Here is a 124,096-nt window from a genome sequence, read left to right as displayed (position 1 = left end):
TTTGAAGGTGCCCAGCAATAAATTGGGGGCACATAAACAAAAGTAGAGTAAAGACCATGTCCTCTGTTATTAGCTTTAGTTTGAAAAATAATAGGTTATTCCGCAAAAATACAAACAAAAAGAAGTTTTTTTCCCTCATTACCATGTAATGAGTAACGTCGGCACATAGTATGCACATCGGAATTCAAACCGAAGATTATGAGTTCGAGACTCGTCGTCGGCCAAATGAAGAAAAACCAGTTAAAAAGCAATAAGTTCAGCCGGGCCGAACTTTGAATACCCTCCACCATTTGGAACGAATTTGGAAATTTTCAAAAATTAAATTCTTAAAAAATTCTGTTAACATTTTAAAAATACCAAATATAGCCGTTATATTGAAGTCTATACGACGTGCACCTATATAGGCATTGTTTGTCATAAGCCATTACATTATTCAAATTCGAAACTGGAAATAAACGGTGATAATGTAGCCAAAATCATCAAATATTGTATATAGGAGGTATCGTTATATCGGAGCTGTGCGAAGACCTGGACCTGCATAGACAATTTTCTGCCACAGGCTGTAGCTTCCATTACGAACTTCAAATACGACATCCCAAACAATTTCGGTAAGTATTGTACCTAAAATCGTCATAATACCGAATATAAAGAGGTACTGATATGTGGGGCCTATACGAAGACTTGGACCTGCATAGGCAATTTTCTGCCACGGACTGTAGTTCCGGTAAATAATGTCGCTAAAATCGTCAAAATACCGAATAGAGAGGTACCATTATATGGGGGCTATACAAAGATTTGACCTACGTGTCCCATTTTATGTTTTATGCTGTAGTTATCTATCACTAACTTTAAATACCAATTTTAAAACAATTCCGGTAAATAATGTCGCTAAAATCAACAAATTACCGAATATCGCGAGGTACCCTTATACGGGGGCTACACCAAACGTGGACCTACATGGACCATTCTCAATACCAAATGTCCTGCAGCATATTATACATTTGAGTAAAATTTTATCAATCTTCTTCAATTCGTTCGGAAGCTAGAGTGATTTCCACAGACGTACGAGCATCGCTAATCGACATAGATCTGATCTGCTGATCAAGAATATACATACTTTGTTGAGTCTAAAATGTATATTTCGAGTGATACAAAAGGGAAGTAAAGCTACAAGTCAGAAGATTGCGAGTTCAATTTGTAAGTAGTTAGGTCTACTAAAAATTGGCAAGAAAATCCATTTGAATTTAAATTATTTTGCTGGTTGGTAGATGATCGATTTAAAATTTGTGTCCTTTAAAATTTTCAAAACTAAGATTTTTGTTTTGAAAAAAAAATCAGGTCAAAAATTTTATGATTTTTTATAATATCGACATTTTTAGGCAGATTACACTATTGAAACACAAAAAAAAAATACAGAAAAAAAAAATACCGACTACGGTATTGGCGTTTTGAAAATTTTCATTTAAAAATTAACCACTCTCCCCCCTCTACCACGTTTTGTTATAACCTCCACCGTTCTATGGAGGGTATATTAGCTTTGTCATTCTATTTGTAACTCCTCGAAATACTCATGATAGACCCCACAAAGTGCATAATTTCTGGATCAGGCTAAAATTCTATGCCGAATGGCGATGTCCGTCCGTATGTCCTTATGTGGAAATCACGAATTGAAGTAGGTTGATAAAATTTTACTTAGATGTGTATTTGATCGGCAGGACTTTTGGTATTGAAAATGGGGTATATATTCGGATTTTTTCAAATTTAAATTTGAAGATCTAAATTGTACTACAGCCTATAACAAAAAATTGCGTATGCAGGTCCACGTCTTCGTATAGTCCCCATGCATTGGTTTTCATTTAAGCGGTATTTTTCGGAATTTTTGGAAATTTTTCAAGTTCTTAAAAGTTCCGGCCTGGCCAAACATAGCATCTTTTTACTTTAGAAATCTCTTTTTCCATTATATATCAAAAAATAATTACATCGATGATTAAAAAAACCGGAGACAATTTCCAAATATAAAATATCCTGGTGTTTTTTTTTTTTCGACTTACACCTAAATAACAAATTTCGTTTTAGGCGGAAGATGTCAAAGGTAGAAATATTCTACAACAATTTCACTATAAAAATATTTCAAAATATTGGTGTTTTTTTACTTAGCATTTAGTCCTATATAACAGCTTTTAAAAAGATTTTCCTAAGAACTTAAACTATTGATCTACGAAGCTAGTATTATCAACTTCATCCGGAATTTTCCAAAAACCGAACTAGCTATTAGATAGTGATGAAATTTGATCTATAATGTTTCTTCCTTTGACACTTTCCCCAAAAAAATGAAGCGGAAAAATCGATTTGACTCAAATTGGGTACGTGTTAAGTTATCAGTAAAAAAAGCAAACACATAGTTTTCACTTGTAATACATAAAGTTCCAACGAAGTTTTCTTAAAACCTATTAAGTCTAGATATATAACTTATTCTGAGATTTATAGTGACATTTTGTGTAGAATATTTCTTCCTTTGACACTTTTTGCCTAAAACTAAATTTTATGTTACTTTCAGGCCTCGAAAAATTAATCAAAAATTAAGGAATATTTTAGATTTTTATTTTTTGGCTCCGAATACTTTTTCGATATATAATGAAAATGAGATTTAATGTCCTTGGTGACTTATAGTACAATTTGATGAAGAATATTTTTGTCTTTCACATTATCCCTCTAAATGATGCTTTCTTGGAGATTTTGCATAAATTCACATAAAGTACGGCATTAACCCTAAAATCGGTTAATAAATCTATATGAATCCTGGCGTTTAGGTTAGCTTTAGACTTTTGACGTCTTCGAGGACCTATAGTAGAATTTTATGACAAATAATTTTGTCGAACATTTTGACTTGCAACGATCCCGTTTTAAGGCATTTTTTAAGCATATTTGAGAAAAGGACCAAAAGGTCCCTTAGTTGACTCGTCGAAGGTTAAGTTTTTTTTGGTACAAATATTCCGTATTTTTAACTGCAATATTGCCAAGCCCTATATATTTAAATAAAGTAATTCAGGTAATCTTCATACAAAATTTTACAAGAGTTTGGAAGAGAGGAGAAGTTGTCCCCTCTATTTAGGTCACTTTTTTATGTAAACTTTTGAAAACCGATTTTTGGGCCTACTGTCATAATCTGCTGCATTTTTCCTGCAATTATTGAAAAATTGGGATTTTGTGGGAAGGTGTATTGGAGACTCTACCCTTGCTCACTTTACCTACCTCAAAAACTGCACTTTTACGTTATGGAAAAATACTTCTTTATAAGTCCAGGATTCAGTACCTCCTGATTTTCGGCATTTCGTACATTTGTACCTTTGCTGTATTTAAAATAAAAATTTAAATTGACCCTATGCAACAAAAAATATATCATAGATCCTTGTTTGCTATAAACCCCAGATTAAGATATCACCATGTTAAGAGAATTTTGAAAGTTTCAGACGCATTTTATGTTTTCACACTGCCGCAAAATCCCAGGTTTCAAATAACATTGCCAAGAAATAAAGATCTCAATTTTCAATTCACAATTAAATTCCTTCCTTTATATGGATATATCAATTGCAGTGGAATAAAATAGGATTTTCCATATCCTGCGCAATATAAAATTACCAAAAATTTCATAGGGATTCTAATATCAGGCCCGTGTTTTATTCAAAATAAAAAAAGTGTGTAATGAAAAACTTTTGAACACAATTATGGAAATATTATTTTCTTAAATATATCCATCCGAAGATTGAAAAATAATAAATAAATAAAATTTAGTTCTTCCCCAATTCCTCCAAAGTGGCTTCATTGTTTTAGAAACAAAGAAACCGGATTAACCATAAAATTTAGAAACAAATTTTTATTAGATTTCAAAATAGAAACATTGATAGCAGGTATTTGAATTTACTCTAGAAATTATTTCCGTTATTTATTATCATCGGTTTCGAAAAAAAAAAAATAAAATCAAGTGCTAAATATTTTTAGCTCTCTCTCTCTGTTCTTCGGTAATTATTCTACACATTTCCAAAAAACCGAAACAGCACACTTGCATTTCAAATGATAATAATTGGTTTCTTTGCTTGTCGAACGAACAAAGATAAGATGCCATTGACCTTTAAAAAAACAAAAAAAAAGAATATCAAATAAGGTAGTATTTGAAATGAATATTGACGTAAACAGACATAAGTAGGTATTTCTTTTTTTTTTGGTTTATTGTGCATATACTAGATACAGGCCTTATTATCAGCTGTGGTTACTTTCAAATGAAAGAAATGCAAAAAAAAAAAAGAACACCAAAACCAAATTATCGAATCGAAAACAAAAATTTCCTGTTCACAATCTTTTTTTCTTGCTATTGTTCATTATTTGTTCATTACCATTTCTGTTTTGACCTATGATTGCAATTTTTTTGGTGTTTCTTTTTTTTTGTTTTTGTTTTTATTTAAATTTGATAATAGCCACCATAGGATTATTGTTAACGGTAATGCAAATTATTTGTTCTAGATTATTTCATAATATCTTGAAGTCATTGCTTTGCCTGATAAGAAGAGGGAGAAGTAATATATACAAATTTACCAGCGGATTACATTAAATGCTAAATAAAATATATGTATATGTATACAGATAACAAATTGTGGCAAATGCAGAAAAAATTCGAAAATCAAAGAGTTTTTTTTTAAATTTGGTTTGTAATAAAAATAAGTACAATCTTTTTGTTCAGAGACTCATCATGAAATGTGATCTAGAATATTTCTTTCTTTGGCACTTCCCCAAAAAATTGGAAATTTTTTGACTTCGAATTGAGACGTAAAAACCATAAACATGTACTTTTCTCTTATGATATACAAATTACCAATATAATTTTCTTAAAAATATTTAACTTAGGTGTATGGTTTATTTAGAGATTGTAGTAGAATTTTAGGTAGAATATTCTTCTTCTGGCACATTTTACCTAAAACGAACTATTATATTACATTCGTACCTAAACTTTGTCCAAAGACCAAAGAAAAAATTAGTCCAGAAAATTAGGACATATTTTACCATTTTTTTTAAACATCGATGCCAAAATTTTCTTGAGATATAATGGAAATAGAGACTTATCTTGTTTGGCGACTTATAGTGAAATTGGGTAAATAATATTTTTCGCTTTAATGTCATTTTCAAAAATGATGTTCCGTAGGAGAATTTTGCATAGACTCCAATGAAGTACGGCTTAACCCCTAAAATATGTTTTTCATATACAGGGTGAGATTAAACAAGTAAAAAACATTAAGTTCGGCCGGGCCAAACTTTTAATACCCTCCACCTTAGGGTAAAAGAACATTAGAAGAAATGTGGCAAAAACCATTAAAATGCCGATTATGGGGAGGTACCGTTATATGGGGGCTATACCAAAACGTGGACATATAATTACAATGTTTCGCCACCGGAGCTGGAACCCATTATGACCCACAAATACCAATTTTTAGACAAATCAGTGAAAAAAATGTGGCAAAAACCATCAAAATACCGAATAGCGGTAGGTACCAGTTATATGGGGGCTATATCAAATCATGGACCCATGCAGCAATGTTTCACCACCGAAGCTGGAACCAATTATGACCAACAAATACCAATTTTCGAACAAATCCCTGAAAAAATGTGGCAAAATCATCAAATTACCGAATATCGGGAGGTACCGTTATATGGGGGCTATACCAAACGTGGACCTATAATTACAATGTTTCGCCACAGGAGCTGGAACCATTATGACCAACAAATACCGATTTTCAGACAAATCCGTGAAAAAAATGTGGTAAAAAACTAAAATACTAAATATCGGGAGGTAACTTTATATGGGGGCTATACCACAACGTGGACCTATACATGCAATGTTTTGCCACACGCTCAGGGACCCGCTATGACCTACAAATACCAATTTAAGACAAATCCGTGAAAAAATGTGGCATAAATCATCAAAATACCGAATATCGGAGGTACCGTTATATGGGGACTATACCAGAACGTGGACCGATATATCTCATTTCCAATACCAACCATCCTAGACACAATGCAAATAGCTCTGCTAAATTTTGGAGCTCTACGTCAAATAATGTGGGCTGTATCGTGATTTCAACAGACAGACAGACGGACAGACAGACAGACAGACGGACAGACAGACAGACGGACATCGTTAAATCGACTTAGAATTTTATGCTGATTATGAATATATACTTTATGGGGTCTAAAACGAATATTTAGGGATGTTACAAGCGGAATGACAAAGTTAATATACCCTCCTTTCCAAGGTGGAGGGTATAAAAACTGCCACCAACTTCAGAATGCTGTTATTTCTAAGCCACTCGTCCGACAGCTGTTAAAATTACTCCAGCGACAGCTCCTTATATTGTTTACAAGCGCACAAAAGCATTTTGGTGAGAATTTTCCAAGAAAAAAAGTTATTCGTGATGGAATCCAAGCGTGATAGTGTGATTTCTTTATATTTGGCTGGAAAACCAAAAGTGGCTATCGTTAGAGCACTCCAGCATTTAAATGTGGATAAATCTTTTGTGTCTCGCACCACCGCTCGTTACTGTGATGTGGTAACGTAGCCCGACGTCAAGGAAGTGGACGGAAGAAAACAGCAACATCAGCAGAAATGGTTCGAAAAGTTAAGAAGCAACTTGATGGAAACCCGCATCGCAGTGGCCGAAAAATGGCTCGTGAGCTGAACATATCGCAATATTCCATTCGGCAAATATTGAAAAATGAGCTCGGGGTAAAGCCATAAAAAATCCAAAAAAGTGCAAGAACTTACACCGCAACAGAAAGAAATAGACTCCAAAGAGCTAAAGAGTTGCTTTGCTTGGCCGAAAGTGGTGAACTGCCGAATTTGGGTTTCTCCGTCTCCGATGAGAAAACATTCGTTGTCCAGCAGTTTATAAACAAACAAAATTATCGTGTTTACCTGCCAAGTGGTCAGCTGAAAATGTGCACCTTCGGTTGGACACCAGAACTCAACGCCGGCCATGGTGATGATGTGGGTCGCCATAAAAACCAATGGTCGCTCTCTGCTTAAAATTAAAAAAAAAAATGGAAAATTATGGCGTTTAACTTTGTTGCCGTTTATTTATCTCACACTGAATTTTTATACCTTTTGTTAGGTCTGGTGTGAAGATGAAATATATCGGCCCACTCCTTCTGGTATTTCCCCACAAAGGGTGAAAATTTGAAATTCGATACTCTTCATATTTCACACATTCCATTATTTCTACTAATACAAGATCTGCTGTGAAGATGTAATGTATCGCTCCACTCCTTCTAGTACCTCCCTCATAAAGGTTCAAAATGTTGAATATCCATGAAGCTCATTAAATTCCTTTCAGACTTGGCACATCTCAGGATTTCCATCAACACAAGATCTGTTATAAAGATGGTACAGATCGGGCTCTTCCTTCTGGTACCTCCCCCACAAAGGTTCAAAGTTTTGAATAACCAAATGGATCATAAAATACGAATCAAACATCCGGTTCTCTTCAAATTACACACATCACAATATTTTTTATTAACCCAAGATCTGGTGTTAACATGGAATATATTGGTCCACTCCTTCTGGTACCTTCCCCACAAAGTGTCAATATTTTAAATATTCATGAAGCTTATAAAACACGAAATTAACATCCGATTCCATTCAGACTTAGCACATCTCAATATTTCCATCAACACAAGATCTGTTATAAAGATGGTGGAGATCGGACCATTTCTGCTGGTACCTTCCCCACAAAGTTCAAATTTTAAATAATCAAAACAATCATAAAATCTGGAATAAGCTACCGGTTCTCCATGCCTTGCCATTTTTTACTAACAGTTGATCTGCTGTGAAATTTGGTTGTATCGCCGCACTCCTTCAGGCACTTCTCCCACAAAAAGTTCAAAATTTTGAAAAGTGTATTAGATGAAGTGGAATATTTCGGTCCGCTATATCGAGTGTCTCACCCATATTTCCACATTTTCCAAAAATTTGCACGGATCTCATATAAAGTATAGGAAGTAGATGATATGATCCAAATCTGACACGTTCTAATAATATTTTTATCAGTCTAAGGTCAGATACGAATTGGTCAATATTGGCCAACTGCTTCAGAACTTCCCCCATAAGGGTCAACAGTTTGAATAATCATAACTCAAGATGTATATCCCATCTGTCGGCAAAACCGACTGATACTATTTAACTTTTTTTCTAGGATCTTTCTTGACCCGGTCGTCATTTCATTGACTTGTTTGAAGGATTCATTATGGGTATAATTTGGACTACCACCAGAAAACCATTGCCATTCATCAAATAAAATATATTCTGCCATACAAGGTGCAATCAACACCCCTCCAAATTTTACTAAATGCAACTTTTCAATTAATTCTCATCGCACCCACAACACTGTATCCGAATTGTAAGTTTACCTCTGCGATCAAGTCGATAATTTGCAGAAAAATTCTCATTAAGGGTGGATGGCAAATGCAAACGACAAAACTTTGTCGTTTGTCACCTAAGCTTTGACATTCGCCAATGGCAAATGCCTTTGAAAAGCAAAGAACATTCCAAGTATTTTTCAATCTTTGGCCCTATCGACGCTTCGGTTTGATTTAATGCATTGTGACAACTTGTTATGAAGTGTTTGTTGTTGCTATTGTTGGTGTCTTCAAATGAAGACAACATCCATAACTGGCGGCTGACATTTTGTCCAAGTGTCATTTGAGCCATGGCTTTCCGTACGAACTGCCTGTCGATGGCCATCCTCCTCTAACTCCGTTCAAACCATGAAAAGTTGTATCGTCTTAACCAGTTGCGGCAGCAACAACCTCTAACAATGGTGCTTTTTCTAAATTCAGTGTTCAGTGTCACCGTGTCTATGAGTGGTTGGCTGACTGACTGGCTGGCAGGCTGGCTGTTCGTCGTCTTCGTCATCCTCAGCGTCGTTGTTGTTGCTGCATTTGCTTTGTGGTGTCATTATTGTCGCTGTTTGGTTTTTGGAAAATGTTTGTTGCAAACATCGTGGCTGGCTGGTGATGGTGGCACACTAAGCGTATTATTCGTGTTTAACCATATCCAACATTTCAGGGCCATGGAGGAGCAGAGGCATCACTACAACACCCCTTGGGGGTATTGGGCCACATTTGTGGCAGATTGTCGGTGACAAGTATCTAATCAAGTTTTAGTTTTTTATTTAGGAGACAAAAAACCCGAAGCATTGATAAGCTTTAAATTGAAGTAGCTACCTATTTATTCCACTTTGTTTTCTATGCATGTGGCTGAGTGACAACATCCGTCCATCGTCTGTCTGTCTGTCTGTCCGGCCTTTTATCTTTGGGTCGCGATCATGTGGCATGTGACTCATTCACTTCGCATCGACATTTTTGTATTCCAACCATTCAAGCGTTTGTCTTGGATGCGATTTGTGATGCCAATGTCGTCTCGTCTAGTTTTTTTTCTTTCTTACTTCATTTTCATGTTGTTGTTGTTGTTGGCTTTGTTGGAAAATGAAATGAAAAGTTTTCAAATCAAATGAACGAAGAAAATGCAGAAAACTAGTATTAGCACTGTCAGCATGAAAAGCCAGCAATTGCCTTGAGTAGCAGTTGTGGTGCCATCATTGCATTTGAATTGCAAGCATCTAACCATCCCCGGCACAACCAGCCAGTCATCATTCATCCATCTAAACAACCATTCATTGAAGACGTGAAAAAAGTGGCAAAGAAGCGAAAAAAAGCACTTTCCCTCTCGTTGCTTTCCATTTTTGCACTATTATTGAATGTTTCGTTACTGCAACCGCAACAACGCTGACAGCAGCAGCGAGAGTGGCAGAGATAGTGTTAGATTGCAACAACATCACTGGCTAATGTTGTCATTCATTGGTACTCTAGTCCGGAGATATTGTTGTTGGTTGTGGCTTGTCTTGATTTTTCATTGGCCACGTTTTATTGTTGATGTCTCAAAAGGTTGGGATGAATACTAAAAATCAATGGAAAGCAGTGATGTTGTTGTTGTTTCCCCCAGCAACATTTCCAACACTGATTTACAGTTATTGAATTTTTGAATATAGTCAATTGGCTGAATAGAAGATTTCCTAACGGAATCTCTATTCAGCAAGGCTGAATAGAAGATTTCCTAACGGAATCTCTATTCAGCCAGGCTGAATAGAAGATTTCCTAACGGAATCTCTATTCAGCCAGGCTGAATAGAAGATTTCCTAACGGAATCTCTATTCAGCCAGGCTGAATAGAAGATTCCTAACGGAATCTCTATTCAGCCAGGCTGAATAGAAGATTTCCTAACGGAATCTCTATTCAGCCAGGCTGAATAGAAGATTTCCTAACGGAATCTCTATTCAGCCAGGCTGAATAGAAGATTTCCTAACGGAATCTCTATTCAGCCAGGCTGAATAGAAGATTTCCTAACGGAATCTCTATTCAGCCAGGCTGAATAGAAGATTTTCCTAACGGAATCTCTATTCAGCCAGGCTGAATAGAAGATTTCCTAACGGAATCTCTATTCAGCCAGGCTGAATAGAAGATTTCCTAACGGAATCTCTATTCAGCCAGGCTGAATAGAAGATTTCCTAACGGAATCTCTATTCAGCCAGGCTGAATAGAAGATTTCCTAACGGAATCTCTATTCAGCCAGGCTGAATAGAAGATTTCCTAACGGAATCTCTATTCAGCCAGGCTGAATAGAAGATTTCCTAACGGAATCTCTATTCAGCCAGGCTGAATAGAAGATTTCCTAACGGAATCTCTATTCAGCCAGGCTGAATAGAAGATTTCCTAACGGAATCTCTATTCAGCCAGGCTGAATAGAAGATTTCCTAACGGAATCTCTATTCAGCCAGGCTGAATAGAAGATTTCCTAACGGAATCTCTATTCAGCCAGGCTGAATAGAAGATTTCCTAACGGAATTCTCTATTCAGCCAGGCTGAATAGAAGATTTCCTAACGGAATCTCTATTCAGCCAGGCTGAATAGAAGATTTCCTAACGGAATCTCTATTCAGCCAGGCTGAATAGAAGATTTCCTAACGGAATCTCTATTCAGCCAGGCTGAATAGAAGATTTCCTAACGGAATCTCTATTCAGCCAGGCTGAATAGAAGATTTCCTAACGGAATCTCTATTCAGCCAGGCTGAATAGAGATTTCCTAACGGAATCTCTATTCAGCCAGGCTGAATAGAAGATTTCCTAACGGAATCTCTATTCAGCCAGGCTGAATAGAAGATTTCCTAACGGAATCTCTATTCAGCCAGGCTGAATAGAAGATTTCCTAACGGAATCTCTATTCAGCCAGGCTGAATAGAAGATTTCCTAACGGAATCTCTATTCAGCCAGGCTGAATAGAAGATTTCCTAACGGAATCTCTATTCAGCCAGATTTCCTAACGGAATCTCTATTCAGCCAGGCTGAATAGAAGATTTCCTAACGGAATCTCTATTCAGCCAGGCTGAATAGAAGATTTCCTAACGGAATCTCTATTCAGCCAGGCTGAATAGAAGATTTCCTAACGGAATCTCTATTCAGCCAGGCTGAATAGAAGATTTCCTAACGGAATCTCTATTCAGCCAGGCTGAATAGAAGATTTCCTAACGGAATCTCTATTCAGCCAGGCTGAATAGAAGATTTCCTAACGGAATCTCTATTCAGTCAGGCTGAATAGAAGAATTCCTAACGGAATCTCTATTCAGCCAGGCTGAATAGAAGATTTCCTAACGGAATCTCTATTCAGCCAGGCTGAATAGAAGATTTCCTAGCGGAATCTCTATTCAGCCAGGCTGAATAGAAGATTTCCTAACGGAATCTCTATTCAGCCAGGCTGAATAGCAGATTTCCTAACGGAATCCCTATTCAGTCAGGCTGAATAGCAGATTTCCTAACGGAATCCCTATTCAGTCAGGCTGAATAGCAGATTTCCTAACGGAATCCCTATTCAGTCAGGCTGAATAGCAGATTTCCTAACGGAATCTCTATTCAGCCAAGCTGAAGAGAAGATTTCCTATCGGAATCTCTATTCAGCCAGGCTGAAGAGAAGATTTCCTATCGGAATCTCTATTCAGCCAGGCTGACGAGAAGATTTCCTATCGGAATCTCTATTCAACCAGGCTGACGAGAAGATTTCCTATCTGAATCTCTATTCAGCCAGGCTGAATAGCAGATTTCCTATCGGAATCTCTATTCAGCCAGGCTGAATAGCAGATTTCCTATCGGAATCTCTATTCAGCCAGGCTGAATAGCAGATTTCCTATCGGAATCTCTATTCAGCCAGGCTGAATAGCAGATTTCCTCTCGGAATCTCTATTCAGCCAGGCTGAATAGCAGATTTCCTATCGGAATCTCTATTCAGCCAGGCTGAATAGCAGATTTCCTATCGGAATCTCTATTCAGCCAGGCTGAATAGCAGATTTCCTATCGGAATCTCTATTCAGCCAGGCTGAATAGCAGATTTCCTATCGGAATCTCTATTCAGCCAGGCTGAATAGCAGATTTCCTATCGGAATCTCTATTCAGCCAGGCTGAATAGCAGATTTCCTATCGGAATCTCTATTCAGCCAGGCTGAATAGCAGATTTCCTATCGGACTCTATTCAGCCAGACTGAATAGCAGATTTCCTATCGGAATCTATTCAGCCAGGCTGAATAGCAGATTTCCTATCGGAATCTCTATTCAGCCAGGCTGAATAGCAGATTTCCTATCGGAATCTCTATTCAGCCAGGCTGAATAGCAGATTTCCTATCGGAATCTCTATTCAGCCAGGCTGAATAGCAGATTTCCTATCGGAATCTCTATTCAGCCAGGCTGAATAGCAGATTTCCTATCGGAATCTCTATTCAGCCAGGCTGAATAGCAGATTTCCTATCGGAATCTCTATTCAGCCAGGCTGAATAGCAGATTTCCTATCGGAATCTCTATTCAGCCAGGCTGAATAGCAGATTTCCTATCGGAATCTCTATTCAGCCAGGCTGAATAGCAGATATCCTATGGAAACCTCTATTCAGCCAGGCTGAATAGCAGATTTCCTATCGGAATCTCTATTCAGCCAGGCTGAATAGCAGATATTCTATGGAAACCTCTATTCAGCCAGGCTGAATAGCAGATATCCTATGGAAACTCTATTCAGCCAGGCTGAACAGCATATTACCTATGGAAACCTCTATTCAGCCAGGCTGAATAGCAGATTTCCTATCGGAATCTCTATTCAGCCAGGCTGAATAGCAGATTTCCTATCGGAATCTCTATTCAGCCAGGCTGAATAGCAGATTTCCTATCGGAATCTCTATTCAGCCAGGCTGAATAGCAGATTTCCTATCGGAATCTCTATTCAGCCAGGCTGAATAGCAGATTTCCTATCGGAATCTCTATTCAGCCAGGCTGAATAGCAGATTTCCTATCGGAATCTCTATTCAGCCAGGCTGAATAGCAGATTTCCTATCGGACTCTATTCAGCCAGACTGAATAGCAGATTTCCTATCGGAATCTATTCAGCCAGGCTGAATAGCAGATTTCCTATCGGAATCTCTATTCAGCCAGGCTGAATAGCAGATTTCCTATCGGAATCTCTATTCAGCCAGGCTGAATAGCAGATTTCCTATCGGAATCTCTATTCAGCCAGGCTGAATAGCAGATTTCCTATCGGAATCTCTATTCAGCCAGGCTGAATAGCAGATTTCCTATCGGAATCTCTATTCAGCCAGGCTGAATAGCAGATTTCCTATCGGAATCTCTATTCAGCCAGGCTGAATAGCAGATTTCCTATCGGAATCTCTATTCAGCCAGGCTGAATAGCAGATATCCTATGGAAACCTCTATTCAGCCAGGCTGAATAGCAGATTTCCTATCGGAATCTCTATTCAGCCAGGCTGAATAGCAGATATTCTATGGAAACCTCTATTCAGCCAGGCTGAATAGCAGATATCCTATGGAAACTCTATTCAGCCAGGCTGAACAGCATATTACCTATGGAAACCTCTATTCAGCCAGGCTGAATAGCAGATTTCCTATCGGAATCTCTATTCAGCCAGGCTGAATAGCAGATTTCCTATCGGAATCTCTATTCAGCCAGGCTGAATAGCAGATTTCCTATCGGAATCTCTATTCAGCCAGGCTGAATAGCAGATTTCCTATCGGAATCTCTATTCAGCCAGGCTGAATAGCAGATTTCCTATCGGAATCTCTATTCAGCCAGGCTGAATAGCAGATTTCCTATCGGAATCTCTATTCAGCCAGGCTGAATAGCAGATTTCCTATCGGAATCTCTATTCAGCCAGGCTGAATAGCAGATTTCCTATCGGAATCTCTATTCAGCCAGGCTGAATAGCAGATTTCCTATCGGAATCTATTCAGCCAGGCTGAATAGCAGATTTCCTATCGGAATCTCTATTCAGCCAGGCTGAATAGCAGATTTCCTATCGGAATCTCTATTCAGCCAGGCTGAATAGCAGATTTCCTATCGGAATCTCTATTCAGCCAGGCTGAATAGCAGATTTCCTATCGGAATCTCTATTCAGCCAGGCTGAATAGCAGATTTCCTATCGGAATCTCTATTCAGCCAGGCTGAATAGCAGATTTCCTATCGGAATCTCTATTCAGCCTGGCTGAATAGCAGATTTCCTATCGGAATCTCTATTCAGCCAGGCTGAATAGCAGATTTCCTATCGGAATCTCTATTCAGCCAGGCTGAATAGCAGATTTCCTATCGGAATCTCTATTCAGCCAGGCTGAATAGCAGATTTCCTATCGGACTCTATTCAGCCAGACTGAATAGCAGATTTCCTATCGGAATCTATTCAGCCAGGCTGAATAGCAGATTTCCTATCGGAATCTCTATTCAGCCAGGCTGAATAGCAGATTTCCTATCGGAATCTCTATTCAGCCAGGCTGAATAGCAGATTTCCTATCGGAATCTCTATTCAGCCAGGCTGAATAGCAGATTTCCTATCGGAATCTCTATTCAGCCAGGCTGAATAGCAGATTTCCTATCGGAATCTCTATTCAGCCAGGCTGAATAGCAGATATCCTATGGAAACCTCTATTCAGCCAGGCTGAATAGCAGATTTCCTATCGGAATCTCTATTCAGCCAGGCTGAATAGCAGATATTCTATGGAAACCTCTATTCAGCCAGGCTGAATAGCAGATATCCTATGGAAACTCTATTCAGCCAGGCTGAACAGCATATTACCTATGGAAACCTCTATTCAGCCAGGCTGAATAGCAGATTTCCTATCGGAATCTCTATTCAGCCAGGCTGAATAGCAGATTTCCTATCGGAATCTCTATTCAGCCAGGCTGAATAGCAGATTTCCTATCGGAATCTCTATTCAGCCAGGCTGAATAGCAGATTTCCTATCGGAATCTCTATTCAGCCAGGCTGAATAGCAGATTTCCTAACGTAATGCCTATTCAGCCCGGCTGAATAGCGGATGTCCTATCGGAATTCCTATTCAACCCGGCTGAAAAGCAAATTTCCGATCGGAATTTCTATTCAGCCGGGCTAAGGTGTTCAATTCCTTAGGAAATACCCATTCAGCCAGGCTGTAAGTAGGTTTCCTCGACTTATCTTTCAAAACCCTTTTAGATCCCCTTGGAATTCTAAAATTTTTGTTAACTAATGTAATAACAGCATTGCATTCACAGACTTTCTTGTTGCTGTGGCGACTTTTTGCTGCTGATGGCTGCTGCTGCAACTCTCTGTTGTGTGTTTTTTGTTGCCGTTGCATTTAATCGGTGAAACTTTCTTGGAAAAGTCGTTTATTTTCTTTTTTTGTTTCTTTCGCTGCAATAGAAAATGAAAACGAAATTTTGTTTTTTTTTTTCTCTGATGTGTTGTTGTTGCCGTTTGAATTTTGTGAAATAATTTCGATCGCTGCATGCGAATGAATGAATGATTTGTGAGCTTGGCGAATGAGTGAGCGAGTGTCTGTGCAACAAACAACAAATAACAACCGGCTTACAGCATATTTGCAACGTTAGTGCTGCATACAACGTCATACCAAAACCAGGCAACACACACACACTCACACACAGAGGCGGACAAACCAATAAACGGACACTAGCACGCCAACTTGCATCTGCATTTATGCTGTGAGTTAATTGGGCTCATGGCCAAGTGCTTCCCATTGAAAATGAAAACTATGTGCACACATGCATTCGTACATTCACTTACGGCAGCACACACACACACTCACACATGCATACAACACATGTCAAGTTCGTTTTCGTTCAAACAATTGCTTATTGCAGACAAACACACACACATACACCGACAAACATGGGCTTTCAAACGTCGCCATCGCCATCACCAACAGCGTCCATACCCCATAATAACATCCCATGCATGAGATGATTTTATTGCCATTTTTCTTTCTCTCTCTCTCCCATTTCATGTGGACTTTTTCACTTTTACTTGTGAAAAGTTTCACTTTTAATAATCCTTTAATAGTTAAATTTCCGTTTTAGCGCTGCCTTGCTTTAATGCCGCTGATTGATTAAGTGTGACAGCGTTTGGCCGTATTAACATCTTTCCCACTGTGACAACAACGGGATCCGCTCCGCTTTTTTTGTCTCCTTTTTGTTTGCAGTAAGGGTGTGAATGTCATTCAATTTTTTATGAGCGGATTTTTCGAGAAAATACATATTTTCTTTTGGAAATTTAGTTTTCACTTTTCGGAGAGTATTACGAAAAAAAAAAACAAATATTCAGCAAGGCCTAATTGTAGATTTCGAATCAGGGATTCCCATAGGACATCTAAAAATGGTGTTTCCATATTAAAATCTGCAGGCTAAAAAGGGGGTTTCCTTAGGGATTCTGCTATTCAGCCAAGTTGAATAGAGATGCCGATAGGAAATCTGCTATTCAGCCTGGCTGAATAGAGAAATCGATAGGAAATCTGCTATTCAACATGGCTGAGTAGGAATTCCGTTAGGAAATATTCTCTTCAGCCTGGCTGAAAAAGGATTCTGATAGGAATTCTGCTATTCAGCCTGGCTGAGTAGGAATTCCGTTAGGAAATTTGCTATTCAGCCTGGCTGAGTAGGAATTCCGTTAGAAAATTTGCTATTCAGCCTGGTTGAGCCTAAGAAATCTGATATTCGGCAGCCTGGCTGAATAGGAATTCCGTTAGGAAATCTGATATTCAGCCTGGCTGAATAGGGATTCCGATACGAAATCTTCTCTTCAGCCTGGCTGAATGGAGATTGCGATATGAAATCTTCTCTCCAGCCTGGCTGAATAGGAATTCCGTTAAGAAATCTGATATTCAGCCTGGCTAAATAAGGATTCCTATAGGAAATCTGCTATTCAGTCTAGATTCCGATTGGATATCTTTTGTTATATGGGATAGCTTATCTTCAAATTGTTCGTCCAGTATTGCCATAAAGGAAATGTAACACGTGAAGTAATTACAAACATTCAGTCACTCAGAGTAGCCTCCAGCGCCTGTTTAGAAATCGAAAGTGAAATGTGTTTTTGTTTTGAGAAAAGTGTCACATTGACCAACACCTGTGAAAGTGAATGCTGTCTTCGCATAACAAAACTCTTAGCAACTGATGCAATATGGCAACATTTTCAGAATGCCACTCGATTGCGACGCACGCCATTGTGAGGTGATGGTGCTGCATCCTAAGCCGGCCACGGAGATGCTGCGACATCAATGTATTTTCAAATCGTTTTTCACTTTTATTTTTTTACCCATGAATTTATGGCCATAAAAAAATGATTGGCAATAAGCTCGCGCACATCTCCAATCTGCGACATCATCCGTTTATGGTTTAAGCGTTTTGTTTCGTTTTATTTTTTTCTTCTCGTTTTTTCGAAGAAGAAAATTGTTTTATTTTCACAGATATTTAACCACAAATCCCAACAATGCGTTGCAAACGTCAGCGATTCACTTCACTTTCATTATGAAGTGATGCGTATTAAAGCAAAACACGACAACAACAAGAGCAACAACAATGACCATAACCGTCCAAGCATCTAACATGCTTCAAACACCCGGCCAAACAAGCTTCTTCCAGGCAGACTGATCAGTTGCACATAGAGGGGGTTTTGGGGGTGTGGTTGGTTTGTGGCACTGACAACAGCAGCATCTAGACGACACATAATGTATAATTGCCACAGCAAGCCAAGCCGAGCCACCCGACCAACCATCCAAACAACCAAACATGTTATGGCCCAACCAAAACAGGTACTGAGACTGGCGTAAATGTGCAACACATCCACCCGATGTTGTTTGTCCAACGAAGTAATTTTCTTTTGGCCAAATCAGTTGCATGTTTGAAGAAACGTTGCTGCTGTTGTTTTTCTTTTTCGTTGGAAAACTGTAGCCAACAACCACCATAACATGATGAGTTACCAAATGATGCCTGAGCTTGTTTTGTTACATGTTTGGTGGGGAAAAGAGTTGCAACAACAACCAACACCACTGGACTAGCATGTGACGCTTGGCTGTTGCAACTGCATTCGAATGCAAAAGAAAAACGAAAGTTTTCCACAGCCCATAAATGCAAATAGAAAGTGCAAGTGCAGTGTCTCACCAGTTTTTCCGACAGTTAGTCAGTCGGTCATAGAAAAAAAACTGGCATTGGCAGAAAATGAAAAGAAGAAGACGATGCGGCCTGTTTAGTTTGGGGTTTTCATAAAAAGGCAACACTGCAAGCCAGTTAATCCACCAACAGCAGCCAACAATAACCAGTTGATACCTCATGTTGCTGGGCATCTGCAACATCGACATCATCATCTTCGTCATCACCGCCGCCGCCATCGCCAAGTTGGATGTTGTCGTCATATGGTATAACTAACCTATAAATATAGTTTTAGTTTTTCCTTTGAAATGAAAATGAAATGAAAATCCATGCATTTTCTTCTTGTTGTTGCTGTTGGTTGGCATAACTGCCACTGTTGTTGGCAATGTGAACGATGATGACGATAATGCTTGTTGCTATTATTAGTTGGCTGTGGTTGTCGTTGTTGTTGCTGTTGCTATTGCAGCTCCTTCATCACAATTATAATCAAGGCATGAGCAGCATCATCTACCACACTGTTATTATGGTTGGAATGGCGTGTGATGTTGTTGTTGTTGGAGTTGGAGCTGGAGAAACATAATAGAAATATAGCTCAAAAGATACACGCAATGATAACAATTGAATTTAGATATTTGCAATATTTTTATTATTCACAGACACCAACAACACCAATACCATGAAGAGGAACAGCAACAACTACAACAGCGACACAACATCCACAAATAACTTGGCGCCCAAGCCATATTGGGGCCAAATCACAACAATATTGGGGAATAATAAATGTATTGGGGAAATGAAGAGGGAGAGAGAAGAAGAGAGAAAGGTAGACAACAGCCCGCCATAAAATTCAAAGAAAATTTGCAGTGAAATCTTTCTTTAGGTTAATCGCCGGAAAACATTAAACGGTGTGAGTGTGTGAAAGCCAGCATGGGCAATTCACCAAAGGAAATGCATTTATCTGGACTTCAAAAACAAGTGTTGCAAAAGAAAATAGCAACGAAGATATTAACCAACATTTGCGATTATTTTGAAAAGATTGATACAAAGTTGAATACAAATTTATAGAAGAAAATGTTAGACCTGCAATAAATCTCCTATAGAAATCTCTACTTAGCCACCATAAAAAGGAAATCGAAATCTCTATTCAGCCAGGCTTAAGAGGAGATTTCCAATCGACATCTCGATTCAGCCAGCTGAAGAGAAGATTTCCTATCGGAATCTCTATTCGGCCAGGCTGAAGAGAAAATTTCCCATCGGAATCCCTATTTAGCCAGGCTGAATAGCAGATTTCTTAACGGAATCAATATGCAGCCTGGCTGAACAGCAGATTTGCTATGCATTCGGAATCTCTATTCAGCCAGGCTGAATAGCAGATTTCCTAACGGAATCCTTATTCAGCCAGGCTGAATAGAAGATTTGCTAACGGAATTCCTATTCAGCCAGGCTGAATAGCAGATTTCCAAACGGAATCCCTATTCAGCTAGGCTGAATAGCAGATTTCCAAACGGAATCCCTATTCAGCTAGGCTGAATAGCAAATTTTCAAACGGAATCCCTATTCAGCCATGCTGAATAGCAGTTTTCCTAACGGAATCCCTATCCAGTCAGGCTGAATAGCAGATTTCATAACGGAATCCCCATTCAGCCAGGCTGAATAGCAGATTTCCTAACGGAATCCCTACTCAGCCAAGTTGAATAGAAGATTTCCTATCATATTTTGCTATATGATTTCTCATTAAATCCTCTAGTTTTTTAACGGGAAAAGAACTTATCAATACTAAGAGCTCGAAATACCCCTGAAGTTACATGTGACCTGTGGGATGTGGCCATGTTAATGAAAAATCAAGAAGTTAAGAGAGACTTCTTTACAAAACGATGACTCATGTCTTTAGCATTTCATCAGAAGTTCAATTATATAAGAAGTTGGAAAGAAAGCTGCAAAAAAACTTCCAGCTCAATGTTCTTCCGAAAGGTTACAACTTCTTTTTTTTTTTCGTCTTCATCAACTTCTTTGGCATTTTATTTATTATGCAAAATAAAACAATTTTCACCAACAATGAACAAAAAACATCGCTTGTTTGTTTTGATTTTGTGTGGTTGGGTGTTAGGTCTGACGGTCGGTCGGTGGATACCAAAGCTGCGAACTCAACCAAAAGCTAACCAAACAATCAATGTCAATGGTAAAGCGCGCAATTTTTCGTAGCAATGACATTGAATCTCGCTGAATTTCGTAAAACAAATCTTTTTTGTTTTTTTGTTTTTCTTCTTCTTCTTCATTTGTTTTTCAAAGTGAGTAAGTACGCGATTGTATGTGTATGTGTGTGTGTGCGTGTTTGCATATTCATACATGTATGACACTTACTTTGCCACCACTCACTGTCACTGCCACTGCTATCAAAGATATCATTTGTATGCAATTGCATTGCTGCACACACACACACACACACATGTACACACACATGCACACACATGGCTAATTATTAACTTCCACCATGTAAAGACCTCAACCGCGTCGAACTTAGCAAAACTTTAACCAAAAAATGCAATCTTTAGCAGAAATTTTGTCGACTCCCCTTACCCCACCATGGAACCTCTTGTGGTAAGCTGCTGCCTAGACTTGTAGCAAAGCAAGACCATAACCATGGTCGGACGGACAGACAGCCAGCCGACGGACAATGGGAAAAGTGCCGTCGAATGTAAACAATGTAGACAATAATGTAAAAGTGGATAAAATTTCTTTTTTTTTTCAAGGGCTATTTTGTTGTTTTGCGTATTTTGTTGTGAATGTCAATCGTTTTGAGGCGGCACACGGCTAACGAAATTGCATAAATCGTCAAAAAATTGTCGTCAAGAATTTAGGTCTGCTTCAATTTTTTGTTGTTGTTATTGTTGTTGGCAACTGATTATTGCTTGCACTAGTTCTGGTTTAGAGGAATGTTGAGGAAAATATTTCCGTTATAAGAGTTTTGTGGAAAAAAACTGTCAACGAAGGATATTTTAAAGACCTTATTTTCTGTATGAGGCGGTAATTTTTAATTTTTAAGGCCAAGAGCAGGAAGTGATTTTCGGGAACAGTATTGGGGTATATAGATCATGGTCCCAAATAATTACAGGGAATTATCCAGCAGATTATGAAAGTAGAGCAAAAAATATAAGACACGTGTATCGGAAAATTTACATCGTAAGGTGACCTAAATAGAGCGGCAAGTTTCCCCTCTTCCAAATTTTTTGAAATTTTTGGATTAAGATAGTTTGGAACCCATGCATTTTAGGTATACAGTGTATCAGGGAATATTGCGGATAAAAACGAGGATTATTTTGGTATATATTTTTAACCCTCAAGCGAATCCATAAATGCGTCTTTTTGGTTCTTCTTTGAAAATATCTTTGAATACTCCTTTTAAACAGGGTCGTAGAAAGTTAAAGAAAAATCTCCATCAAAGCATCATCTTAGAAGGGTGATGTCAAAGACAAAAATATTCTTCATTAAATTTCACTATAAATCACCAAAGGAAGGAAATCTATATTTCCATTGCATATCAAGAAAATATGTGCATCAATGCAAAACTCGAAATTTTTTTTCCCAATTTTGCAATGATTTTTTTACCTTTTTCGAGTTGACGCCTAAAAGTAATTTAAAATCTCGTTTTAGGCAAAAAGTTTCAAAAGATGAAATACTCTACACAACATTCCACTATAAGTCTCCGAATAAACCATATATTTAGGTTTAGTAGTTTTAAAGGAAATTCTATGTTACAAATGAAAATTATGTGTTTACATTTTTTACTGCCAATTTGACAGATTTTCAATACAAGAACAAAATCTCCATCAATTCCTCATTTTTTGGTAAAAGTCTCAAAGTAAGAAATATTCTAGATCACATTTCATTGTGAGTCTCTGAACAAAAGATATTTGTATACTTCTTCTGGTACCTCCCCCACAAAATATTAACGTTTTCAAAGAAAATAATTTACTGCACAGAAAGAGAATGTATAATCCGATTTTGCTCTAACTTTGTAAATCCTTATATTTGCATCAGTGGTAGCCCAGGTGCGAAAATGGACAATTCCGATCCAATCCATCCAGTACCTCTCCCACAAAGGGACAACATTTTCAATAATTATAACTCTTATAAAATGTGACGTCGGATGTCGAATTGTTGATTCAAATTATCCACATCACAATATTTGTATTAACCCAAGGTCTGGTGTGAAGATGGAATGTATCGGTCCACTACTTCTGGTACGAAGAGTCAAAATTTTGAGGTAAGGCGATAGTTTTATTATTATTAAGGCCAAGAGCTGGAAGTGATTATCGGGAAAAGCATTGGGGTATATAGACCATCGTCCTAAATAATTACAGGAAAAATCCAGTAAATTATGGAATTGGAGCTAAAAATTAAGACACGTGTATCGGCGTTTGGAAAGTTCGAACATCGTAAAGTAACCTAAACAGGGGGGTAACCTCTCTTAAATACGTTCCCCCCTTTTCCACATTTCTTTTGAAATTTTCGGATTAAGATTCTTTGGAACCCATACATTTTAGATATATAGTGTCTTCGGCAATATAAAAAAAGATAAAAACACGGGGAAAGGAAAAAATATTCTACATCAAATTTCATTGTTAGTCTCTGAACAAAAGAAATGGGTATACTTAATATTTAACATAGAAAATATCCTATATTTTGGTATAGAAATATCCCCCTTTATTATACCCTCAGCAATAAAGTCAAAAAAACTGCAACAAAGTCAAACGACATAATTTTTATATATTTTTTTTAATTTTATTTGAATGAAAGCAAAAAATGTCGGAAATAGCATCACATTTTAGAATAAGTATAGATTTGTTCAAATTGATCACCTTTGACACGAATTATGGTCTTCAAACGGCCAATGAAACCGTCACACACTGCCCGAATGTTGCTCTGCGGTATTTTGGCCCATTCCCGGCGAAGCGCTTGCTTAAGGTGATCGATCGACACTTTGGTATTTTTTAGTGCCAACCTTGCTTTACAAAATACTCCAGACACAATAGTCCAACGCATTGGTATCCGGCGATTTTAGTGGCCATTGTGCGCTGGAAATGAGGCGAGGAACCTAATTTTGTAACAATTCTTGGGTGGCGCGTGCTGAGTGCGATGGTGCTGAGTCCTGTTGGAATGACCAAGGACTGCGGCCAAAATGTCTGCGTGCCCAAGGCTTTAATATACCCTCCAGAATATTTTCGCCATAATATTCGGCATTTATTCTGATGGTTCAAAATACTCCAGTCCAACGGATTGGTATCCGGAGATTTTGGTGGCCATTGTGCGCTGGAAATGAGGCGAGGAACCATATTTTGTAACAATTCTTGGGTGGCGCGTGCTGAGTGCGATGGTGCTAAGCCCTGTTGCAATGTCGAAGGTCTGCGGCCAAAATGTCTGCGTGCCCAAGGCTTTAATATACCCACCAGAATATTTTCGCGATAATATTCGGCATATATTCTGATTCCACGGTCGTTTAATACAAGCGGAGAGCGACCATCGGCTGTTATGAGGGCACACACCATCATCACCATGGCCGGCGCTTGAGTTTTGGTGGCCAACCGAAGGTGCATATTTTCAGCTGACCTCTTTGGCAAGTAAACACGACCCTTTTGTTTGTTTATAAACTGCTGGACAACGAATGTTTTCTCATCGGAGAAAACCAAATTCGGAAGATCACCACTTTCGGCCAAGCGAAGCAACTTTTACCTCATTTGAGTCTTCTGTTGCGATGTAAGTTCTTGCACTTTTTGGAATTTCAATGGCATTACCCCGAGCTCATTTTTCAATGTTTGCCGAATGGAATATTGCGATATGTTCAGCTCACGAGCTATTTTTCGGCCACTGCGGTGCGGGTTTCGATCAAGTCGCTTCGTTTGCTTTTCGAACCATTTCTGCTGATGTTGCTGTTTTCTTCCGTCCACTTCCTTGACGTCGGGCTACGCTACCAGTATCACGGTAACGGGCGATGGTACGAGTTACAAAAGATTTATTCACTTTTAAATGCTGGAGTGAGTGCTCTAACTATAGCCACTTGTCGTTTCCAGCCAAATATAAAGAAATCACACTATGATGCTTGAATTCCATCACAAATAATTTTTTTTCTGCAAAATTCTCACCAAATTCTTATAAACAATATAATGAGCTGTCACTGAAATAATTTTAACAGCTGTCGGACAAGTGGCTTAGAAATGACATCAGTCTGAAGTTGGTTCCAGTTTTTTCATCTCACCCTGTACATATAAAAGTACAGATGGACTGTATATGTCTAACTTATGTCTTTAATTATACCAATGTGGCTAGAGGCGAAATAACGGTTTTAGACCCTAGGTCTCTTTGGACGAAATCCGTTTCAGAACATTTGGAGTCGATCTAGCGATGTCCGTCCGTCCATCTGTCTGTCGATTACTCTCGAAGAGTTAGATAGAGTTCGGAGATGGGCAATATCGGTCCACTCCTGGTACCTCCCCTACAAAAGGTCGAAATTTGCAATATGCATTAAGCTCATAAAACGCGAAATTAACATCGGATTCCATTTAGACTTGGCACATCTGAATATTTCTATCAACACAGGATCTGTTAAAAAAACGGTAGAGATCGGACCATTTCTCCTGGTTATTCAAAACTTTGACCCTTTGTGGGGGAGGTACAAAGGGTCAAAGTTTTGAATAAACAAAATGTTTATGAAATCCGAAAGAAGCATCAGGTTCTCTTTATATTTTACACATCCCATTGGGAAGATGGTATATATCGGTCCACTCCTTCTGGCGGAATTGACATCCGATTCTATTCAAGACTTGGTACATCCCTAAATTTCCATTTACACAACACAGTCCAAACATAGCACGTCGCAATATATATATATATATCATATTTATTAAGAGCCGATACGAAATGGCCAATATTTGGCAATTCCTTTGGAACCTACTGCATAAGGGGTTTAACATTTGAATAATCATAACAGAAGTCAAAATATTTTTAAATAATCGAATATTGGCTGAGAGTATATATCTTTCGGCAAAACCGACCGATGCTTTTTTGCTTGTTTTCACTAAAAATTAATGATTGGGGCTTAAACCCAAGACACGTCAGCTCTAACTTGCACCACAGTGGCCTACAAAAAGTCCAACCTTTCTCAATCATTGTTCCTCTTCTTTTTATATTCTATACAGAACTAGAGTATTGCTTTAAAAATAGGTAGCGAATTAATTAATTCCATTCCAATATCTGCCTCCAAATTAGTTCCTGTTTTTTTTTTTCATCTTCTTCTCCGGTTCCCACACAATACTCTTTTTTGTTGTTTACAATAACACAACACATCAAAACACTTAAAATTCAATGAATATTTAATTGAATGCTAAATCATTTCGTGTGAATTAATATTGAGGATATCACCAAAAAAAGAAGCCAGGCTTCTTTATTAAATAAAAATTGAAACGCAATTCCTTATTGCAGAATTTTGACAAAAATAGGTACGTAAATATATACATATAAATGGGTGTATATAAATGCATTTCACAATGGCAGCTAAAGTTGAAATAGTAACATCTTTCAGTCTGTCTGTCATCCATCCAGCCAAACAGCCAGCCAGTTAGTCCGTCAACCAACCAACCAACGATTACCGTTCACACAGATGTTGGTGGCATCACAGACGAATAGCGCCACTAACACCAACACACCATATCCATCCTCCTCCAAAAGTATAGAAATTGTGAACTTTTTTTTTAGATTTTTATATGCCTCTGCTCTCAGCAAGTAACTGCGCGTTTATTTTTTTCTCGTTTCATTTCGATTTTTTTGTCGATTTGGGGACAATTGGTACGGCTTTAAGCCGGGTGGAGATGTGGAGACGGCGCGTGTTAGATCGTTTTCAGGTCATTCACTGTGTTGAATGTTGTGTCTCGTTTCATGATTCACTTAATTTGTTAATATGTACAACAACAACAGCAACAACGACAGTAGCAACGACGATACCCTGTTCTATATACAATTCTGTTGGATTCGAGTATGAAGTCTAGAAATCAGCTACACCAAACCAACAACAGCAACAACCCATAAATATATATATATATGTGAGGGTATGTATAGCAGCAGTGAAGAATTAAATCGTTTTCGTAGTTGTACAGGGAGAAAAGTGTATATCTTTCTCCCTTCAGCCTCCCTTGCTCTCTCCCCCATTTAGCCATAGTTCCAAAACGACAACCTTCAAACGGTTGTCGGCTGCTGCAATACCCCCAAAAAAGTCTGAAATCAAACCTCCATGTTGTGCCACAAAAAAAAAAAACAGAATGAGAGACTGTAAGAAGAACTGAAGGAACTGCCGATGGAAAGGGTATAAAGGTGTCGTCTGTTCATCGACACCAATTTTGGTTGAATCAGCAAAAAAAGGAACGTAGCTGCACATTGGGTGCAAGGAAGTTAAACGTTAGATTTAAAAAAATTAATAACCGAAATATGTTTTGTTGTTGTTTTGGCGGACCTATTATTAGATAATGAACTAATGTAACCATACATGGACGAGGAGAACTCGAAACGTGACGGATAGTAGATATAAATGTCGTGGGAGGGTGAAATCGGTTTGTTGCTTGTGACATAGTCGTGTTTTCTTTTCTGCTTAATCTGTCATTGGTGTAATCTCCTGGTCTCAAGGTCGGTTCCACGGATGGTAACTATAATGATTCCGAAGTTAATTTAATAAACTTCGTTAGACAGTTAAAAAGACGCAAATGGATCGTTCATGCCTGTTGTTTGGACCAATTGGAATTGGAACAGCTGAACAAATCTGAACGTAATTCAGGCAAAACAACTTCGGTTTGTGAAGGCCCTCACTTTCTTCGTGGGATGAGAGATATCTTCCACGGATAACATTCATTTATGACATAATCGACTACATGTGGCTTATTGGCATGTTAATACTAGGGACCTCTCATATAACTTCGACTATTCTCTCTATATTATGAAGGTCCTTCAGAACACGCCTGGTGGGGAATTGGACATCAATATACCACATGGTTATTCGGATAACTTTCATAGTAACCCCCATGAATTTACTTTCGCAAAAACATGTTATTTTGCTAATATAAGGGAAGGTTCTCCTTGCCCGGTAACCCAGTGAAGTCATAACTAGGCACCCTATTGCAGTTTTCAGAACAGCGTTGTGAAACGCCTTAATACTCTTCAAGACTGGCAAATGGAACGCCTGATCTTGGCTTACCACAGACCAACCCTCCGCTTTGTTCTGCCAGTGGTTGCAGTAGGTGCAGTAGCTATGGCATGAGAGGACAATCTAATCATGATCTCGAATTCGGTCCCAAAAATCCTACGGGAGTTGGAGATCGAAATTTTGCTGTCATCCAACCGTACATCCTTAACCCTGTAATCAATGAGGAAAGGATTCCTGGATAGATTTAGGAACGGACCTTTTGCCATTCCTCATGAGAAAAAAAGGTGTTGTTTGAGTACCAAAACATGGACTGATAGTAAAAATGTCCTCCAGTCGTCTTGGCCTCAATGTAATAGATTTATTTCAGTACGTAATGCCTAGAAAATGGGCATTTATTTGTTTGGACCGTCTACATAGGCAAATAGGGAAAATGATTTTGGGGAGCCTTATGGTCAAAATATGAATTTTTCCAAAAAAAAGGCAATAATATAAACAAATTCAAAACATTGAAGTGGGCCAGGATCGCCTTCCTCAGTGGTTTGGACAAAATCCGTTTGGAAATATATGAAGACGATATAGGCCTGCCCATTGGTATTTTTAGCTGATAAATGATGACTTAGTTTGTTCAAGACATAAGACTTACGGAGAGATCTGATTTGCTCATTATCACTCGAGAGTGAATATTGCTTGCATGTGGGAGTGCTCGAACAGAGCGAGGTTTATACAAAGGTTACCCCCCACTCTTTCGTTGTTTATGGGAGAGCTCGCGAGTCACTCCTGTATGAAAACTAGGGGTTGAGAAAATACACATGCTTACAAATACAGCAACGGTACGACAAAAGCTAAAAAAAGTACTGGGAAAAAGTATAAATTGAATTGATTTCGAGCGAATTTTACTCCCACATGAAAACGAGTAAAGCGTGTCCGCTCTTCTTCGAGTGACATAGAATAGCTCGAATTCAATTTAAGACTAAAACTCGCATTTCTGACCCTTGTTTTCGGCTAAACACAAATTTAGTTCCGAAGCATATTCCCTTCTGATTGAAGTTCAAGACACTGTACCCACTTTGTGATAATTTAGGGTATTTTTATACCCTCCACTATTCTATGGAGGGTGTTTTAACTTTGTCATTCCGTTTGTAAGTCCTCAAAATGCTTACGTCAGAGCCAAAAAATATATATATATATTTCTGATCAACGTAAAATTCTAAGTCGATTTAGCGGTGTCCCTCTCTCTCTGTGTATCTGTCCGTCTGTTGTAATCTTGCTATAGAACTAAGATAGAAGTCTAAAATTTTGCACATATGCGTATTTTGCCGGTAGGCAGGTTAAGTTCGTTAATTGGTCATGAAGGTCCACGTTTTCATATAGCCCCCATATAACGGCAACTCCCAATAATTTAAGTTCGTAACAAAAAAATCGCTTATGCTGGTCCAGGGCTTTGTAAAGCCCCCATATAACCGTTCCTCTCTATATTCGGTATTATGGCGATTTTAGCGGCATTATCCACCGGAATTGTTTCAAATTTCGTAAATTATGTTAATTAAGGGTTCTACAGCCTATGACAAAAAATTACTTATGAAGGAAAACGTCTTCGCATAGCCCCCACATAAAGGGTTTCATTTAAGAGGTATTTTAACAGCATTTTTTTTTAATTTTTTCAAAATGGTGGAGGGTATTAAAATTCGACCCGGTCGAACATAGGTGCTTTTTTACTTGTTAAGTTTGACCTCCATATATTGACCGTCCCTGAGTCGCTTTGATTTTGTAGTCCTACACTCTATGCCGGCGTTACTCATTACCTGGTAATGAAAAATTATGTTTGTTTACATCACCCAGTAATGGTTTACTCGCCTCATATGGCTCCCACATTTGTGGTGATCTGATATGAGATACGCTCATCAGATATTTTTTAATGGGCCAATATTTTGTCTTGTATTATATCACAATTAGGGTTCATATATAGTGTTTGGAAAATTATATAATTGATAAACCGATTCAATCGATAAGAACTTAGTGTATCCCAATCAAAAAACCGCTCTATGGATGTTTAAAAATCCCTCGTTAGGATTTTTACAGTTTATATTTGCAACATTTTTAGTTTATTCCCAGCTTTTCACCTCACCAGATCCCCATATAGTTAGGGCTTTATTCCTTTTATCTCACCAAAAAATCCAAAGCGCAATCATTCCGCCCAATGTTCGCATTTGAACAAAGAAAAATTCTACCAAAAGCTGCAACAACAGTAAACGCCCTTAGGCCAAAAGAGGACACTGACAGTTTCGGTCTGTAGTACATAAACTACACAGTCTGTTCCACACATCCATATTTACATACAACAACGCCACCAGTGATTGTAAACATCAGTCTTATATTTTACGTTTTTCTTTTTCGGGTATAAAAACATACCAATCTTACATACATACATACCTTGGTATTATACATTTGACAACCAAACCATCGCCATCATCACCATTTCATCCTCAACATGGCTTGTCTAGTTTCTAAATGGGTTTCTTTGCCTCTGATAGCGCTCAACTTCTCAACTTCTTCCACAGCTTGCAGGTGGCCGGAAAAAGGTAAAAGGATAGCCAAATGATAAAGTAAATGCAGATGGGGAGCCACTGCTGCATTCTATTGTGGTAACGATTATGTGGGTCTGTCTCTATTTGTCTGAGTCGTAAATGGCAGCACAGACCATTTTCTTGACGACGACGGCGACGACGACGTTTGCCTTTTTGTGTGTAAAGTCATAATTCTATTTGTAATGTTCTACTGGTATTTGTTGTTGTTGCTGCTGTTATTTCTGACCCCCAAAACACTCATGCCGTTGTGCTGTCCAACCAAAACAGAAAGGAAGTCAGTCTCCTCGCTACGTAAATGCTGGTGTGTACAAATAAACCTCCAACATTCCCACCAGAAGAACAGATGCTTGCATTACTTTTAAAGATTTCCTAGAGAACCCTCCTCCTTCTGGCTTGGCGCTTTTCAATTCTGCATGCCTTTCCACTGCACCAACGAATAACAGACGCCTGCTGCCTGCCTCAGCAGTGGCTGTGTCAGCAGACATTGGTTCTGTGCGGTGGAAACGGCAACAACAGCAAATGAATAAAAAACACATTCTCACAAAATTCAACCATAATCAGCAACAACGGTATGTGTTGGTGTGTGCGTGTGGAGCTTCTCTATCAACAAACAACACACACACTCACTGATACACTCATCCGTCCATCCATCCATCCATCCTCAAGATCCATAAGCTCCCTCCAATCCATCAATGTTGGGGTAGGTGGTAGGGGATGACAGCAGAGCCAAGCAGCCCGCCAGTCAGTCGGTTGTGTGTAATCCAAACGGAAAGTGAAAATTTGTGGCTACATACGAAAGCAACAACAGCAACAAGAAAATTACGACTGTCGGTCGGCCTTCTTCCCCCCATTTTTTTCAATGCTGTTGCTGATGATGATGTTGTTATCGTCGCCCCACAAACCCCCCACCCTACAGCTCTCTTTAACAGCAACACATCCTCAACAGACTTACAAAATGTTGTTGTTTCTCTCTCTCACACACATGCACGCATACACTCTCGCAGCCACAATTACAACATTTAGCTTACATTGATTCTCATAACCTTTGCCAAACAGAAAAATGCATGAGCGAGAGAGAGATTCTCAAATTCTCTTTGGGTTATCATTTTTTTTCGCGGAAAATACAACCAGCTGTTGTTTGTCTGGCTCTCATCATTTTTTGCTCTGTTAATTTGGATTCTGTTACATATTGTGTGTATTTGTTTGCCAGCCAGCAGTTGGACTGACCTATGTAAATACATGAGAAATAGTCAGACTGAGGAAGAGAGCGAAGGAGTGGAGTACTTAACATTTGGTGTGTTCCACTTTTTTGTTACTTATCCTAATTTCATGGCCCCTTTTGGTTTGTTTTGCCATGGAAAATGATCTTTCTGCGGGGTTTGTGTTTGAAAATGTATTATTTGAAACCAAAGTGGGGAAGCGATACAGAGTGAAAATTCACAGCGAGTCATAAGCATTTGGTAATTCATAAATCGGAGACGAAATTTAAAAATATTGGAGTTTGCCTCAAAAGGTAAAATGTTCATGAAAATTTCATTCACTTTAAGAAACCGAATTGATGATATACATAAAAAGACCAAATATATACTAAAAAGGTCTGCTTATCCATAGGTCTCTTATTGAAGACATATATTTCAGAATTTTTAAGATTTAATATTTGATATCTTCAAATCCATATCCATTAATTGTTCCACCTATGCCAGCATGGAAATAGTCTTTGGCGTATATTGGAGTTATGAATATCCATTCATAGAAAATATATAAGTGGCGGATCATCTGAACTAAAAAATGTGCAATTCCGACTATAATACTAGTTCGAATGCTCCAAAATTGTTATACAGGGTGAGATAAAAAAACTGCAACAAAGTCAAACGCCATAATTATTTCATTTTTTTTTTTTTAACTTTATTGAATGAAAGCAAAAAATGTCGGAAATAACATCAAATTTTAGAATAAGTTTGGAATTGTTCGAATTGGTTACCTTTGGCACGAATTATGGCCTTCAAACGGCTATTGGTTTCATCAGTCACACGCAGCCCGAATATTGCTCTGCGGTATTTTGGCCCATTCCCGGCAAAGCACTAGTATGAGGTGATCGACCCTTTGGCATTTTTTAGTGGCAAACTTGCTTTCCAAAATACTCCAGACACAATAGTCCAACGGATTGGTATCCTGGAAATTTGGCGGCCATTGCTCGCTGGAAATGAAGCGAGGAAACTCATTTTGTAACCATTCTTGTATAGCGCGTGCCGAATGCGGTGGTGCTGAGTCTTGTTGAAATGTCCAAGGTCTGCGGGCAAAACTTTTGCGTGCCCATGGCTAAATACACCCTCCAGAATTTTTTTCACGATAATATTCGGCATTTATTCTGATGTCACGGTTGAGTGGATTAATACGAGCGGAGAGCGACCATCGGCCGTTATGGCGGCCCACAACATCACCATGGCCGGCGCTTGAGTTCTAGTGGCCAACCGAAGATGCACATTTTCAGCTGACCTCTTTGGAAAGTAAACACGATCATTTTGTTTGTTTACAAACTGCTGGACAAGGAATGTTGTCTCATGGGAGACGGAGAAAACCAAATTCAGCAGTTCACCACTTTCGGCCAAGCGAATCAACTCTTTAGCTCTTTGGAGTATATTTTCTTTCAGTTCCGGTGTAAGTTCTTGCACTTTTTGGAATTTCAATGGCTTTACCCCGAGCTCATTTTTCAATATTTCCGAATGGAATATTACGATACGATTACGATTTTTCAGCCACTGCGACGCGGGTTTCGATCAGGTCGTTTCTTTACTTTTCGAGCCATTTTGCTGATTTTGCTGTTTTCTTCCGTCCACTTCCTTGACGTCGGGCTACACTACCAGTATCACGGTAACGAGCGATGGTACGAGACACAAAGGATTTATTCACATTTAAATGCTGGAGTCCTCCAACGATAGCCACTTGGGGGTTTCAAGCCAAATATAAAGAAATCTCAATATCACGCTTGAATTCCATCACGAATAACTTTTTTTCTGAAATGTTCTCACCAAAATGTTTTTGTACGCTTGTAAACAATATAGTGAGCTGTCACTGGAATAATTTTAGCAGCTGTCGAACGAGTGGCTTTAAAATGTCAGCAGTCTGAAGTTGGTTGCAGTTTTTCTCATCTCACCCTGTATATTGGTAATATTTGTTCCTAGTATGTTGGAAACATCCTCACAGAGTGCTGTTTATATAGGTCCAAGTTTTGGTATAGACCCCATATGACTGTACCTACAGATATTCGGTATTTTAATGACTTTTGTCGAGCTCTTCACCAGAATTATTTAATACTTGGTATTTGGATTTAGAAATAGGTACTACCTCCTATGACAGTAAATTTTCTACTCAATTCCACGTCTTACGTCGTACCTCCCTATATTCGGTATTTTGATGATTTTAAATTTGATATTTAAATTTGATATTTTTAATAGGCAGCACCTTCTCTGGCATATAATTGGCTGTAGAGGCCACATTTTCGTATAGCTCCATAAAACTGCAACAGCAGATATTCGGAATTTTAAAACTATTGTCGCTATTTTTCAACGGATTTTCTTTTTTACATTTTGCAACTTTCTTCTAAATGATGGTAGCTTTTGGAATGATTTCCGATTGATCTTCACTCCAAAATCGAAAATTCTTCTAGTTTACTTACCCATTGATCCAAATCGTAAAACCGCACCAAAAATAAATATTATACATGGGATACGCATTTTAATAATAAACAATCAATGTTTTGCAAGCGTTGTTCATTTGTAAGACGATTCATAGCTAAATTATATACCACACTGAAGATGTTTGACAGTGAAACAAACTACGAAACGTGAGTGAGCTGTTTTGTCAAAAACATAACACTTCAAAAATCACCCTTTAACTGCCTTGGCTATGGTTTTCGCCATAGTAAAAAGTACCCTGCAAAAGTTTCCATTACCAAATAATAGGTTTCGTAGCCAATTGTTTACATTCGAGACTACTTACAGCAACCCAAATATAAGTAATTATTTAGTGGTTATTATTCGGCCACTAAAAATCGACAAATAGGTAGAAAAAACAATTGTTTCATTTTCCGAATTTATGTTCCATTTTGCCACAATTCTCGTTATTTACTTGATCCTCTTCTGGGATTGAACTCGCAATCTTCAAATTTGTAGTCAAAACCTCTACACTTTACTCCAAGGTTACGAATATTTATAGTTGTTTCATGTCATACATCTTCTTCGTATTTTATTATGTTTTTCTCGTTAGCCTGTGCCGACCTTTATCGAAAAGTTAGATATTTTTCTTTGTAAGTTTTTAAACTAATAATTTATTATTTTCCATATACTGATAATATAAAAAGTAGTTTGTTAATATTTTTGGTTATTTGGCTCATAAAGTTCTCGGGTTTTTGCTGGGTACACCAGTTCAGAATTTTAAGCGTTTTAGGAATGTTTTGTTTTACAGTTACTATTGAAGTTTTACGGTAAAAAATGTCAATTATATAATTCTTTCTAAATTTCAATAATTGTATAATAAAATTTAGTCAAACTATGATCGAATACGTAAAAAGTCCTCTTATTAAAGATAATATCGCAAAAATATTTCCTTTATCTAAAAATAACCCATTTAGTCAGATCCCTTAAACCGGCTGGTCAAACTCCTATAAACATGCCTGCAACAGCACATATCCAAACTGGGGTAAGCATTTGCCGCAGCCAACCAAAACCACACACGCACAGGCACGGGCAACACACATGCGCCCAAAAATGTAACATAATCAAATGAAAAGGAAAATAGAAAAAGAAACGAAATGAAATGAAAGGAAATACAACAGAATCAAAGAGTGGTACAGTGGGTCTGGGTCGTCGTCATTGTCCATGACGACGTTGACGACGATGACAACAACAACGGCAATGATGATGATGATGGCGGTTTGTTGGTGTCTTCTGTGTGTCATTTTCATGGGAGGCAGGCACAATGGATTTTCCGTTGAATTTGTTGAATAGCAAAAGGAGATGATGGAGACGGAAAACCCTCCTTACCGCGGCAAAGCCATTTGGTTTCATTTTTACTTTGTTTGTTGTTTTGTTTTGCTATTAGCAGCAAACACACACATTCGTAGACACGGAGGAGATGATTTGAATGCAAAATGCGCATGAGATCCAAAGCAAACGGAACCAAATACTCACCAACACACACACGCACACATTCACATCATCACGACAATGAGTTTGGCCCCACACTGCACTCTGTGCACTTTAGATTACAAGTGAGAGTGAAACCAATGTGTTGTGTTTTTTTGTTTTGTTTTGTTTGGTAGCCAAGAGTTGGGGAGTATTAAGCACTGAGCGAGAGAGAGTCATGTGAGAGTTGTTATTGTGTTGGTATAGAGAGCGTAAGCCAGCAATTGATGGGTTGCATAAAAATGAGTATTGTTGCTACTCTTGTTTGGAGCAGCACCTCCACTTGCAATTGCTGTTTGTTGTTGTTGGCTGAGAGTGCGTGCGTGAGTGTGTGTGCCTGAGTGTATGGGTGCAATGGAGAGTTTAGCAAACAATCAACAATGTTTTGGAATCGTATGGTGTGGTATGGTTGGCGGGCGGGCGGCTGGTTGGTTGCTGGGCTGTTTGCTTGATTGCAAAATGTTTTTCTACCGTTTAACGCTGTGTGTTGTGTTTGCAGCCAAACAGTCGTCATCGTTTTTCTTCCCCATGCACATTGGCTCGAACATACGACCGACGGTGGCGGTAATCACAACGGTCTTTCTTCTTCGTAGTAACATTTGGTTTTTGGTGTCACAGCCTTTTTTCACTTCTTTGCAACTGGGGTTTTTGTGGAAAATTCAGAGAATTGTAAAACAGAGCTGTTGTTGCAGTAAATGTTAGAAAAAAGAGCAACAGCCCAAAAACACACATAGCAAATGCCAGACTATTGGTTAACAGTCTGTCAGCAACCCAGCCACCAGAATTTTTCCAGCAAACAAACCATAGCCCTCATCATCACATCCATCCATCCAGCCAGCCATCTATCCATCCATCCATCTAAGCTAACAATCAGCAACAAACAAGTAAGCAGTCTGTCAAGCAGCCAGCCAGCCAGTCATCCAGTCAGTGAGCCAGCCACTCAATTATGGGACTGCTCCAACAGCTGTAGCAGCAGCAGCAGCGCCCAACCAGTAACAGTACCAGCAACATCAGCAGCAGCAACAACAACTATGGCAGCGCATGCTTATATGTGTACACAACGAAGACGACGACGATGACAACAACGAATAACAACATCAGTAGCAGCGGCAGCAGCCACCAGCAACGACGAAAACTGAAATGAAATAAAAAAAACAACAAAAAATTATATCGAGTCGCAGCCACTTCAGCCGTAATCAACTTATTTCAGAAACTACAAATTTCAGTTTCGCTGATACCGTAAGAGATAAACGACGTTTGTGTTCGAAACGTTCGAAAGCGAAAACCAACCAACCAGCCAGCCAGCCAGCTAGCCAGGCAAACAAACAAACATTTCAAAACAATTTCAAACACAAATATTCTCATTCAAAACTGTGAACTAATAAGACCAATAAAAAATACAAATTGAAAATTTGTTAAAGAAAGAAAAATTAATTTTCAAATAGAAATTTTGAATGCAATTTACTGTGCGGATACGGCGGATACAAAACCATGTTCGGAATTACTGCAAATCGTGTAATTTGCGAGATTTTGTTGTGAGAATTTGTGATGTGTAGCAAATTTATGGTGATGCTGTGTTTGTCAGCGCGTTCTCGTCGTCGTCAGTCAGTGTTCTTTAGTCAGTCACGGTCGTTTTTGTTCTGGTTCTGAATTAAAATAAAAAATATGCAACAACACATAACTCAAAATTAAGCAATGCAAAAAAACATGGACTGGACATAAATTGGGACAGCAGGAAACCAACAAAAGCAACAGCAAAAATTAAGTGTTTTGAATTTTGAAAAAAAAAAATAAATTTTGGAAAAAAGGTGAAACAGAAATATTTTGTGTCATTCCATAAAAATATTAAAAAAAAACTTGGAAATTATCGTCCGCTAAATTCAACAAATGTACAAAAAATTACCTCAGCAAAAAATCCATTAATTCTAAACAAAATTAACAAAAAAAAAAAGAAATATTTAATTAAAAAAATATTTAAAAATTAAATCTGGTCTCAGGTACAAAGAAAAAGTTATACAAAACATTGCCTAAAATTTAACAACAAAAAAAAAAAACAAATATTGGTGTTAAAAATGCTTTCTTCAAAGTTAAATAATTAACCACATTTGAGACAAGCTTCGGACGCGGATTTTCAATTAAATTAACCCAGTACTGTACAAACAAATAGCAACATGATTATGGTGCAACATTTGGTGGCAGCAAATGCCCATACATTTGCCAATGCAGCCAGTGCCGCCCCAGCCTCGCCTTCACCCTCGCCGCCACCTGCCACAAATGGCCATTTACACAGTCCTCTGGCATCGCCCACAGCCTCAACAGCCTCCACATCACAGCAGACAATAGCCTCCTCGCCGCTCTCATCACCGGCTGGCGGTGATATGGTGGCGGCTGTCTCAAAACTAAGCTGTAGCCTGGATTCGAATCATAGTCACAGCAATTCATCCGCCAGCTGCCTGATGTCGTCATCATCATCGCCACAACACAGGAATACAAATGAGGTCAAAGAAAATTGGTGCCAAGTCGCCACAACAGCAGCAGCAGCAGCAGCTCATACATCGCGTACAACGCCTTTAGATGCAAACAACATAAATCCCAAAACGCCAAGTGCCATATGTGCAGTGGAGCAGCAGCAGCAGCAGCGCGGGGATGAGCACAGGGAGCCCGAGGAACACATGACCTATAACAAAGATCTATCGCAGAGTCCCCAGCACAGTCCCTCAACTTCGCCGGCCTTGTCGCATCACTCCTCCACCAGCTCATCATCACAAGTTCAAAAGCGCGTGGTGGACACAAAGTCCGCCACAACGACGGAGGAGGATAATCACGATTCGAATCCCATATCCACCTGTCAGAAATTTGCTGTCCTCTACAATCATCTGAGACAACAGCAACAACACACACGTCCCGATTCCATGGACACTGAATCCATTTCACAGCCCATAAGGCGTTCGGTTATCACCAGTCGCGAGGAGGAAGATTCTTTGTCCGAAGAGCGTTCAGCATCGACAGGCTCGGAGGAGCACATTGCCAAGGATCCAGAGGAGGATCAGCGGCATTATGAGCCCCGTCATCCACATTCACATCATCATCACTACCCTAATCTCCCGCCAAATCATCACGGTCACCACATGACCCCCCAACATCCTCCCTCGGATCATTATCACACCGATGAAGAGGACGAGGAGGAGGACTTCGACGATGAAGCGCCCCTGGATTTATCTTTACCCACAAAACTTGCCAGAAATCGTGCTCGCACTTATTCCGGTTCGGATTCCGATGATTCCGGCTCGGGTTTGAATGATGGTGATCGCATGGGATCCGGTGGCTTGGCTCGACGCCTAAAGCCCGAGGAACGCAAAGCTGCTTACAAAAAGTCACTAATGAAGAGATATTGTAAGTAGGCCATGAACAAATTTGAGCTTTTGAGAACAAAAATTATTAAAAAAAATTAAATGAAGGAATTTTTAAATATTGGTTTTTAATTTTGGCTTTTAGTGCATTAGCAACCATTTTTGTTGAAAAATTTTTAAATTTCGGTTATTGAAGGAAATCAGTTCTAAAATGTTTCTCCTGAATAAGAGCATGGATTTAGAAGCGTTTTATGAATTTAGGGACGGACTTCCTATTTTTTTTATTTTGCAGTATTTTTAATTTATAATTTTAACAAAATCATAAAATATTATTTTTCCAATCCAATAAGGAGGAGTGTGAAACCAAACAATATTAATTAATATTAATCCTTCTTATTTTTTTTCAAATAATTATTGTTTTATTTTTAATTGTTTCTATGCTCTTAGCATTTTTTTCACAAAGCTTATTTGTTTATAATTCGTTTTGTAAATTAATAATTTATCTCGGTTTCTTAAAAATTATTATGGGCCTGTTTCTCCTGACGATTTAAAAGGTTTTTTTTTTGTTTTGAAAAACCGACAAGAAATGGGTGCTTTTCCCTCATGTTCATTTCCGAATCGTCATAGAGAAAAAGGCCATAATGCAGTTACTATTGGTTGTAGAACTCAAGAGCAATTTTTAATAAAAAAAATAGAAAGCAAGCCCTCTGAGCCTTTCAAGAAATATCTTCGCAAATATCTTTATATATTAAAGAGTATTGAAATAACTAACTGACTGAGAATCAAAGCCCAAACAAAGCCGTTTAAGCTAGAATCTTGAATTTTTTTTACACGAAGTATAGTCTTGGTACTAAAATGGTACGAAAAACACTCAAATGTACTACAAATTTAATCATTTTTATTGCATAAACAGAATGAGCTAGAATTTTAAAATTTGGAACGAGAGTCACTGATGGAGTATCCGAACTTTAAGGTTACGAAAAGTTTTAAAATGGTACTAAACTTCTAAATTGCTAACATTTGGTATTAAAAGAACGAATAGAGCTAAAAACTTAAAATTCGGCATGAGAATCAAAATTGAAAAGTAAGTTTGATATATGAAAGTGGTTTTGAGACTAAGTGTGCGAAATGGTACTAGAATTGGAACAGTTTGAATTAAGGTGAACAGATGGAGCTGGAATTTAGAAGTTTTAGTATTAGGATCCCTGTTGGTGATTAGTTTGTGATAAAAAGGTGGTTTTGGAACTGGTTACTACAAGTGTTCAAAAAGTACTAAATGGTACCATATTTGGTACCTTTTTGATATTGGGTGAAGAGATGGTACTTGAAAACTGGTTTTTTTAGAATGCTAGTTCATGTGTAGTCTGGACATATGTAGGTGGTTTCGGAAATATGTACTATAATTGTACAAAAAGTACTAAACGGCACTACATTTGGTATTGAGTAAAGGGATGGAAATAAAATTCTCGAATTTGATATTTAGATTACAGATGGTATCCGTGTTTGAGATTTGGCATTGGTTTGGAAATGCGCCCTATATTTGTACAAAAAGTACTAAATTGTACTAAATTTTGTATTGGGTGAGGCGATAGATATTGATATTTGATATTGAGGTCTCTTTTGGTATCTGAAATTGAGATATGAAGGTTGTTTTGGAAATATGTACTATAATAGTACGAAAAGTACTAAATTTGGTTTTAGGTAAAGGAATAGAGCTGAAATCCTGAAATTTAATATAGATGTCATATTTAATAATGGGGGGAAATATAAGAGCTGAAATCCTGAAATTTGATTTTAAGGTAACTTTCGAGAATTGGAGATTTCTTTGAAAATGTGTACTTTAATTGTACAAAAAGAACTAAATGATATTAAATTTGGTGTTGGGCGAAGAAATAGAGCTGAAATCCCGAAATTTGATATGAATCCCTCTTGGTGTCTTTATTTAAATGAAATAGGTGGTTTTGGAAATTCGAGGAGGTAGAAACAGAAGGAGGTGGCGTTGGACATGCGTAGTATCACTGTACGAAAAGTATGGTAATACATTTGAAAGTGGGTCTTAGGATAGATATGGAATTCTGAAATTTGGTATGAAGGCAACTGTTGGTAAATGGTTTTGAGAGAAGGAGGTGGACTGGGAATGCATACTATGATTGTTCAAAAATAATACTAAATGGTACTAAATTTGCCGTTGATTGAATGAATAGAGCTTGACTCCGTTGGTTTCTAGGTGGTCAATTTTTATTATGAAAATAATTTGAAAGAGTTATGGCCAGAAAAAGCCATGTTTCAAAACGAACGATTTTGAAGACTTTTGTACTAAATGCTTGCACCTAAAATGTGAGGATTTCAAGGAAACTTTGTCCAAAAATTAAAAAAAAATGTAGAAGAGGGTGAGATTTCCCTTTCTGTTTAGGGTGTCTTGTACTTTTAGCTCTACTTTGATAATTTGCTGGATTTTTCTTGTAATTATTGAAACAATTTAATTTTGAGAAAAAAAATATTAGCTGAACAAGGCGTATGAATTATCATTTAGTATCAATCATACGCATTATAGTCGAAGTTTTGAAACGTCAAGAACTAAGAGTGTTTATCACCATTTTAGTCAAATCCGCATAACTATTGAGCATTTTTATTTCATATATATAAGATTCTAGGTCAACAAGGTTTTGTATTCTACGGCCTATATTCTTTCCTCTTTCAAAACATTCTTAATATGGAAAAGAGTTCTTATTAATAACCTGTCGTTCCTTAAGTTCTCAATAACACATTAAGATATTTTCTATTTTTTTTTTATAACAATTTTTTAACTAAAAAATCTATATGGGAAATATCCAATAAAAAATAGTATTATTTTACAAATTTAAATAAAAAAAAAAACCAAAAAAATTATGTTAGCCATTGCCTAAAATATATTTCATTATTCTAATAAAGGAAATAACGAAAACAAGACGTATTTCATAAACCACCATATTTCTGGTTTTGATCTAAATGTCATTGTTGTGTGAAAGACAACAAAATTCTTGTCATCTCAAAGAAACGGGGTTTTTGTGTATACACCGTAACCAGTAGCAAGCAGATATACAAACATACGTGTGTATGTACATATGCATACGTCATAATATCACGTTTTCTCCCACAAACATTTAACACATCATCATCATCATCATCATTTTATACTTGTTATTGTTTTTATATGTCAATTCTTAACACAGAAAAAAATAGAATAATAAAAAATGGGCTTCTGTTTAGAATGAGAATGGACAAAACATTATTGAAATTCGAAATTTTGAAATGAATTTTGAAATGAATATTGGCTAGTAGAGTTTCCGATGGTATATATAAAGAAATAAATATAGACGTAAGAGGTAATAAAATTTATTTTAACTACGTCTTAGCAAAATTAAGAATGAAACTGCACAGAATAATACAAATATTGGGAATAGCATGACGTATGATTAATATTTATTATTTATTATGAATATATATTCAATTATATTCGATTATAAATAATCAATGTTAATCATACGCCATATTTTGTGTATATTTGTATGATTTTGTGTAGCTTAATTTTTTTTTTTTTTTTGTTAAGACGTAGATAAATGACTTATATAAAAAGGATATACGATTACCATTAGTTTACGCAATCAAAACAATGATATGAGTTGATATTTAATATATCTTAAGGTCATTAAAAATACATGAAAAATATCTCGTATGATTATAATGAGAATTGAAAATAATTCCATAGTGCGTATGATTGATACAAATGGTATTTCTGAAGACGGGAGCCATAGAGAATAATGAAGTTACAGAATATTTAAAAGAAAAACACAGAAAATAAATAAAAATCGTACATATGTATGTTTGATTTGTGATTTGTTTGACAATTAACTAAAACATTCCTTTTGTCGAAAAGAAGGGTTATAATTGAAGTTGTGCCAATCTAGCCCAATCGGAAGAACTACACCTTTTTCTGATGTAATTCGATACATTTCAATCCGTAAAAATTAATTTGTAATTTGGGATTTTTTTCTAGTTCGTAATATGCCATTTGAAATTCGAAGTATTTCATTTTTCTATTTTTTATTCGAATTATTCCATTTTAAATTCGAATTATTTTACTTGTAGTTCGAATCCTTTTATTTGTGATTCGAAAATGCAAATATGAAACCAATGCAAAAAATGTTTGCGATTTTTTTATTTCAAATGGAATAATTCGAATTACAAACGGAATAATTCGAATTACAAAACAATTTGAAATTCGAAAAAGGTGTAGTCCCTTATTCCGTGGACTCCCGGTAGTTTGTAAGAAAACTATGCGTATGAGTGATATTAAATATATAAACACTCATACGTTTAGGAACTGGTGTACCGGACTATGAACACAACTACAAATGAGAACCAGTAAAGAAAGGCCAAAAATCAAAAGGGGCCAATTTTATGATTCCCTACACTAATATATAGACTTAGTAGAGCTACACATAACAAAAACGATACAATGGGGAGTTTTTGATCGTTTTTCAGGTATTTCTTTGCTGTATCTGATAGTTGGCACCAAATATCGTTATTAAGGAGTGTATTTTATGGGTGTAAGGGAGTAAAATACAAAATCGGATGAAACATATATATGAGACCTAGAGCTATATCTTAACCGATGACCAATAAACTTGAAATCGAGTTAAGATGGTAGCTATATCCAAATCTGAACAGATCTCTATAAAAATTAGCAGAGATATTTGTATGCTGTATCTGATAGATGGGACCAAATATCGTTGTTGTGGAGAGCATTTTACAGGTGTGAGGTACTTAAGTACAAAATCAGATGAAATATATATATATGGGACCAACAGCTATATCTTAGCCGATTTTCAGCAAATTTGATAAACTTGCGGCCAGGCTGAATTAGTTCGTCCATGCCAAAATTCTTTTAATTCGGGGGCTATATCCAAATCTGACCCGATCTCGATTAAATTTGGCAAAGGCATACCGAATATCGTTGTTACGGAGTGCATGTTACGGCTGTGGAGGACAAAAATTACAAATCGGATGAGCAATATAGCTATAGCTAAACCTAAACCAATTTCCACAAAATTTGACATACATGCGACTCAATTTGGTCGTATGTGCCAAATTCCATCCGATTTGGACTGATATTACACATTGGTTGCACAACAAAAGGCAAATCGGAAGTAGATATATATGGGAGCTATCTAAATTTAGGCCTATTACCTCCAATTTCAATAGGGTTCGTTCTTGGGCCAAACAAATAATTTGTGCAAATTTTCATCTCGATCGGACAATAAATCCGATCTATACTTTGTATGCATTAATACATGAACATTCGGACGAACTTGCATAAATCGGCTCAGAATGTAATTTTATGCAGATTATTAAAAGTTACACACAAATGCACAAAGATATAATACCCTGACCACCGTGTGGTGTAGAGTGTATTAATACGCACTATCTCCTGTGACCTTTCAGAACAATTTTAAAATTTCCGAATTCGTAATAAATGCAATTTCTACAAAAAAATGGAAGTAAAATTTTTATGTGAAATATATATATTATTATTATTCATACGACCCATTTTCACAAAGGACTTCAAAAATATGATTTTCATTTACTTCTTGCATTCCATTAAAATGCATTTATTATTCATTGAAATCATTTATAGACATGAAATCCAAAACTATTTTTATTTCGTATGCCTATCCATTACTCCCCCCCTTTTGTATCCATTGAAACCCCAAGAAAATCCTTTTTCTTAACAGAGGCAAATCTTCAAAAGCCATAACATTTTATTGATGATTTCAAATCAAAACCCCCCTCCTCAATCATGTAAAACCAAAGAAAAAAACATCCCTTGCGATATTCAATAATAATCTTTGGCCTTATGGCCTATAAAATCATTAGCATTAGCGGCGATTCTTCTGAAAGTTTTGTTTTTGATGTTGATGATGATGTGAGCGATGGCGATGGCGATGCTGATGTTGATGATGATTGAGTAAAAGTTCACCTACAAACTAACCCTCTCCCCATGTATCCTATAAAATAATAGCGAGCAATAACAACTCAAAACTAAAACCTCCAACATGCACTTACAATGACCGACCTGAACTATAAACCAACATGCATAAAGTGCAAAAATGTTTTTTTTTGTTGTTTTTGTATTTTGTTCTTGTTTTTGTTGTTGTTGCTGTTGTTTTTTTATAAAACAAAATCTGGGTCAATGCGGAAGGAAGGCATTGCATGACATGTGCCATGTTATATGGCAAATGTGTGTGTGCAGGCGGGGGTTATAATGCACACGAGTCTATGCATGTGTTTTTTTGTTTGTGTCTCTGTGTGTGTGAACAGTAGTTGTAGTTACTCTACGGTATGTTGTGAGAGTGGGGAGAGGGACTTGGTTATGAGTATGTATGCCTGCATTTAACACGGCATGGCAAATGCAAGGCAAAGTTATATGTCATGTGATGCCATAATTTAGGCCATCAGCAGCCAACAACATCAGCAACAACCCAACCCCAACGACCCAACCAAAAACCAGCAACAGCAACAACATTCTCATCCACAGCCCGGGGGGAGTAATGGGCGGGCTGGCAGCAGTAGCAACAACTACTGCCTGTTATTAAACATGCACTTTTAATCAACTTTAGCTTTTTGCAATTTCCGGTTTTTCATATGAATGGGTATTTTTGCAAAATCTAGTTGCACACACACACAAACACACACAGAGAGGTTTAAAACTAACTACCTCAACATACAACAACGACAACAACAGGCAACAGCCAACAACTTACGGCAAACATTAAAATAAACAATTTCCTTTGAAAGGAAATTCTTAGGAAACCCAACAACTACAACAAATTACCATAATTTGAAACATGTGTTGGTGTAGTGCAGAATTTGTGGTGACACATGCAATGCAACGCCCACTCACACACACACACCCATAGAGAGAGATTCACATTCACTTCGCTGGGTAGTTTGAAAAGCGAATATTGGTAAGGAAAGTTGTTGTTAAGTTGTAAACGGCAGAAAGTGTTGTTGGCAGTGATAATCTCTATGTGGAGATTGAAAGTGAAATTATACACTCGAAGAAAAAACAAATAAATCGAAGTTGTGGCAACATCGAATCGAGGGGGTTGTAGTAAACTATGAGGATGTAAATTGCTAAAATTGTGGGACAATTGAACTCTAAATCGGAAAAAGTTTTCGGGAAATGACTTTAACTTTTTTTAGAAATTTAATTTTTTCTGAAATTAACAAAAATAGTCTTCTTTTGGAGCATACCACCCCACACCTTTATATATTTTAAACTAAATTTTCATTATTTTTAATATATTTGGATTTTTTGATGACGAAAAAAATTTTGGGTTTTGACGCCACAAATTGGGATTTACTAACTAAATTTTCATTATTTTTAATATATTTGGATATTTTAGATTTCTTGATTTTTTGAATTTTGACATTTAAAAATACCATAAAAAATTATTTAAGCAACTAATTACTAAATTATAATTTTACATTACTTGATATTGGGCGCCACTATTATACGAAAGGGAACAAACAAATGCCGATTTTTTTACATGATTCCTAAAGCATGCTTTGATAGTGAATGAAATTGGGCGCCACTACCATATGGGATCAAAATTTCTTATTCCATATTCTACTTATGACTACTCCTGACAAGAAAAATGAGACTCAAATATTTATCATTAAAAATTTTATTCAATATATTTTGCACCTATTGAGGTAACTAATCGCAAATTGCAGCTTAATTTCAAAGTAAAAATTATCGGTATTTGATATTGGGCGCCACTTTTATATGTGAAGTGAGCCAAAACTTCGAATTGAACTTATTTAAATATGATATTTTCTATGGTGATTCCGTACTAAGGTATATTGAACCTTTGAGGTATATAATATCAATTTACAGCCCATTTCTAAAGAAAAATTTCAAACTATTTGATATTGGGCGCCACTTTATTTTTTTTTTAATAATTTTCCCTGGATTTATTTTTTTTATAAAGAGAAGCAAAAGTGATTAGCATTTAAAATTTTAAAAAAGGATATCGAGGATATTTTCCTCCCATATTCTTGCAGCTAAGTACTGAAGTATACACCACTTGGGTTTATATTGGGCGCCATTTTTATGTGGGAAACTTTTTTTAATCTTTTCTCTAGATGTTCTTTGTTGATGACATACATTGGGCGCCACTTTATACGGAATTTGAACAAACAACCTCGAACTTTTTTAATCTTCTTCGTACAATTTCTTTGTAGAAGAAAACAGAAAATTATTTTACATTTCGAAAATCCTAACTAAACACCTAAATACATCAGATATTACAGTCGAACTAATCTGCCATGGTACCTCCTATAAGTTGTTTCTCTTAAAATAAAAAAAATCGGGATCTCTGTCGTTTTTCAATGACGTACTAATTTATAGTACCAACTAATACTTCATAGAGAGATTGATCTGCAATTAATCGGCAAAAACTCCTATTAGAAAATAATAAATATTTTCAGTTGTAGCAACCTGCTTACAAGGACATACCAACCGAAATTAATTATTATTATTATTATTTTATTTATTTATTTTTTTTTTTGCCTCTAAAAGTCTAAAAATAAGTCGTTAAAAATTTTTTGTTAACTTGTGAACTCAATTTTTTTACATTTGTGATCACTGCAGATATTGAACTCGCCATCTTCTGTAGTGAGATTCTCTAACTCATTTTTGAGTTACCGAAACCCAAAATTTTGAAATAAAAAAGAAGTTAACATTAACAACCTTGGTATCTACCGGTAGGTCTAAGCGACTACTTTGCCAAATTTCGTAAATTACGGGAATTATAAGCATTATTATTTTACCGACTTTTGTCGGTTGCACAAAAAATTTAGTCAGAGGATTCCGCTGCAGATTTGTACAAGATGGTTCAAAAGTTATCTTCCTATCAGAAAATGCTATAAATTTTTCGATTGGTCCCTAATGTCTTAATTACAGCCAAAAACATCGGAATATCTGCCAAGTACATATGCATGTACAAGGTGGTGCAAAAGTAAACTTCCGATGTTTTTTGGCTGTAAGTATGAAATTAGGGGAAAAACTTTTGCGCCACCTGTTAGTTAAACAAACTTGACACAGAGTATAATTTATTACTTATTTTATTTTATTAATTTTTGGTTTTGTAGACGGCCGCGCACTCTCTGTGTCGCCGATACTGATTACTTGGTAATGAGAAAAATAAGTTATTTTAAATAAAAACCCATTATTTTCAAACTACCGGCAATGCAGAAGTTATATTGTTTAAATTACCTTGTAATGGCTCTTTCGGCTCACGCAGCTGCCAAGTTTGTTCTAGGTAACTAGGGCATGCATTTCAAATTATCTATTTTTATTTCCAATCAATTTCCTTTTCCCTAAGACCGTAATTCACTTCCGTTCGGTACACAAAAAATGTCATAGAACCCCCTACATCACTTTGTATCAGAACTCATTGTTATTTATATAAAATAGCGATGATATTTTTTTACATAAAAATAACTAGCCAATGACAAATTACGAATTTGTTTACATTCACTCGGCTGATAGGCTGCATGCCTGCCTGCCTAGCTGGCTGGCTGACTGCCTATCCAGTCGGTTTATCTTACAACATAACTTCCAATCTACCTATCTCTGGTTGATTTAAAGCTCTCATTAATTTAATTTATTTATCTTGGCGTATAATGCGTCTCAGCGTAAAATGCGTGACTTCTATGCCGAAACACACACTCTTTTTTTCCTCTACTCAGTGTGTGCATGCAAACATGTGTGTGTGTGTGTTTCATTTTGTAGTGAAATGTTCACTTTTTGGCTGCGTAACAGTTTCCTAACCCACCTCAACAATTTTATTGATTTTGGTTAAGGCAATGTTGTGGTAGCCCCGGTATTTGCCATAAAAATGAAAATAACACAACGACGTTGGCGTCGCCAACATCACCACCATCATCATCGACGGCGTCGTAGCCTCTGTCAAACAGAGCAGAACAGCGCTGTTGTTTGTCCACAACACTTCCCTTGGCTGGGCAAGTGAATATTTCTGTTTTTTTTTCTTCTTCTTCATCGTTTTTGGTACATTCGAATGGCAGGCAGACAAATTTGGCCAAAAGTACTCACGGCATATTTTCCCCCGCCGCAAAAAAGACAACATTTTCTTTGGTATGAGCCCAAAAGTACTACGACGTTGCCTAAATTCTGCAACTTCTCTCCCACGGTAAATTCGTTGCTCTGCCGGCAACAATTCCATGCCATAGGTTTTGGAGTAAAAAGGAGTTAGGGGAAGGGGGAGAAACGTTGTAACAACGACAAAATTTCTTAACCAAAACAAAAAGCCCAAAACTAAGCAAAACCAGGCTGTTGATATTTTCGATGTTTGTTATTGTCGTGCTTGTCTGGGCGCGTAAAAACAGGTCTTAGTTTTTGTTTTTGGCAATACCAAGCAAACTAAACTGAAAAAGAAGTTGTCTCTTTTTTTGGAGGGGGATTTTTGTTTTGTATTTCGTTTTGCCATTAAAATTTGATTTATTTACTCTTTGCAAAGCTCATTTCCGTTTATTTCGCATTGGTGTTGGTGTGTGTGTGTGTGAGAGCAATGGCTTGAATAGTTTATTAATAGCAAATTGGTTTTTAGTTATTCCCTGTTTTATTTGACTCCGATAAAATAATGCACTCTTTGGTTTATGAGGCCACAAGCATTTACTTTAACGAGTCGAGTGGCCATAACTTTTACTGTTCAAATGTGGATTTTGCAAAACTACTACTCTCTGAGTATCTAAATCTCTCTCAAATGTAAAGAGTACCTATGAGTTTAAGGGAAAGAGCAAAGGTTTGTTTTATTTTGATTCCTGTAGCACTTGTTGGGTTTTGTCTAAATGCCAATCTTTAAAAGCCATCTTTAAAGTCAATGTTTATATTTTTCTGGGATATTTACACATTTTCTGTTTTTTTTTTTATTAAAGAGAGGATATTATTTTTTTTTTTCGAATAAATACTAAACCCCCCAGGAAGAAGGAGTATTGCGTCTTATTTTATAAATATCATATAAATCTAACATGTTGTAATGTAACATGTATGACTCATCTTAAGAATGAAACCTCTGCCCAGGGCATTCCAAGCTTATGCGACATTCATCCATCCCAGAAAGCAAAGACAAAAGCCAGAGTCAGGTGACTCATTTGCCAACGTCATTTAAAGTCGCCGGGCATTACAATATCCACGTCATATCCCACCAGTATGGCATTGAAAGATATGAATTTTAATAACAATACTCTATGATTAATAATTGTTAGTTGGGCTTCAAACTCGGTGACAAATGTGAAGGGTTATACGTTGTGCAAGAATATTTTCTGCAAATATTTATTGGGAAATTTGAACAAACAAAAAAAATAAATTTTAAAATAAAAAACCAAAAAATAATTATTTGTTGAAAAAAAAACGTTGTTATTTTTGAAGAAAAAAGACGAGGCCGACTTTTCAGGGTGAGATGAAAAAACTGCAACCAATTTCAGACTGCTGTCATTTCTAACCACTGGTCCGACAGTTGGTAAAATTATTCCAGTGGCAGCTCATTATATTGTTTACAAGCCTTCAAAACCATTCTGGTGAGAATTTCCCAGAAAGAAAGTTATTCGTGATGGAATTCAGGCGTGGTGGTGTGATTTCTTTATATTTGGATGGAAAACCACCACGTTAGAGCACTTCAGCATTTAAATGTGAATAAATCTTTGGTGTCTCGTATCATCGCTCGTTACCGGGATACTGGTAGCGTAGCCCGACTTCAAGGAAGTAGACGTAAGAAAACAGCAACATCAGCAGAAATAATTCGAAAAGTAAAGAAGCGACTTGATCGAAACCCGCGTCGCAGTGATAAAAAATGGCCCGTGAGCTGAACATATCGCAATATTACATTAGGCAAATATTGAAAAATGAGGGTAAAGCCATTGAAATTCCAAAAAGCACATTAACTTACACCGCAACAGAAAGAAAACTCAAAAGAGTTAAAGGGTTGCTTCGCTTGGCCGAAAGTGGTGAACTGCCGAATTTCGTTTTCTCCGTCTCCGATGAGAAACATTCGTTGTCCAGCAGTTTGTAAACAAACAAAATGATCGTGTTTACTTGCCAAAGAGCCTTCGGTTGGCCACCAGAACTCAAGGGCCGATGGTCGCTCTCCACTCGTATTGATCGACCGTGGCATCATCATCATCATCATGACGTCCCTCGCTCCATTTCATTCCTCCAGCGCCCAGTGGCCACCAAAATCTCCGGATACCAACCTGTTGCACTATTGTTTTTGGAGTATTTTGGAAAGAGCAAGGTTGGCACTAAAAAATACCAAAGTTTTCGATCACCTCAAGCAAGCGCTTCGCCGGAGAATGGGACAAAATACCGCAGAGCTACATTCGAACAGCGTGTGACGGTTTCATTGGACGGTTGAAGGCCATAATTGCCGTGGCAAAGGCGACCAATTCGAACAAATCTAAACTTATTCTAAAATTGTATGCTTTGTCCGACATTTGTTGCTTTCATTCGATATTTTTTAGATATAAAAATATGTAAAAAACTATGACGTTTGACTTTTTTGCATTTTTTTATCTCACCCTGTATACCAATTATAGATTAAAATCTAACTTGTCCAATATTTGCCATTATCTTTCCTGTATCCAGTGATATGGGTCTATGAACTCGGACAGCCCGGTTCTGTTTAGTACCTCAAATCAACGGTTTTCTAAATTTCATACCCGGGACTTGGCATTTTTTCCTCTGGATATGTACGCTACGGGAGTCCATAAAATATATACCCAATTATAGCTTAAATTTAATCTTTTCAAAATGCTACTAGCATATAGTTAGTCTAGTAGTATGGATCTTTGAACGGTTAACCCGATATTGTTCAAAACATCGAACCAAAGTTGTATTTTCTAATTTTGATACTTTTTTAGGTTGCCGGTCTTCAGCTGAATCTTGAGAATATGTCTCCTCTGGATATGCCCAACAACGGCTACTCGAAGCATTTTTTTTTAATTCGATACCTTTTTTATTTTAGCCCACCCTCAGCCGGAACCTAATCCATCTTTAGGGGTTATACCGAAAGCAAAATCAGTTCGAGAGTGAGGCACATGCAGAAACGTCATACTTACCATTTTCCAATTCAAGTAATATTCATTTTAAATTTATGAGTGACTTTCTCTCTCTCCATCTCTCTTCTCTGATTCATGCCATGAAATATGATTAAATCCGCATTTATTTTTCAATATTCATAGCCTTTTAATGAAATCCCTCAGCATTTGCAATACTTACTCTACAAATCTTGCAACTATTTCGAGAGATAACTGGCAACAATGTTGTCATAGACCCAAAGGGAATAATGTCAAAGCGATAACCACAGAGCGCGGTGGGCAGGCATACAAAAAAAAACTCACACACACACATACACTCACGCTTGAGACGACTACAATGTGCAAAAAATAATTTGCAAAAATAAATTTCAACAAAAACAACAAACTATCATAGAACACACATAGACGCACGACTAGTCATATAGAGATTACGGAAATCACCCAAATAGAAAAAAAAAACTACACCACAATCTCTAACTCTCAGCTGGTGAATGGCTGAGTGAGCCATGAGTCCGTGTGTGACACCAGACACATAACATTTCAAAGCTAGCTATAGCTAGCTAGTCATAGGCACACATCTCTCAGTAAGCGAAAAACCAAAACAAAAACAACATGGCAAAAGAAGCAGAAGAAACAAAAAAAAAAAACTAAAATTATACGCTTAACATAATGTAGAATAAGTTGAGGTAGGTTGGGAATATTTCTGTTGCCATATTTACGGCGGTGTTGTTGTTATTTGGCCCATAGAATGAGTACTCACACACACACTCTCATACATTTCGTTTTTTTTTTGTTTTGTAAATTACATACACACATCCGCCACATCCAAAGAGAGGAGGCATGTAAATTTTACAGCATTGAGAAACTTTGTGAATTCACACCAACACCAATGCAAAATAGTAAAAGGCCTTCTTTACAGAGCAGAAGAGCACACCATACAAAGGGAGGGAAATGAATGTAAAGAAAGAGTAACCACAAAAAAATTTTCACTTTCACTATTGAATATCAGAGGGATTCTATTTCGTTTCACTCTCTCTCTCTCTCTCTTATCTTCTTCTGCTCGGCTATTTATTTGTAAATAGAATGCAGGGTTTGTTGGATCGTTGTTGCATTTTTGATTTATAGTTTTTTTAGTTTTATTTTCTTTGATCTGTGTTAGTGTTCTCAAAACACTTTCCCTTTCATTGCCGCCCTGTATTAGATAATTAATTTAAAATTTATTAGCTATTTACTTGGCGGTTATTCATTAACATTTAATTGTATCACCGCTGCATTGTGTTCGCATTACAATTATTAGAGCTATCATCAAGGTAATTATAATAAATAATGATTTGCTAGTTTAAATTGTTAATTAGCTGTGGCAAACTATTTGTGGGACATTGTTAAGTTGTTGTTTAACTATTTATGATTTAAGAATTCGGCAGAGAAGACGATTAAATTAATAATTTTGAAATTTATTGCCAACAATTTTACAAAAGTCTGGTGATCAGGTAAACCTATTTTTACCTACTTTGAGGTACTTTCTATAGGCTGTTGAAAATATTAGATTAATATTAGACAATGATTGGAATTTTTTTTTTTTTTTTTGAAAACACGCACTGCAAAAAAATATCAATAGCAAATAATGGGGTTATTAGGGACAGACGCAGTGATATGACCCATTTACCTTAGGTTTTGTAGTCCACATTGTGTTGCGGCTACTTATTACTCAGTAAGGTCAATAAATGTATTTTATTTAACAATTCTTAATAACATTATGTTGGCTTGAGGTCAATTGAAACATCATTATTTTAATTTTTAATTTCCAATATTTTGACTGTATTCGATAGTCACCTTCAAGGAAATATTTTTATTGAGAAAAGCAGCAGTCTCGCATCACCACCTAAACTCACAAGGAAATCTTAGAAATTTTTAGGAGTAACTATTTTTTTTATACTCTCCACCCACCACCATGGAGGGTGTATTAGCTTTGTCATTCCTCCTCGAAATATTCATGAAAGGCCCTACAAAGTATATTTATATTCTAGATCAGAGTAAAATTCTAAGACGATTCAGAGATGTATGTCGTCTATCTGTTGTCAACACGCTATACAGGGTGAGATAAAAACTGCAGCAAAGTCAAACGCCATAATTTTTATTTATTTTTTTTTTTAATTATTGAATAAAAGCAAGAAATTTCGGAATACCATCCAATTTTAGAATACGTTTAGATTTGTTCGAATTGGTCAACTTTTGGCATGAATTATGGTCTTCAAACAGCCTATGAAACCGTCACACGCTGTGCAAATGTTGCTGTGCGGTGTGGCCCATTCCCGGCGAAGCACTTGCTTGAGGTAATCGGCACTTTGGCATTTGTTAGTGTCTCTCTTGCTTTCCAAAATACTCCATAATTTTTATAATTTTTTTAATTTTATTGAATGAAAAATATCCGAAATAGCATCAAATTTTAGAATAAGTTTAGTTTTGTTCGAATTCGTTACCTTTGGCACGAATTATGGCCTTCAAATGGCCAATGAAACCGTAACACGCTGTCCGAATGTTGTTCTGCTGTATTTTGGCACATTCCCGGGGAGGTGCTTGCTTCAGGTGATCGACACTTTGGTATTTTTTAGTGCCAACCTTGATTTCCAAATTACTCCAAAAACAATAGTCCAACGGATTGGTAGCCGAAGATTTTGGTGGCCATTGTGCGCTGGAAATTAAGCGAGGAACCTCATTTTGTAACCATTTTTGGGGGGCGCATGCTGAGCCCTTTTGGAATGTTCAAGGTCTGCGGCCAAAATGTTTGCATGCCCAAGGCTTTAATATACCCTCCAGAATATTTTCGCAATAATATTCGGCATTTATTCTGATGCCACGGTCGATTAATACGAACGTAGAGCGACCATCCACCCACACCTTCACCATGGCCGGCATTTGAGTTCTGGTGGTCAACCGAAGGTGCACATTTTCAGCTGACCTCTTTGGCAAGCAAACACGATCATTTTGTTTGTTTACAAACTGCTGCACAACAAATGTTTCTCATCGAAGAAAACCAAATTCAGCAGTTCACCACTTTCGGCCAATCGAAGCAACTCTTTAGCTCTTTAGAGTCTATTTTCTTTCTGTTGCGGTGTAAGTTCTTGCACTTTTACACCGAGCTCATATTTCAATATTTGCCAAATTGAATATTGCGATATGTTCAGCTCACTAGCCATTTTTCGGCTACTACGATGCGGTTCAAGTTCTTTTGAATAGAACCATTTTTTCATAGAATTGTTCATTTCACAATTTTTTTTTCTTTGGTACCGTTTTTATTTGAGCCTCAGAAAACATTCCTGCACCCTGCAGCAGTCTATGACCTCTATCAGAACGTTACATTACCCAGAACATTCGGTCATTTGACAAATTCATTTTGATTACAAAATTGACAGTTACCCTTCTACCCCATTTCGGCAATGACGTCCCAAACAACAGTGAATATTTTAATTTAATGTCAATATCTACAACAAATATTTCATTTAATTTTATAATGGTCCAGTGACATCAAAAAATAAACATCAGTGAAAGTATTTCAGGCATTTAAATATATATTGTCGTTGTTGATTTTTTCATTTAATTTAATTTATATAATAAAAAAACACAACCGGTTATATATAGTATCATTTTTTAATATTTTGTTTTTTGGCCTACGTCAAAAAGTCGTTTATTTCCGCTTCATTTTTTGATTCAACAAAATACGCAGTAAAAATATTAATTCTTTGAAAATTTCTTTTCGAAACGACCAAAAAATTCTTTAGAAATTTCATAAATATTATTATTATTTATTTTTTTTTGGCATAACGCCGTAGCCTACTGACACCAAATACGGCAAACAAATTTCAGCCCCCCAAAATGTCTGGCATAATTTTTTTGAAAGACTAAATTAAAAAGTGTGTTCTTAATTAATACACACGTTTTTTTTTTTTGGTTGAGCGTGCAATCAGTAAACAAAGAAAAACTGGTTACAATTGTAAATTTTTGATTTATTTGTTTTTTTTTTATTTATTTTTATTTTTTTTTGTCATATAATGCAATATTGTATATAACACAGTATTGGCTCGCGTTTTGAGAATTGAATTTAATTCTCGTGTATTTTAAAAGTAAAAAATTCCTTGAAATTATCCTAAATGAAAATGAAATAAAAATGTCCAAAAATCCCAAATAGGTAGGAAAAGAAGAAGTGAGTGTGATTTTGATTGTCTCAGGAATACTAGAGACTTGTCAAGCTTGCTTTTCACAAAAGCCATAATATATAATAACTGGACATCCAAGTGACCATTTTCCTCGCCGAGATGAAATCATGATATTGGTTGTGATCAGCAAATATTGCAAAGATGTCCGTTTCGTTTAAAAAAACATTGCACTCTTTAATGGAGCTTAATATGATGTTAACCAAACTGTATCTTCAACAATAACAAAACCAGAAATATTACCAAATTTAGAAATTAGCATCATTTTATCATACATTTCTAAATTGCAGGTTATTTTTATATATCTCGTCCGACTATTTCACTTGACAAAGTTAGTGAAATGAAGCAAAAAATATTTTTAAAATCTACTGTATTGTATTTTTTCTTAAAATACCATCATGTATAACCAATTTAAACTTTTGACATGTAGGTGGCGCCATAAACGTTTGAAAACTAAAAAGCGCGATTTCAATTAAATGAGTCCAATATGAAGAAAAGCGGGTTACATTTATTATCCTACCATGCTCATACCATAACTTTCGAACTTTACGGTTCGTAATAAATTGTTTGTTATTTAGGCTGTCTCATCAAAAAATTAAGTCTTCCCAGTAGGGTGTTAAATGGTCTTCGTTGGCTCCATAATTGTTTCTCTCTATTTTGCCAATAGGGTCATGGTTTCCCTTCCAATTCAGGTTATTTTATCAAAATCATCCGAGTTTTTCACTTGACCAACTTAATAAAAAAAGTACTAATAATAATATTTACAGTATTTTTTCGTAAAATATCATCCCTGGCGTCAAGAACATTTGTAAACTATGTATTAAGCATTAAGAGCCCAAGAGCTATTTCAATTAAATGATTTAAGTTTTATATAATGAATGACTCTGAAATGTTGCATTCCCCCACCATACACTCTACCAAGGACGTAGATAGAAACTAATTTTAGACTATTAAGGAGGATCGGGGGAGGCAAGTAGCCAAAAAATTATTTCTCCATGAGAAATTTTCACTCCACCGTAATATGACGACCTAATACATTTAAGAGGATAAACCCAGTTCCATAGTGTAGCTCTCACATAGCTGTAACTACACGTTTCCATAGAATTTCCTAAAATTTGGCAATCTCAATCTCATTACATTTCCCCCCGATATAGGCATTTTAAAGGCCCTAGTCTTGATATTTTGAAATTTTTAAGCGTTGGTTTTTCGAATGAACTCGGTTTCCCCAAAATATTGATAATTTAATTGGTGATTTTTTTAAAAGCTATTGGAAACAATATAAAACCGCAAATTTTGAACACGACTGCGCTTCAAATCTTCCATCTGCTCAGCCCAATTTTGGCATACAATTTCCAACATATCGGCCGGTATCTCACGAATAAATGCTTTAACGTGTAGTCTGCCAATGCCTCAATTGAAGCGGATTCGTCTGCATAGAAATGCCAGTTTTAACATTTAACAAGATCATGCATAAGCTGTTTAAACCAGGGTTGCCAAAAATATAATAGTTAAAAAATCACCCTTTATTACGAATAAAAATTATTGATTTTTTTAAAATTTTTAATTATTTTATTTTTATTCATTTATTTATTTATTAATTTTTTTTATTCATTAATTTTTTAAAATTATTTATTTATTATTTTATTTATTTATTTTATTTTTTTATTTATTCATTTATTTATTCATTTATTTATTTATTTTTTATTTTTGACTAATTTAATCGTGGATCCTTTCTATAAAAGTTTTCTAACTACCGTTTCAAAATTGATTCACAAATATATAAATAAAGTTTTTCTATAACGTTAATCCATTAAAATTTTATTATAAAATCGACAGTCTACACAATTCATTTATTTTTCAAACTTAATAAAAATTACTTGCTGTTCATAAATGTATATAAAAAATTGTCCGTCCAACCTCAGCTCGTACCCTATATGAATAATGTATGTACGTACATGTGCATACTTAATATAAATGTTAATTGTTTATTACAGCATTTGTTATATTTATTATATCAAGTTCTTGTTGTTGTATTTTTTTCAATACAATACAATTTGTATTTAAACGATTAACACAAAGACCGATTAAATATTGGCAATGATAACAAGAACAACAAACAAGCAAAAAAAAAAACAACAAACCACAAAAAAATGCATATCGATATTTTGGCAAAACCAAAAAAAAATAAAAAAAAAAAACGGAAAAAAAATTACATTTCATTTAATTAAGGCAAAAAAATTTTGACGAAACAAAAAAACAATGGCAAAAACAATTCCTTTTATATTATTGTTGTTGTTCCGTTTGTATTATATACAAATGTGACATCAGCAACACGTATTCTTTGTATGGAAATAAAATTCACAAACACGTTGAAATTGCATCCCGAAAAAAATTGTACAAAAAAAGAAAACAAAAAATTAGCATTAATAATATTCAAATGTATTTTTTGTTGTATATATGCCTGTGCATCTAAATGTATCTACCCAGCTATGAAGATGTATTTAGGTATGAATTTATTTTGTATTTTATTTTTTATTTAATGTTTATTTCACTGTTTATCAGGAAGTATTATAAATTACACCCAGACCACTTGCATTCATTTGTGGATGTTAATACCCCCACAAACACACCGACACATACACGTGGAGACAGCTCACACAAATCTACGAAGCCTTAGTATGGCCAAAACAAAACAAAAAGAGTAGGGATTCTTACTTAAATATTCTAGGTTCTTGTGCTCTGAGTAGTAAACCCACACACACACACCCTACAATGCCAATGCCATTGTCAAAAAAAAGAAGAACCCAATAAAGTGGAAAGTTAAATATTCAAACTCATCTCTCTGTTTCTCATCAATATTTTACTCTCCCCTTTGGTGAAACAAAGTATTTTTGAAGAATTTCTCGGCTCTCTTCTCTGCACCACCCCCTCCCTCTCCCCTTTGGCGAAACAAAGTATTTTTGAATAATTTCTTGGCTCTCTTCTTTGCACCACTCCACCCCCCTCCCTCATTGCCTAGCCGGAAATTCTCTTTTTGTTAGTTCCTCTTTTAATGAAATTCCCTCCCAATTTATCAGAATCAAAATAAAAACAACATGCTTGCTTTCTTGCTCGGTTGGCTGGTTGGTTAACGTCGCTGTCGTCGTGGTTTGCACTCGTCGTTGCCGGTTTCCAATACTTTTGTGGATGTTGTTGTTGCTTTCTTCCCCAATGTGTTCCCCATTCTTCCCGGTTGGGCCAATAATCGGCCTTAATTCGGCCTACGTTGTCGTTGTTTTGTTCTTCGTAAGTATTGTCAACAGCAACCTCATCATCAGTGTTGTTGTCGTTCTTGTTGCTGCTGCTGCCGCTGCTGTTGATATTTTGTCGTGCTCCCCACTCACTCACTCACTCACATCAGGCTGATATTTTTGTGTCGGCTTGTTTATGTGTGTGTGTGTGTATTTGTTATCCGCAAGGCCTTGAACTTGAGACTAAATTTCCAAAATGCTTACACACATATCTGGTACAATTCGTGTGCACGTATGTATGTACATCGGTTGGCTTGTTTGTTTGTCGTATATACGGAAAAAATTCGCAATAAAAAAACTGTATTACTTGGTTGACTGGCTGGATGGCTGTGTTTTAAATGTCTGTTATATATAGAGAGAGACACAAACATACTGACACATCAACTCACCGTAAGAACCGAATAAAAACAAAACGGCTGACGGGCGGCCGGCCGGCCAGCCTGTCTGTCATGCCGATACAATTGACTAATCTGAATACAGAAGAATTTCGAGGAGGCAAATAAAAGTAAAGGAAAACAAAAACAGTCTGACAAACTGACGACCGGCCAGACTGTCTGCAGTATTTCAACAGTCAGCATTTACTGCCTGTCAGCCAGCCTGCCTCTGTATGGGTTGGCAAAAATATTCACTCGCTGCACGGAATGAGGAAAGGAATAAAATAACATGAAATCAAGCAACAACAAAATACATATTTTGTTGCCGTTGTTGTCATATCAGTACCATGTAAAAAACGCCTGCCAACGTACAAAAGGAAACTTGTAAAATTTATAATGAAAAACCAAAAAAAAAAAAAACAAATAAAGATGAACTCGCCGACATATGCACTCAAATTTATTGCAATCAACAGAAATTACATATGTACATACCTACACATGCATATGCAACCAAAGAAGCAAAAAAAGGACGACAGACGTCAATTTTTTTCGAAATACCATAAATTTTCGTATTTGAAATCCGGTTTAAGGGGCATACAATATATGCTCGCATTTTTATTGTTTTATATAATTTTTATTGGAAAATAAATAATTTAAAATTTTTCAAAATTGGGATTTGGATATAAAAATATTTTAGTTTAGTTATATAAATCGTAATTTAAAACCTTAAAATGAAAAAGGATGAGCCGATGTTAAGGTTATGTTGAAGTTTAATTTATAATATTATTTTATTATTTAAAATTTTTAGAAGGCTTTTCAGGCAAATTCTAAATATTTTCAGAATATTAATAACTCGAATACGTAGTGAATTGTTTATAAAAAAAAATTGATTTCTCTTTTAAGGAAATTTTAGTAATTTTTTCAATCCAATAAAAATACGAAATAGGCATCCGATTCTTTAAAAATTTCATACACCCCAAAAATTTCTACTAATCGAAGATCTGGTGTAAAGATTGAATATATCCGTCCACTTTTCTGAAACCTCCCCCACAATGGGTCAAAATTTTTAAATAATTATAACTCCAAAAAAATACGAAATAAGCATCCGATTCTTTTAAAATTTCATACATCCCAATATTTCTACTAACGCAAGATCTGGTGTAAAGATGGAATACATCGGGCCACTCCTTCTGGTACCTTCCACACAACGGGTCAAAAATTTGAAATAGTTATAACTCATATAAAATCCGAAATAAGTCTGCAAATTTCACTCATCCTAATATTTCTATTTGCACTGATTTTTGTGTGAAGATGGAATGTCGATCCACCCCTTCTGGTACCTCCTCCACAATGGGTCAAAAATTTGGAATATTTATAAGTCTCATAAAATGCGAAATAAGTATTCGATTCTCTTCAAATTTCTCACATACTAATATTTTTATTAACCCAAAGTCTGATGTGAAGACGGAATATGTCGACCCACCCCTTCTGCTACCTCCCCCACAACGGGCCATTGTATTTAAATATTTATAACTCTCATAAAATGCGAAATAATCATTTTATTCTCTTGGGATGTACTAACCCAACATTTCTACGAATTCTTGATCTGGTGTAAAGATGGGATTCATGGGTTCACTACTTTTGGTAACTCCCACACAACGGGTCAAAATTTCGAATAAATATAAGTCTCATTAAAAGGCGAAATAAGTATTCGATTCTCTTCAAACTTGACACATACCAATATTTCTATTAACTAATTATCTGGTGCGAAGATGGGATGTATCGGTCCACTCCTCGTGGTATCTCCCCCACAAAGGGATCAACATTTTGAATATCCATGAAGCTCATAAAACTCGAAATTAACTTCCGATTCCATTTAGACTTGGCACATCTCAATATTTCTATCAATACAAGATCTTTTATAAAGATGGTAGAGATCGGACCCCTTGCTTCTGGTACCTCCAACACAAAGGGGTCAAAATTTTGAATAACCAAATGCTCATTAAATGCAAAATAAGCATCTGGTTCTTTCTAAACCTCACACATTCCAATATTTCTACTTACACAAGATCTGGTGTGAAGGTGATAGATATTGGTGCCCTCCTTCTGGCACATCCCCCACAAAGGGCCAATATTTTTAATAATTATAATCCATATAACTTGTGAAAGAAGACAGCGATTCTTTTTAAACATGGTATATCTAAATATTTTTCTCATGGAGAGATCGATCTGATGTAAATATTAAATTAATTGGACCACTTTTTCTCGCACCTCCCCCATAAAGATTAACATTTTGATTAAGAATTATTCGAATAGAATTGAAAATAAACGTTTGATTTTCTTTAAGCTATTTTTATCAGCATTAGATGAAGTGGAATACTTCGGTGTACTAAATCTGGTACCTGATACCTGGCACATTTCAAAATGCTCCAAAAAGTTTATATATCTAATTTTAAACTTGTTTTGATTAAAACTTTGTTCCGAAACAGAAATGCAAAATTTCAATGTTTTTGGGATATTCTCATTCATCCGCTGGGGAATTTAAAACTATTTTAGAAATGTTTATATTTTTTTGAAGAATTTGTTTTAGGTATTTTTGTTCAGTTTTGGTCTATTTCTCCTAATTATTTTTGAGTATTTTAGTTTTGGAGAATTGATACAGAAATTGCAAATTTTAATTAAATTTTTTATTGTTTGAATTTTATTTTTTTGGTTTTTTTGTAACATTTTGTTAGGTTGAATTGGGTATTCAATAATTGTAATCCGTCCTTTTACAGTCTATAAGCTCTTAACTAAAATTTTTATTTATTTTATTTTTTTTTTAATTTTTTATAACTTTTATTTTTTTAAATTTTCTATTTATTTTTTTAATTTTATTTTATTTATTTTTTTTTTTTTTTTTGTTACATTTTCAATTAAAAACAAAAAAACATGTATTTCAATAATAATGCCATTCCACCAATTTTCTCTTCACTTTTGAATGCCTTCGATAAAATTTTCCATTAGTCATCTTCCTAATTGATTTTTCCTCTATAATTGGGGACTGATCTCAATTCTATCAATTTCGATGCTTTTTCATGTTTGTAGTTTGATACGTATGTATGTATGTATACATTTCTCCCGATGCAATACGCATTAGCTGACTAATTGATTGGCCACCCGTCCCATATTCGCTCACAAAAGACATATCAACAAATGATATCTTATTTTATTTTCTGGAGTGTCTCATCAATTTGTTTTAAATTTATATTAAATAATATAGAAGAAATATATATTTTTGCATACGAATTTGTTTATTCATACCCTTAATATGCATCTGTATATGCGTATATACATACATTTGTTATTCTTTATAAAGCCACGTTAGAGTGTGTGTGCGTATTTGTATTTGTTTTTATTATTATGAATGTGCATATAGTATTGTTTTTTCTTAACGTAAACAATTATAAAAATAGAAAAAAAAGAATTATATTTTGCCAAATTATTTTTACTTCCTTAAAACGAAAATTATCAAATTTTTTAATATATACATATATTTGATTGTTTATAATTATAATACCCCATAACAAATAGACAGACATGTGTGCGGTGGGTATTTTTTATATGGGATATTGTGGGAAAATGAATTAACAAACAAAAATATAAATTAAATTTTTGAATTTAAATGCCACGTAATTGAGATTTTTTTGGTTCTTCTAATTCAAGTTAAATTGTAGCCTGTATTTTTTAGGAGAGTTGAGTGACCCATGGCACGTTTTGAAAATAGAATATATTAATAATTAGATGTCATATCCGAAAGGGATGCAAAAAAAAAAAATATTGAATAGCATCTCAGCTAAAATGGGAAATACTCATCGATGAGCATCACCTGACTGACTCTACATGAGCAATTCCGAAAATATATTTTTATTGTCTGTTTTTTAAGGAATCCCAAAATGTTAGTATTTTGGCAATGCATGTTTGAGACATGAAATATAAATAAATCTTGAAATGTAAAATTTTTCGAAAAGCTACTGAATTAAAATTGAAACAGTAGAATTCGAAACTTTATTCGTGAATAAATATTTCCTCCGTGTATATTTTTTAATTTTTATACCCTCCGCCATACATAATATGAAGGGAATACAGGGCGAGATAAAAAAAACTGCAACAAAGTTAAACGCCATAATTTTAACATTTTTTTTTTTAATTTTATTGAATGAAAGCAAAAAATGTCAGAAACAGCATCAAATTTTAGAATAAATTTAGATTTGTTCGAATTGGTCACCTTTGGCACGAATTATGGCCTTCAAATGGCCAATGAAACTGTCACAGGCTGCCCGAATGTTGCTCTGCGGTATTTTGGCCCATTCCTGGCGATGTGCTTGCTTGAGGTGATCGTCACCCTGGTATTTTTTAGTGCCAACCTTGCTTTCCAAAATACTCCAGACGCAATAGTCCAACGGATTGTAATCTGGAGATGTTGGTGACCATCGTGCGCTAGAAATTAAGCGAGGAACCTCATTTTGTAACCATGGCACGTGCTGAGTACGATGGTGCTGAGTCCTGTTGGAATTTCCAAGGTCTGCGGCCAAAATATTTGCATGCCCAAGGCTTTAATACACCTCCAGAATATTTTCGCGATAATATTCGGCATTAATTTTAATGCCACGGTCGATTAATACGAGCGGAGAGCGACTGTCGGCTGTTATGGCGACCCGCACCATCACCATGGCCGGCGCTTGAGTTCTGGTGGCCAACCGAAGGTGTACATTTTCAGCTGACCCCTGTCATTAGCAAGTAAACACGATCATTTTGGTTATTTACAAACTGCTGGACAACGAATGTTATCTCATCGGAGAAAACCAAATTCGGCAGTTCACCACTTTCGGCCAAGCGAAACAACTCTTTAGCTCTTTTGAGTCTATTTTCTTTCTGTTGTGGTGTAAGTTATTGCACTTTTTGGAATTTTACGCCGAGCTCATTTTTCAATATTTGCGGAATGGAATATTGCGATATGTTCAGCTCACAAGCCATTTTTCGGCCACTGCGACGCGGGTTTGGATCAAGTCGCTTCTTAACTTTTCGAACCATTTCTGCTGATGTTGCCGTTTTCATCCGTCCACTTTGCAGTTTTGTCATCTCACCATGAATACGTTACATTCCAAAAATTCTCAAAATTTTCCTCTTCCATAAATTAAAATAATTGCCAACAACAAAATTACCCATTTCTTGAATATTCTACATAAATACCGATATATCATCAAATGCATTCCAAACCTCAAACTAATTTCAAAATTCACAATGTCACAAAAATACATAAAAAATGTTAATAAATAATCTGGAAAATTGGGGGTAAAGACAAAAACCCAAAACAAGTTGCCATTAAACCAGAATAGATATTTATGTTTCACAAATTGAATTATTCCCCCCTCTTTGAAAATAAAATAAATAATAAAAAAAAAACATGGTTATGTTTGAATAGAAGCAATTAGCATACAAGCTAAGCTGCTGCATAGCTGGCTGGATGGCTGTTCAACTATCGATGAAGACCCACTCACTCACTCGCTCCCATCCAAATATGTTGCATATCTGGTTATTGTTGTTGCTACCGGACAACGTCAAATGCAATTTAAATTAATATTTTTTGTTTTTAGGTCAGTATTTTTCCACACAAAATTTTTAAATGTTATTGAAAATTAAAAAAAATATATCATTCAAAGAAATTTATTTAATTTTTAAAGGGCAATTGTAAACAACTATGTTGTTTGGACAACTCTGGCCTAAAGGTCAAACATGAAAAAACCTTAGAAAAAATATTAAAAACATATAATTATATTAAAATATTATTGATATTAAAAACGTATAAATTAAAAAATAAATATTTATTAAATATTTCTTTTGTAATTTATATTTTGAGAAATAAGGGAAAAGATCTGTAAAGGGAAAGATTTTGGATGGAGAGTACTGTTTTCACTTGAAACATTTGTGGTAATTTTTACGATTTTGGTGCAACTCCAAAGATTTTGTAGAACCTATATCTAAATCTAGAATGAAGTTTTAATGTAACATTTGTGGATGGGTGTTCTGGGTTATTTTGGCGATGGCATTCAAATTTTGTTTGTCTTTCATAGCTCAAAAAGTGGAAAACTCAAAATAAAACTTTGGCACATACTTTCCAGAAAACTGGTAATGGTCTTCAAAATACCAATATTTCAGGGAAGCAGCAGGTTCAATATTAGTTACGTTAAATATTGAAAATATAATATTACAGCCATTTCTGTCTGAAAATGTGGTTGGAATCCCCAACACCCCTCAAAAATCGTACGGTACTTCTGTATGCGGGTTATATTAAAACATGTAGTAAATTTTCACAAATATTGGTCGTATTTGTATTTAATAAGTCGTGTTAGGGTACCGAATATCATGGGCTTACACTAACCATCAAATATTTGAGAGTTGTATGAGCCGAAAAATCCAGTTAAAACAATCCCTTAAAAATTCAGCGATAATTTCATTTATGAGTGGAAGACAATTATCTGTCTGAGAAGGTGGTACCTATTACGAACCCCAAACATCAAGTTTATGATATGATAACAAAATACCGAATATAGAGATGTTCAGTTATATGGAGGCTATACGAAAAATTTGACCTATATAGCCAATTATCGGTCTCCGAAGGCGCCTATAAGGAAATTTGAGATAGTGTCATTCAAAAATGAAGCGGAAATCCCTAAAATATCGAATATTTGGAGCTACCGTTACATAGGAGTTATACGAATATATGGACCTCTATGAACAGGTTTTCTGTCATAGGAGGTAGTACCCGTTGCAAACTCCAAATACCAAATTAGAAACTATTTCGTTGAGAAGTGTGGCAGAAAATACGGATTATCTGGAGGTAAAGTATGGAGCTACACGGAAAATTGGTCTTATATAGCCATTTATCTTCCAGAGAACTCCAAATACCAAGTTTGAAATAATTCTGTTGAAAAATGAAGCTGAAACCCCTAAAATGCGGAATGTTGGGAGGTACCGTTACATAGAAGCTATAATATGATGAGGACCTGTATGAGCAATTTTCTATCATAGGAGGTAATATCCATTATGAACTTCAAATACCAACTTTGAAACTAGTTCGGTGAAAAGTGTGACACAAATCATGAAAATACCGAATATCTGGAGGTACAGTTTTATGGGGCTACACGAAAATTTGGTCTTATGTAGTCATTTATCTGCCAGAGAAGGGCGAACCCATTACGAACTCCAAATACCAAGTTTTAGATTATTCTGTTGAAAAATGTTGCTAAAATCCCTAAAATACCGAATATCTGGATGTACAGTCAAATGGACCTATATAGACAGTTCTATGCAAGGATGTTGCTTACTTTCTAGGAACAAAAACTCTCAAAAATAAATAAATAAATAAAAACAAAAAAATCAAAAGACGTCAGTTATATGGAGCTATACCAAGACGTGGACCTATATAACCCATTTTCAATACCCAAAGTCCTGCTGACCTAATACACATCTGAATAAAATCTTTTGAACTATCTTCATTCTGTTCGAAAACTAGAGTGATTTTCAGAGACGAATGTATGACGAACGTTCAATTTTTAGTAGGTCAATTGATAAGTGCCTACGGCTACCAAAAATTCCTTGGGAGTCCCATTACTTGTTAATGGTATTTTTTTGATGGGTTTAGGGACGGTTGGGAAGGTTTACATCTTCTGGGAACCTAAAATTCCAAACACTGTTTTTTTTTTTTTTTTTTTTTTTTTTTTTTTTTTGAATCTTGAATATTTTCCAACAAAGTACTCATAATATCAAATAACTACTAGAATTGGGGCCAAAACACCGAATATCAGGGATTTTGGTTATAAGGAGACTAAGAAAAAATGAAAAACTTTTTCCTCAAGCGATACATCTTAGTTCAAATAAAACCAAAGTTTGAAATTTGGCAAAGTTTTATATTTTCAAATAGCTACATTAAAATATGTTAAGTTTCTGTCCATTGAATTATGGTAAGATCTTCCTAAATTTCCATACATTTTCTTCACTATTTCAATTAATCATCCATCAGTGTAACCGATTTTTTAATATATACACTTTTTACTATCCAAAATCTGTAACACTTGCAGACAAAACAAATCATGCTTTCAAATAGGAAATCACAAATTGCAACACAATTCAAAAACTCAAGGTCTACCTTTTATTTTTGCGGTACCTAGGTAGGTATCACCACAAAAAAATTTGTAAAAATAATGTCGTGGCTCGTTTTTTTTCTTCACTCTCCTACAATTATTGCATAAAATATTTAATGTTGTGTATTGGGCCACTTAATGATGACTGGAACACCACCGCAATTTTGTTGATTTTGTTGTTTCTCTGGAATCGACAACCCCCACTAGAAAAAAGCCCCGCAAAAAATGAGTGACACTTTATTTGATCAAAACCCAAAAAAGTAATAGTAAATTTCAAAGAAACACAACACCAAAAAAAAAGAGTCATATGCGAATAATAACAATAAACAATACACTTAAATAATTACAATTGAAAAGAAAAAAAAAACGGGAGAAAAAAACACGCCAAAATATAGATCAATATCATTGAACTTTTTCTTTTCTTTTGATTTTATTTTATCTTTTGTTTGTTTTCTTATTTTTTCGGTTTTGTGTGGCGTTAAGCAGTCATGACTTTGTTATTTGATTGTGACTTAATAGCAACACGAGTTGCCCCCTCGCAAAATAAACGCAGATCAAAGTTGGCCAAATATTTGCCATTCGAAAAAAAATTATTCGAAACAAGCAAACCATTACATACTACAACCAACATCTTTTGTTAAAAACAGATCAGGTTTCAGGTAGACAAAAAGCAAAAACGAGCAACAACAAATATGTTGGCGGTTAACGGTATTTTATGTGAAATATTTCAGGACTAATCACAGGTCAATATACCAAAGCGGTGGTCAAGCAAACCACCAACAAAAACACCACTGAAACTAAAATGGTAACTGTTGCTCTTGGTGGTGGTGGTGGTGTTGTTGTTATTGCCATTTGCCCATGTTTTTATTTCGCATAAAACTCCAATCATTATTATTGATGTCTTGTTTCATTTGCTAGCCATTAGCCAGTTTGGAGTTTTGTTTTTTTTTTTCTTTTTTGGTATGATAGCTACCCTACGAAACCAACATACATGTTGCCATCGAATTGCATAATATTTGAACATAGCGTGGCCAATTTAACATAAATCTTGGCCCCTCACTCTCTCGCTCGTCCGCTCCCCTCTCGAGCTGGCAATCAAGAGAAAAAAAAACACACACCAAAGAATAACGTCATTAATTTGACAAAATCTCATAAAAATTAACAGCTCCCTTTATGATACCAAAAGAAGCAGAAAAAAACAACAACGACAACGAATTGCAGTCGAGAGAAGACCACAACGCGAGACGAGTTGATTCACACATTTCTTTCTCAACATTTTAATTTAATCAAACAAATCTCAAAAACTACATACAGACTCACTCATAGCCAAACTCACAAACATAGTTTGGGTTAGTTAGTCGATGTGGATTAGTAATCAACAGTCAAACGTGTTTAATGTGGACAGGGGTAATTTGTATACCCTCCTTCATACATAGTATGGAGTGCATATTAAGTTCGTCATTCCGTTTTCGAAATAATAATTTAGAACTAACAAAGCATATATATTCTTGACCAGCGTAAAATTCTAAGACACCCTGTCCGTCTGTTTTAATCACTCTAGAGTCAAAACCAATTAAGATAGGTAGCTACAATGTTGCACAAATCAGTCTTTTGTCTGCAGGCAGCTCAAGATCGAAGATGGGCTATATCGGTCCACGATGTCGTATAGCTCCCATATAACAGTACGCCCCAATATTCGGTATTTTCATGATTTTTCAATGGATTTGTCTGAGTTGTCCACACCAGGAGTTCTTACTGACTAATTTACCCCCTAGAAGAGAATTGTCTAAAAATATCCACGATATCGTATATCTCCCCACATTTCGGTACCTCCCGATATTCGATGATTTTAGCCACATTTTTCAATGGAATTGTCTGGAAATCCACACCAGAAGTTCTTTCTGACTACTTTACCCCCCTGAAAGAGAATTGTCTATAAAGGTCCACGTCTTCATATAGCCCCCATATAACAGTACTTCCCGCTATTCGGTATTTTCATGATTTTAGCCACATTTTTCAATGGAATTGTCTGAAATTCTTCACAAGGAGTTTTTTCCAAGTATTTTAGGCCCTGAAAGAGAATTGTCTATAAAGGTCCACTATATATCACCAGAATGGTTTCAAATGTCGTATTTAAATTTTGTAATGGGTACTACAGAATATGACAAAATATTGCCCCTATATAACAATACCTCCTAATATTCGGTATTTTGATGATTTTTAAGACATTATTTACTGGAATTTTTTCAAATTTCGTATTTAAAGCTCGTAATGAGTTCTACAACCTATGACGAAAAATTTTCTATGTATGTCTAGTTCTTCATATAGCCCACATATAATGGCAACTCCATTTATTGGGTATTCTGATGATACTAGCGACATTTTTACTGGAATTTTGGTATTTCAAGCTCGTAATGGGTACTAGAGCGTATGACAAAAAATTATTAATGCAGAACTACATCTTCGTATAGCCTTTTTTCCTTTGAGCGGTATTTTTCGACGGAATGTTTTTTTTTTTTTTTTTTTGCCATTTTTCAAGTCTCTTCAAAATGGTGGAGGTGGTTCGGCCTGGCCGAACTTAGCTGCTTTTTACTCGTTTAGGCAGCAAATGGATCAAATCGAGCTACAATTGAACCAAATCCCTGTTCTTTATGAAACCTATAGTTTTCAAAAATCCGAACCTGTTTAACGAACTACCAGAAGGAGTGAACCAATTAAGTCCAACTTCAAACATTTTATAACTTGGGTAAAAACATTGTCAAATATGGGTCTTTTTCAGATTACTAATGCTTTGTACGCAGTTAAAACTGGGCACAGGTAGTCAAGAGGAAAATATCGATTTTTGAAATAACAGCTTTCCTGGCATTTTGTTTAAAAAATGGAAAAAATTTAAAAATAGCAGATACTTTAAGGTTCTAGAATGAAGGAAAACTTAAAAACTGGGGAGGTACAAACGAAATTCTCTGTAAGTTGGCGTGACCTTAAGTAGAATTTTCGATTTTGGAGTAAAGATCAGCCGTCTTGTAGAAGCTTCAACGAGCCAGCTTATACCGGCCGAAATGTTGTAATAGTATGGCAAAATTGCACTAAGCGCATAGACCATTTAAGGCGCGGTCGCGGCCAAATTTTCTTTCAAATTCAAATTAAAATTTCAGCAATTTTCTGATTTATATATTTGTTTATTTATTTATTTATTTTTTTTTTTTTTTTAAGTTTTCTTATTGTTTTAAAAAAACTCCCCCTTTTTATTATTTCAAGAAGTACCAATCCTTTAAAGCAATCGAACCCCAATTACATTCATGTCCTCTCGTTATTAATTTACTACACATCCGGTTTCCAACAAGTTCATTCTATCCATGTTCGACTGTTTGAACAGACCATCCAACAACATCCATAAATTTGCCATCTCTGAGCATTTGTGTTCAACTCCACACAATTCATGTTGTTGTTTCTATCTTTCTTAATTTTGACAGGTAAAATTGCTTATTCGGCTTCGGGTGCTTGGTAAAAGATTTTTTTCTGTTTTATTTTTGGCGGCTTTCATAAATTTGTTTTTAATTTATTGTTTTTAAATTTTGCCAAGCAGACGTCAGCGAGCCCCTTAAAGACTCAACAACCACTTGACAGACGTTCGCTAGTTCGTCCGTCCGTTCCTTCATGCTGGGCTCTTTCTCTTATAGTTTCCCCCCTCCCCCTCAATTGTTTGTTTGTTTTTTCTTCATTCATCCATACATCCACCGGCCGTTCGTTTATTCACATTGCGCCACCGCCAACAAAAACTGGAAGTCAACATTTGCGCATGCTCAGTCGTTTGGCCCTAAATAGCCAAAAAAAAAGCAACGGCAACAACAACAACCACGAAAAAAGACAGCACACAACAGTTTATTCATTGACCTACTATCCAAAAACTTTATATTTACCTATAAGTTTGGGTACGGGTATGGGTGTGTGTATGAGTGTTTTCGTGCGTTCGGCTGGCTGTGTGGATATGATGTAACCGGCTTAACCGCAAATGTTGTATACATAACAGTTTTTTCTGTTATTGTTGTTGCTGCTGCTGATATTTACAAAAACAAAATTTCAAGTCCAAGCAAAAATCCATTTTATTCCGTTCGTTTTTATTATTTATTTATTTATTTTTTCTGAATGAATGCGAATTTCGTTGATACCACCAATAACAACAACGACGAAGAAGGTGTATCGATGGTCGGTCGGTTATCTGCAATAAATAAAAAAACCGTTGTTTTCTGAAGGGTACTGCTGCTGCACCATCCATCGATGGCAGCACCGAGGTGCACTCAAAATTAAAATACCGTTAATGGATGAAATTTTAAAACTTCCGTTTGATGAACACACAAACACATAATAAACAATTTACATAAATGCAATGCATCAAATTCTAAGGTCAAGAAGAGGTTAAAGTCGTATAGACGGGGTTTTGAGTAAATAGTGTAATATTTCATGTTTATGTGTTTTATAAATTTTTTGATTTTGAAATTTGTAAAATAAGGAATGTTAATCTAGGTCTTTATGCTATTTGGAGCAAAAATTTAAAAGTGTTTTAGGAAGTGACCCAAATTGTTGGTCAGAAAATGTGTAAGAGAATTTTTATTAGCCATTTCAAATTTTGTATGCAATTCTTGCCTTTTGTGATATTCGTTGTGATATTTTATTTTTTAAAATTACCAAATCACTGCAGAATTCATTTTTGGATATATAGCGACTTTTTTTTAGACTCAAATATTTCCTGACAATGTTTATAAATCCAAATTTCGAAAATTACTTTTTTTAAGGAAGATCTGGGTAATAAAAATTAACTCTCGAAATAAGGCCTTTAAAATTTTACTAAAAATCTTGCAACTAGGATCTTTAAAAATTATATCAAAATATGGACCGGCATTTTCTTCATTATTGTTTGTTTTGTTTTAAGTTTTAGATATATAAGTATTTTATTTGTGATCTAGAATTGAAGTACAGATGGCGCTCGTTTTACAATAAAATACCCTCGGAAAAACTTGAGTCGTGAGCATAGCAGTTTGATTTATGCATTTCGAATGGCCTGTTTTGATGTCTTTCGAACAGAGCCACGTGAGCATAATTTTCTCCACACATAGACTCACTGTAATCAAAGAGTAACTGAATTGTGAGAACTTAAAACTGCAACTCTCTGTCCTCTCATTTTAGCAGGGATGAACTATACAACAATTTTACTACAGATGTCGCTTATTTTCCAATAATCCAGACCACTAATAAAATGGAGTGTCGTAGAGAAAGGCTAGTGATATGGCTGATTGTTTTGATGCAGTTATTTATTCACATTTTTAAATGTTGAGAACCTTTTAATATTTTTAGAAGTGAAACCTATTTGTGAAATCTAAAAAAATTGAAGTGTAGGTGGCGACAGCCAAAAATATAAATAGTGTCATTTCACTGCTTGTCTAAAAATTGAAGTATAGATGGCTCTCTTTACTCGTGGTAGAGACAACATTTAAAGTGTAGAAGGCGCCAGCCATATATATGTAATCGTGTAGTGTGGGTAATTTCACATTTTGTCTTAAAATTGAAGTATAGATGGCCCTTACTCTATATACTCTATCCCACTAACTACGCAAAAGTTGCAATACAGGTGGCGCTTATTTTTTTAATAAAACAGACCACGTAACAAATAGAGTCGCGAAGCGTAAGGGGGGTGATATCACTGATAAAGTTCTTTATGTTTAGATGATAATCGCAAACCATATAAAAGTTTGAAGTATAGATGGCGCCAAACAAAATCCATGTGTCCTAAAATTAAAATATATATGGCTCTTGCTCATTTCATTGCTGATTTTTAAAAGCAGTTCCAAAGTAATCGTGAAGCTAAGCCTCAAACTTTAAATATTCACATTCCTATTAATCAAGACTCTGCCTATAATAAATATTTTAAAATCATTTTTTTAAATATTCGACTAATAAAAAGTACATTATTAAATATGAAATAATTGTGAAACTGCTGAATCGCAAAATAAAAAAATCGTGAGAAAAAAAATTTTGCCTCTCTGCCTCACTTTGATGTAGGTATTCCTAGGTCGACCAAGAGAATATAGGGAAATCTGTGTGTATACGAAAAGGCTTATATTTTTAAGAGGGAATTCTTCATATAAAATCCATAAAATGGAACATCTTAAATGGCCACGCTTAGTTCAATTTTGGCATACTCTTTCCAACATTTCGCTCACTATTCACAGTTATGTTCCGGTTCGAATATGTTTGACAGTGAAACAAAACACAAAACATGCGTGAGCTGTTTAAACCTATGTTGCCGATTTACATAAGTGTTATAATTACTCTGTTCCAGAACCTGCATAAATCTACTATTTTTGTATTTTGGGGCACTTTTTGATTTAGAGATTTGAAAAAAAAAAATCGGAGAGTGTTTTTTCTTGTCGAACGTCTTTCCTTAATGGATATGTCGAAATTAATTTCTCATAAATATATATTTTAGTCTAAAACTGTTCCTATTTAGAAATTAGTATTAAAACATATATGGCGCCCAACGGAAAAAGTGACCAAAATCAGCCTTGGCTACTTTTCCTCAAATTCTTAGTCATAAATAGGTGGGTAATTTCTCAATTTTACTTCAAATCTTTTTAAGGACACCCTAAGATGTTAAATTCGCATCAAATCTCAATAAAATTGATGTATACCCTATTCGGATGCAATGGAAAAATTTATATGTCAAATATTTTATTTTGAAATCAAGTCATTGATCGTAGCATTAGTTTGCCCATTGTTTACACCATTCGATCTTATTTCGAAAAGCATTCGCAAATGACATTTTCTTTTTTTTCAATATTTTATTACATTATTATTATTATTATTTCTATTGAAATTATTTTATTAATTACGCATTAATAATTGTATATTTTGCAAAAATTCAAAAAAAAAAAATTGGCACATTTTATTTTTGTTGTTTGGTGTTCGATGTCTTTTTTTAAGGTTTATTTGTTTACCAACTATTTCAAGGGCACAACAACTATTGTTATTATTACTCTTTAATTTTTTGGTAAACTAACAATATCAAGACACAAAAAAATATTTCTTAGTAATTATGACTAACACGTGACAATTATATTTGCTTGCAATAACAACAAATTTTGCAAAATTAAAAAAGTCATAATAAAAAAAAAAATTGGTATTTAAACTGGAAAAAAGTAAACGATCGTAGAAAGAAATAACACAATACAGTAGATGGTGGCTATATGCAATTCTCTTTGGAGTGATTTAAAATCCAAGCTTTGTAGCTAATATTTATAATGCATGGTAGGATTTGTTGCACATACCATTTGCCCACTGTGAAATTGTGAAATTTAATTGAAATAAAAATTACACGCTGCTTTTGTTGTACAACTAATAAAAAAACGACACAAATTAAAACGTGTATGGCATACAAAATACAACAACATGATGTTTGTTTGGAGGTTTGTAAGCAAAAAAAAAAGTGGAAAAAATACGCGTGGATGATTAACAAATTGTTGATTTGCCTCAATCCGAATCGATCAATTGTCCAAATCCACAAAAAAAGTGTCAAGTGGTTGAAGTAAAAGGTGTTGGTGGTCGTGTTATTGTTGGAAATTGGGCAATTTCCATTTCAAACTGGTTACAACAAACCCCCCAGTCCTCATTGCAGATACTTGTTTAATGTTTACATGGGCATTTTTGGGAAATTACCGGAAAGAAATGTAGCTGTTAGTCACTCGCTTGCAGGTAATGTGAGAGTGTGTGTGAGTTTGAAACTTTGTTTGTAATTTTGCACTATCTATGGTGCAGTTACTGCAATTGGCCAAAATTTCCATTATGAATAGAAAAACCAACAAACCAGCCAGCCAGCAAAGTCAAATGAATGCAATGAACCAACAGGCAACTGCAACAACAACAGCAACATCAAACAACAAATGCCTGCAATGAATTAAGTAGCACAAGCACTGCCACCACCACCCCCATCATCCAACGACATCAAAACAATTCAAATGGGTAAAATGTTAGCAGCCACCACCACCACACCGCCACCAACAACAACATCGTGCAATAATGCAAGCATAAATTGTAAACGATTTTACACTGTACACACAAACACACAGACATACACTCACTATGCCGACAACACACGAGCCTTGACCTGATTTCTCTTCCTCTCTCGCGGCCAATTGTTTGTTATTTTAAATGTATGCACATCCATACACACACACACATGACATGGATACTAGTTGTTGCTGGGTTTTGGTGGGGGGATCGTATTTGGTCGTTAGTGGTCGCAGTGACAGGGAGGCTCGTTACCAGCCAGCCAGCCAGCCAATTTTGTGTACATTAAACCCACACAAACAAACACACACATGCACTATCTTGTTGCAATCATACTAGCATCCGTTGCAATGCAGCAACACAACGAGACTTCCTTTAATACTTGCAAAATAGGGTTATTGGGCGGTGGAGAGGGAGAGCAGATAGGGATTTCTGTTTGCCATAATGGCAAAAAGAGAGTAAATGTTAAGTTTGTGTGGTGCAACTTAGGCCTGTAAGTTAAATGATTGCTCAAGTCTGGCTGCTGGTATTGGTAGTTTGTTCTGAGCGAGGAAAAAAGGTATGTCGATGCAGGTTCGAATACATTTTGTTCTTGGGAGCGATAAGAGTAATGAAATACAATAGCATATCTTGAACTTGCAAGAGTGATAAGTCCAGATTTTAAAAATTTAATAAAAAAAATTAATACATTATTGGGGATCTTTCCTACCTGTCTACAGAAGATAATGGGTTCAAACCTAAGGAAGAGTGATCAACTTTATGAAACTTCTATGCTAGGCACATCGTTTCAACTAGTCAAATACAGGGTGAGATAAAAAAAACTGCAACAAAGTCAAAAGCCATAATTTTTAGGTTTTTTTTTACATTTTATTGAATGAAGGCAAAAAATGTCGGAAAATGTATCAAATTTTAGAATAAGTTTAGATTTGTTCGATTTGGTCATCCTTTGGCATGAATTATGGCCAATAAAACCGTTACACGCTGCCCGAATGTTGCTCTGCGGTATTTTGGCCCATTCCCGGCGAAGCGCTTGCTTGAGATGATCGAAACTTTGGTATTTTTTAGTACCAACCTGGTTTTCCAAAATACTCCAGACACAATAGTCCAACGAATTGATATCCGGGGATTTTGGCGGCCATTGTGCGTTGGAAATGAAGCGAGGAACCCAATTTTGTAACCATTCTTGGGTGGCGCGTGCTGAGTGCGATGGTGCTGAGTCCTGTTGGAATGTCCAAGGTATGCGGCCAGAATGTTTGCGTGCCCAGGGCTTTAACACACCCTCCAGAATATTTTCGCGATAATATTCGTCATTTATTTTGAAGCCACGGTCGATTAATACGAGCGGGGAGCGACCATCGGCTGTTATGCCATCCCAAACCATCACCATGGCCGGAGCTTGAGTTCTGGTGGCCAACCTAAGGTGCTCATTTTCAGCTGACCTCTTTGGCAAGTAAACACGATCATTTTGTTTATTTACAAACTGCTGGCCAACGAATGTTTTCTCATCGGAGACGGAGAAAACCTAATTCGGCAGTTCACCACTTTCGGCCAGGCGAAGCAATTCTTTAGCTCTTTTGAGCCTATTTTCTTCCTGTTGCGATGTAAGTTCTTGCACTTCTTGGAATTTAAATGACTTTACCTCGAGCTCAGTTTTCAATATTTGCCGAATGGAATATTGCGATATGTTGAGCTCACGAGCCATTTTTCGGCCACTGCGATGCGGGTTTCGATCAAGTCGCTTCTTTACTTTTCGAACCATTTCAGCTGATGTTGCTGTTTTCTTTCGTCCACTTTCTTGACGTCGAATTAAGAATTAAAAATTTTCAATATTAAAAGTCGACTATGTCTCGTAGATTTTTCAATGTCAAGAGTCGATTAATCGAAAGTCCTTCTAATTATCCTTGGTCACGTGTAAAACCGGGTTTTGCCTCATTTACAAAATTAGAAAAAACTGACTGCATAGGATATTCAATTTAATTGACTTGCAAAAATGCCTAACTATTTTGTTGCAAAATGTAGACTTAACACTTTTTCCACCTTAAGATGGCGCATGTATGCATGCCCCAATCTCTTGGCTACTTGGTTGAAATGTCTGTTTTAAAGTTTTTGATGAGTTGTTTGGCTGGTTGTCGGTTGGTTGGGCCAAACACAGCTTGCATTTTTTTTTGCCTGCCTGCCTGCCTGCTAGTCATCTGCCAGAAAGAAATCAGTGAAAATGCACTTTTACTTTTACCCAAATGCTGCTTTTCCCTTTGTGCGCTGTATCTTGTCACGCTGCAAGCCAAAAACACTGACGTTGGTTGCATGCATGCATTGGTGAAAAGCAAAAGTAAAATTATTGCTGTGGTTGTTTCTATTGTTTCATTTTCATTTTTTTTTTTTTTTGCAACAAATGCATAAAACACAAACTCTGAACATAAAACCATAATAGAAATTCTCCAAGTGAAATGAAAACGAAATTAGTCATGTTTAGTTTGAAGTGAAGTTTTTTGTAGTTGTTATTTTTCATTTCAGAAAAACCGAAAAAAATAATTACCCCATTTTATGTTTTATTGTGGTAAACCGGAGATTTGAGGGATTTTAAGGAAGGAACTCAAAAAAAAATCGGCTGATTAAAATGAAGTACAAACTTTATTTTCTCCAAAGATCTGAAAACTACTTTCAAATTTTGAAAGTTTTAAAGAATAAAAATTGGGTTTCAAATGTAACTTCTTAAAAAAAACAATATATGATGTTGAAAAAATCAGATGATCCTTAAATATCTAATAATTTAAATCTAAAAATGTGTTTTTTAATATAACCGATAAAATGATTAAAATTAAAAATTATGTTTTTTATTTTAAAAAAACATATTTCCACATATATTTAATAAAAAATCTAAAAAAAAAACAAAATTAATAAAATAAAAATAAAAATTAATAAAAACAAAATTAACATTGACATTGGTAAAAAATTATAAATAAATGATATTCAATATAAAAATGTAATAAAGTTAATACTTATTTGATATATTTAATTATTTTTCAACAAAAACTCAAACTAACAAATGTCTTCCTTCTCTTCTTCCCATTCCAGATACCGAAATTCCTATTATCAAACAATCAACAAGTCCGGGACCTCATCTACATAACCTGCCACCATCATCACATCATGTGCAACAGGCTGCACTCCAGCAGCAGCAACAACAGCAACACTCACACCCGCATCCACACCAACAGACAACACAACATCAACAGCAACAACAACAGTCGCCATTAACGCCACAACACCCGAATGGAAATCCAGCGGCGTTTGCAGGATCAGGACCTGTTCTCAATATTAAAACCGAGCAAAATGTTTTAACGTCACCGAATCAACACCAGCAGACCCATGGTGGGGGTGGTGGCGGCATTAATTTACAGCAACAACACAACAGCCTAACAGGACCCTCAAGCAACAATAGTCTACAGTCATTGAATATACCACACCGACCATTGTTGCACAATTTGCTGAGTGGCGGCTCACTGCACAGTACACATCACAGGAGTTATGGTGCAGGGACAACAGGTAAAGGAGACAATTTTTATTTTGAACAATAACTTCCTTCTTCCTACTCTCCTTTTCAAATGGGATACAAGAAATTAATGATGTGTGTTTTTCTTTTTTCAATTTCCCTTTAAAGGTTCATTTCCCCCCAGTCCGGCCGACAGTGGTGTATCGGATGTGGATAGCTCGAGCTCGGGAGGCCAACCCTGCAGCGATGAACTCAAGGCCCGTTTGGGTCTGCCACCCCACTGTTCGACGCATCCCTCTCATCTGGCTAACGGTACATTTCTGCATCCGAATCTATATCAGAATTCTCAAATCAGGAATATATGGAATCGTGGAAGTGAGTACAAGAAAAATCAATCAACTAAATTATATAGAATTACTATAATTGAAGAAAATCATTATAATTTCTAACAAACATTAATATCGGGCCGTTAACGTACAACGTAACGTACAAACAAATTTCGGGATTATGGGATTTCATCATACATGTTTGAACGAAATTCGATTTAGGGCTTTGAGAGGCCGTAATAACCACTTCGCTAACAACCTGGCTAGTGCGAAAAAAAAAATTCGTTGAAGGGTCACCTAGTGGACTCAGACGTTTCGACCTATACTATTTTTATCAAAATTTGACCTTGTTCTAGGATAGGATAGTGAGTAGTTTCCAATCTGGGTCCTAATTTTGAATATCATGCAATATTAACCACTTTAAGAAATATTTTCGGAATTGTATTACCTAACAGTAATAGGGGTTTTATACATCATCAATCAATTCAAATACAGACCCACTCTATTTCAGAGCACTTTGTATTTGTACCTATACAAAGCTCTATCGTGAACCCCCTATTAATTCACATTATAAATGTTTTTTGTTTGAATCGAAACCTATTAACAAATATTAAAATCTAATTTTAAAATCCGAGAGATGTGGTGGTGGGGGATGTTTGAAATAAAAACACATTTCGAAATAATTTCTATTTCTAAATAACTTAAACTTTGACTCAATTCAAAAACAAACAAATGTTTGTCACAATTATTTCTCCATTTGAAATTAAAACAATTATAATGGCTATAAATAGCAGAGGGAACAAACATACATGTATTTCTGGAATGTTTAATTCAAACACAAACACACACACACCACAGACACAGCAGCCATAAACTATAACTATCCATTGAAACAAGATTTAAATTGTAGGTATCAAAACGAAAATCTATTTATGTACCCATGTACCCATTTAGCATCTTTCTCAATTTTCCCCCTTCTAGTTGATTTTCTTCTTTTTTGCTATTCCTCATAATCATTAACATTTCTACAAACATCTGAATGTATGTATGTACATACGTATGTATGTTTGTTTAATGTATGTGCACTTTAAACGACGACTCTATTGCCGCTGCATCAACACTCAACGTTTTCTGCCACTGCTGTTTGTGTGCGCTTTTTTGTTTTCTTTTTTTTTTCAAATATAAACATACATATGTACGTTGCATTGTTGTTGTATGTACGTCGGATATTTATATGTATAAATGTATGAATCTGTGGTCATCGACACATTGCCTTTGCACAAATTCTGAAGGTCACAACCACATGCAACTCTCTTCATTTAATACACGAGCGCAACAAACGACGACGACAACGACGAAAACGGCAACGGCAATATGGCTCTCACTGTGTATATGAATTTTAGTTGCTGTTGTTGCTATTGTTGCTGAGTTAAACAACAACAGCAGCAGCAGCATATCAATACTGTTATGAATAAAACCACACAATGATAGAGTAAAAGTAAACCAGAGAGAAAGAGCATGAGAAAGAGTGCTACGTAGAAATGGTTGGTGAGATTGCAAGTCAATGCATTGCATTGTTGTTATACTGTTAATGGTTTTGTTGAGTGGGGGTTATGGGGGGGGAGACATGGTACTGGTAATCTCTCACACTCCGTATGTTGATGTTGAGTAAGGTTTTAGTAATAGACTGGTTGGTTAGTTGGTTGAACATGCTCCCATAAGATATAGGTACACACAACTGTGCAATAGACTTAACGTTGCCATGTGTGTATGGCTGGGAGCTTAAGTTTTTATTCCAGATTACTGTAGAGTTTGTTAATTATAACAACAACAACAATAGCCTCAATGCTCATAATATGGTTTACTCTCTTTGGATTGTTGTTACTCTGCTCCCCGTTTTTTACTTGCAAAAAGTGTAGTACTTCCCCCTGCTCCCCCTCCCCCTTTCCACCATTCCTTTGAATGCTTGTGCATTCTGGTTTAAGAGCAAAGAGGGTATTCCACAAACATGTTTGTGTGGAGCTTACGTCCTCATTATTATCGCTGCCTCGATTGTTGTTATTGTTATTGTTGTTGTGCACGAGAATTGCAAAAACACTTTTATTTTTATTGCAGTATATTTTGTAACATTCCTCGTTAATTTTGACGCCGGATGTAAACCAACAAAACAAGAAATCAACTTGCACACAAACACATGTTTGTATGTATATACGTATTTCGTGTGTGATACCTACACACAAATATGGCTGGGCATGTGAGGCAAAACAAACAGCAATTGGTTTTTTTTTTTTTGTAAGCCATTCCAGCCAGGCAGCCAGCAAGTCCGTCAGTCAGTCATTAAATGCATTGGATGTCGCCGCAACATTCGTCGTCGTTTGTTGTAAGTAGCAACATCAACAAAGGCAAGCAGCAACAGTCAGCGCCAATTGTTGTTCTACCTCTGGTTTGGTGTGAACAGAGAATGCATGTCATGCCTTTGCTTGTTTTTTCAAGTCGTTGATTGATATACTTAATGGTGTGAAAGAGGGCGGATTTTTTGGGGGAGAGGTGAGGAGTGGGTGGTCTAAAGTTCTACATAAAATTCTTGTAGCTATTAGCAAAAGAAATGTTTGTCTTGTGACAAACAAAAAAGGAAGTATTTGTCATTTAAGTTATTTGTTTGACAAACAAAGAACCACTTGATTGTGTCGAAAGCGAATTTTTGACATATTTTAAACAGAGGGACGTGAGGGAGGGTGAGAGTGTTTGCATGTTAATGCAAACAATTGGTTTTGTTCAGGAAATACATACATACTTATATCAATATTATTTATTATTGTTTTTTTAATTGGAAATTATTCTCGAAATTTCTCAAACTTAACCAAGTCATTAGTGTTTCATGCATGAGATCAAAGTTCATGTGCCAGATTCGTAAACGTCATTTTTGCAAAATTGAGATTTGGGTATACCGACGTAGGCAGAACTACGGTTTAAGAGGGTATGTTCCGAAAAGAAATACTATTTACAAGGGCTTTGGGGTCATAGCCGATTTCATGTACCAGAGACGGAGTTCAATATCTACATTTAAACCCGGAATCGTAGATAAATTCAGGATACGAAACAGCGAGCTCTCTGTTTTCTAGGTTTACATTCTCTGCTTTTAAGTAATCTGACTTTCTAGTTTCGATATCGATACCGTATGATAAATACATAGCTCATACGCCCAGAAAGCCTCCACAATATTTTACTGGTGTACTGCTGTTTTTATACCCTCCACCATTCTATGGCGGGTATTTTAAGTTTGTAACTCCTCGAAATACTGATGATATACCCTACAAATTATATATATATATTCTGGATCAGCATAATTGAAATTGAAGACTAAAATTTTGCACACGTGTGTATGCCGCCCATATTTGTTATTTTAATGCTTTTAGCAACATAATTCTCCGAAATTATTTCAAATTTCGTATTTTACTACACAGCCTACATATGCAGGCCCAGGTCTTCGTATAGCCTCAAAATAACGTATCTCCCAATATTCGGTATTTTTTTGACTTTATAGACATTATGGATCGAAATTGTTTCAAATTTCGTGTTTAAAGTTGGTAATGGATCCTACAACCGATGATTTTCCGTATTTTTTTTTAAATTTTCAAAATCTTTTCAAATGGTGGAGGGTGTTAAAAAATCGGCCTGACCGAACTTAGCTGCTTTTTTACTTTTTGAACTTTTTTCAAATCAAACTTACAAACTTTTTCAATCGAACATTCTCTATAACCGTTTTTCTACGGGAATTTCATATTTTTGATAGGCATTATCACATTTCTTCATTTTGTTTTTAAATATTCCTGACTTACTTCACTGTTTACTAATTTTTAATTTTAAATAAATGTCTCTATTTTTCCCCAGTGGCTGAAAACTACTACTTACCCTTGGCAGCAAATGGTGCAGGCGGTGGTGGTGGAGGAGGTGGTGGCGGCGTCATCAACTCATCCAACAACGGCCCAGTGGTTAATAACAGCGTAACCTGCAGCTCAACAGCGCCCAATGGCGCCTATGGTGCGCCGCCCTATTTTACAACTCCCTCTCCGCCTCGTGCCGCCGTCGGTTTGGCTTCACATCATTCCCTACATCCACATCAGCAACATGCTTTGCACTCGCACCAACAGCATTCCTCCGTCTCCAATCCCACAGTTGGTTCGACCAGCAACGGTGTCCTTACCTCCAACGGCGTTCTGTCACATCAACAAAGCGTCATACAACCGGCCACATCGAGTGTTAACTATGATCTCTCCTATATGCTGGAACTGGGTGGTTTTCAACAGCGTAAAGTGAAAAAGCCACGCAAGCCCAAAATCGAAATGGGTGTCAAGCGACGCAGTCGTGAGGGTTCCACCACCTATCTGTGGGAATTTTTACTCAAGCTTTTGCAGGATCGTGAGTACTGTCCGCGTTTCATTAAGTGGACTAATCGTGAGAAGGGTGTTTTCAAACTGGTCGATTCCAAGGCGGTGTCACGGCTCTGGGGCATGCATAAGAATAAACCGGATATGAATTATGAGACCATGGGTCGGGCACTGCGCTACTATTATCAAAGAGGCATACTGGCCAAAGTTGATGGTCAACGTTTGGTCTATCAATTTGTTGATGTTCCCAAGGATATTGTGGAAATCGATTGTAATGGTGTTTAAATGTATGCAGAGCAAAATCGCAACCATATTTATCCGAAGGAGAGAACATAAGGCAAAACATAGGCGGAAAAGCAACAGCAGCAGCAGCAACACAAAAATAAATAAATTTTTAACTGTTTTCGTAATTGGTTAACCTGTCTTTCGGGCCATATTTAGAGACAAGATTTTTGGATATTGCCTGCCCTCCCTCACATAACGATCCCCAAATTGGTAGGTGTCAAAAGATTGTTGGATATAAAAATTTTCAGTTTATATTTGTTTTGAGTTATTTTTGAAAGTATCACAAAATTAACGCTATTTAAGTTTTTTCATTTTTTATTAATTTTGTTCTTTTTAATGTAATTTATTGCAGATTTCCCCCAGAATAACAGTTATGGGTTCACATTTCCATGGCCTGGATGATGATGCATTTTCATTTGGAAAATATTTGCCCTCTCATATGCCATTGGTTGTGGAGTGAGATTATTTTCCAATATGCCAAGGATCCAAACGTATGCAACATGCCCACTGATGCTGATGGAAAGGTGTAAAGATCGCTCAAGGATCATTTGTTTTCAATTTTCACCAAAAAATATTAATGGAATCCTCAAAACAGTTACGGACCAAAACAAACAGGCAGCACACTCAGTCCCTCTGCAACATCAGAAAGGAGAGCAAACTTACTGATCGAACACACACACACATACAAGGACAGTAGCTTTCTAAGATCCAAAGTCGAATCGAAGCCTAGCTTAAGATTTTGTATGCCAATCAAAGAAAACTATTTTGAAGGACACCCCAAAGTCCTTACAATGAATGGTCTAGCAACAAATTACAAAAAAAAAACAAAAACAAACCCGTTATAACTTTTAAAAAGTAAAACCATGAAATTTTGTAATTTTTGTGAAATATGACACATTTGTTGTTTTGTTTTTCTCCCGCAAGCTGTGCTATGTTGGAAAACAAAAACCAAGAGGAGTCAGCCCTCCTCCTCTTTGGAACAACATCATTTGTAATATTAATTATCAGCAATGATACAATTGTAAATTAATTGATTTATATATACATCTATATATAAAATTAAAAAAAGGAAAAAATACACATAAGCTAAAACTAGTTTTGTAAGGGATATGTTGGATATAGTGTTGTAATTACAGTACAGTTTTTTATTATTATTATTACTATGAATTAATTGATATAATTGTTAATAATGTTTAAGATTTATTAATATTATTATTATTAATAGCATAAATATTCTATTTTAATTATAGTTGTTTAGCATAATTTTAAAGAATATGTATTTTATATTTCATGTTTTTGCATTATTTTTAATTGTATTATTATTATTATTTTTTTTTGTTTCATTGAGTGTAAAAAGCAAACATTAAATGTACGTTACAAAAAAAGAAACAAATGAAAATCAAATTGTATCATAATTTTTGTTTTTGTTGCTTATTTTTATTTAAAACACACACACACAAAAACCAATTATTAAAATGTTGAATTTTTGTATGTAACAGTAAATATTTAAATTTATGTCTTTTATTAATGAAAAAAACACACACAAGAAATAATTCAATTAAATTGAAATTTTAAAAATTGCAATAATTCTTTACAAATTTTAGCCCATAGTCCACAGAAAAAATTAAACTAACAATTAGAGGAATATTGCATTTGTGTTATTTAACAAATTAAGAATTGAAAAAAGAAATCAAAGACAAGTCTTCCAAGTAACATCCTCAAACATTTACACTTCCATAGACCAGAAACCTTTTGTTTTTTGTTTTAAATTCACATGACTTTTCAAGCCCCTAATGATCTCCACATATACTCATAGTTTACATAATAATGTGATAGATGAATCCAAATATTAATAGAAATTCTTAATATTAACTTAAACAATATGTGGTCAAAATGAGAAAAACACAACAGGGACAGGGAAACAAAAATACGATATTTTTAAATTTAAATTTTTCAAAATTTCTAATGTTTAGTTTAAAAAAAAAAAAACTTTTGTACTTAATTTTAGGCTGCGTTGATAAATAAGATATGCAGGCCAAGTTTATATTTAAATATTTTTTCATTTTAATTTCCTAATAATTTGACATAAAGCATATAAAAATATACGACAAATATATTGTGCTATCGGAAAATTGCGATAAAGGTTTCAATGTTAACGTCGGCTCACATTATTGTAAGCTCTTTGACATATATTTTCATATGTTTGACCATGGTAGAAGAACACAGGTAGACGCATCGACACAGCTGCTAAGACAATTAACTGTCAAATCAATTTTGAAATTGAAAATTTTAAATGAAAATTTATTCCAATTTGCAAAAATGGTTGAAAAATGCATATTATAACATCCTCTGATTGGTGTCGTATAACAAAACATATAAAAATCAACTTATTCTTGATAATACATTTCAAAAATTTTGACATATCAATGTTTCCAAGCGTTGATGCATCAACCTTCATTCTTTTACCATGTGTTTGACATCAAAATAATTATGAAAGGACGCTAGAACATGATAAAGTGGCTAAATGTAAACATGACCTTACAGATCAGAATTACGAAATGAAAGATAATTCGCTATCGTACACAATACTCAAGTGTTTTCAATTTTTTTTAAATATTATCAACATTTAAATCATTAAATGTATTAAAAAAGCCAGCCAACAAAACTTAATTCCTATCCCAGTTATTGTGATGCAATATTTTCAATATCTTATTTGTTAAATAACCAAATGAATTCTCCCCTTTTGTTTTTAAAAAAATGGCAATAAACCTAAACTAAATACCTAAAAACTACAAAAAAATTCTATATTTGTATTTTATTTATAAAATGCCAAGTTCAACTTTGCCGGAGCAAGAAATTCTCCAAATATACACAAATTACAACAAAACCGGAAAATAATATAAAATCCATTTTTGTGTTTCCCAAAAAAAAGAACAAAACAATATAAAATAAACCCACTGATGCTAGGTTTACACTCAAAGCCTTTAACATGATAAATACCTTATTGTGATCTATTTGATACATATTGTCAAACACATGGTAGAAGAATACAGCTAACCGTAACGACATCGTTCTTGGAACAATGAAATTTCAAACTGATTTTGGAATTGAAAATGTTGAATGAAAAATTATTGAAATTTGTAAAAATTTTTGAAAAAAGCATATTATAATAACATTCGATTTGCGTCGTATAAGAAAATATATAAAAATCTACTTATTTTTGACAAAACATTTGAAAAATTTTGACATATCATTGTTCCCAAACGTTGATACATCTAACTGTATTCTTTTACCATGCTCAAACAGTTAACATCAAATAAATCATGATAGCACAATTAATCGCAAGGGAGAGTGTAAATTTAGATATGGCCCAGATTGGTGTTTCCACAAGGTAGTTTTTTTTATTTAGGAACATACTGCAAAGCCCTCCAAGCATAGTTCTATAAAATTTGCCTTGTGTAAATACCAATAAAAATAATAAAAGTAAAAATAATTTTATCAACAATAGACTTGTGTTTGGAATTTTTGTACATTTTCTTTCGAAAATTCTATTAACCACTACTCTAACACTGCCCATAGCTTAACCACAAACAACAAAGAAAATAATTTTTGGACTTGATTTTTTTCGAATATATACAAACTGAAATTACCTCGGTTTTTCCATTGTTTCCTACATTTTTTTACATGTGTTTGTGTACACTTTGCAATAATATTTGTAAATTTTTAAAAAATAGTAAATTGTTTTTATTTAATATAACATAATATAATATATAATTAAAAGTTTTTGTACATTTGCCCCTTTGGCGACTGCCATGCAAACAGTGCGTTTGTCTGGAGTTACAAGGGAAAAGAGAAACAACTGCCCTACACTGCCTATAATTTACACTCGATTCAATATAAAACAAAAAACAACAACAACCTATACAACAATGTAAAGTGCAATCTGTTAAGAATTAATAAGTTTTGTTTTAATTTTTTTTTTTTCTCTTCGTTTTAAGTCTATATTTCTCTTATAAAGAAAATAAAAAATAAAATTTTTTTATTCAAAATTGAAACGTTTTTCGTTTACATTTTATTTGTGATTTGATCTGTTTTTTTTTTTTTGGTTATGTATTTCTTTATTTTGTTTTTCTTTTATTATTATTTTTTCATTTATATTATATTTAACAAATAATAATAAAAAAATGTTTATATATTTTTAATTGTGTAATACAAAAAAACAACAAACCTACTTTATATTATTTAAAAATAAAATTATTTTTATTTTACCAAATTTTCAATTATTTGTTTATTTTGTTATCATTTGCGAGCGGAGTTAGGAAGTGTTAAATTTGATTTATTTAGAATAAAACATTTCACCGACATTTACCATGGTACAATGAAAGAAAGGTAACCTCGTTTCAAATTAGCATTCCAGCTCTTCATTTTCTGTAACTTACCTTGTCAAACTTTAAAGTATAAAAAACAGTTCCCATCTTTGAGTTTGTGTGTATATAATGGATTTATGAATGTATAAATTTGAAAGAATTTTAAACATATGGTTACCTGACTTTACCTTCTTAATACTACCATGGTATTTATTAACTTAGAGCTCTTCACCGTACGGAAACGCGACTTTAGTCTTTTGAACAGTTAGTGGAAGATCTTAAAGTACGTTTACATCCGTGCTAACTATTTACCAATCACAAGAAATTTAAATAAACATAAGTTAAATTTATTACGATCGGCTTATCGCTGTTAACCCATCAAAGATTTTTGAATGAGAATCATTGCCCAGGCGGATCTGGTATTGTGTTTGATGATAGCTGGATGGGAGGGATTTTTAATATGACCTTTTAACTATATCATTAAAATGTTTCATTAAAAGTTTAAAGTCTGACTTATAGCGCGTTTACATACAAAAGATCTGCCCGGAAATTGACTCCTTACAGTAAATTTAATGTTGTTTTCTATAGTCAAATCTATGGCCAAAATATGAGATACATCTTCCAAGCCAGCAGGCTATCAATTTTAATATCAATATGCATTATTGTGCTTGAAATAATAGAACGAAACATAATCAATAACATTCCGTCAGGTTTTTAAAACACTTTTACATTTTTGCACATTTCTTCGATATCATCAAGTGAAAAATCGGTTATCGTAGTAAAAACTTTTATATTCTTGCAGTTCTGGAAAAGGCAACTTGTTAATACGCCATGAGAGTATCAATCGTGATAGAGGAATACAGGTAGATGCATCAACGCTGGGGAAAATTGATGTCATTCATTATAATATGCGTTTTTCAATAATTTTTACAAATTTGAATAATTTTTCACTCAAAATTTTCAATTCCAAAATTGGTTTGACAGTTCATCGTCCCATCACATGTGTCGATGCGTCTACCTCATGGTAGAAGAATATAGGTAGACGCGAGGACACAGCTGCTGGGACAATGAACTGTCAAACCAATTTTGTAATTGAAAATGTTGAATGAAAAATTATTTAAATTTGTACAAATTCTTGAAAAAATGCATATCATAACATCCTCCGATTGGCGTCGTATAAGACATATCAATGTTCCCAAGCGTTGATGCATCTACATGTATTCGTCTACCATTGTCTACCTGTATGCTTATAGTACGTTTACACAACAACATTTTATCCGGAATAATATACTTGAAAGTTATTGTGATTGGTCACTTTTCTCCGAGCTAGATTCATCATCATATCTGGACACTGATATATATGTGAAAAATATATTGGAAAACTAAATAGATTTTGTATTCAATTCCTTTTAGAAGTTGTTAAAAATTTATTTTTTTTTAACAATTTTATGAAATTTTTATGGTGAGTAAATTATTTAAAACATTGAAGGGCATCATAAGCGTTATTATATTACGGAATTTATTTCTTGTACCATATAATTAGGTGTGCTCAAAAAATAAGGGAACGGAAAATGAGCAGAAATGCGATAAAATGTCAAAATTCAAAATTCCAAGAGTAAACAGTCCAAATCGGACTAGTGAAACCTTACTGAAACGGACGCCAAAATTAAAAAAAAAATAGTATTGAAGACGATACGTTAAATTAATAATCTATAATAATAATTAATAATCTGATTCATCATTCAGCCAGTCCTCTTCACTACTGGAATCATCCAAAAGTGCTCCATATTTTCTCTTTTTGTTTTTTTGCACTACAAATATTAGTTTTTCCTTTAGTTTTTAAGTTGATAATTTCTTTATTTTTGTTATGACGCGGGAACATTGAAATGTATCAATACATTTTTCAACCTTGTTAGCCCTGCCAATTAAATGTCAAATTCACAATTTGCACATTTCTGCTCGGCCAAATTCATGTAGCTAAAACAAGCAGAAATGTGCACCACTCAGCGCCATTTTTTTCTCGAGAGAGCTGCAAGTTTTGCTAGTTTTTGCAGTACGGGAACGCGTTGTAGCAGAATTAGTACTAATTAGTACTAATTTGTAGGTTCTGGAACACAACTTTTGTTGAGGCAATAAAGGCAATCACTGAATGTATTTTGGCCTTTAGTTCCAAACTGTAGTCTACATTTCCATTGCATTCGTACATATGTGTTGAATCAAAAAAACCCGATTGAAAGTTTCCAATGATTCCTAAATCGATATCCTCTAGATAATTTTATTGTTTTTTTAGTATTTAATTTGACTATATTTGAATATACTGTAAGTTGGTATTATAGGCATTAACGCATTATTATTATTATTAAATTTATTAACGTAGTTAAATGAATTCTTTAGAAAAATCATTAAATAAGCATAACAACCTATACACACAAAAAATACAAATATTGCAAAGACCGTTACATTGCATTTACTCTACTCTCTTACAGCATTCGGAGAGATCTAAAGAGAAAACAATTTTCATTATACATTTAAATAGGCATAATAATTTTTATAACTTATTAAGGAAACGAAAATAATTACCCACAAAATTCCATTGTAAACCCCTCCCCCGCCCTATGAAAACTTTAATATGCAAATTAATGTACAACCTTTGAAGTCGAAAGTATGAAAACAAAAAAATTAAGTACAACGAAACATTTATCACATAACAAAAAAAAAACACAAAGTAAATTATATTAACATATATTAAACATTTTTATATAAGAAGAAAAGATAAAATATATTTCTATTTACCACAAAGCGATATCAAATGATCACTTAATCAAACCTTATGAACATAACCTTTAAACCAAACAATTTGAAAACCTCAAAACAAATGCAAACTCCACAACAACAACGTTGATATGTTTCAAAACAAAAATGCATGTTTCAGTCAATTACTTTGTAAGGATGCACTTAAAAATTAACAAATAATTGCTAATGCATAATTGGGACAAGAATACAAAATTATTCTATTCTACACGGAAGCAACACAACATTTGGACCTCATACTTTAAAAATGAAAACTTAAAAATAAAATTTTTGAAAAATATTTATAAAAACATGTAAAAATGTCACATAAGAAATGCACTTAAAAAAGCAAAAAATTAATAAAATTCCATATCCCATGTTCCTTTGTGACCCCCAACTATTTATGATCCCCAAAATTCCCAAAAACTAAAACATTTTTGTATCATTACATTTATAAAAACACTTTACATACATACGAATGTGTATACATAATTTTTCTATAGTAGAAATGTATTTATTTATTCCTCAGAATAGTTTTAAAATGGTTTCAATGATGAATGACGACGACAGCCGAAGAATAAACAATGTGTGACCCCAAGAACCTCATTAGTCTTAAAACTTATTAAAAAAATGCAACTTTATTAAATACAATATTTTAGTGAAGAACATGTATTTTAAATTCATCCAAATCACAAAACCACACAAATAAAGCAAAGATAATACAATTAGAATAATATTTGAACAAAAAAAAGTTTAGAGAATTATAATGTATAAGTTTTGTTATATGTCTTTAATATTAACTAATAAAATTATACTTATGTATATTTAAAATAAAACAAATAAAAAATCTGTGTTTTACTCGTGATGATATTCATGTAGACATTGGGGCAAATTTTTAATAGTAAATCCGAACAATTTTATGTTGCGTTCCATTGCACTTGATTCGTTCTCTATTCGTTGTTCGAACTTTAACTATTAAAACACGATTTAATTCTTCACACAAAATGTCCTGAGCGAACACTCTTATTTATACATTGTTCGAATCAAATCACTAAGTAATTAACATTTAAAAATTGAAAAAAAAAAACAAATTTTTTAATAGAATTTTACAAAATTTCAGAAAAAATGAAGATCACGAATAGAAATTAAAATTTTGAATGGTATTTTCAGTTCAGTTTTCTATCTTGTCATCTTGTCCATAGGGTCGATTATACGCACAATTCCAGAAAGAAAAAAGCATAAATTTTGCGAACGTCTCAATAACCTTTTTTTTAACATGTACCTCTTCTGTAGAGTTCAAAATTGCAAAAGTATTAAATTATATTGAAAATGGCATTTTAATTTTCTGAAAATGTATACAATTTTTTAAGAAAAAACACGTTTGAAAGAAGGGAATTTTTTTTCTATTCAATTTTATTCATATTTTGTGTCATTTGAATTAAAATTTCCATAAAAACATACAAACAAAACATTAGAATTTATGAATCATATTACTATGCATGGCGGATGGTGTCGTGTGAACGGGTTAGTTCGCGTACGTAATTCTGGGAGCGAACAACGTTGTTCGGTTTCCAATGGAACATGCTATTATTCAGATGTCCATGAGAACATGTCATAAGCCGTCGTTATCGACATCGATAAAAAGTTATCGATTATTGAAAAATACGTTATACAACACAATAAAAAGTGTCAGCGCCAGTCACTAAGAATACACAGAAAAATTGTATTCTGTGCATTCTTACCTATTTTCTAAATATATTCTAAGTAATTATTGAGATTGCAGTCTTATTTTTAATTATTTAAGGATGAACTAGAATCAAATTTCTTGTTTCGTCTAAGAAAATATATATAGGACACCGGCGTCAGAATTCGCAACGGCTTTGACATTTCATTATAATCTGGCATTTTCAACGAAAGAATATGAAGTGCTGACTGTGTTTTCAAACTTTTAGTTTAAACTTCATAAGACTCCGTAAATCATAAAACTTACAATAGAGAGCGTGAGTGAAAATTACATACCAAAGTGTTGATATGGAAATTTAGCTCTAAATGCAGACCCTAAGGACTTTGCAATTTAAGATCATACACAAAGTTTGGTGTAAAAGCGCTAATAGCTCGATTAAAGTATGAGGATTTCACACATGGTCTGTTCTAAATTCTACAAGAAACTACTAGTTTTGCAATTTATTTTCGATATCATAAAGGAAAAATCCGTTGTCGTGGTAAAAAGTTTTACATTATTGCCGTTCTGAAACTGAGCAACATTTAAAATTACCTACATCTGCATGTACAGGTAGAATCATGTATGGATTTATTGCAATACGTGGTTTTACAATTTGATGACAAATTTTTCCCACATCTAACATATTAATCACTCTTCTTAAACCGAAGGATTTAGCGTATATGTACAATGTTACTTTATAACTTTTGCACATATGAACATATTTTATTCTGCGAATCGTCATTCTAAGGACTTATACTATTATCACTGTCATAAACACAGGTAACTGAATTTTGAAGTCAGGCATTATATTTTTTGTGGTATTTACCTAGCTATTGACATTTCCTTTTGTTACAAATTCCAATGTCATTTAATACATATCCAGCAGCCGCTGCGATTAGTGTTGCAGTGTTTGCAAACAAAAAAGTAAAATAATTTTATTAAATTACATATTTAATAATCAAATTATATTTTCTTATTGTTGGAAGAACTCATAAGGTAAATGTAAAATCGTACAATGTATCACATAATGTGAGCCGGTTGTGTTATACAAATTCTGCTGTCAACCACTTTCGCCAATGTTACCGTACTTCAACGGCAAGGGTTGCCGTATTGCTGTATCGATTAAACTGCTTTGTCGTCGGCGATAATTTTTCTAGTGGTTAATTTCTTAAAAAATTCTGGAAAATATTAAAATTAGTGCATATAATTTGCACTAAAATAGAAAATAAATGTGTAGCTCCACATTTGTTAGCCGATACGTCCGCGTTTGAACTTCCGATTGCATAATTTGCGGAGTTTTTAGTGGCGGTAGTGAAAAGTGATTTCACAAAACGACGAAGAAAGAAATAATATAGAGACGTTCACGTATAAGTGCGCGTGTGTTTGTGTGTGAGTTTCCAAATACTCGTGGCTTCTTCATGGCAAATTGAAAAGAAAAATTTCTTCGATCCGATTCGTGGAAATTACGAAAATCCCTTCCCAAAGCAAACACTATATATTGTGTCGAAAAATTCCGTCAATTTGGTTACGAGAAATTTGTCATCTGTTTTGACAAAGGGAAAAATAACCATTCCTGATCGATTTTGGATGCATGGTAGTGTGTATAGATTAACAAGCAGCAGTAGCAGCGGAACATAGCGCCGACGCCGTATCTCAACAGCAACCGAACAGCGTCGAAAGTATCAAAACAACGCACCTAAACAGCAATAACAAGCGTCGGCATTCATTGTCAGCAGAGCAAGCGTCGTCGTTGTCGTCGTAATAGTGCATACCTGTACTTTTTCTCTTCTCAATGTATGCATAGCAAAAATATTACAAACAAACAACAAAAACAACATTAAGAGATAAAATTGGAAAGTGATGCTTAGTGTATAAATGCTGAATTTTGTTTTGCCCCGTGTTTTGTTTAAAGTTCCCCCCTCATCATCACCACATTACTATTCCTCATCCAATCTCCTACATACCCAAATTCCTTGGTTGTGATAAAAAATGAGTGGGATACCAAGTCCGTCACCTGTGCGAAGCAATAATGGTGACCGCGACAAAGATTCCATGTGGTATTTTACCGCCGAAGATTTGGCGAATTCGCCCAGCAGGCGCTACGGCATCACGCCTGATCAGGAATTGTCTTATCGCCAGATGACCGCTTATCTTATACAGGATATGGGCCAAAGGTTGCAAGTGTAAGTATAGGCCCGAAGGTACATCCCACTTAAAATGGACTTTATTTAATGATTGAATCTTTCCTTCAGCTCACAATTATGCATCAACACTGCCATCGTGTATATGCATCGTTTCTATGCATTTCATTCGTTTACACATTTTCATCGCAATAGTATTGCTGCCGCAAGCCTGTTCTTGGCTGCCAAAGTGGAGGAGCAGCCACGTAAATTAGAGCATGTCATAAGGGCGGCAAATAAGTGCCTAAGTCAGCCGACTACCTCTACATCGGATGCCTATTACGTGGAACAGGCTCAAGATTTGGTCTTCAACGAAAATGTCCTACTTCAAACATTGGGATTTGATGTGGCCATCGATCATCCACACACTCATGTCGTGAAAACATGTCATCTGGTTAAGGGTAAATATACATATGTTTAGAGTTTGATTGTAAATTAATATAATTATATGGGAAAGCGAACAAAGAGATATTTGTAATTGGGATAAATGAAGTAAACGCAATGTATTAGTGACATATGTTGAAAGTTGTACTGCTAAGTTCAGGAATGAACTCGAAAATGATTTTCCAAACATCAACAGATTTTAGAATCTAAAAAAGCAAATTCATTTCGTATTTATAATATCCATTGTTATAATAAATTTTATAATTTATAGTTCATGTCACTGTTGTTACGGCCTATTTATGTTCGTAAATATATGTTTCCGTGTCTTACTTTTGCCTTTGATTAGGATAGAAAAGCTGTTTAAACTATCTCTATATTAATAGAGCCCAGGCATATTAAAAGCACTATGCATACAATTTAGCTTTCATGTATATGCTATTTTATATATAAGTTATTTTTAGACATATAAGATGATGATGATCAAAATTAATTTGCAAAATATAATGCGAACATTTTCAAATTGTTTAATCTAATTACAGCTTGCAAAGAACTGGCCCAAACTTCCTATTTCTTGGCATCGAATAGTTTGCATTTGACTTCAATGTGCCTGCAATATAAGCCCACTGTTGTAGCCTGTTTTTGCATTTATTTGGCTTGTAAATGGTCTCGATGGGAGGTAAATATTGTATTTTCCATAATCGGGGACAAACTGCAGTTAATTGAGTTTCATTTTGTCCCTTATGTTATTTCTTGCCACATAGATTCCTCAATCTACAGAGGGGAAACATTGGTTCCATTATGTTGATGAGACGGTGACGATGGACTTACTTAAGAAGCTTACGGACGAATTTATTACGATATATGAAAAGAGTCCTGCCCGACTCAAAGCTAAGCTGAATTCCATAAAGGCTATGGCCCAAGGGGCCAGCAATAACCGTCAAGGACAAGTAAAAGAAAAGAAAGGTGAACAAGATTGGAAGATGGCTGATATGATGAAAATGTATCAACCAGCTGGCGACAATGGTCCTGTGAGTGGTGCGAGTAGTTCACAATCATCCTCTCAGTACGGAGGACAAGGGTCAGCGGCAAACGATCAATCGCAACAGAACATGGCGGCTTCAATGTTACCGCCGCCACCACACCAACCACCACCACCTCAGCAAATGCGTAAATCTGAAATGCACTCTTCCTCCAGTCAGCATCGCTCTCACCACAGTTCTTCATCGTCCTCCTCGTCATCGTCTTCACACCATCCCCCCAAAATCGGCTATCCAGCTGGAGATGTTCCCGGTAATAATTTAATTTTTTTATTTTTTGCTTTTAAACAGATTTTAATGCTTCTGCTCTTAAAGACCACAAGCTCAGTGCCGGACACAAACAACAACAACAGCAGCAGCCACCATATGGTACAAATCTTGTTAATCGGCAAAGAGATCACTCATCGTCTTCGAGTCATAACCAGTCATCGATGATGGCCCCATCTTCAAAGTCATCATCGTCAAGCTCTTCATCGAGATCATCAATGTCGAGCGGCATGGTTGGACAACAATTACCTCGTCAATCCTCACAAGGCCATTCAATGGATGTGAACTACCACAAATCTAGGGATCGTAATATTCCACCGCAACCTACTGGTTCACACAGTCTACCGCCGCATAGTTTGCCCCATAAAATGGCTCAAAAGCAACAGGATTCAGGTCGTTCTATGGCAAAAGATCACTCTGGCCGGATGCCTGCGGAACAGCAACAACAGTCTAAGCAAAATAGCAGCAGTAACAATAAAGCATTTTCTTCCTCATCGTCATCTTCGCAGCAATATGGCAGTACCCAACAAATTCCTCCAGGTGGTGTGCCCAATCAAGTGACAAACAAATTGGAAGCCATACATGATATGTCACGCAATATGATGCAGCAACATTTATCCAGAGGCTATAATCAGCCTCCGCCATCACAGCAATCAACAAATGGTCCTCCAAATAACTTACTCAGTTTTCATCAGCAACAGCAGGGATCACGTCATAGCAGCAGCAGTAACAGCAACAACAATAACCTTAGTAATAGTAGCAGTCTTAAGCATGAACAATCTAAACAACTTTCCGTCCATATGCAACAGCCCACACAAACTTCAACACACAACCATAAACAATTGATTCCGCCGGAGTCGAGTTACTCCGGCATGCCACCAACACAGCACGATATGCAGCAACAATCCCATACAGCATCTTCGTTAAGCAATAACTATTGTAAAATTGAACCATTACCGCATTCCGGCGAGGACCACACAATGCAGCAGTTCTCCTCTCACCAGAATCCTGTCACAAAAACTGTGAGCTCCATGTTTAGTCCTGAATGGAATGAAAAAGTGCCCGAACAACAGGATACACACGCTCAACAGCAACAATCTCATCCGCCTCAACAACAATCTAAGCAACATCAAATGCCGCAAAATCTTAACTATACCAATAATGGAGGCATGTCACATAATCTTAATGCTGCCGATGGTTATGCAGGTTATAAACTAGCTGCCACTAAAGAAAGTCCACCAAAGGTCAAAGTCGAAAAAGACACACCTTCAAAGAAAGACAAGAATCGTTCCTCCTCCAATAGCCAACAAGATCCCTCGCCCAATTCGGGTCGCAACAATACATCATCGTCCGGAGTAAATCAACCCCAGCCAATGTTGAAGTCTGTGAAACTCGAAGGTCAAATGTCAAGCCTCAACGAACTTGCTGGTACAAGTAATGCTGCTGGTAGTATTGGCAGCGGCGGTGTTAAGAGACCCAATGACCAACAGGCTGTCAAATCAGAAGACGATATTCATTTACGTGATAGCAAAATTCGTAAACTGGATAATGCAGGCGACACAGGCAAACATAGCCAAGTGGTTAATGGTATTGAAACTAATCCGGATTTGGTTCGAAATCTCCTGAAGGAAAGCCTTTGTCCACCGGCCGTTTTGTTGAAAACTGAAAATTCAATTATAACTCCTAGTTTGCAGCCACCAGCCGAACTTTTCGAACCTACGGCCACCAGCACCACCACTACCTCAGTCCAAAATCCTGCACATAATACCTCTAGTTCTTCGGCAACTGCGGCCAATGCAGCACTATCTGGAAATTCAGATGTAAGTGCCATGGAAACTGAAGATCATGGTACAAGTGGATGTAAATCTGAAAAAAAGAAAAAGAAGGACAAGCACAAGCATAAGGAGAAGGATAAGGACAAGTCAAAAGACAGGGAAGAACGCAAGAAACATAAAAAGGACAAAGATCGCCACAAAGACAAGGAAAGAGAGAAAGAATCGGAAAGCGCAGAGCATGTTAAGATTAAGATATCCAAGGAAAAACTGGAATCTGCGGGAGAACCAATTGGTTTTAAAATTAAAATACCTAAGGATCGAATTATGGGAGATCTTAGTTCACAGCCAACAACAAGCCATTCTTCACACACAGATGCTGCCCCGCCAGTCTTAAAAATTAAAATATCTAAGGATAAACTTGAAACGTATAGCAGTGGAACCTCGTCATCAGATCACAATGTGGGTGCACAGGCAACACATCCATCATACAGCCATAATAGTAGTAGTCAATCTTCTTCGGCATATGCGCCATATGGCGGATCTTCACACTCAAGTTCAACGAACACACATTCGAGTAGCAGTAGCAGTAAAAAGAAAGATCGTGATCGCGAAAAGGACCGTGAGCGTGATAAGGAGAAGAAGCGACATGAATCGTCCTCCAAATCGAGCTGTGGCAGTGGCAGTAGTAGTTTAAATCCGAACGTCAATACAGGCAGTATGGGCCCAGCAGCGAATGGTTCCCTTGCCGGAGGAAGCCATAGCTCCAGCTCTAATTCAGGCGGTAGCAGCAATGGTGGTAATGGAACAACACAAAAAACTCAATATTCTAGCAAGGTACAGTAAAGTTAATTTTACTTTGATTATGGTTGTTGTCGTCTAAAATTTGAATCCACGCACACACATATATTCACTCCGGGTAAACATTGGCTTTGTTGATGAAAGGTTGTTGGTTGAATTGTTTGTTTTGTTACATAAAAGTTTTTGATTGAATTGTTGCGAAACCTGATTTTGTCACAAATCAACCACATGTCCTGCAACAAATACACAATTAGTCCCGGTGTACATTTGTTTTGGACTACATTTTATGCTTCATAAGCTACACACACAACGTACCAATTATGAAGTGTAATTTTGAGTATTCCATCATACTATATATACCCGGATCTTTTTGATGGAACACAGATATTCTAACGGAATCTCTGATTTAAATAAAACAAAAGATATCTACGTGTATATATTCACTATCATTTGCACATACAATACCAATACATGGAACGCACACATGCACACATACCATTACCATTTTACATTTTATTATAACTATAAATACATACTCTTTAGTTTATTTAATTTATAGAAAATAATACTTTAAGCAAAAAAGCAACCTACCAACTATATAAATATATATTTTTAATGTTTTAAACACACTCGCAAACACATATAAATACATGCAAATTCTCATAGCATTAATCATAACTGTTAAAATGCGAAATTGAAAATAATCATGAAAAGAAAGTTACAAAAAAAAAAACACATACAAATGCAAACTCATATTCATCACTCGTTTTAACTTTATTTTTATTTACATAATAAAGGTGTATATAATACTCTATACTCGTATCTTCTCTGCTATACATATGTATAATTCAAATTATTTATGCGCCTACATTTATAACATTTTGGAGGTTATGGTTTTGGTTTGGGGTTTTCTGGTTTTGGTAAAGACAATAGCAAAATATCTTATAATGTCCTGATCGGGAAATGTACAGATGATGAAATTAGGTGAAATCGCTGTAAGTGATGCTGTAAAGAAGCAAAACACGAATTCATTATACCAGACAACCTTATGGTCTTAAAAGTATGAAAGTAAGAAATGTGATACAAGTTATTGCCTTTAATTACTTACAGCACTTTCACCTAATTGGGAAAGAGATTTTTTCTTGACTGGTTAGTATAACTACTTTATGATAATCCGTACTCTAGCACATACAAAAGGACAATTTGTACATATACTGAAACTTTACTAATTTTTCCAGTTGTACTTTTTTCCAAATTCGTGTCCAATATTTTTTATATATTTTGTTTTGTAATAAATTAAATACCAACTTTAACAAAAACCTCTTCGAAAATTACCTTAGTTTCTCATAGTTTTCTGGTATTTTCCCATTCTACGTTGCCACAACATTTTTTCCAGATACATCATCAAAGTAATATGAGCCTTCTTTTTGGGGAATCAAATGAATCCAATGATGACGATGATGATGACTACTAGAAAATAGTTATAACTCTATGACTTCCCGTTTTAGCTGTTATCCCTACACTAGATTTTGTGTGCCCACAAGATTATTATATTACATGGAAAGAAAAAAATTAATAAATTCTTTTTATTTTGTGTATATGCATATGAAAGAAAATTCCAAGCGTTCCGCCGCGTCACAGGTCATAATGTTGATATCAAGATATTTAGTTTGTTATGTTTATATATATTCTTAAGTTTCGTAACAAATCAGACGTTTAGCGTAATTTAAGGATAAATTTAATCAATCATTAACAAGCTAAAAGAGCGCATTTTTTTTAATTTTAATGATTAATTTTTTGTATTATGCTCTAATAAGTTTTTAAAGACGTTGTTTTTTTCTTTCGTTTATTATTTTTTTTTACAACCCACAAAAACGTCTTATAATTTAGCAAAATTGTTTTTTTTATTTGCAGAAATAAATATATTTTTATTAGTATTTATTGCAAATTATATAGAAAAATAAAGAAATATAAATTAATTTGCTTTCTTTGAAACATTTTAAATGTTAATAATGAAACAAATATTCAAAATAAAAAAGAATGGAAAACAATTTTTTTATTTAAATGGTGTTTTGTACTGATTTGGAAGAATATGTTAATACGTGCGTCTGTTCACATTTATTTTGAAAATAAAGTGTTTTTGTTTTTTGTGTAGCTAACACATTATTGGGTTTTTCGATACGTTCCCTGGATGCCTTGTGAATTGTAGATTCATTTGAATTACTACTTTGATCTTGTCTTGCTACCAGTTGCTAAATATTTGTAATGTATTGTCTGCTAATAAATTGATGCAAAAGAGGAACTCCAAAAATAATTCAGAATTTATTATTTTGATTGAAAATAGTTTTTAGCGATATAAAGTAAGAAAAGAAAAAGCCCTCCATTCAGTCTTTTCAATTTGTTCCATGTCAGTACAAATCACATCATAAAATACCATATATTTTTACTTTTAATTTATTAAAATATTGAGGGATTACATTTAACGTCTTCGAGGAAAAATAATAAGTAATGAAATGCAATGGAGGAATTTATAATATATTGGAACTCAGCGTAACCTTGATGACATGTTCAAACCAATTGTGGGAAAACAGTCATCGTTAGACGAAGGAATTTTTATGGAAGAAAATTCAAATTTGTTTATGGGTAACATGAAAGTTTGTAAACTTTTATCCACATGTTAAAACATATATAGTTTAGTATTTTAAATTTTACATTGAAATGCTGGGATGCTTTAAAGATTTTCAGTATATAAATCTTACTTTATTATTATTCCTTGAAAGGTCCTAAAATGCGGATCGATTTCTTAAATCCCTAATAATTCGTGTTTCATAAACAAGCATATTTTTGCATTTAAATAAACACTTAGAATATTTTATATTTAAACAAATCAGACATTTTTTATAACAAATAAATTTTCTAATTGATTTTTCACTTAATGTATTTCCAGTTTTGAAAGGATCTTTAACTATAGACTTTCGAAACAGTAATAGCACCGAAGAACCAAATAAAGCCAGAGATAAACATAAGCGACGATTTATACAAAACAAAAAAGTAAAATCATATGTTTAAGCTATAAACAAGTGTTGAATAATTAAATACACACATACATATTTATATTTATAAAAAACAACATAAGAGTACTCTTATCTAACAAAAATTGTTAAACATTACAGAATCTTCAAAGAGATACAACACATACATACATGCTACATAATATCCACTATTGAAACTAAATCATATATCTATGACAAAGAAAAATTCTAAAGACACACAAAAGAACAAACCACAAAACATGTTGAGTGTATTCTATTCTATTTGTTGACAACTTAAAAACCAGAAAGTTAATGTTATAAAAAAAGAAATGTTTTTATCCAAACACTTAAAATGATTATAAAATACCTATAAACTTTTCCACTTGTAAACAACGTCATTGCAAAGTAATGCAAAAAATGGAATATAATTGATATGCTTTCTAATGAGAATTGCAATTAATGCGTGAGCATTAGGAACAAAGAAAAACACAAAAACTGAAAAAAACAAATAGAATCTTAAATGACAACCGTTTTGTCGAATCTTAAGTATGTGACTGAAGAAATATTCAAAAAATATTCCACAAATATTAAATCAGCTTCTTCAGCTATTCGAAGAAAAGTTATAATAATATCGAAGGATTTGCCTTCAAAACAATGATGACCACAGCATCAAACAATACAAAAGAAAAAAAAAATGGAAAATAACTTGAACTAATGTTAATTCTATTTTTTCCAAAAGATATGTATTGTATTACATAACAATATTTATTTGGATCAAACAACAACTACTATTTGGATTATACATAAATTATAACCTCAAAAGTTCCCTAACTTAAGGGACTTGCAATATAATAACTTTAATAATTTTGTTATTAACAAATGCCGTTTAAAGAAAATTTGTTGAATTTGTTTTTAAAGAATACTATTTATAAGTTCGGATTTTATATATTTTAGAAATATTCAATACACTATATATTTGTTATTATGTATTAAAAAAGAAACAAACAGATTGTGTTCCCAAATATAGTTCAATTTCCTTTTTTTAATAATAAAACACAACAACTGGGCAAAGAATATTTCGCAATCGCTTATAATTTCTAATTATTTCTAAATAAATTGCAATTCTTTATTTAGGGTCTTTAGAAACCTGTGTTCGCCATTCCCTTTTCAAATTATCCCTTTTTTAAAATGATTTAAATGTCGAAGGTAGAAGGAGCTCAGGAGGTGGTATTGCACTTCTTGGTATGGAAAAAGCTGCCCTGGCTTTCCTTAGAAGTAGGTGGAAATGTTTTAAAATCTCCGAGTATTTTCACTCTATGTTACCTTCAAGGCTTTAAATAAAAAGCTTTATTTAGGTGTTTCGTCAGTAATAATACATGTTGGATTGTCATTTAAAATACATACATCATCTATTAACCCACTTTAATTGTACTTTAAAATGAAAAAAAAAAAACAAGTTTCTGGCGAATACAAAACCAAAGAAGATTTCAATTTTTTTTTACTTTGCACTATTTTAACAGGTCCGTACGTTGATTTTTATACCCTCCACCATTCTATTAACTTTGTCATTCCGTTTGTAACTCCTCGAAATATTCATAATAGACCCTACAAAGTATATAAATTCTAGATCAGCGTAAAATTCTAAGACTATTTATCGATGTCCGTCTGTCTGTTGTAATCATGCTATCTTTCGAACGAATTGAGATAGAAGGCTAAAATTTACCAGTAGGCAGCTTAAGTTCCTAAATGGGCCATGTCGGTCCACGTTTTCGTATAGCCCCCATATAACGGTACCTCCCTAAATTCGGTATTTTCATAATTTTAGCGAGATTATTTACCAGAATTATTTAAAATTTCGTATTTGAAGTTCGTAATGGGTACTACAGTCTATGACAAAATTTTTTGTATGATACTCCGTATTTTCATGATTTTTGCAACGTAATTATACAAATTTCGTATATGAAGTCCGTAATGGGCACTATGACAAAAAATTTCGTAAATTTCACATCTTCGTGTAGTCCTATATAAAGGATTTCATTTAAATGGTAGTTTTGGGATTTTTTTTTTTGAAAATGTTCAATTTACTTCGAAATGGTGGAGGGTATTAAAAGTTTGGCCCGGCCAAACTTAGCTGCTTTTAACTTGTTTAAGTTACTCCACAAAGTTTCGTCAACAAACATTCTCGTCTACTGTGAGAATAGTTGTTACTGTGAAGTCCAATTTACAAAGATTCCACAAAAAACTGGAATAAATATCTTGCTTTCTTTGCTCCTGATACAAAAAACGGGATCGGAATGCCGGAGCAGTTATATTGTACCCCGTTGTCATGTTTTTGAAACAAACCCGTTTTTGACAAAAAATCTCTGAAATGTATTCCAATCATAACTAAAAGCCACTGAAATATGAAAATGTCTTTTGCGTACATTATTTGCAAGGGTAAAGCAAAATTTACTGTTATGAAGAATAAATTATTGGAAAAGAGAGCCGCAGGAAAAATGAAATTAACCCATTCTAACTCCTATCTTCCCACAGAACTAAATATGGAGATTATTGTTGAGGAATAGAAAAACGTATCAATTTTCAGAATGGGGTAGCAGTTATTGCGAAGTGAAAGTGAGAATTTTTGTGGACAGCAACCAGCTTTAATCATCATATATGCGAAACCATTTCCACACCTAATATCAGAGAAATTATAGAAAACTTGGTTTTTCCCCAAAATTTAGTTTAAAAAACGTTTAAATTTGCTTAAAGGCATGCAATTTATTTGGAAGTCATAACATTTCAAATTTTAAATTATACATTTAAAAATATATCACCTTAATTGTACTTCTTAGAGTTATAAATAATTGCAACACATAAAATTGCCAGTTGTTGTTTTATTTACAAACACAACAGAGTTTTTTCTTTAAATCGGCATTTTTATTATTTATTATTAAAAAAGTAGACAATTTTCATGAAATGCATTCGCTCAATAAAACCCTCCACTACTTTATTTGTTTTCCAGTTGACAAATCTTAAGAAACGTTATTTAAAAAACTTTTTTGGCCGTTATATACATTGAATCAAGAAACAGTTCCCAAAAACCAATTACCCATAGTTTCCAGGAATATGCAAGAAAATTATATATATGTATGTAATTACTACCTTTAAATAAACGTTATTTTAAATTCATTAATTGGTGGCAATTCAAATGAAATGTTCATGTAAAAATTGAAAAAAAAAAACAAATATAAATATAATTAAATATTAAATTGTTAATTTTAGTTTTTCTTTTCTTTTATCAAATAAGACTATATGCCTTACTAATCGTATATGCTTGAGTTTGATTTTTGGACAATTCTGATATAGCCAAAATACAAGCAATTATTATCTTGATTAATTTCTTTAAGTTAAAGCTTTATTATGAATTTTCTTATTATTTAAAAGGTTTTTATTTAATTTTTTTATACAGAAAATACCAATACATTTGCTAAAAATATTAAAAATAAAAATACACATAAATAAAACAAAATAAAGCAACTGCTATGTAAATATATAAAAAAATAATTTAAAATTTCATGCAAAATAAAAACGCAAAATATATGGGAGAAATTCACCAAATAATTCCTAAAACAAACATTGAATTACAAATAAATATCTCATAATACACAAAATGGAAAATTGAAATGTTTAAAAGAAATTTAAAACAAAAAAACTACAACAACTAAATAATATTATAATGATAAGAAACAAAGAATGAATAATAAAACAAAAACTGAAAACGAAAGAAACAGAAAACAATTATGTGTTTTATTATTTTTGCAGCTAAAAAGAATTCAAGGTAAATGGAAGTGCAGCAAATGAGTTAAGTTTTTTTATTTCAAGGGCTGTGGAGTAGGGTTTGTCAGGGGTTTATGGGATTCTGAAAGTGAAACATTTTTTTTAACAAAGTGTCGAATTGTCGTTTTAAAAATAAATCCTAACTGATTAAGGAAATGTGAAACTTCGGCAAATAAATCATTTTATCAAATGTATTTTTAAATAAAGTGATATTCAATACTCAAAATTTATATACATATAGGTCTTTATGACACAATATAAAATTAATTTTATATTGAGAAATGACTTTCCAATTTTTCAGCAAATAAATTTAATTTTTTTCGTATTACTCATTTTTGTAACTTTAACGGAATTCGGTTACTTGTAAAATCGCGAGTTACATTGAATTTTGGGTACATTAAATTACACGTGTTACACAATACAATATATGTCAGAATTTATAACACTTATTTACATTGTAAAGCGCAAACACTTATCAGTAAAAATGACAAATGTCTTCTTTTAAAATTATGCAGAAGCTGTTGTAAAATGCAAGATTTGAATAGAATTTTAAAGTTCCAACGAAAACTAACGTCGGAAGGTATCATTGTAATTGCAACAACAATTTTTTTGGAACATCCCAAAACGTCGTGCGTTCCAGCATCTCACGACACCTGATTGTTATTTTCTAATTTTAGTTTTGCCCTTCTCTCGCCGTAAGCTGTTGAATGGATTATCTTATAGTAATGGTGGTGGTGCGATAATGGTGATTGTCTATGCTGTCTGCTAGGAAATGTGCTGTTTGCTTCCATACAATGTTTATTATTTGTTTGATTTGACAAATTATAAAGAACTGATTTTTTCTGAGTCATTTACACAAAACGCTGAATTGAAAAAAATATTAAAAAGTACATTGGCACAAAAGGTTATTTTTAAATATAAGAAACAAGTAAACATTATTGAATGCTTGGTATTTGTCAGTTAACAGATGTTTGAATGGTGTTCACTTTAGTATGTAAATATGTTTGTATGTATGTAGTTTATTCAGATCGATGCGATGGTGTAAAACAAGTTGGAAATACCGGATGTAAAATGCGTATTTGAGTTGCTAAGTATTGGAAATTAAGAAGGCTGATATATATTGGGGTGAATTTTGCACACATAAAGTAAATAGCTGTTGCACCAATCAAATGTAATTTCAACTCTTGAAACAAAACTAATTTTAATTACATATATATTCCCTCAACCCAAACTAAATTTCTTGTAGTACCAACCTAATGTACACTTCATTTACTTCATGTAGAAGTGCAATCATAAATATTTTACATATTTGTAACGTTCTTTAAAACTGGTTTTACTTTCTATAAATGTTACAATGAAATGTTGTCTTCAGTAAATGAGCATAGTAAAATAAATCTCTTAAAGTATTATAATATTAATTAATGCAAGTTAATAACTAAATTTTGAATAGATATTCTAACTACATAATTTGTGGTCTGCTTTCTATTTGTCACTTACAACGGAAGCGGCAACGGTTTTTAATAAATAAACTGTTTTTATACCCACAACATTTTTATTATTTTAAAGATTGAAAGTATCTTGTCATTATCAAGGCCATACAAAATTGTATATTAATTAAAAAAGAAATTTGCATTAACTGAATAAGATTTCTTAAACTTCATCCTGAATTCATGGACAAACACCTTGTTAACGTTTTTGTATTAAATGGCTTGATTTCTTGACACAAAGTTTGTTAAAATTAAACAATTTTTATACCCTCCACCATAGTACGGAGGTTATATTAAGTTAGTCATTTCGTTTGTAACACCTCGAAATATACATTTTAGACCCCACAAAGTATATATATTCTTGATCAGCATAACATGTCCATCCGTCTATCCGTCTATTTGGTATTGAAAATGGGCCGTGTAGTTCCACGTTTTGGTATAGCCCCACATATAACTGTACCTCTCGATATTCGGTATTGTGACGATTTTAGCGACATTATTCACCGGAATTGTTTCGAATTTGGTATTAGAAGTTCGAAATGGATGCTACAACCTATGGCAGGAGATTGTATGTGCAGGTCCACGTCTTCGTATAGCCTCCATATAAGGGTACCTCCCGATATTCGGTATTTTGATGATTTTACCTACATTATTCACCGATTTTTTTTTAAGTTTCGCATTTGAATATTGTAATGCCTTATGCTAAAAGTTACCTATGCAGGTCCATAACGTCGTATAGATCCCATTATAACAGATACATTCGGTATTTTTAAGATTTTTACAGAATTTTTAACGGATTTTTTTGAGAGTTACTAAATTCGTTCCAAATGATGGAGGGTATTCAAAGTTCGACCCGGCCGAATTACAGCTTTGGAAAAAATGCTGCCTACCTTTATTTGCAACAATACATAAAAAGAGGCAGACGGACTTATGGAGATCCTTAAAGAATAACTGTGGTTCCACAACGACATAATACCCTGCACTACAATGTGGAGTGTAAAAATTAAATGACAATTTTAATATACAGTGTTCTTGCGGTGGGTATATAAAAATGTATGTTGCAAAGACAGATTTTACAACAAGTAAGCAAAGGCTATTGTCATGTGGGGCCGACCATGAGATACACAACAACACCATAATATGTCAAAATCCCTCTTATGTCCAAATCTATTTTGGAAGATTTCGTTTTCAAAATAATGTCACAGAGCCCTCTCCAGATGTTACCCTTAGGCTTTTGGTCATTTTCCAATATTTACGCACTCCGTCATATTGTTAGGTATTCAAAACAATTTTACACGAAAGATGCGGTCCATTTTACAGCTGTGGTCCATTTTACCAACGGTCACCAAAATGCTAGACTTCTTTCGTGTGGATTAGTTTTCAATTGTGGCCTGTTAGAGCGACTGCAAAATCAGAAAAATTTTAATTTTGTTGGTCCATTTGAACCCTTAAATGTACATCTTCAAAAACAATAGCCTTTAATTCTAATCCAAACCCTACCCCCATGTAAAATTTCGTGAGGATCGGACGAAAATTGTATAAAAAGTTTTACAAAAAGTGAATAAATGTAATAAAAAATAATCACATTTTTATTGGCATATTTTTACGCAATTTTCTTAGATTTTATCCTTTTTGGCATGAGACCATTTCAAATTTATGAGAATTGTGAAAATCAGTCCAGCAGTTATTGTCTTATAAGTAAAATAACTGAGATCTATTTCGTTTACATATATATTGTATCTATTTTGTTATATATCCGATATCTTGGCTATCAGCGCTACTGTAATGGTCAGAAGTGACCTTTCAATGTATATGTGATTACGCTGGAATTAGAAATATTCGCGGTTTAATGGACATTTTCGTATTTTCTTATATAAAAGTTGTGGTCTATTTCACCCGCTAAATATTATTCGATTGCCCAGCCCTAAAATCTAACCCCATACTAAATTCCGCGTCGCTCGGTCTATGCTTGCCACCTGTAGAGCAACTGCTAAATCAGGAACATTTTCTGTTTTTGGTCCAGTCAACTGATAAATATTCTGTGATCATCTGCAAAGGTGTTATATAATTTTTGGCCCAATCAAACATATAATATCCCCAACACATGGTGTTGTAGGGTATAAAACCATATTTTTGTGTACTAATATGATGGTAAACCAATATATTATGCATTACCTTAAATCTTTTTCTGTTATATGAATTAATTTCAGTACTTCTGTTCGAAACATTCAAGATTTTGTTCACAATGATGAAATTTTGCTTAAAATCATTTTCGTGTATTTCAAAAGAAATGATAAGTGCAACTTATTGATAATGACGAGTAGATAAATATTCATTTGTTCAACGTACAATACATATGAACTGAAAAATGACTTATCTAACAATATTATTGAAGAAATACACATTTTCAGCTTTGAAATCAGTTCAATTTTGTAAACTAATAAATTTAAAATAGAAAGTAACAATTTTGTAGAAAATAATTCAAGTTTAAGATTTTCTGTGACTGTTTGGCATTAAAAATAAAGATACTGATGCCAATTGATTTTCGAAAACCAAGCTCTACAATGCTTCATTCTATAATATAAGTTTCGAAATGGACGGTTTTTTTTAATTAAATATTATTTGTTTGCTGCAACATCACCTTTTTCATCTGTATGGATTTCCCCTTTCAAATTCATTTTAAATGAATTTTCTTTAACAGTGACGTCAAACAACAACACCCCCTTTTTTATTTATATCCAGAGATTTATAACTTTGTGTGTTTGTTGTAAAGATGATGATTTGACTTGAAAGAAGATCTTTTAAATTTAATAACAGGTAATAAATATATAAACAAACATTTATACATATAATTGTACATGTACATACTGATGTATACGAAAACACCAAAACTTAATGTAAAGAATCTACATACAAGATTTTTAGAATTAAAGAAAAGCTTAACATTCTTCTGACTATAAACTTTAATACATATCTTGTCTACATAAAAGATTTTAAAAAATATTACATTTAACGCAGAAAATATTTTTGATAAATCCAAATTTAATTGACCCACTAATTATCTGTATTGTATAATCTTACTAACCTTATTATGTTAATATATTTGTGTAATTCGTTCTGTAAGGATTTGCATAAATATGCCAAATGGATTTTAACGACTTGAATCGTCTGAATTAAAGGTAAACATTTTTAATTTTTTTTACACTTACCATAAGATTGATGATAAGATGATTTAATTTGCAGACCTCTATACCAGTGACACCTGATCTTAATACTATGAAGCTCCCAGTTTTCAAATAAATTGGTGTTATTTGGCACTTTGTGGTGACATTAGAAGTATCTTCGCTAAAAATCTGAAGACACTTTGTCCAATTCAGTCAAAATTACAAAAGAAAAAAAAAACAAGAGAAAAAAAGTTAGTCGCACAAGAAAATAGTATCTCACATAAAAAGTAACAATAGAAAATTAAGGGTGACGAAGTTATTCAAAATTAAATGATTATGATTTCAAACATTTAAAATTATAGATTATAATTGCAATGTGGGGACCCAAAAAACTAAATTGTAGACCCTTCAATTAAAAAAAAAACTTCAATTTGTCTTTGCTTTGTAACTCCTCAAAACATTCATGTTTGTGTCTCGTACCACCCTACAAAGTATATATATTCTGGATCAACGTACAATTCAAAAATGATTTAGCCATTTCCGTCTGTCTGTCTGCTGTAATGACCCTAACTTCCGAACGAGTTGAGATAGAAAAAAAATTTTGCATACATGTGTATATTGCCAGTAGGCAGATTAAGTTCGTAAATAGGCTATATTGGTCCACGTTTTCGTATAGCTCCCATATAACGGTACCTCCCGATATTCGGTAATTTTGATGATTTTAGCGACATCATTCACACGAATTTTATCAAATTTCGTTTGTGAAGACCTTTATGGGTACTACAGCTTATGGCAAAAAAAAAATATATGCAGGTCCAGGTCTACGTATAGCCCTCGTATAAAGGTCTTCATTTATATGGTATTTTTCGAAATTCGTTAAAATTTTTCAAGTTCCCTCCAAATGGTGGAGGTTATTAAAAGTTCTGCCCGGCCGAACTTAGCTGCTTTTTACTTGTTTGTTGTTACTTTATTTGCCTAACGGATGGGTCGAACTAGTGATCTCAACATGTACTCAACCATTGTTACGAACATTTATTATTGTTTAACGACGTTTATGTGCGTTGGTAACTTAATGTCTGTATGAGGTTTACAGGGTGAGATGAAAAAACTGCAACCAACTTTACACTGTTGTCATTTCTAAACCACTTGTCCGACAGCTGTTAAAATTATTCCAGTGACCGCTCATTATATTGTTTACAAGCGTACAAAAGCATTTTGGTGAGAAGTTTCCAGAAAAAAGTTATTCGTGATGGAATTCAAGCGTGATAGTGTGTTTGCTAGAAAACCACAAGTAGCTATCGTTAGGCACTCCAGCATTTAAATGTGAATAAATCGTTTGTGTCTCGTACCATCGCTCGTTACCGTGATACTGGTAGCGTAGCCCGACGTCAAGGAAGTGGACGGAAGAAAACAGCAACATCAGCAGAAATGGTTCGAAAAGTAAAGAAGCGACTTCATCGAAACCCGCGTCGCAGTGGGCGAAAAATGGCTGGTGAGCTGAAAATATTGCAAAATTCCATTCAGCAAATATTGAAAAATGAGCTCGGGGTAAAGCCATTGAATTTCCACAAAGTGCAAGAACGCAACAGAAAGAAAATATACTCAAAAGAGCTAAAGAGTGGTTTTCTCTGTCTCCGATGAGAAAACATTCGTTGTCCAGCAGTTTGTTAACAAACAAAATGATCGTGTTTACTTGCCAAAAAGGTCAGCTGAAAATGTGCACTTTCGGTTGGCCACCAGAACTCAAGCGCCCGCCATGGTGATGGTGTGGGCCGCCAAAACAGCCGATGGTCGCTCTCCGCTCGTATTAATCGACCGTGGCATTAGAATAAATGCCGAATATTATCGCGAAAATAATCTGGAGGGTGTATTAAAGCCTAGGGCACGCAAACATTTTGACCACAGACCTTGGACATTCCAACAGGACTCAGCACGCGGCACCCAAAAATGGTTACAAAATGAGGTTCCTCGCTTCATTTCCAGCGCACAATGGCCAACAAAATCTCCGGATAAAAATCCGTTAGACTATTGTGTCTAGAGTATTTTGGAAAACAAGGTTGGCACTAAAAAATACCAAAGCGCATCGCCGGGAATGGGCCAAAATACCGCAGAGCAACATTCGGGCAGCGTGTAACGGTTTCATTAGCCGCATGAAGGCCATAGTTCGTGCCAAAGGTGACCAACTCGAACAAATCTAAACTTATTCTAAAATTCGATCCTATTTCCGTTATTTGTTGCTTTCATTAAAAAAAAAAAAAAAATAAAATAAAAAAATATGTAAAAATTATGTTGTTTGACTTTGTTGCAGTTTTTTTATCTCACCTATATAATACTTGTACTTCTTAAAAACATTTTTCGCAAAAATTGTTAAATCCTAAAACACCAGAGAAACGGTTGGTTGGTCAACAAAACTGTTGTTAATCCTGAACATTATGATTTAATGTTCATGATAGCAAATTATAACTATTTGACCAGAATTAATATACTATTCCATTTAAATGAATCTCCTCGCACCTGCCCATCCCTAAATGAATAACAAATTCATGTTTAATAGTCTAATAAATTCTTTATTATTTATAAACATTTCTTTTGCCAGGATTTCAAAATAAATCGAAAAGAAAGTTGATAAACACTAAATTGTTGTTGTTTTGCAGACTCGTGAGTAAATTAAAGTATGTTGTTTATTGCAGAAAATAATTTTGTGGATCAGTGGATGTAAGAAATGCCAATATATAAAAATAAATTCATTCTTTTGCAAAGGTGTTTGAACTTAACGGCCATGGCCAATGTAAAACGTGTATAACGGTCAGCACTGCAATGCTCAACGAAAAAAGATTTGTGAAATTAATTGTGGATTGTTATATTTATCTTAATTGTTTATTAGCCGTTCTTTTTCAAGTTGCAATCGCCAAACCAAAAAAAAATTGAAATCAATTTCTTTGGAGAATGACGAGTTGCCGTGCATAATTGTCCGAAACTCGACAGCTGTTTTAGTTTAATTGTTTTTGTTTTAATTTTGAAATAATACCAGATATTGAGCTGTAATCTAGCTATAATTATGTATGACTAACCGGTTATTTCTTGCCTTAACTTGTTTAACTCCCCTAAGAAAGAAAAAAGCGTTTGGTTTGAAGTAAACGTTCTTAACATTGGCTTGAATTGACTTGGCTTGAAAATGCATCATTGATCGATCGTTTGAACATGTGGCAGGCGACGGACGTTTTTTCGTTTGCTTCGGCTCCAAATCCAAAAAGTCTTGAGACACGAAGAAAAACTATAAAACCGTTCGCCGGACAGGCATACAATTCAGTCTAATGTGCTTTCGAACGGTGTCAAGAGCCAGAACCGCAGTTCTCAATGTGCTGGTGTGTGTGTCGCGTACTTACATCGTCAGACAGTGTTAGTGCTAAGATTTTCCTTAACGAATATTCGAATGGATATTTAAACTTAAAATAAACCGCAATTGCCAGCATAAAACCATAAATTAAAGTGGAAACTAAAACAAACAAACAAAAAAGTTACAACAACAACACATAGTTAATTAACATTGCCAATTATCATTGTCAATTCTTACAAGCAAAAAAAGTAACAAAACACACACATATTTTGAAAACAAAAAACTAAATAAAATATGACTGTTAACAACAATCAGGGTCGTCGTGCATCGACGAAGGATGACACAAACGGTTTTGTCAATGTTGCATTTACCCACGACGAAAGATCGGGAGAAAATGTCATTCGACGTAAAAGTGGCAACTCCAACTCCCTTGAATTGGATAATGGCACAACACTGTCAACGAGTGCGGTTCCTGCTGTTAACAGCGCTGCAGCTCCCATCGATTTTGATGATATTTTACCAATGATTGGTGAATTTGGTAAATATCAGAAAATCCTGTTCATCTGCATGATACCGTTTGCCTTCTTTGTGGCTTTCATATATTTTTCGCAAATATTTTTGACTTTAATACCGGAACAACATTGGTGTAGCGTACCCGAATTGGAGAGTTTACCATTGGCGGAAAGGTAAATTGAAAAACCATTTATTTGTTTATTAGTTTTTTTGGAGTGGATTAATAAAAGGAACAATGTGTGTGTGTATGTGAATATGATTATTGTTTAAATGAAACTCCATTAATTTTGTAGCATTCGAATGGCTAATAGTGTTTGTTATTAAACAAGAAAACAATTCAATTTTGGAAAGAACAACAATTTGTTGTTGTTGTTGATTGAATTTGAAAACAAAAATGAAAGGTTAAGTGAATATGAAGTTAAGACAATGACTTGGCAACTGAATGTGTTTTTAAATTATTTTACCACAAATAATGATTTAAGAATTACGACAAAGGAATCACGATGATACAAATTTGAAATTCTCAAATAGTTGTAAACCACAATATAGTGTCATAATCTTCCAAAAACCTTTAAAGGACGCAAAATGTTTAACTTAAATATAAAGAACAAGAACCTATATTAATATCTTTATTATGCAGATAATAAGATTTCAGTGTTAATTTGTTAACAGATATTGCAGAAATACGTATCTTACCTACATTTAAAAAAACGCCAGGTATTTTAACTTGGTTTCGACTCAAAAGCCTGTAACACCTCGAAGGATAGGTCCAATACCCTGCCATCAGCGTTTCAATTATTTTTTTCCAAAATTGTGGATCAAAAATAAAATTTAGATAAAATATTGTATTGACACCACAATATAACTTAGCTTTTAGGGCTGAGAAGAAACCTTACAATTTTTAATGGTGATCAGGTTATATGTGCTGGGTGAAAAAAAAAAAAAACGTGACTACTTTGTGAAGAGATAAAACATATTTCTGGTGAAATTAGTTTTTTAAGAAAAAGAAACCTTAATTCTTTTACATTGGAGCCAATTTTCTGTATATGTATCCAGATAACAGAGATATAGGCAGTTATGATTTAAAAGTAAAAAATTAAATATTTTCGCTTTTTTTTAATATTGATGCAAATATTTATTGGTATACAATGGAAATATAGATATCTTTTCTTTGGTGACTTTTATGAAATTTGATGAAGAATATTTTTGTTATTATGTTTTGTAGGAAATTTTTTGTATAAACTTCTTGTTTCGATTGAGGATTAAAATTTTCGACAAAAATTATCTGTAACATTGCCGAAAATGCTATATACCTAAAATCAACGGATTCCCAAAAAATCTTATTTTTATTAATTAAAAATTATTCAATACTGAACAGTTACGGTATCGACAATATTCTCAAAAAACACCAAGAAGTTTTATTTTCATTTTTACTCCAAGAAAATTCCAAGATTTTTTGTTAATTTTAAACCCTATGAAATTAGAATTGGTTCATTGAAATTAACGTACTACTTAATGAATTTTAAGCTTTCAAAATGATTCGACAACAAAATTATTAATTGATTTTAAGCTGATGATACATTGATAATCTTATTAATGGAAATAAAATTTATTATTCTTCCTATCATTTGTTTATTCGATTTACATATAATAAGAGCCAATATTACTATTTTAATTACTTTGTAATGTTAAAATTCAATTTTTATTTAATCAATTTGTGCCATTAATTGTTTAATGATTCCATTAGATTGTTGAATAAAAGAACATCGAATATTAGAGAGTCGTTAAGGGTATTCCCTTCCATGGTAGATTTCAGAAGGTAGTTATGCAATTATATGTTTACAATTTTTTTTCAAAATAATTCATTTGACAGCTATTTATTGTAAAAAATTGTGTTTATAAATCCATTATATGCACAGAAATCAGAGATGGGAACCTGTTTTATCAGCAAAATTTGACAAGATAAATTATAGAAAAGACTTTACCTTCTTATGTTACCATCTTCCCTCCAGGAAAACAAACAAAATAGTGTATTTTAATGAATATAAACAAAATTCTCAAACTATATCCGTATATATGTTATTTTCATTTAAATATGTGTTTTCCTTTTTTATTTGAATAGTTAATTACATATTAAAAAATTGTTTATGCCACTTATAAACCACGCCATTAACTTATTTCAATAATTATAGGTTGGCTACATATTATAATTATTATTGATTCGTGAAGATTCAACTATCAACAAATTAAAAAAAAACATATAAAATTATTAATGATTTTTTTGGCAACTTTAGGGACTGACAAAAAGTGAGGGAACAATTTTTCCTCTAATAAAATGATGCTTCAAACGATATAGTAAAATAATTTTTTTATTTTTTCTTTTCTTTAAAATTCAAATGGAAAAAGTTAACAAAATAATATTTATATAAAAACTATTTAGATAATGGTTTATCAAATATTTGTATGAATGTATTAAGTGTGTCTACCAAGCTAACATTTTATTACGAATTCGCCCCAATCACTACTTAAATTTCCAATTCTGATCCCGAATTAATTCCGATTTCGGTACAAAAGTTGTATGGACGTGAATCGTAATGTGACAATTTTTAAAAGAAATTTAGAGAAGTCGACATAATTTCGAACAAAAAATAATTAGAAATCGTAGTCCTCGAAAAAATTGTAAGATTGGTGGTTAGAACAAACATTTTAACAATTGTTGCAAATTGTTACTGGAGGTCATCTGTTACCACAAAAGTTATGCAAAAGTGAGCGCTTCGAGAAATAAATAGAAATTCTGTATTGAGAGTTTGAACACTCTTATTAGTTGTTTCAAATTTCATATTTAGAGTTCGTAATGGAAACTACAGTCCATGACAGAAAATTGTCTATCCATGTCTTGCTATAGGCCCCAAATATCACCTCACTATATTCGGTATTTTGACGATTTTATCTACAATATTCACCGGAAGTTTGGTATTTGAATATTGTAATGGTTTATGACAAAAGTTGCCTATGCAGGTCCACGTCTTCGTATAGACACCAATATAAAGGCTTTATTCGGTATTTTTAAGATTTTAACAGAATTTTTAAAGGGTTTGTTTATTATTATTATTTTTTTTTTTAATTTCAATATTCCTTCCAAATCTTGGAGGGTATTCAAAATACGGCCCGGCCAAACATACTGCTTTTTTACTTGTTATTTTTGGGTGTTTCATTTGTTTTCACGGTCAAATTGATTTGACAAGATGCTTGCTTGAAGTTTTTGAGGGGATTCCATCTGTTAACTTTTCATTTTTTTTTTTTTGCAAAAGATAATAAAACTATCTTATTTTTATCAAAGAAAAACTGCTGGAAAATTCCAGCAGGAAAAGTAACCAGACAAACCCATTATTTTTTTGCATAACACTTGAAACTGCGCTTTTCCGATTTTAAGATAAAGTGAAACTTTTTTTGAAGGAATGAATAATCGCTTACCCACAACTCTCGTGTTACAAAGATTTCATTTGGCTGAGATTTAATTTTAGAATTGTTCTGCACACAAAAAGCACCGACATTCCATGCTGCAAGAGAAAGTTCAATACGTATTTTCCACATGAAATACCTTGGGTAAAAATATAACTTATTCGGGGTTATCGACATGTCATAAATTTTCATTAATTAGCAGCCATCTGAACAAGTTAACATCTGCTCGCAGTGATTGCCGCTAATTTCGCCCACAATTGCATTATATGCTTACTACTTCGTTAAATAATTTTGGGCTCCGGGTGTGTTACGTTTATGTGACGATATTTTTAGTAATTGATCGAAGAATCTTGTTGAGAACATGAAATTTAATTACATTACGATTCATTTCTTTATTTAAAGTTATTTATTATATATAACTGATACGATAGTTGAAGTTTATACGATGCAAAATATTTTTGTTCCGAAAAAATAAAGGTCCTTTTTCTGCATAACAATACCAAAACGAATATGAACCAGAATACCGTTTCGGTTCGATGAAAATCTCATTTGGATTGGTGTTTTCTTTCTCATTTATATTCGTATCGTCATAGAGAATCAGAACCATAATTTCTAAGGTATATATGTACTCTTACTATAAGTATAACCTATTTCTTGTACTACATGGAATGACAAATTTTTTCTATCCAGCTCATAGAAATATGTAGAACATATTAAATAAAACGAAAGTACAGATTTGTTGATCTGTTTCTAGCTAGCTCTATATTTCCATTATTTTAAGCATTTGTGGAGCCAATGTAAGAACATTAGATGAATTGAATCTTACCTAAAACATAGTCTATCATCAAATATAATTTTACGCATACACATTTCTGACATGTTTTAAAAAATATTTTAGAATGAAGCAAATTTCAAGCCAACTTGATGATTTTTAAATGGCATATATCTTGTTTTTACATCTTAAATTAGTCATAAAATATACATGTATATGTATGTCAGCCAAACATTATTCTCTTAGCTAGACATAATTTGAATATGCGTATAATTCACTTAACAAAGAGGAAGTTCATAAAAAGCTTGTTTTATAAAATTATATTCAGTTTCTCCCATAATTAAAAAACGAAACATTGACACATTAATTTATCTACAAATAAACTCGACGTATTACCGAGTGTTTAATATTACTTTATTATTTTTTCTTTAATGGCCGTTTCTGCAGTGCTTTATTGCCGCCTTTGGGAATGGGCATATTAAATTTGTTATTTCCGATACTAAATACAATTTGGAGACTACATAACGTATAAGCATATGGTTATTGTTTCTATTTATCAAACTGTAAGTTAATTAACCTACATATATCTCACAAAACCGCTTACACCAGATTCAGTCTATAGTCAATGCACCAATTACATTTTCTGTTATTTAACAGCAACAGCTTTCTATCATCCCAAAAACCCCTATTTGGTATAATTTCCAGGGCTACAGTTCAATTTTAAATATTTTCAAAGTTTTACATTTTTCTCATGGTAAAGGGTATAAAACGTTCTATCTGATATTGGTTAATGCCTTCTTTACTTGTTTGAGCTTCACGTAACTTTTTTTCGAAAACGAATGTTTGTGTGTAATGGCCTTCATTAATGGCTTAAAGAAATACCCACAAAGTGCTATTGTTAGAATCGTGGCTAGATTTTAATTTAATGTAGACGAAGAACAAAGGTAATCATAAAACAGAACTAAACAAATTGTTTACAATATGTATTGTTTAAATAAAATAATTGCCTTAATATGGTACAGTTAGAATTACAAAAGAACATTTGTTTTTGGTTGTTTTATTTAAACTTGACATTTAAAAGATGCCATTGGAAATAATTTTATTTGATTTTCAGCGTGTTACTTTAAATAAAACTGAAAATTTAATTCCCAAATCTGACATTAATGAAATTCAAGAAAAGTTATTATTTCTTGAATTTAAATCGACAGCCTTGAGTTCAGTGTTATGTATATTTTAAAGCTGTGCCAATTTATGCACAACCTCCACCTCATTATAACGCCCCATCGAAGAACAGTAATTGTCTCCCTTGTCAAATTCTACAGCTTGTACGTTCTGCTTCATCTGAAGTTGGCGGCAAAACACGCAAATATGCCATGCATGCCAGTGACACTTGGGAATTTTATAGGCGATTATATTTTATTGTTGTTTAATTAAACTCAAACAAGCAAAAAAAGAGAATTAAAACTACTTCAAATCAATGTTTTAGATTTAACTAGTATTAGCAGCAACTCTTATTACATTTTCAAGATACCAGTTAATGTCTTTAAATAGTCAGTTTCCATTGACAACAGCAAGGTCTGGCCAAGAAATGTGTGGTTGTTTGACAGAGAACTTCATTCCACAATGTTAGTGTGTCGGCAAACATGCATTAATGTAAAGTCTTGTAAGTAGAGATATTAAACCCGATAATAATATGTAACCGGCTGAACAGCTCTCTACATTTTTCGATGTACATTCATAGAAATGTACATTTTGAGCCCGGGAATTTTAAAATATTTTGGATGTGACGAAGTGAAACCGGAAAATATTTTAATTTGTAAAACACTATTAAATTTTACACTCCTAATAATAATAAATGTAGACCAAAAAATTAGCTGGAATCCGATTGAAAGTTATTAGGTCTGTGTGGTTGAATTGACAATTTCAATTCAAAAATATTGTGTTATCAGTGAAATAAACAAGAAAAAAGCAGAAAGTTCGGCCGGGTCGATCTTTGAATATCCTCCACTACGAATTTGGCAATTTTCAAAAAAAAAATGAAATCCGTTAAAAATTCTGTTAAAATCCTAAAAATACCGAATGTAGCCTTCATATTATGGTCTACGGTCTACGTCATAAGCAATATTTAAATGCGAAACTTGAATAAAAAATTCGGTGAATAATTTAGCTATAATCATCAAAATACAGAATACAGGGAGATACCATTATATGTTGGCTATACCAAAATGTGGACCTGCACAGACAATTTTCTGATATAGGCTGAAGAATCCATTACGAACTTCAAATAGCAAATTTAAAACAATTCCGGTGAATGATGTCGCTTAAATCACCAAAATACTGAAAATATGAAGGTACCGTTATATGGGGCTATAAAAAGACGTGGATCTGCACAGACAATTTTCTGTCTTAGGCTGTAGTATCAATTTCGAACTTCAAATACGAAATTTGACACAATTTCGGTGAATAATTTCGCTAAAATAATCAAAATATCGAATATCGCGAGGGACCGTTATATGTGGGCTATACGAAGACGTGGACCTGCACAGACAATTTTCTGTCATAGGCTGTAGTATCCATTTCGAACTTCAAACACGAAATTTAAAACAATTCTGGTGTATAATGTCGCTAAAATCATAAAAATACCGAATATCGCGAGGCACCGTTATATGGGGGCTATACCAAAACGTGGACTTACATGGCCATTTTCAATACCAAAAGACCTTATTTTCATTTACATTAGAGTACTTGATAGCTGAAGGGCTTGCTTTTCACCAATGTCGTCATATAAACCATAATTCGAACCTAAAAAAGAGTATTTTACGAATTATAAAGAGAATTCTAGAATTAACATTGAATTTCAAACGAAGTGTTACGAATTAAAAATAAAATGTTTCAAATTAGATTCGAAAAAGATAACGTAAATTTTTATCGTAAAACATATTCTAGAAGTTTTGTCCTTGTACAACTCCATTTTCACGGTGATTCCACAACGATTTTCCAGCCCATACATATATCCAAATCGGACCTTGATCCCTAGTTTCCATTCAAAATCCTAAGATTTTGCTCATTATTCTTGCAAAATTGCAACCCTCAGATTGACAAGAAATTTTAAAAATACAAAAAAAAAAAATTCTCAGAAAATACTGATTTACATTTACTTAGCAACCATTAATAACTGCTTTGATAACCAATTGTTCAAAAAACCTATAATCCGGGTTGAAACAACATTTATGTCAATAATAAAATTCTCATAATAATCTTTTATACATTAGTGTAAGCAACTCTAATTCTTTCTAAGATTATTTATTGTTTAAAAAATGCTGTTGACCAGACGGACAGACAGACAGACAGACAGACACAAGTAAGGTGCAAAAATTTATGGATGATTGAATGAATAGTTGAATGTAGAGAGTTAGTTGGTGATTGTTTCAAATCTGTGTACACCATTTATACACATACATATACACGTACATCATCATACTGAAACTACAAGTAAATATACATAGACATTATTATAACAAAACTCTTTTGTATCAAGGACATGTTATTGACCGAAGCTAATTGTTTGAGAAATCTAATCTTTCAAATTGAAGTTGTGTATTATCAAACAAATGTGAATATGAACAATGTTCCTATACATATACACACACACCTATGTGTGTATGTAGATGTACGCTTTGGGTGGCAAATTATAATTTAAATAACTATACAATTTTGCACTTTTTTCAGAAGGCTCTCTTGGTGTATTTTAATTGAATTTGAAATTTATGGAAAACAAAATAGCATTTCCTGTTTGGCAAAAATTTCATAATTTTATATCAATATAATGTTAATTATTATGCATAAAATATTAGTGATAATTAATTATGTTCTTTTTTCTCTGTTTAGACTTGCTCTTTCCATACCACGCATGGACAATGGCGACTACGACAACTGCCTAATGTATAATGTCAATTATACGGATCTGCTGGCTAAGGGCATACGAAAGGCAGATCCCAAATGGCCAACGGTGGGTTGTATGCATGGTTGGTCCTATAACTTCACCGAAATCCCCTACACAACTGTGGCAACGGAAGAGAATTGGGTGTGTGACAATGACACTCTGCCCACATACGCTCAGTCGATATTTTTTCTTGGTGCCATAGTGGAGGTCTTCTGTTTGGTTGGATTGCTGATAAATTTGGACGTATTCCATCGTTGATTGGCTGCAATCTGGTTGGGTTTGCAGCGGGTGTAGCCACAGCCTTCATTTCTAAATTTTGGCAATTCGCCATTATGCGATTTTTGTGGGATTTGCCTTCGACAATTGTTTTACCATGATGTATATTTTAGGTAAGAATGACAAGAACAATCCAAACTATAATTTATATTATTTATGAAATGGAGATACGTTGAGATAGATAAACAAGTAAAAAGCAGCTAAGTTTGGCCGGCTGAACTTTCATACCCTCCACCATTTGAAGGAAATTGAAAATTAAAAAAAAAATCCGAAAACTACCACTTAAATGAAAACCGTTATATGGGGACTATACGAAGACATGGACCTGCATACCGATTTTTTTT

At 34.5% G+C, this 124,096-nt stretch overlaps 2 protein-coding genes and 1 pseudogene across 4 annotated transcripts; all 3 read left to right on the top strand.

Annotated features, from left to right (window-relative positions):
• The first annotated feature begins 37,438 nt into the window (after positions 1–37,438).
• LOC131806360 (ecdysone-induced protein 74EF-like) lies at positions 37,439–85,462 on the top strand. The gene is made up of 5 exons (XM_059130391.1): positions 37,439–38,897; positions 79,210–79,680; positions 79,796–80,002; positions 83,845–84,836; positions 84,979–85,462. Exons 1-4 carry the CDS (start codon positions 37,676–37,678, stop codon positions 84,624–84,626), a joined length of 2,682 nt encoding a protein of 893 aa, XP_058986374.1. The 5' UTR covers positions 37,439–37,675; the 3' UTR covers positions 84,627–84,836; positions 84,979–85,462.
• A 9,165-nt stretch (positions 85,463–94,627) lies between these two features.
• LOC101893879 (cyclin-T) lies at positions 94,628–106,759 on the top strand. Of its 3 annotated transcripts, none has more exons than XM_011296209.3 (6): positions 94,628–95,689; positions 95,759–96,087; positions 96,610–96,746; positions 96,832–97,360; positions 97,423–99,983; positions 105,984–106,759. In XM_011296209.3, the coding sequence occupies exons 1-6, from the start codon at positions 95,496–95,498 to the stop codon at positions 106,038–106,040; spliced, it is 3,807 nt and encodes a 1,268-aa protein (XP_011294511.1). In that variant the 5' UTR covers positions 94,628–95,495; the 3' UTR covers positions 106,041–106,759. The 3 variants fall into 3 exon arrangements, with proteins under 3 accessions (XP_011294511.1, XP_005188433.1, XP_005188434.1); XM_005188376.4 differs by lacking the exon at positions 105,984–106,759 and adding an exon at positions 101,344–101,876; XM_005188377.4 differs by having other exon boundaries at positions 94,629–95,689; positions 102,895–106,759.
• Positions 106,760–114,426: 7,667 nt separating this feature from the next.
• On the top strand, positions 114,427–123,865 carry LOC131806356 (carcinine transporter-like; annotated as a pseudogene).
• The last annotated feature ends 231 nt before the right edge of the window (positions 123,866–124,096 follow it).

Source organism: Musca domestica, unplaced genomic scaffold, assembly GCF_030504385.1.
Source record: "Musca domestica strain aabys unplaced genomic scaffold, Musca_domestica.polishedcontigs.V.1.1 74, whole genome shotgun sequence".
NCBI classification, from domain to species: domain Eukaryota; kingdom Metazoa; phylum Arthropoda; class Insecta; order Diptera; family Muscidae; genus Musca; species Musca domestica.
Note: the sequence above shows the minus strand (reverse complement) of the source record. Positions and strands in the feature narration are given on the sequence as shown.

Bases quoted from the DNA above. Each gene is read 5' to 3' on its own strand.
- LOC131806360 (XM_059130391.1), top strand. From the start codon at position 37,676: ATGATTATGGTGCAACATTTGGTGGCAGCAAATGCCCATACATTTGCC. The intron at 38,898-79,209 runs GTAAGTAGGCCA...TTCCCATTCCAG, and splicing joins GTCACTAATGAAGAGATATT to ATACCGAAATTCCTATTATC. The intron at 79,681-79,795 runs GTAAAGGAGACA...TTCCCTTTAAAG, and splicing joins TTATGGTGCAGGGACAACAG to GTTCATTTCCCCCCAGTCCG.
- LOC101893879 (XM_005188376.4), top strand. From the start codon at position 95,496: ATGAGTGGGATACCAAGTCCGTCACCTGTGCGAAGCAATAATGGTGAC. The intron at 96,747-96,831 runs GTAAATATTGTA...CTTGCCACATAG, and splicing joins GTAAATGGTCTCGATGGGAG to ATTCCTCAATCTACAGAGGG. The intron at 97,361-97,422 runs GTAATAATTTAA...CTGCTCTTAAAG, and splicing joins TCCAGCTGGAGATGTTCCCG to ACCACAAGCTCAGTGCCGGA.